The 114,236-nt window shown below is 34.0% G+C and overlaps 7 protein-coding genes and 1 long non-coding RNA gene across 20 annotated transcripts; 4 read left to right on the forward strand and 4 right to left on the reverse strand.

Annotated features, from left to right (window-relative positions):
- Positions 1-17,638: 17,638 nt before the first annotated feature.
- Positions 17,639-20,151, forward strand: LOC122280622 (U-box domain-containing protein 33-like). 2 transcript variants are annotated; one of them, XM_043091593.1, is made up of 4 exons: positions 17,639-18,288; positions 19,211-19,329; positions 19,447-19,568; positions 19,687-20,151. In XM_043091593.1, the coding sequence occupies exons 1-4, from the start codon at positions 18,018-18,020 to the stop codon at positions 19,931-19,933; spliced, it is 759 nt and encodes a 252-aa protein (XP_042947527.1). In that variant the 5' UTR covers positions 17,639-18,017; the 3' UTR covers positions 19,934-20,151. The 2 variants fall into 2 exon arrangements, with proteins under 2 accessions (XP_042947527.1, XP_042947528.1); XM_043091594.1 differs by having other exon boundaries at positions 19,690-20,151.
- A 2,418-nt stretch (positions 20,152-22,569) lies between these two features.
- On the reverse strand, positions 22,570-23,612 carry LOC122280571. Of its 2 annotated transcripts, XM_043091529.1 has the most exons (4): positions 23,576-23,612; positions 23,101-23,258; positions 22,878-22,998; positions 22,570-22,803 (listed from the first exon to the last, which is right to left on the reverse strand). In XM_043091529.1, exons 1-4 carry the CDS (start codon positions 23,579-23,581, stop codon positions 22,651-22,653), a joined length of 438 nt encoding a protein of 145 aa, XP_042947463.1. In that variant the 5' UTR covers positions 23,582-23,612; the 3' UTR covers positions 22,570-22,650. The 2 variants fall into 2 exon arrangements, with proteins under 2 accessions (XP_042947463.1, XP_042947462.1); XM_043091528.1 differs by lacking the exon at positions 23,576-23,612 and having other exon boundaries at positions 22,575-22,803; positions 23,101-23,431.
- Positions 23,613-27,256: 3,644 nt separating this feature from the next.
- Positions 27,257-29,014, reverse strand: LOC122282128. The gene is made up of 2 exons (XM_043094088.1): positions 28,453-29,014; positions 27,257-28,371 (listed from the first exon to the last, which is right to left on the reverse strand). Exons 1-2 carry the CDS (start codon positions 29,012-29,014, stop codon positions 27,257-27,259), a joined length of 1,677 nt encoding a protein of 558 aa, XP_042950022.1.
- A 10,474-nt stretch (positions 29,015-39,488) lies between these two features.
- LOC122282948 lies at positions 39,489-40,100 on the reverse strand. The gene is made up of 2 exons (XR_006230505.1): positions 39,967-40,100; positions 39,489-39,624 (listed from the first exon to the last, which is right to left on the reverse strand). It is a non-coding gene; the product is annotated as an uncharacterized LOC122282948 (long non-coding RNA).
- An 18,188-nt stretch (positions 40,101-58,288) lies between these two features.
- On the forward strand, positions 58,289-66,772 carry LOC122281955 (copper methylamine oxidase-like). 9 transcript variants are annotated; one of them, XM_043093840.1, is made up of 13 exons: positions 58,290-58,795; positions 59,730-59,839; positions 59,941-60,246; positions 61,312-61,424; positions 61,531-61,861; positions 61,956-62,171; positions 62,265-62,501; positions 62,721-62,906; positions 63,586-63,726; positions 64,606-64,874; positions 65,181-65,262; positions 65,753-65,898; positions 66,509-66,772. In XM_043093840.1, the coding sequence occupies exons 1-13, from the start codon at positions 58,531-58,533 to the stop codon at positions 66,609-66,611; spliced, it is 2,505 nt and encodes an 834-aa protein (XP_042949774.1). In that variant the 5' UTR covers positions 58,290-58,530; the 3' UTR covers positions 66,612-66,772. The 9 variants fall into 9 exon arrangements, 8 of the variants coding, with proteins under 8 accessions (XP_042949779.1, XP_042949774.1, XP_042949781.1 ...); XM_043093841.1 differs by having other exon boundaries at positions 58,291-58,717; XM_043093843.1 differs by having other exon boundaries at positions 58,292-58,795; positions 65,719-65,898.
- A 5,330-nt stretch (positions 66,773-72,102) lies between these two features.
- Positions 72,103-74,417, forward strand: LOC122281736. The gene has a single exon (XM_043093485.1). The coding sequence runs from the start codon at positions 72,253-72,255 to the stop codon at positions 74,113-74,115; it is 1,863 nt and encodes a 620-aa protein (XP_042949419.1). The 5' UTR covers positions 72,103-72,252; the 3' UTR covers positions 74,116-74,417.
- A 9,805-nt stretch (positions 74,418-84,222) lies between these two features.
- Positions 84,223-86,083, reverse strand: LOC122280746 (transcription factor MYB86-like). Its single transcript, XM_043091753.1, has 3 exons — positions 85,696-86,083; positions 85,455-85,584; positions 84,223-85,337 (listed from the first exon to the last, which is right to left on the reverse strand). The coding sequence occupies exons 1-3, from the start codon at positions 85,826-85,828 to the stop codon at positions 84,488-84,490; spliced, it is 1,113 nt and encodes a 370-aa protein (XP_042947687.1). The 5' UTR covers positions 85,829-86,083; the 3' UTR covers positions 84,223-84,487.
- Positions 86,084-106,723: 20,640 nt separating this feature from the next.
- On the forward strand, positions 106,724-112,815 carry LOC122282844 (probable polyamine aminopropyl transferase). 3 transcript variants are annotated; one of them, XR_006230477.1, is made up of 3 exons: positions 106,724-107,809; positions 111,098-111,154; positions 111,279-112,815. XR_006230477.1 is itself a non-coding variant. In XM_043094888.1 (2 exons), the coding sequence occupies exon 1, from the start codon at positions 106,774-106,776 to the stop codon at positions 107,803-107,805; it is 1,032 nt and encodes a 343-aa protein (XP_042950822.1). In that variant the 5' UTR covers positions 106,724-106,773; the 3' UTR covers positions 107,806-107,809; positions 111,098-112,815. The 3 variants fall into 3 exon arrangements, 2 of the variants coding, with proteins under 2 accessions (XP_042950822.1, XP_042950823.1); XM_043094888.1 differs by having other exon boundaries at positions 111,098-112,815; XM_043094889.1 differs by lacking the exons at positions 111,098-111,154; positions 111,279-112,815 and adding an exon at positions 108,759-109,186.
- The last annotated feature ends 1,421 nt before the right edge of the window (positions 112,816-114,236 follow it).

Consider the following 114,236-nt stretch of genomic DNA (forward strand, 5'->3'; position numbering starts at 1 on the left):
AGTTGAGAGGAGGAAGGTGGAGAAGGGTGTGTAGAAGAAGAAGAGGGAGAAATGTGAGATGAAGATGCCGTGTATTCTAGGGACGAAGTGAGCTGTCCAGAATTATTTTGGGAGGGTAAAGGAGAAATTTGAGGGGCTGTTTGGGGAAAGTCAAGGAGGTCTGGAAGCGGTTTAGTAAAAACAAGGTCATTTTGTGAGGATGGGGAAAAATTGGAAGGAAGAGAGTGAAAGGGAAATATTGTCTCATGGAAGACAACATCCCGAGATATGAAGGTTGAGTTGGTGTGAAGGTCAAGAAGTTTATATCCCTTGATGCCAAAGGGATAGCCAAGAAAGATACACATGCGACCTCGGGGTTCAAATTTTTTTCTCCCATGAGGAAGTGTGGTTGCAAAACAAAGTGAACCAAAAATTTTCATGTGTGCATACACTGGTTTGGAATTGAATAAAAGTTCATAAGGGGTTTTGTTTTGAAGAAGGGGAGTGGGGGTTCGATTGATTAAGTAAGCGGCTGTCAAAACACAATGACTCCAATATTCAAGTGGAAGACCCGCTTGTATTTTCAATGCTCGAGCGACATTAAGTAAGTGTTGGTGTTTTCGTTCCACAATACCATTTTGTTGTGGGGTGGCCACACAACTTCTTTGATGTATGATGCCTTTAGTGTTAAAAAAATCTGTCATTTGAAATTCACTTCCATTGTCACTTCGTAAAACTTTGATTTTGTGGTTAAATTGATTTTCAACTAAGTTAGAAAAGGAAGTAATGCAGTTTCTGGTTTCAGATTTATTGTGGAGAAGATACAACCAAGTACTTCTTGTGTAGTCATCAATTATGGTTAGAAAAAATTTGAAACCATCATATGCAATGGTTGAGCAAGGCCCCCATAGGTCACAGTGTATCATTTCAAAAGGTTTAGATGTCTTATGTTGGCTATGAGGAAACGACAATCGATGGAGTTTAGCCAATGGACAAATGCAACAAGGTTTTGTATTAATAGATGAAACATCTTTCTTTACAATAGGATCTGTAATCAGATTAATACATGGAAAAGAAGGATGGCCTAGGTGACAATGCCATAGGTCAGAAACATTTGTATTGGGTAAAATAGAAGTTGAACCAGTGAATGGAGCAGTGGAGAAGGTTGAAAGTTTATTGGTTAAAGTGGAGGGAGACACCTCAGTGCTCAAGAAGTGATAAAGGCCACTCCGTACTTCACCCTTCCCAATCGTTGTCCAAGATAAAAGGTCTTGAATAAGGCAACAATCAGACAAGAAAACTAGACAACAAGTGAGAGCAGTGGCCAGTTTTTTTGCAGAAATTAAATTAAATTGAAAAGATGGTATGCATAAAACGCCATGGAGACAAATTGATGGAGTGAGTTGGACAGAGCCAATGTGAGTGACAGAGGCCTCAGTGCCATTTGGCATTTTAACAGAATAATTAACATGAGCAGTGACAGTAGTGAGTAGGGAGGTACAGCAGACCATGTGGTCTGTTGCACCTGTGTCAATGATCCAGGGAATATTTGTGGTGTGAAATGGAACATGTGTGCATGTAGAGAGGCAAAGAGAAATACCAGAGAGGTTGGGTTGCGGGTTGGGCAATTGGCAGATGCAAGATTGGACTGAATTGGGTGTGAAGGAGGTTGAGCAGTAGCGGAAGAATCCCTTGGCTGAAGCAGAGCTAGTAGTTGCTGATACTGGGCTTGAGTTAAACCCACTCTTCCATCACTAGTCTTATCCAGGTCAGAAGCATGTGACAAGGTAGTTTGTGTAGCAAGAGCAGCGGAATTGGTGCTTTTGGTGAAGAACTTATGACCCGATGGGTAACCATGCAATTTGTAGCACCTCTCCATGGTGTGACCAGACAAATTACAGTGAGAACAAATAGGGGGCTCTGCATTTCCAGCTTTAAAGCAGGTTTCAAATGTGTGACCATAAATTTTGCAATGTGTACAATAGGCACGATCTTTCTTAGGGGTGTTTCTGGACTGATTGAAGGTTCTAGTATGTGGTGCAAACGATCGGTTGATAGCTAAGGCCATGGAGTCAGGGGATGGGTTATGGGAAATAAGTTGGTGTTGGCGCTCCTGTTGTTGAATGAGCGAAAAATTTTTGGTCACGGGTGGGAGGGGATCTAATAACATTATTTGGTCACGGACATTGGAATAGGTATCATGTAGACCCGTGAGAAATTGAAACACACAGTCTCGTTGGTATCTATCCAAGAGTGTTGGTGCAGTGCCACAAGTACACACAGAAATCGGATCATAAATTGAAAGCTCATCCCAAAGAGTTTTGAGCTTACCATAGTAGATACTTACAAAGTCTGTATCTTGAGTAAGACTGGCGAGAGTTTTCTTTAGCTGGAAAATCCGTGGACCATTCTGATGGGAGAATCAGGCTTGAAGGTCAAGCCATATGTCGCGAGCATCATCGACGAACACAACACTTGACTTGATAGAAGAACTGATGGAATTTTGGATCCACGACACCACCATGTCGTTGCAACGTTCCCAGAGCTGAAGAAGAGGATCCATGGAGTCAGTTGGTTTGGGAATATCACCAGAGATAAATCCCAATTTATTTTTGGCACGGAGTGCCCGTCGCATAGCACGTGACCAAGTGATGTAATTATCTGCGGTGAGTAAATCGGTGACCAGAATAACGGCAGGATTGTCACCGTTATCTAGTCGGAAAGGATTACTGGGATCGCTCAAGTTTAGGTATCTGGCCATATCGATGGCACGAGTGTTCGGGTGAGGGTTAGAATGGGCAGAGATGTGGGTAGAGGAGGAATCGGCAGAGCTTTCGAGTTGTTCTTCCATGGAGATGGCGCTTAGGTTCTTGATACCATGTAAGGTATCGAAAATAAACAGAGGAAGAAGACGGGTTGCAGGGCCAAGTCTGAAGGAAATCTCATGTATTTTCGGGTGATTCCAATTTACAGAATACATCCAACTAATATAGGCACTGTGCTCTAACAGAATCTGCTAATTACAAATATATTTACCAAGAATGAAATAATAGTATAAAATGTAAATAATCAAAATAAAACAATTAACTATCCTTTATCCAAACTGCATGTAGCTGCTGAAGAACGACATGTAGCATGCTCTTTATTATGTAATATGCTCAATTCTATTATAAAAGGTGTCTAAATAGGGTGAAAAGGGTTTAAACAATATGTAAAGTTTGTTGATATTGCAGAAGTTCAAGTCTCCTGCAAACTGTGAGCTGAAATTGAATTGTCAAGAGATTCAATTACTGAGATGGAATAGATCATCGACCTAAACCTTGGGATATTTAAATGTCGATGGAAGTAGCTTTGGAAATCCGAGTATGTGCATGAGGGGGGAGTTAACCGTTGGCCTGGTGGTTAATTAGAACTATACACGGGAACACACTCATCATCCATCGATTATTCATCCAAGAGATCGAGTTAGTATCCGCGATATGGGGTGCAAATAATTGGAAGTGCAATCCTCATCTTAGAAATATCTGTTGGCATGCATCTTAAATCAAAGAAACCACTACTGTTATGCTACTTAAGTTCTTTAGTTCTTTTATGATGTTTTTTTATTTGGTCGAGAGTCCACAATATTTTCCCTTAAGTGTTATTTTTATACCTTGATTTTGTGATCAACAAGGTTTAAGGTATTTGAATCTGTAATTACAGTATAATTGTTCTGTAATATTTAAGTGATCTCTCTATATTCTCTTTTTTTTTTTTTAATATATCTGAAAAAGTGAGATGAAAAGAAGAAATCCTCAAATAAGTAACAGTAGCAAAAGCATTTTTGTTCTTTTCTTTTTATTATTAGTTTTTATCTAATACAGGCCCTCTGAATCACTTGCTGAAGAAAGTATTAATGCCTAATTTCTTAAGATCTTAATTTCTTCACCTATCTTAGAAGATTATTTAATCCCAAATTCCAATTCCATCGTACATATATAATACTTTTACTTGCTAGCTTGAATATAGATTTTGCTTTGTGTATACCTTTGTATGTGAAAAGTTGCCAGCCATCTTAAATATTGGGAAATTATCATTTTTGGCAAAGGTTTGAGCAGAAAATGGTAGTAATCTTCGGTGTAAATTCAAAAGTTTGGCTAGAACTAAGTGGCTAAGATGATAGAGTTTATCTTATTAATATTGATTTTGTATTTGGATGAATGTAAATTATCTTGACTTTATCTATAACTATTTTGAGTTTAACTAGAAGTTATTAATAATTGTTTTAGATAAGTCAAGAGTGTGGAAATTGAGTTCAAAGGAGTCTATAATTATCAAGAGAACAGTTTGAATGAAAATTTGCTACTACAAAGAAGATTTAGTACTAGGTGTTAGCATCTCATCAGGAGAGTTGTTCGCAACTCACTCCGTTAGCAGAGTCCTACTACAACTCTATTTCCAGATTGTTTATTTAAGAGATTCGGTTGGATAACAGATTTATAGATTTTGGCCAAGAATTATTGAAGAGCATATTCAAAGTGCTTCTGTGTGAGAAAATTCATTTGAAACTTTTCTAGTTATTTTTCTTTCTTCAAGTGTGATCGTGCTTCATATTGGAGATTGATTGATCATGATTTAGACACTGGAGTTCCAGGAGAAAAGCTAATATTTTAAGATCGTCAAAAGTTCTTATTGCTATTTCTGTAAAGGCAAATGAGTCGTTTGTCAGGTCAAGTAATGAAGTCAATTGACAAAAAATTTGTAATTGAGACTTGCTTGTAATTGATTTTCACATAATAAAATTGACTTTTATAGGTTTGGCTGTCTCATAGGGTTTTACCTTTAAAAAATTCTTTAAAAGGTTTCCATTCGTTATCAAAATTGGTGTTATACAAATTATTTACTTTAAGTTATTGCTTAATTATTAAATAATTGCACGATAAAAGACTAACCAATTTGTTGAGTGAATTGTTAGATACTTCAATTTATATATAGGGGTACTTGGGTAATTTCAATTAGTGTTAGAGCGTGGTTTACTCATTTGAGTATGATCTGTGCCCCTGTAAATCATGTCGTCATAGTTGATAGCTCTGCCACACTTTGAGGAGGAAAACTATGCGTATTGTAAAGTTCGTATGAGAGCTCTCCTCAAGTCGTTGGATAAACGTGTCTGGTATGCAATTGAAAACAGATGGACTAAATTTGAGACAACTATTGATGCTTAGACAAGAGATGAGATTAACAATTGTAACTAAAATATCAAAGGACTTAACGCTATCATTATGGTTGTATCTCCTGAAAAATTTAAAAGAATCTCTAAGTATGAGGTTGCTAAAAAAAAGGTGAGATATCTTGGAGGTTACACATGTGGGGATAATAATTGTAAAAAAAATTCAAAATAACAGTTGCTAACTTCAAAATTCGAAGAGATTAAGATGTTGGAGGATGAGAATTTTAATGATTTCTATGCTAAGCTTAATGACATTTTAAATTTTAGGTTTAATCTTGATGAAAAAATAGAAGACTTAATAGTTGTGAGGAAGATTTTGAAGTCCCTGCCTAAAAGATTTTACCCAAAGATTACTACCATTGAGGAAAGTAAGGATTTGGATGCAATCAAGGTTGAAGAACTAGTCAATTTTTTACAAACATACGAGTCATCACTTCCTCAAATAAGACAATGTATTACTTTAAAAACTCTAAAAGAAGATTGAGAAGATTGTTCTAATGAAAAAAATCTGAACGATGAGGATATAGCTCTCATTGCAAGGAAATTCAGAAAATTCTTGTTTAACAAGAAAGCTAATGGAAAGCAAAACGAGGTAAGGAATTTCTTGCAAAGAAAAATAATTTTGAAAAATGGAATAAAGATAAATATGAGAAAAATGACAAAGTAAAGTGTCATAAATGTTCAGAATATGGTCATATAAAAGTTGAATGTCCAAATGTTAAGAAAAATAAGAAAAAAGTACTAAATGCCACACTTAGTGACAGTTCAGAATCTGAAACTTCTAGTTCATCGCTTAATGATAAGAATTCTTTTATGACTTTTTTTTTCACTATTTTTAGTGATTTTTCAAAAATTGTGCTAACAAAATATTAGAGTGAATGTGATGACAGTGACTCTGATATAGCTCTTGTTGATGCTGACCATGACCTGAGTATACATGAAGCTTATAATGATTTATGTGAAGAAATTGTCAAGTTGAAAAAAACTTAATAAGAAACTGTACAGTAAACTCACAACAGTGGAGAATGAAAATAACAATCTTTTCGAAGCACTAAAAATTTCTGAAGTTGAAATATCAAAATTGAATGCTCAAAATGATGCAATAGAAAAAGAACTGAAAAATTATTAGAAGTGCCAACAAAAAACTGCAACTCAGAAATTGGATGAAATGTTAAGCTTTTAAAAGTCTAACTGTGATCGTATTGGTTTGGGATACACAACTTCCCGAGGCAAAAGACCTTTAGTCTCATCATCCGCTACCACTACCTTTAAGGGTATTGTCTTTGTCAAAAGAAGCTAAGTTGTAGATATTCAAAATCAAACCGCATCAAAGCAAATCGCTCTAAAACTTCTCAGGAAAGATCAACCTCAAAGAAGCTAAACCGAGATAAGTTTGAAGGTAAGTTTACTCTCATTTGTCATCTTTCTGATATAACTGGCCATATAAGTCCATATTGCTTTAATTTGAGTAAAGTGCAAAAAAATTGAGGTAAAAAAGAAAAAATCAAAAAGGAAGGGAAAGACTTTAAAAAATCAAGTTGATAAGTTGAGTCATCAAATAACCTCAATAAGTCTCAAGCTTAGTGAATTAGCAAAATTGTCTTCACAACAAAAAAAAGATTGTACAAAGTGGTGTTGATGAAAAGAATAGGTCAAAACTCAAAGCAAAATGTGTGGTCAAAGGATGTCATATGTCTAGTTGCTCATACAGCCCTTAAATCAATGGACAATTGTCTTTGGTGCCTGAACAGCTTATGCTCAAAAACATATATATGGAGACAAGGCCTTCTTATTCAAGAATATTGAATTGACTAATGGAGGCACCATGATCTTTGAAGGGAAATTGAGTATTAAAATACTTAGACTACATATTCTTCATAATTTTTTATTTGTTAGAAGTCTTAAAGCAAATTTACTCAGCATTAGTCAATTTTGAAATGATAATCTTTCTGTGTAGTTTTCAAATGATGAGTGCAATGTCTACAACCAAGCTGGAGAATAGATTTTAAAGGGTATTAGAACGTTAGACAATTGCTATGAAGTCTCCTTAACATTAAATTTGAGTTGTCATAGTATTTTACTAGATGAAACCAAGTTGTGGCATCAACATCTTGATCACATTAACTTTAGAGAATTATCAAAAATTTCAAAGAGAGAAATTGTAGCTGGACTGCCCAAGTCTCTTAAAGCCAAGAAGATAGTTTGTGGATCATGCTATGAGGGAAAACAAACAAGAGCTCAACACAAGAAAGTTTATGATATTCTCACATCTTGGTCACTTGAACTGCTTCACATGGATTTGATAAGTCCAACACAAACCAAAAGCCTAGGTGGAAAGAAGTACACTATAGTTGTTGTGGATGATGTTTCCAAATTCACATGAACTATTCTTATAAGGAAAAAATCTGAAGCATTTGACCTTGTCAAGAAGCTATTCAAGAGACTATAAATAGAGAATGATCTTTCTATCTCTAAAATTCTTAGTGATCATGGTAAAAAATTTGAGAATATTAATTTTTCCTCTTTTTGTGATGAACATGACATTCATCAAGAATTCTCTACTCCTATCACTCTACAACAAAATGAAGTGGTGGAAATGAAAAATAGAGCTATTCAAGAAATGAAACAACCCATGTTGAGCAATAAAAATATGTCTTTATATTTTTGGGAAGAAGCTGTGAACACGGCAAGTCATATTCTGAATAGAATTGTTTTAAGGCCCGACACCAAACATAAGCCTTATGGTTTGTGGAAGAATAAAATGACAAGTATTTTAGAGTCTTCGGCAGCAAATGCTACATCCTACAAGAACGTGAAAACTCACATAAATTTGATAACAAGAGTGATGAAAGAGTGTTCCTAGGATATTCTTCAAATAGCAAGGCTTATAGAGTCTACAACCTATGGAAAAAAATATTCATGGAATATGTGAATGTGGTTGTAGATGATGTTTTAGCCGAGACTACCGAAAGAGAATTCGAAAATTTGAAAGAGTTAGTGCAAGTTGTTGAAAAAGATTCACAAATACAAAGTGATTAAGACCACATAGAACAAACACCACAAACTTTCCGAACTGGTTTCCTTCTTTATGAGAAATCCTCCATTGTAAGTTGGAAGCGCTTATGCAGCTACTCACAATTGTTCTTGCCAATCGTAAGTTAGGGCTTCTTTTCGGACTTCTGGAGTTGAAGAGAGTAGAGTGAATGAAGGGGTCGCTCTAGTTGATAGGCTAGCAGTAAGCTTGGCTACAGCAAAGTGCTTACCAAGCACGAAGGAAAGGGCCTTTGCCACTTGAGCCGATGCGGGGGAACTCGCACATGCAGTTTTTAGAGGAGGGAGAGCTAGTAGGAGCCATCTTATCCAAACAGTGTATATTTGGAGCTCAATATGAAATCCTATTTTCTTGCAAGACCCGTTTGGATAAGGGAAAACTTTAGAGATTACTTCAAAGTAAGATCCCTGCATTGAAGCTTTCCCAAACCAAAACCACGGGGGGTGAGAGGAAAATGGATCAAAATGTCACATCAATAAAGTGAGGGCTTTCTAGACCTTCCCCACCCCCCTTTCCATTCTTCATTCCCCTCTCACTCCCCCTTTTTCAATAAAGAAGCCCCGTTCCCTATGGGGCCCCTCTTAATTTTACGACAAATCCGGCCTGATGGTTGTTCTCCACTAACCACAAGGATATAGGGACTCTATGTTTCATCTTGAGGTAGCCGAATTAGGATATCACTATTAGCACAAACAGAGCAGGAAATTGCGAGCCTATCCTACCCTTCAACCTAATCTCATGAATATCCTTCGCCTATTATCTTCTCATCTTCCTATTTATAAGCCACATCTCACTTCAATGTTTTCAATTTCCCGTAGAATGACCTCTTCTAGTAAACAATCAGTTATGGACTCAGATATAATGCTTGTACTTATATTGATATTTCCTTGGGTAGAGACCTCTTCTTGGACATATACTCGATCAGGATACCCGGTTGGAAAATGAATCCATTTATGCATTTTCCAGGGCCTACCCTTTATAGAAGGAAGATGAGTTAGATTCACCTAATCTACGACCAAACATAGGAGGAAAAGAAAGCAGTCTCTCTAAACTTCTTACAGGACGTAACCTACCCTAATGAGGATATAAAAAGTCTAGTTTAAATGCGTAAGAGAGCCCTTCAGGAACTATCAAAGAGAAGGAAAAAGTTGATGGATATATGATTACGCCTAAAGAATAACACAATAGTTGTAGCATTGCTTTTGGGTTTTGATTCCACAAAGAGACAAATTAAAAAAAATTGTAGAATGAACAAAGAAATTAAAGAAAAATATTAAATCATTAATGGAAAACAAAGATTAATTTTAAATGCAAACTAAAACAAAGTGACTAACAGAAAAATACTCAAATTTGATGTACAGTAAAGCATCAAAATCCCTTGCACAAATTCGGTATTTTAATTATTCTTAATTCATTGAATAACTAATTAGAAACTCAATTTCTAAAATTCTCAATCAGAATGTATAGATTTATAAATCAAAGTGAAACCATATGTAACTCTTTGAAAAATTATTCACCACTTTTAAAATATATAAATTATTATCACTATTAAGAAAATCTAACGACGACAATATACTTAGAGAGCAATATTGCAGCAAAAAAGTAAATCAATATAGATAAATAATTGACCCAAACATAATCAAAGAAATAATCCATTCAATAGAAAAAGTATGACTGAATCCATAAACAGAATAAATTCTATGTTTATTCGGAAAAAAAAAATCAACAATGAATTAAGAATGATAAAACAAAAAAGTTTTTGTAATTGAAAATCAAATATATAAATTAAAAATACCATCTAACATGCACGTTCATCTTTAACCTTACCAAGGAATTAGTTCTCCATTCGAAAGAAAAATAATTCTTTTTTCTGGAAAATGAGTTTCTCCAAACCCTAGCATCCTCTCTCCTAAAAACCAAAAGAGCCTATTGTTTTCTGTCTCTTGTACCTCTCCTCTCATTCCATTTCATACTAATGATATACTTATATAGGGTAGGAAAGAAACCCTAATGTTTTCATGATTTTCGTATAAAAAAAATCGCTTAAATTTTAGGACTAATCTTGATAGCCATATATGTGTTTCAGGAGTTCGAATTTGAAAATCCTTACTAAGAAACATTTATAGCCCTTTAAGATAACTTTCCAACACAGTAAGAATTACATCAATCTAATATGTGAGTGTAAAGTTATGATTAAACTACTAAAATATGTCCAGGCTATCTCCTAGCAAATTTCAGACTTTGACTTCTTATAATTTCATTTTGTGATTTTTTTTTCTTGATCAAAACTGCTCTCAAACCCCATGAAATTCCTTATTTGAATTTGAATAGTCTTTGACTTGCTCTTTTATAAACTCTGAAACTAAACATAAAAAGCTGTTTAGGAGTATCACAAAGCAAATAGAATTCAATTCAAGAATACACATTAATTTATATTATTTCTGTTCACATTTTACCATTTTAATCTAATAATAAGGTATTTAGATTGTGCTTTCATATACTTTTCAAGATAGCTTGCTGCTGTTGATCCCTCCTAAGTAGAAGAATACATAAGGCTGGGCCTAGATCAGAAGGAAAGAGCTGCTAAATGTGTCTGTTATAAGAGGCCTTCCTTACTTAACTAGAATAGATAGGGTCAGAAAGTGAATGCCGAGTCCTAAAGGGAAGCAGTTATATTATCTCCTACATTCGATTAGCTACCATGACTAGATCTAATGAGTTCTGTTCTATCCTTACTCTCTGATTTCCTCTCAGCTAGTTGGTAGTTCCTAAGGATGCAACCGATAGATAGGAGCTCTTTTACACCAGATGCTACCATCCGTTGTTTTATCTACTTTTTCCTTCGTATCCGAGTAGTTAGATGTAAAAAGTCTTAATCTCTTCCCATTCGTAGTGACTGAGGAGGCCAAAGACCAAGAAGTGAGTTATTTATTAGTCAATCATTATTCTTATGACTAGATCCAATCTCCTGGCCTAAGAGCTAACTTAGAAGATATCACTCCCCTGGAAGCTCTAGCTCGTAACTATTAACTCTAGGAAAATTAGTTACTAGGCAAGTAACCGATGCAGAAACTCCTAAGCGCGATTTTCTTTACACATAGAGAGTAGCTAAACTGATCTTAGCCGAAACTCTCCTTAGCAGCCTCCTTATAAGAGGGGGACTTCCCATTTGGTCAACTTTAGTATAGTTTCTGATGTGATGTAACTGTTAAGCTTAAGGGTTACTCACAATCATCTAAGAAAGAATATACTTGGTGAGCTAGATGAAGGAATGAAACTTAGAAAAAGAGTTCTAAATCTAGCTTCTTTTGTGTGTTATTTGTCACAGGTTGGAGCCAAGAAATTTGAAGAAGTTTTAAATTATGAAAGTTGGGTCAATGCCATGCATGAAGAATTCCATCAACTCATAAGGAATGATTTATGGGAGTTGGTTCCTAAACATGAAATTTACAATATCATTGAAACCAAGTGGATCTTCAAGAACAAGTTTGATGAGTATAGCACCATTGTGAGAAATAAAGCAAGGCTAGTTGCACATGGCTACACACAAGTGGAGGGGATTGATTTTGATGAAACTTTTGCTCCGATTGCTCCTTTAGAATTTGTTCACATACTTCTTGCCATTACTTGTCATCTAAACTTTACGTTATATCAAATGGATGTTAAGAGTGCATTTTAATGGACTTCTATAAGAAGAAGTATATGTTGAACAACCCCATTACTTTATTAATCATCTCTATCATGATCATGTTTATAGGTTAAAGAAGACTCTCTATGGACTAAAACAAACACTCCATGCTTGGTATGAAAGATTGACAGCTTACTTACTTAAACATAGTTTCACTAGAGGACAAGCTGATAGAACTCTCTTCATCATGAAATCAGGTAAGCAACTACTCATTGTCTAAATTTATGTTGATGATATTGTGTTTGGAGTAACACTTGATTCTCTTTCATACGATTTTGCTATTAAAATGAAATCTGAGCTTGAAATGATCGTGATTGGTGAGTTAAATTTTTCTTGGGCATCCAAGTGAAACAAACGAAAGAATAAATATTTATCTCACAATTTAAGTATGCTAGAGAACATGTTGAGAGGTTTGGGATGGAAGGAAAGAGCAATGCTTGCACTCCTATGAGCACTTCAGTAAAAATCAACACAGATCCTATAAATGAAAATATTAACCCTACTCTTTATAGAAGCATGATATAAAGTCTACTTTACATTACAGCTAGTAGACCCACTACAACTTTTAGTGTTGGTGTGTGTTCTAGGTTTCAAGCTAATTCTAAATAATCTCATATCACAGTAGTAAAAAGAATAATTAAATATCTAAGTGCAACTATTGATTATGAGATTTAGTATTCTAAGGATACTAACTTGACACTAGTTGGCTATTCGGATACTAATTAGGTTGGGAATGCTGATGATAGGAAGAGTACATCTGGTTTATGTACATATATACTATGGATGAAAAAGATACTTGAAGACTACGGGTTCTCTCAAGATACTATGACTCTTTATTATAATAATTATAGTGCTATTAGTATCTCAAATAATCAAGTTCAGTATTTTAGGACTAAGCATATAGACCTTAGACATTATTTCATTAGAGACTCGGTCGAGTTTAAAATAGTTTCTTTGGATCATGTGTCTACTGAGTATCAACTCATTGTTTTGTTTACTAAACCTTTAGATGGACTAATTTTTGAATTTTTGAGGAAAGTCATGATGTGTGTGACACACTACACACTTGCATTAGTCTAGTGCATGCATTTTTCATATTTCTTAGTTTATTTTTTTTTCTGTTTTTCAAATTAAATCATATTACACTTTGTTTCTATTTTATCTCACAATATTTTTTTTTTCATTTAAGGAAAGTTCATACTTGGTGTGCCAAGTTTTGAGCACTTGGTTCTCACACTCTTTTATGAGGAAAGTTCATAGTTTCACATTCTTTATTATTATGTTCTCTAATTTTTTACGAGGTGCTCACCAAAGGGGGAGTTTAGGCTTTAAATTAATTAATACTAGTTGAACCTAGTACTAAAAGCAAGAGATCTCCCCTTGCCGGACTTCAATGTTTGATCCATATAAAAAAAGTCAGTGTTTATTCATTGTAGAAAAAAAAAAAACAAAGACCTACACGAATATGTTTCTTAAGTGCTTATAGGAAAAATCATTTATCTAATCATTGCAAAAAAATATGAGCAATAAAAATTGATATATCAAGGGTTGTACAAACTTGTGTTCAAAGGATATACTCTTTCAAGTATCTAGAGTCTAAACTCTAGTATAAAATTTGACTTTTAAGATTAGAGATAATATCTTGGGAGTATCTATAAAAAGAAATAAAAAAATATAACAAAAAAAAAGGGAAAGAATGAAAAGTACATATATATGATTCATAAGTAAATATTCTCACTCGCACACCTACATGAACTTTGATATTAATGAACTTATGAGGTATGACAAACCACTGTGATTGTTGCAAATAAGAGAATATATTTTATTTTTGGCTATGTGAGAGACTATATGCTTGGACTGGTGATGCACTTAGGCATGTACATTGACTCTCTTTTTTTTAAAAAAAAAATAAAAAAAAAAAAAGGAAAAAGGATTTTTGAAAATATTTTTTTAGGGTCAATCAATTTTCATATTTTATTTTTATGTATATATTTTTTTGTTTGGTTTGGTTGTTTGGTATATTTTATTTTTTTAGTACTTTGCATTCTAGTGCACAAGTATGGAAGGTGTGGTTTGGTTTAATTAGGAGTGTGTTTTGGCCTTAGTGTCTAAGTCCCAGTGAGACTCTAAGACGTAAGCTCATACGTGGCACGGCTGGTCAATAAGTAACTTAAGTCACTTGGATAGACACTCACCCCCCACCCCCGATACCACTATCACACCCACCCATGGCTCTCTTACTCTTCTTGAGCCCTAGTTGAATATCACTTATCATCCTTATCACATCCTACTTCCTCGTGGTTTAGAAACAGCACAGACCTTCTCCCTCTACGATTCCCTATCATATTAAGTGCTCCTCTCATTTGGCTCCTCTTCTTTTCTAATTCTAGGGTTCGACACACATAAAGTTTAGGATTATTGATATTTTTTTGGTGTTTTGAGATTTAGGACTTGAAGTTTTTGATGTTTGGATGTAAAGAAGTGTAGTTGCTACAGTGGGTCTAATTTGTCAATGTATTAAGGGTAGACTTTGGTGGGTTACGGTATTATGCATTTTGGTTCTCATGGTATATCCACCAAGTATTTGTTTTTATGTCTTAACCAAACCATTTCATTCATTTTGTCATGACTTTGCTTGAATTCAGGCTCATACAAGAATCTAATCCATGAAAAGTTGAAACACATGGGAGCTGTTCATCATTTTTATTTATTTATTATCATCTCAGCACATCTAGGTTTGATATTGATTATTCTACTTTTTATAGTGTTTACGTGCTTCCTCAAATGAGGTTTAAAGAGATAGCAAAGAGAAAGAAATGTGCTCAAGTACCCTCACCTAAAACTTCCTCAAGTAGGGAAGACCCTCTTAGGGAGGCAGTATAGGCTGGAGGTAATTCACCCCTTCCACCTAAGACTCCATGGCTTGGAGCATCCTTTGAGCGCTTCGCTTCATTTGAAGCTGAAATAGCTTATAAAACTGTTTTTTCTCTCAAACCAGTGCTTGGTGAGCGTGAAGTGAGTATAAATAATTTTCCTAAACTGAATTTGAGATAACCTGTCGTATCTTTGTTGAACGACATTGGGAAAAGCTAACACACCCCTCACCCACTCCATGTGTTAAGGTAGTGCATGAGTTTTACTCAAACATTGCCCATTTTAATCTTAATCTTGATGATTATAGTATCACCTCTATTGTTAGGAAAACCCTCGTGGAGATTTCCCCGGCCATTATTTGAGATTTATATGATTTTCCTGAAGTGGATGCACCTTTGTATCGATATAAGGGCATGAGGGCCCAACAAAGACAGCAATGTGCAACCTCTTTGTTGGACCTCAAGGCCTAAAATGGAATCCTAAAGTTAATAGTCTTTCACTTTATGTAATGCTCCCTCAATTTAGATTGTTAGCTAAAATAGTGTAATCAAACCTTTAGCCAATAAGCTGCCACACTGAACTCCCATTGGAACGTGTTTATTTTATGTATGCCTTGGCCACGGGTGTCTCTATTGATTTTCTACGATATGTTATTGATATTTTACATTGTTATCATGTGGAAAAAGAACTTAACATAACTTTTTGAAAGTTTAATCACAAAACTGGCTATTAAAGCCAAGGTCCCTCTTAGGGATAATGAGCTTACTATGAAGATGACTGGTTCCATTTTAGCCCTTACTATAGTTAAATCTGAGGCGGTTTTAACAAAGAAGAGACCCCAAACAACTGAATCTACATCCTCTCCTCCAGAGCCATTTGTTCCCATCTCTCAAGTATTGGAACAAATCAATCTGTCATTCCAGAAGATTGACAACTTTGCTGCAAATTGTGAGGTCAGCTAGTCAAAGCTAGAGCAACAGGTTGCTGCTATATGTTCTGATTGCGTACAAGCAAATGATAGACTGGTCCAACTCTCTTTGGATGTGCAGTAAGTGATGGAAAGCGTTATGGATTCCAATGTGGAGTAGACTAAACAATGACAAAAAGGGGGAGTATAGGTGAGGGGGAGCAACTATAGTTGTAAATAATCCACCAATCTTATCCTTATTTTGTTCATTTCTATTTCAGTTTGTTTTTTAATTAATAGTTTGAATAGGAATATGCTACTGCAGAGAAAATTTAGCACCAGGTATCAGCATCTCGTCAGGAGAGTTATTCATGACAGAGTCACTCTATCAGTAGAGTCCTACTGCAACTCAAACTGCTTTCAGGTTATTTATTTAAGAGATTCAGTTGGTATAACAGATTCATAGATTTTGGCTAGGAATTATTAAAAGTATATTCTGAATACTTGTGTATGAGAAAATTCACTTGAGAATCTTCTAGTTATTTTTCTCTCTTCAAGTGTGATTGTGCTCCATGTTAGAGATTGATCGATCGTAATTCAGCCACTGAAATTTCAGGAGAAAAGTCAATATTTAAAGATTGTCAAAGGTTTTGGTTACTACTGTGGTAGAAACAAACGCCTTTTGTTGGGTCAAGTAAGGGAATCAATTGACAAAGGTTTTGTAATTGAGACTTACTTGCAATTGATTTTCAAATAATAAAATTGATTTTTCTGGATTTAGCTACCTCAGGATTTTACCCTTAAAAAGTTTTTTAAATGGTTTCCCTTAGTTACCAAAATATGTGTTATGCAAATGATTTACTTTAGGTTATTGCTTAATTATTAAATAATTACACGATCAAAGACTAACTAATTTGTCGAGTGAATTAGTAGATATTTATGAATATATAGTGGGGTACTTGGGTAATTTCATTCAAAAGGAGATTAAGAAATCAACTCATATCTCTGTCGAATTCCGATCTGCACCAACCCAACACTTTGGCCTCCCTCATGTATTGAGCAGAAAAGGTTTGAGATATTAGACATGCATTTTATCAACTTGGAGTAAAGTGCTACACAACCAAACGAGAAGTAGTACAAAGTTATGATCATATATATCGAAGAGTACATGGCCTCACATGCAGTTATTTAATTTTTCAATGGTTATATCATATTGGAAAATGAACGGAATAGATTTACTCGTTTACTGGTAGTAAACTCAATTAATCATGTCCCTTCATTTTCATAATAGCACATATTTAATAATTGTTTTTAACTAAATGTAAGCCAAACTCGATATTGAGACTTGTCTCCCTAAGAAAAGTTTACGTTCTTTCTGTCTGTTGGTAGAATTAACCAAAAACCACACAATTTCAGAAGGTTGGTCCCGCTTAGTTATACAGATGAGATGAGATGAGATGTTTTAAATAATAATAAATAAAATATTATTATAATATAATTTTTGAATATTAATTTTATATTAGAATTTGAAAAAGTTAGATTGTTTATTATATTTTGTATTGGGATTTGAAAAAAGTGTAATAATGAATTGAGATGAAATGAGATGAGATTTTTAGTTTTGACTAACCCAACAATGCCAGAGTTAAATGCCACCCTATATAAAATGAGTAGAGAAGGCCTTAGAAATTGCCTTTTGAATAGTAAAAGGCCCCAAATCCTGACAAATGGGTTAGAAAAACTTGTACATCAATTAAAATGTGATAAAATCCTACCACATTGTAAGACCCATGTTGTGTTTTTTTTTTTTTTTTAAGGATCATGACATTCAAAGTGCACATGCCTAACCATAGGGTCAAGGGCCATCAAAGTCCTCCCCATCTATAAAATATGAGGACCAGACGAAAAGATGCTCCATTCACAAGCCTGAGGTCAAATATCCCAATGGACTAAAAAACTAGGATGATAAAGGATAGAAGAAAGCACAAGGCTCAAGAAGTTTTCCTTTTTCTTGTTCTTTTTTCCCTCTTAATTAAAGGGGCGTAAGAAAAAGGAAAAAAAAGGTAGAGCTCGAAGGAAGGGTGCTGTGTGACATATCCATTTGGCCTGCAAAACTTGACAAAAGAGAATCTCTCTTTTCCTTTTCTTTTGTGGCTTTGAGAGCAACGACTCTTTCCCTTGTAGAAACTGCCAATCCACTAGCTACCTAGCATCTTTTTCTTAGTTATTTTCGCTCTCTTAACCCCCATAGTTTTTGTTCTTTGTGTATATGTGAGAGGGACCGAGGCACTTAAGAGTGAGACAGGAATTCATGGAAGAAGCAAACCATGGAAATACTGCAGAAGATATGGAAATACAATATTGCAGTTCGAGAATAATGTCACCTGAGATCGTGGAAATGGTAGAAGATAGCAAGAGTATTGCCAGCAATAACCGAGACGGAGGAATTCATGATGTTTATGTTGCTGTGGGAAAAGATGATCTGGATGTGCTGAAATGGGTTCTTGATCATGCAGTTCCCCCCGGTGCTCGGGTTTTTCTTGTCCATGTTTTTCCTGCTATTACCTACATACCTACTCCTGGTAACACCATTAATGTTTTGGTATTATTATCTCTCTTTCTTTTTCCCTTTTTTTTTTTTTATTTTTTATAAATTTTTTCTGTGTTTGGAATTGAGCTCAGAGCAGTGTAACAAACTGCAAATAATCTACACATTCAAGCATCCGTCAAGATTTTCTTCCATATATATAGATATATTGACGTTGTTGTGCTTTTCTGTCTTGACATTATCAGTCATGAGCATAGTGTTTCTGGATGTACGCTGAAAATACTTTCCCTAAGATTATCCTGATAATGCTACCAAGAATTTTGATTTCAAAAGCTGAAAAGTGCCCGTTTTAGATATGCTGTCCACAAATAGCACTTTTCATTCATTCTTAATTTTATCTTCCCAATCACACTTACTGATACGGCACAATATTTTAGAAGAATTCATAGGTTAACCATCTAAATGAGAAGCCTCCTAAAATATTACACATCAGTCAGTATGATTATAGATGATAAAGCTGAGGATGAAAAACAACATTTCTCATCCACAAAATATGTAGTGACGATAAAAAGCAATAAAAGAAAAGATACAGACTGAACTGTATGTGTGGCATGCAAATCCAGGTAGGCCAATTAGAATTAAAGTTGTCTGGCAATGTTTTCATAATCGACTGCTCTCATATAAGAATCTTTTGGATGGATCTCAAAAGATGCAAGCCAATGAAAGTATACGTCATTCATCGTCTAGAGCAGGATTTTCTTAATTTAGTGCTCTGTGCACATCCCTCATTGTGACTGTTTCAAATTTTCCCATACACAAGTTCTATGCACATCAAAATCAGGCCTAAAGTGAAATGCAAACACATAAAAAGAAATTTGTTTAGCTGTAAATTCCCTGCTGGACTCAACTACTTGACTATAACAAATATTACTGTCTTCTGAACCTTTTATTGGTAGTTGGAAGATTATCAAGGAGCCAATTGAGCGCGGAACAGGTGAAGGTTTACATAAATGAAGAGCATAACAGGAGGAGGAATCTGTTGCAGAAATATATCCGCTTGTGTAATGAGGCAAAGGTGCAGAACTGTGCTACTTTATATGTAGCTAGCTAGACCAAATGTCATGAGTTAATCACATACCAAGCACACCAGAGAATGCATGGATGATCAAAACACTTTTTTCGCCTCTGACAGGTCACGGTAGAAACAATGCTTCTCGAGAGCAATGCCACAGCCAAAGCAATCCTTGAACTTATTCCTATCCTTAACATTACCAACCTTGTCATGGGAACCAAACGATCGCCACATTGCTCAAGGTATGATGCCTGTTCTCTTGCATATGACTCGAGACCTTTTAGATGAACTTAATTAGGAGGAACTGCATACCAATGACTTTGGCATTTGACTAGTTAATTAAATTATCATTCTTTTTAGGAGATTGGGGAAAAAAATGGCAAAAGGAGAATTTGTAAAGAAGAATGCACCAGAGTTTTGTGAGGTAAGCATTATTCATGAAGGGAAGAAGGTAGTAGAAAGTCAAGAGATAGAAGAACCAGCTTGTTCTACTGATCTAGCATCCAGTCCGGGGAGAGCAGAAAATAACACCCACCAATCTGACTGGAACTTCTTTGAGTGTGTGTGCTTTTCAGGCAAGCACCTCAATCGAAAATCAAAACCTTAGTTTGTATGTGAATGTAGTGGTATTTGCAGAAGGTTACAATTCAGAGCAGTACATTGATCAATAGAAGTTACCATACATTCCACAATATCTGCACAAGCTGGACATATACAAGTTGCATGCATGCACAGGACATGAAGCCATTTATTGTGTATATATTATACGTGATACTCTATATGATGAGGATAAGAGTAGGTGGTATATAAGATCCACGTTACTTAGAAAGAAGAAGTTTTTACTCTTTATAAAGTTCTAATGGGACTCCAATTTTATCATTAATTAAATTTTTTAGAGTATAGACTATATAATTTCAGCCTTCGTGTTGCATTATGTTTGTGTGTATGCGTGTGGGTACACGAATTCCAGGTACTAAAACTTGAGGTCCTGATCAGGAGGAGAACTAGGTAAAAAAAGGAACAAGGCATTAATACAAACGTTTTTTTAAAAGTGATTTTGTTTTTCGTTTTATTTCGGAGAGTTACACCAAAATTAATTGATCTCGAAGAATAAAGTTTCAAATATAATTATTTTATCACTCATTTTATTTTGTTTTTCTCTTTCAAATTGTGTATTCCCTGTTCATTTCCAGCAAGACAGTCACACTGATTAACGGGTGAAAGCTTTCAGATGCCGATTGCGATGCAAGTGACAATAAAAAGTTAAGGAAAAAGCTGTTCTGCCGCCCCACTTGTATCGTTATAGTGTAATATTGGATATTTTTTTTTATATTTAATGATTAAGAAAATAATTTTAAATGTATTAATGTATTTTTTTTACTTAATAGTTAAAAAGGGGATTAAAAAAATATAAAATAAAATAATATAAAATATTAAATTAAAAAAAAAAAAAAACAGACACAAAACTGGGCAGCACGCCGCTGTGTGCTGTATGCGGCATAGTGGCCGCACCCAGAAAGTAAAGGTCCAAAAGTTTTGATAAAGGTCCAAAAGTTCAGTAAAAGGAATGTCAATTATGAACATGCACCACGTGTTGAAAATTAAACTCATGGGCTTGATTTAGTTCACATATTAAAAGCCCACGGCCTAATTTAGTTCACACTGTTGAAATTTCCATCGTGTATATATATACACTAGGAAGGGCTTAAAAAAATAGTAAATGATAAATGAGAAAAAAAAAAAAAAAAACTCAAACAAATTTAAAATAAGCCATAAATTTACAAAAGTTAAACTAAACATGATAAAAAATGGGAAATAAACATGGACTTTATATATAAGTCAATATTTTGTTCAAACATATAATTATAACATTTAGACTTTCATAATAAGAGATTTGAAACGTTTATATTATTTCTTCAAGAGCAATGCTATATACAGTCACTTTTGCATACTCCCTGCGCACTCCACTGATATGATTGGCTGGATTAATTTTTTTTTAATATCCAACCAATCATATTATTGGAGTGCACAAAAGAGTGCACAAAAAGGACTGTACATAGAATTTTTGTTTCTTTCAATTACAAAACTGATAGAGAGGATGTTCAGCTTGTTTTAACGTAATTGTCCCAGTTGATTTATTTATGTACCTACATAGATGATCCATTATTTCTTAGAAATTTTACTTGAAATATTTTATAAATATGGTAGATGCTCCCGTAATAATTAAAACATATAAAAAAAAGTAATGTATCAAATTTTCTAAATAGATTTATGAACTTACATTTTACCTCACATGTATTTTTTAAGAAGAATAGCGGCTATACAATCCATCAATCACATAAATAAAATAGAAGCACTTTTTATTTATAAATATCACATGTAAGTCAAAAGCAATATAATGTCTAATACTAAAATGTAACAAATAAATTCAATATTTATAGAATATAAAAGTGAAGAAAATAACATGTCACCTAAGATTAATGTTTATTTTTTTAAGAGTTAGAATTTTTCATAAAAAGTATATAAAGACTATTTTTTATGATCATTTCTTTACATGGACCAATTTTTAAAATAGTATTTTTTTTTTTTTTTCCACATAGAAAGCCCAAATTTTAATATCAGAAGCCCAGGTACCTCTAAATTTTCTCGAAGGCCCTGTATAAGGGAATCCACATAAATATATATATTTGAGGAAATCACGTATAGACGTGATTTATGTGGATTTCCTTATACCCTGCGCCCTATTCGACACATTTTCTAGGAAACCTTGTTGAAGTTTAAGACATTTGAGAAACAAGTATAGGGAAAAAGAACGGAAATATGTGATAAAAGCAGGGGTAAAAAAGAAAAAGAAATCAATCGAGAAAGAAGTAGAAGAAAACAAAATGGAAAGATATCCTAAAGCGGGATTAAAATGGAAATATGTCATAAAAGCAGGGCTAAGAAAGGAAAAATTGGACGGTAAAAGATCAGAATAAAATGGAAAGAAGTATAATAAAACAAAATTGGACTATAAATCACTGTTCACCTCTTTGGCACTTATTTAATAGACTAGTAAAGCAGCACGTGCGATGCACGTGTGCCCAGTCGATATTTTTCTTAAATGTAACAATTTAAAAATTTTTCAATTTAGCTATAAATAGACAGAATTTTATCTATATTTTAACAATTTTCTTCCTCTTCATAATAAACATTATATATATTGTTTGCAAAATATTCATTGCTATAATACAGCACTCTAATAAACATAACTACAACTATACATGAGTACCCTGTACTTATATATTACAATAGTCAAAAGTTTCAAAAGAAAAGTCTAGAAACTCATTCTGCTATTCCTGGGACGTTATTAACAAATAATACAGTAAGTTTGTTTTGGCATAACCTCCCAGATTCATTCATCTGCACGCCCAAGACTATGATCCACTCATTATTTTCAATGTTGTTTGCAATGTTTTCAATATAAGGCAGATGTTCCTGTAACAATAAAAAAACATATAAAAAGATAATGTATCAAAATTTTTAAACGTATTTAAATGTATAGATTTTACCTCGTCTGTACGGTCTATAAGATCAACAGCTGTGCATCCCAAAATTTCCTCTGCCAAAGATCCAAAAATAACAACGGGTGTCGATGTGATATCATCATACACATCTAAATAAACTCGACACCTGACAGCAATAAATAAATTATCATTCATTGATATCAGCAAATAAAATGTTCTAACTATCATGTAAAAATTTTTAATTTCAAAATATGAGGAAAATGTTTACCTTGCCCGTGCAATTGCTGCATTCTTGCAACTATAACATATGAAGTTTTCACCGAGGTCATAGCCAGTTGCCTTGTTACAATTCTCGCATGATACGTAGTGGAATGACTGGTGAAAATCAACCATTCTAAATTTGCCTCTAACCAAATATGTGGACCTCTGCATTAAGACAAAATAACTATGTGCACTAATCAACATCTAAACAATACCGTATAGAAGGATTCGAAATTCACCCTTATTACATAAATTAAATCCAACAAACAATCAACATTTCAAATTGAAGCATATGCATAGTTCTGAATCCACAGCACACAATTCACAAATTGCCATCCTCCATTTCCATTTCATTCCAACCAACCTCCAATCTCCATGTCCCAAAAACTTAGAATAAAATTAAACAATTCCAAAGAGTGAAAAAATGAATTGTATTCTTTAAAATAAGAAATTTGGCTTTAAAAAAAAAGAGAAAAATATACCGCCATTGCTGGAGCAGATATCAATTTTTCTGCGATTTCAGATACTTTTATGATTGGATCGGTAGAACTAGTTGAAGCTGATCCAAAACTATTTCCAATGATTTCTTCCAGCAATTTATCATTTTGTGCTGCCCTGAAAATTTGAATTAGTAAATAAAGTTAAACATCAATAGAAACAAAGAAAGATTTACAATGAAAAAAATCACATTAAATTTATAGTATATTTAAATAAGTTATTTACCATGTACGTAATGCAACAGAAGATGAAATAAGGGGTTCAACAATAAAGACACTCGTCGGTCTTGATGACAGCGATAGGCCTATATTATAAACATGAATGAATAAATATACAAGTATAAGATGTACAATTAACAACAATGTTAATATTAACAGGAAGTACCATTATAAGAAGAAACTTTGATCCGTGTTCCTAAAATAATTGGCTTTGCCAGAATAAGGTCAGAAATTTCGCGGCATTCGTCATGAACAAAGCGATTCTACATTGTTAAACGCAGGAGTTTTAGACTATTAAAAATGATAAATGGTGTTAAATTCATCATAATAAAACAATTATAATATATTAATCTAAAAATTTTACCAATGTGAGACAATATACGTTCATACCCTGGATCAATCAAGTATATCTCTTGGATCAACGATTTTCCATGGTTCGTATTCACTTCATTTGGCGGGTTCATATGAATTGCAAGTGCCAAAATATCTAGTTTAGGAAAAAAGAAATTGTTACTTTGCAGTTAGAGGGAACTATATAAAAATATCGACATTTATATAGTAGTTACCTATTTCAGCATCTGTGTCTATGTGTACGCCAAGTTCATTCAAAGGAACAAGGTTATATTCTGGCGGTCTAAGTGCTGGCTCGTCTTCTTCGATCTCTTCAACAATGGTCTTGGAGTTTATTGTCCATTGAAACTGATATGGTCCTCTTTGATGCCTTGGATCCATTGTTCTTACCAAAGAATTTGCGATATAGTATGATTGGTAGATATACAGTGTATCATTACGTAGATCGATGTCTTTCCCAAAGATCACTGCCTGCACACGATTTCCCTGTAAGAAGACAATGAATAAATTTAATTGTTTAATTTTGAACCATACACAAAATAATGATAAGTAATGAAGAGTAATATTTTAATACCTCAGAATCTAAAAGTATCAAATTTTGGTATTTTGTTGCTGAATTTTGCGCCGTACGTTTTGGTGACTTTTTTGTAACGATCATTTTGATCTTCCAATATCTTGTGGCTGGAGTAATGTCCCTAACAGATGTATATAAGGTCCGCATGTTCACTGTAATTAAAAATTAGATGACAAACAAATGTGAATATATAACAAAAAAATTTATAGAATTATAAAATGAAAAAAAAAACAGTATATGAATAATAATAACATAAAAGAATTGGAACACTCACATGATATTACAAAAGACATCAAAATAATTAGAACACTTGCATGATATTATAATGAATTTGTTAATCTTAAAAAATTTCTATATACAATGTTTTTTGTATAATTTGTTTCATAAACAGCACTTGTCGTTGGTCTTATGAGCATTTTGACCGAATCAGCAGTCTTAGCTCTTGAAAGTGCAACATATAACTGTCCATGAGAAAAGACAGGTTCTGGTAAGTATATTCTGACAGAATTTAACGTTTGTCCCTGTGATTTATTTACTGTCATTGCAAAACTTAACCTAACAGGAAATTGTGTCCTCTTAAATGGGAAGCCGTTATTTTCAGTTGTTTCTGGTAAAAATGCAATTCTAGGTATAAAAACTCTTTTACCACTGTGGTGACCAGATGAAATTCGTGCATCGATCAGATTACGACTAAAATTGCAACAAGTTAATCGTGTTCCATTGCAAAGACCTTCTGAAAGATTAATATTTCTAACTAACATAATAGGACAATTTCTTTTAAGTAACAATTCATGTGGTGGCAATCCGTTCGGTGTCAATGTATTTAAAAAATCTTCCATAATACCTTGTTCAGATACATCAATTGTTTCATCAAATCTATAATATCGTACAACGTCGCCAGGGAATTTGTTAATGAGAATAGTATTTATTTCATCAACTGACCGATTTTTTGGAGTTAATACAGCTCGATTTGACATTTCTATTAAATTGTCTGGATAGTTAGAAATATTTCCAAAAACAACATCTAATAAAGAATTTAGAGAGTCAAGATCATTGGTATAGGGAATGGTCATTTCTTTGGGAATTTCGATATTTTCGTCAATAGTTATGGGTGCGTTACCATTGCCAACTTCAATTAAATAATGCGAGAAATCTGGATCTAATCTGGCTCTCATATTTTTTGTTAATTTTATTTTTTTAAAATAGACCATAAATAAGAAGAAGCTAAGCTTGAATCAATCTGTTGTTCTTTTGGGCTATTACGAATCACAGGTAGTACTTGTCGAAAGTCTCCACCAAAAACAATAACTTTCCCACCAAAAGGGAGATCTGTATCATTAATATCTTGCAACATTTTATCTAATGCTTCTATTGAATGTTTTGTAGACATGGGTGCTTCATCCCATATAATTAATTTTGCAAGTCGTAATAATTTAGCAAGATTTTCCTGTTTACTCACATTACATGTGCTGCTTTTATCTGCATTTAATGGAATCTTAAATCTTGAATGTGCTGTTCGTCCTCCAGGTAAGATGGAGGCAGCAACACCGGATGACGCAGTTGCAAGTGTTATCATATTTTTCGATCTAATTTCTGCTAGAAGTGCTCTGTATAGAAAAGTTTTACCAGTACCAGCAGGGCCATCAACGAAAAAAGCACCAGCTTTATTTGATACAAATGTATGCAATATCAAATCATACGCATTTTTTTGTTCAGAATTTAGGACTTGTGATGCAAGTAGATCTTCAGTTGGAATTGTGACTACTCGTTCGTCGTCAATTTCTCTATTTGTAAATTCATCTTGACCGTAAAATATATCGGCAGGAACAAAACGATACATATTTATATCTTTTCCCATAGATTCTAGTGTGGAAGCAATATCTTGTAGAACCATCTTCCTAACAATTGTTGACGACACGTTTCTTATAAGAAAATCTGTAGACATTTCTTTTTCAAATCGCTCCCAAAGTTCTTTTGAGTTCGTAGGATTGCAATACACCAAAATTGTTGAGAAAATGTGTCTTAAACTACTTGGTATCTGATATAGACAAGCTTCTTCTAAACAATCTTCTAAGCTACTATCTTTGTTTAACAAACCATGAGAAGTAGCTGCTTCACGATACATTGGTAGTACAACACCATTAACTGTTCTTAATTTCTCAAATGACGTTGCTCCTCTGATATGATTCAATAACATCCGTAGATAATATCATTCACCTTCAAATGGATTGGCTGTAACAATTCGGCCTACAACAATTTTTTTTCCTCGGAGTCCAAATTCTACATTGTGAATCCCAAACAAATTTTTCAGGAAATTCTCTATACAACAATTTTCGTGCATTCTCGTCAATTTGGTTTCTATAAAAGAATTTTGTCAACATCGATTTTTTGGATGTATACGAGTTTAACACATTGTTTAGATCTTCGTGTGCACTAAAAGACACCAAATGTTGATCTTCTAGGTGTAGGTGCAAACTATAAACTGATGGATACATTTCGTTAAGCGTGAAACCGTATATTCTTCACATTGCTTCAGGTGGAGTAATCCATCTTCCCGATTGAAATTGTTCGATTTCGTCAATTTGTTGGTTATTTTCTTTGCTAATGATATTGAAAGCAACACGATCATGTCCTTTATAAATATACTTGTATAGATATTTAACAGCTTTAACTGTACAACAAATCTCAACGTTAATATGACAATTATATTTGGAAACAAGATACGGATTGTATGGAACAACCCACCGATTGTCTAAATCTTTTCCTCTAATTCTAGCAATGACTCCATTGTTAGAACGTTTGTATGAAGGGAAACAATCAGTTTCAACAGTTGTATTAGCTGTAAATTCTTTGGGGTATCGATTCTTACAGATGCCGTCTTTGTCCATACATATATTGGCTGGATTTAATATTCCGCAAGGACCATGCATCATGTGTCTAAGGACGACTTTATATAAATGTAAATTTCTCGTTTTGTTAGGTATTTCTGCTGAAACAATTTCGTCAAAAGTTTCAGGTGCATAAATTCTCCAGTCTTTCTGAAGTATAATTAAGAAATGAACATGTGGTAGACCTCTTTTTTTATATTCGATGGTATAAACATATGCTGCAACCTTACCAAAAATTTCTCGCTTAAACAGATCAATCTTCAATTCTTCTAATTTTGCTCTAAAGATTCTTGCAATTAAATCAGGGCGGTTCTGAACTTCTTCATGTGGATTTAGTTGTTCTAAGATTTCTTCCCAATTTGGATTACATGTCATGGTTAGAAATATATCAGGTTTGCCAAAACGTTGAACTAATGTCATTGCTTCCATATATCTCTTCCGCATATCTCTTGGACCTCCAATAAAAGATGAAGGTAGAATAATCCGTTTTCCAATATTGGATGCGCAAATTTCTCCAACTGAAAGACTATCTACAATACCTTGATACACATCTGATCTAATCTCATGTTGTTTCGAGCAAAAATAATCTAGTCTTGACGTTTCAATTTTAATGTACATATCGACAACAAATTGTTGCAGCAAACGACCAGATAGTAACAAAATCGACATGTACATATTTCTTATTTGTAATTTGAAACAATAATATTCACGACATGAAACCGTTGGTACTTTCTTCTTATTCTTCAAAACTGAAAATATGATAAAATATAGTTTAGAAAATTTAGATGAAACTAAAATACATAATTAAATTTACATAAATTTTTTATTACCTTGGCCTTCTTTTCGAAGAAATTCTTCCGCGCTATTTGAATGTTCAATAAAGTGTGATTCTAATGCCTGGGCATTTAACGATATCGTTCCTCTTTCTACTTTTTTGATTCCCTGGTGCCAACCCGAGTCACCGAAAGGAAACAATAATGGGTATTGTAATGGATCATAACATCCAAAATAATACTGAACAATATGACTGCCTCCTGCTTCGTTAAAAACAATAATGTCTCGACCTTTTTGTTCTGTACAGTTGTCAGTTTCTGTCCATATAGCTGCTACTTGCGATACCGACGGAGCATTGTAAACACGTTGGTCTAAATCAATATCTAATCTTATACGAATTGTATGATTTTCAAGACTTGAAATGTTGCTGAGGGTTCTAAAGAAGCGACAATATGGATTAACCTCAAGTATATCCATTAATCGAGCAATGATAGAAGGATCTAATCTTTCTGCATCATGAATACGATTTTCTAACTCGTGCTCCGTATCGAAGAAATACAGTTGTAAATATGAAGGATGCCCATCTTCAAGAACTAAATCCTCAATATAATGATACATCTGTCCCTGAACTCTAAACGTGTAGATTCCTCTGTTTCGTCTGCATAATTCTTTATCAAATATAACTCCAAATGATGTGAAAGTGAATTTATTATTGTACGTGCATGCATATGTACAAAACTTTTTAGACTCGACTGAATTAGAAGTGAATAATTGATAAAGCTCATCTGAAAATTGATTACGGCTCAACGCTATTGTCCCATCAACGCAACAAAAGCCGTTTGGTTCATGGTAAAATTTTCTTGCTCCACAATATTGGCACGAAAGCACAAAGGGTAAGTGGTTTGCCTCCAAAATGTCAGTTTGTAATATTCGTCTGAAAGAAGTACCAACTGATGAAGTTTTCTGAACACTGCCAGAGTTGCAAGTTTCTATTCTAGATAGAGTAGATGTGGTCCTATGTATAATGTTAACAGAAGTGTTAATATTTGACGAAGATCCGATTTCTCTTGTACAAATAATTTCATCATCGTTTGAATTATAAGATACATTGCGTTGAAATCTTGTTTCTGTTTGTTTTTTCTTACTTCTGCATTGTTTCAGTTCAGCATACCTCTGCCGCTTTTTTTGACGTAGTTCTTCTTTCTTCTCCTCTGATTGAGTAGCGTACCAATTTTTTTTTTCCAACACCATTTCCAGATTCTTCAAAATTTATTTTTAAAGAATTTTAGATACAAATTAGTGAAGATACAATTTATGAAATTTTAATGTTCTATGTAATAAGATCGGCTTACCAGTTAGCATTCTTAGAACGAATCACAAATTTTGTAGGAATTTGACAGACTAAGAAGACATAAATAACAACTTGTTAAACACGCAGACATACAAAACAGAGAAACGAATATCCAAGGAAAGGAAAAAAAAAAAAAACAAGCTTGCAATTATGTATCTCTAAAGCATAAAGAAATATTATATATAAATAATAGCATATGATTAACATTCATATCAAACCAAATATTAAATAACAATCTTATTGATTTGTAAAATAACATAGACAAATGAATTCATAAAATAATACAAAATAAATAGAGGAACATTTATTTATATGGATAATAACAAAACATACCTGGAGATAGAGGACAAATGAAAGATCAGTGGAAAATGAGGAGATCACGACCCAGCAAATCGAGGAGCACAAAGACAACGACACATGCAACAACTTTGTTGTAAATGAATATATTATAAAACATCACACAACCACTCTGATAATATATTATTATTTATTAAATAAGACTATATTAACATATCAAAAATTAATCTGTTAATAACGTTAATATAATTTAATTTGTTAACACTTATTTATTAAAATTTTAATAAGATTTTTCATATTATGAATCTTTCAATTGGAGGGAATTGCTGCTAGATGCTTTTTTTTTAGCATATCTTTCTCTCTGTTTTCTACGGAGTTCTTCCTTTTTCTCTTCTGGTAAATCTTTATACGGGATATTCTCCGCTCGTTGTTTTCTTTGATCTTAAAAAAATAGTCTCCAAACTTAACTTTTACAAAATTAATATTACTATTTCAAAAAAAATGTTACATAACTTATTAACACAATCTTACCACTTCTCATTATGTTAACGAAGCAAATGATTCTTCTAAAAGTTGGATACTGATCAACACAACCAAAACTAAATGAATAAATAAGAATTGCTTAATGCGAAATCCATATCTCCATGATGCATTTTAAATGCTATAAACAATTTTGTTGATTCATATGTTGAAAAATACATACAACCAAATTATTTATAATTTAAATCAATAAGGAAATGAAGATAAGAAAATAACACATAGAATGAAAAAATATCATGAAAATGGAACTTATAAAAAACATAGATCGATATCACATATCAAAATTCTTGAATAAAATATTTTTCAAAATTAATTTTCCATTCAAAGCAAGGATCCACAAAAAAATTATAAGTAGAGACCAGCAAAAAGAGATATATAATATATATATATATATATATATAAAAAAGCACTTACAGGTCTTGAAATGAACAATAGAGAGTCTTTTATATATTTAGATCTCTTGATGAGGACAATTCCTGTTTAGACACAAAAGGCATTGTAAGTTTTAATTGTATTATATATATATATATACACAGGCAGATTATGTGTAGGCAGATTTTCCTTACCATGAAGAAAGAAATAAAACTAAGGAAATATGTACCTTTTGAAACAAAAACCGAATCAGCAATACGAGACGAAGTGAACACAAATGAGCCATAAAGACCGTTTTAAGGTGCCTATTGTCCTCAATCATCCAGATGTCCTATCACGCTGCAAAATTACTGCTGCAACCAAATCTTTTTGCAGATTCATGATGATTTATAATCTATTACTGTATACCTTTAGTCATATTTGTATGATGTCTACCCAATTATTTGACACCATTGTTTTCATTACAGAAGACAAAATTTAGTGAAAGATGGCTCGTGCATGGTCTATTATTAGCGCGCATGCATTTTTTCTTGTGTTTGGTATTTTTTTAAAAGTGCGATATGATTCTTGAAAGTAAATAAAATCATATAAAATGTGGAAAATTTCCAAGTGTTGAAAATTTGAAATTGTCCATACTACCACTTACCATCTCAGAAAAGAATCAAGTAGTCTTTTATATTTTTTTTAATGTTTTTTTATTAATGTGCATACATCATTTTAAATGACTATATATATTTAAGTGATTAATTTACAAATGAGTCACGTCAATAAATAAGACCAAGAATACTTTTATTTAAAAAGATGAAATGACATGCTCAAGTTGCTTGAAGATGGAAGAAGCACGTCTTTTTACCGAGCTTAAAGTCTCTTGTTTTTGTTTGGTTATTGAGTAGTCAGCAGTCTAACCATGTGAGTAGAAGAAAATGACAACACTCATCTCTCTCTCTTGAAGTCTTCCTTTTATCTTTATGTCGATCGTTCGATTTTCTTCTTGATAAGATTGCTAAATTTCTTAATCAATACATTAATAAGAAAGAAAAAAGCGCGTAAGGAACAGATAATAAGACTGTTATGAGTTAACTATCAACCTCCTCTTACCCTTTTTTTTTTAAAAGCGCCCCCTTTGAATGTCAAAATCAGCCTAATTACAGCATCGATCTATGGGTTTCTTTGAATGGGGATCGATATACATATCGCAAACACTTGCATCGATCGACATGACATGATCATGAATTTGATGGCATAACTTAAAAATAAATTGTTGTTAATAATACATATATGCAGATATAATAATTGTAATTATATATGTAACCTGATCATGATGGCCGTTATTGATCATCCCATTAATTAAGTTAGTTAGCTAGCTAGCTAGCGCAGGCCCTAAATGCAAATTGCAAGTGTATTTATGGATGACAAGGATTTGCGAGTATATATCGTCATGCTAGTAGCTTAGAAACTCACCAATTCATGCACAACCAGGATTAAGCAAAAACCCACTTCACCCATCACTACAAGAAAAATAGCTTTTTGCGACCAATTTATAGCCGCGATTAGCATGAGATTTGAGACTTTATCAAAAGTTTTTTATTTTTTATTTTTCAGTAGTGCAGTCAAATTCTGCTTGGAATTTCCAAAAGACAAAATTTAGTGAAAGATGGCTCATGCATGGTCTATTATTAGCGCGCATGCATTTTTTCTTGTGTTTGTTATTTTTTTTAAAGTGCGATATGATTCTTGAAAGCAAATAAAATTATATAAAATGTGGAAAATTTCCAAGTGTTGGAAATTTGAAATTGTCCATATCCTAAAAGACTACCACTTACCATCTCAGAAAAGAATCAAGTAGTGTTGCTCATATTAGACATTTGAAAGTTTAATTATAGGTTCTGCGTCTAAAAAGATTTTGAATTGAAAAAGTTGCGATATATTACCCAAAGGTTTATTTTTCTTCAATTGTTTTTGGCGTGTGTTACCCACCATGATGACAAAAGGGATCCTTTAAAAGCTTGCTATTGACATGTTACCTAACGTCTCTTAATTGATACATAGCTCTATTATTTTTTTTTTTAAATCCTACTTTAATAGGTTTAGAGACTATAATTTGAAAGAAAGAGATTAAGCTTAATCCATTGTTTAATTAACAACATGTCATATCCTCAATCCAATCTCTTTCTTTCGAGAAGACTTTTTCTCTCGGCCTCCGCGATTAGCATGAGATTTGAGACTTTATCAAAAGTTTTTTATTTTTTATTTTTCAGTAGTGCAGTCAAATTCTGCTTGTAATTTCCTGCTCAACTTCACATTCCATGACACATGTTTGACGACTATGAAGTATTTGCACATTGCTTTAACTTAAACAGTGATCTGTACCTTTTATGTCTGAGAAGAAATTATGCCGCTCAGTGTTTATTGCTGAGCATGCCGCCCTTAGTGTTTTTCTTTCTTTTTTTTATATAATTTTTTAATATATTTAAATATTTTTAAAAAATAAAAAAATCTACCAATATATTTAAAATTATTTTCTTAATTATTAAATAAAAAAATTAAAAAAAAAATTGTGACTAATGACCACTTTGAAAAGGCAAATAGAGAAGATATACAAACATTTTCTAATAATAACTTTAGTATAAAATAATAAGATAATGATATATTTACTCATTGTACAAATTGTGATTTTCATCCAGAGGTTTCTCGGTCGTCCAAGAGTCATGCGGGAAGAAGCGTCGAAATCCCCAAGTCCTCTTTCTTCCTCCTCCTTATTTTCCTTTTTTCTCAATTTTACACTTTTATCCTTCTTGTCACTTACCGCGTGATTGTTAAGGTTCTTTTTCTTTTTCTTTTTTTTTTCACAAAAGAACTTTATGAAAAATGAATTAAATTTTACATTTCACATTTATATAATCCAAGACCAATATTATAAAGCAGGCATTTGCTTTTGAAAAAACTTTAGAAACACAAAACCCGACACAAGCTAATGTACTTAAACAAGTGCAAAACTAATCACCCAGTATAATAAATAAAATTCTTGATTTGTAATATATTTGTTAAGTCTTTTTAAGGTTGAGATCAATTTGAGGAAAATATGCACAATCATCTCAAACTATAACAGTATCTGTTGCAATCATCTCCTAAACTATCAAAAACTTGTAATGGAGTCCCTTCTCCCTTTAAAATAGTCCAAATTAGCCCTAACAATTTAAAAAAATATATAATAATATAAAATAATAAAAAAAAGTAAGGAACCCACAAGAAGGAAGATATGTTTGCTTTGATTACGGAGGACAAGCCGGGACCAACATTGAATAAGGACTTGTCATCTACTTTCCAATGACAATTCGAATCCACACGTCTAATATCAGTTATCCAGTGCACTATCACTATTGATAAAAAAAATTTTAATATACGTAATCCCTGACATCACTTCGGTGGAAAAAATCATTTAGCTCGATTCTTTTTCATCCATGTAATTTGGCACCATTGAGCTTCCTTTTATTGTTGCATTGAGACTAAAATGAAGTTTATTGTTTCATCTGCTAAAATGAAGTTTTTGCTATTCTGGGAGCACTAAAACATATCAATAATTTGTAGAAGCAGATAATAGCACAAATTGATTAAGAAATGTGTTGATTACATATAACATAGCAAATTACTTCATTTTAGTACACTGCAGGTAGAATTCCATGCATATTATGCAGTAGTCATCAGTTCATCTTCAATTATGTTATTACTACAATAGATGGCAAAAGTTCAAAATGTCCTAAAATAAAGAACAAAAGAAATAAGTACATCTCATTCAGTATACTGAAGCAACTGAGGTTATTCATGTGAATCAACCTGTTTAGAAGGAGACCAGCAACACTGTCATGATTGTTGATATCTTGATCCACTGGAATTTTTCCAAATAACAAGCAAAGATTTTACAAGTGAATTGTAACTAAAAAATTTGTAAAATGACAAGCTTCAATTGGGATTTAGAGAACATTCATGGAGGAGATGAATGAAATTATTAGATCTAAAATATCATCTCTTAAATACAATTAGTATTTCAGATTCATATTACAGTTTTGTAAGAAATTGTGCATTATTAAAGGAGAAATAAAATGGAACACATAAAAGATCTAACAGAAGATAGAAACACAAATATGAATATTTGTGAAGTATTATTTTATTATCACAAAGCAAAATTACAGAAATTTGAGGCTCTTTGCCTCAATTTTTAAACGCTCTTGCTCTTCAAAAATCTGCATGCCTTTCCTATCTAAAGGAGTAGCCACTCGAAAAGAAGAGTTAAGCAAAGATTTTAAATCTCTGTTCTCTCGCTTTAGTGCTTCCATCTTCATGTTGGACTCCATAAGAAGCCTCTGAAGGATAAAAATATTCTCGTGAAGTTTGTCAACCCCATCAGTCCTAGATTGTAGTCGCTGAGAATATGCGACAAGGGTTGATGAGTATCGGGTACCAAAACTCACAAGGTCGTAGATAATTTCATTATCTGACTTATTAGTCAGATCATCATTAGATTGCATTATAGTACCTACGGAAGAAGCAGAAACAATTGGTGAACGAAGTGCAGAATACCTCATATATTGGTAATGAGAAGATTGTCAAGCCATTGCAAAGTGAGAAAGCAGAAAGAGATTACAGAGTAAGAATGCAGACTAAATTTAGAAAAGTGAAGAAGATGAGATGCGAAAGAAGATGAGCTAAATAATTCTTTTATAGAGAAAATTATGACAGAATATCACTCTATTGCTTCATAACATCTTTCATGAAACATCTCTCTACAAGAGACAAGAGATGTAGCATCATAGCTGCGGCGCCTGACAGATACAGAAGAGCGATGTAGTATCATAGCTGCGGCGCCTGACAGCTACAGAAGACCTGTAAGAATCTTACGGATCAGAGTTGTCTGGTCTAAAATAGAGGGTCACCGTTTTTGTTGAGAGAGAGAGAGAGAGGTTAACAGCTTAATTTTGATGAATTCTTTACTAAGTATGTTATTTAGAAGAACACTTCAAGTATATCATTTATGTTTTTCTAAAGCAATTGAGAGTTTACCACTGAAACCGAAGATGTTAGACATGGGTACAGCTGAAAAAATCATGGGAGGTCGAATCCGCACCGTTTTCTATCAGAAAACCCTCCAAACAGAGCAAAAAAGAGAAAACCAAAGAAGACAACGGCCAAAATCTCTTCGTACAGAGCTTTATCAACAAAAACGGAAACCCACATGCAAATTCTATGAGATAAGGCAAAACAAAGTAGAGAAAATAAGTGAGAAGAAAGAGAAGGTGAGGAGCGAAATGATAGGAGTCGGGGTGGGTCAATGGAGAACAGTTTTATTTCGTGAGAGGAATGTGGGAGGTTTGTGTACGTGACAATACACACAAGAGAAACCCACATGCAATGTGTCTGTGCTGAGAAATGGATTCTCTCCCACCAAATGAAAACCAGGCGTCCTTAAAGCGGTTTTCGATTTTACTTTTTGGTGAATTACGACTTGTTTGGATGCTCGACTAAGTATGTCTTCGATACAAAATTATATTATATTATTATAATTAAATATATCTGATGCGAGTTGGGGAATGATAATCCAATTATAACATATATTAATGTGCAATACTGTACGCATCTAATCTTCCCCAGCTGTCCAATTAGAATTTCTGATTCCATATGGCGTAGGCAAACTTAATGAAATTGAATTCATACCTCACAAGCAATCTAGAGAGAGAGAGTAGGTGAGTGGTTGCTTTCATTGGAGAAGCATTATTGTCAAACTTAGGACAAATTGCTTTTATAGTTTTTGCTTTGAAACAGGAAAGAAATGTAAGATAAGGAAAAGGATCCCACAACCCTTGCAACCGACCCTACTCACTTACTATATTAATACAAACTGATATTTTTCTTAAGTTTAACATTTTATATCATGTATAAAATACAAACTGATTGTCAAGTTTCAATAAAAATATCATATAAATATAAATAGTTTCAATAAATATGTAATTTATTATTTAATCTTAATTGTTGATATTTTTAGCTTATATAGGTACGAAGAAGATAGATTCCATTAAGTTATAAGGATATGATAAATATAGTATTTTATGCAAAAGCATAAATTTAATATTAAATACTCATTCATCTCTTATTTTTTTTATTCAATTAAAAAAAACTACATATTTTACTTTGAAATATTTTTTACAATTTTTATTAAATATAATAATAAATTCACATAAAAAATAAATAATTTTTTAATAATAATCATCACTTTTTTTTAAAGTAATTATACGATAATATAAATTATCTTATTCAATAAATAGCCTCTTCCACTATAAAACCGGCTGAGCCTTCAGCCATCATCTTGATGTGAGTGGCTATTAATATGCCAACAACTAACTTGACTAAATTGCAAGACCATGTGAGAAGTTAAGAAATGCAAAACAAGCCAGGAATGGATAAAAAATGTCAAAACGTACCTTGTTTTAAGATTCTCGGAATGAGCAAACACGATAATGACGTATATCATTATCTATTTTGATGATTGATGTTTGTCTGAATTGGTTTAATTTCAAAGTACTTTATCACGTTTCAAGATGTAGGTCCCTCATGTATAAAATACAAACTGATTGTCAAGTTTCAATAAAAATATCATATAAATATAAATAGTTTCAATAAATATGTAATTTATTATTTAATCTTAATTGTTGATATTTGTAGCTTATATAGGTACGAAGAAGATAGATTCCATTAAGTTATAAGGATATGATAAATATAGTATTTTATGCAAAAGCATAAATTTAATATTAAATACTCATTCATCTCTTATTTTTTTTATTCAATTAAAAAAAACTACATATTTTACTTTGAAATATTTTTTACAATTTTTATTAAATATAATAATAAATTCACATAAAAAATAAATAATTTTTTAATAATAATCATCACTTTTTTTTAAAGTAATTATACGATAATATAAATCATCTTGTTCAATAAATAGCCTCTCCCACTGTAAAACCGGCTGAGCCTTCAGCCATCATCTTGATGTGAGTGGCTATTAATATGCCAACAACTAACTTGACTAAATTGCAAGACCACGTGGGAAGTTAAGAAATGCAAAACAAGACAGGAATGGATAAAAAATGTCAAAACGTGCCTTGTTTTAAGATTCTCAGAATGAGCAGACACGATAATGACGTATATCATTATCTATTTTGATGATTGATATTTGTCTGAATTGGCTTAATTTCAAAGTACTTTATCACGTTTCAAGATGTAGGTCCCTCATGTATAAAATACAAACTGATTGTCAAGTTTCAATAAAAATATCATATAAATATAAATAGTTTCAATAAATATGTAATTTATTATTTAATCTTAATTGTTGATATTTTTAGCTTATATAGGTACGAAGAAGATAGATTCCATTAAGTTATAAGGATATGATAAATATAGTATTTTATGGAAAATCATAAATTTAATATTAAATACTCATTCATCTCTTATTTTTTTATTCAATTAAAAAAAACTACATATTTTACTTTGAAATATTTTTTACAATTTTTATTAAATATAATAATAAATTCACATAAAAAATAAATAATTTTTTAATAATAATCATCACTTTTTTTTAAAGTAATTATACGATAATATAAATCATCTTGTTCAATAAATAGCCTCTCCCACTGTAAAACCGGCTGAACCTTCAGCCATCATCTTGATGTGAGTGGCTATTAATATGCCAACAACTAACTTGACTAAATTGCAAGGCCACGTGGGAAGTTAAGAAATGCAAAACAAGACAGGAATGGATAAAAAATGTCAAAACGTGCCTTGTTTTAAGATTCTCGGAATGAGCAGACACGATAATGACGTATATCATTATCTATTTTGATGATTGATATTTGTCTGAATTGGCTTAATTTCAAAGTACTTTATCACGTTTCAAGATGTAGGTCCCTCAACTATTTTTGTATCTCTCCGATGATTGATATTTGTCTGAATCATCGTTGGCTTAATTTCAAAGTATTTTATCATGTTTCAAGATGTAGGTCCCCCAACTATTTTTGTATCCCTCCTCTGTCTCAACGTCTGCATCCACTCTTCATACCTTCAAGATTTGATTTCAACATTCTTTTATATCGGTGATCATACAATGAGTCTCGTATACCACATATTTTATATTTTTATTTTTTAAATGCTTTTTTAAATTTTTTTAGATTTATTTTTTAAAATTAATTTAATTTTTTTATTTATTATTCATATACTAAAAAATTAATAAAAAATAAAAAAATAAAAAAATAGATGATATGTAGTATATTGAATGATGGATTTATATTTAAAATTATATATATATGCGGGAGCACATGCAATTTTATTTTTTATTTTTTTAATTCTCTCATCTGATACTATAAGAAAAAAAATATTTTAATCTATATATGGTAACATCCGAAAATAATTAACATATATGTGATCTCTCATTTGCTAAAACATTTGTATTTTTCTTTGAAAGTCATCACCAACTCTTGCACTCATGTCTAAAATAAAAAACCCATTAGGCTTTCCTAAGCAAACAAATGAAACATTGGTTATGATAAACAAATACATAAAAAACAAGGCACGAAGTTGAAATTACTGTGATCTTTGAGCCAATCGGAGTAATATTCTCATTCCCCTGCAAACAAAAATCACAGAACATATCATCAAATCCATAAAGAAAATAATACATAAATTAAAAAAGTGCAGAGAGAGATCAACAGAATAAAAGCCACATATGCTTATATGCATATGATCCGATAGATCATTTTCTCACAGAAAATAACCCCAACAGAAGGAATCAAAATCATACGGATGTCCATCACACCAAAAAAAAAAAAAAAACCCCAAAAACATTGAACAAAATCTTCCGATTTTGATGGTTCAGTAAAGTAATCATTCAAACATTCGTTGTTTTAAAAAAAGATTTTGAAAAAAAACTTAGCTTTGGGAAGATCCATCGGTATTCTTCTTCACCGACCTCTATTTCTCATTCAGATGGAGGATGGTATTTCTCTGCCTTTGTCTCCATCTTCGTCTTCGTCGGGCTGAGACCGGAGGCATGCGGGGTTGAAGTTGGAAAGGAGGATAGATGATCAAACCACAGGTCAGAGATCCAACGCGAGAGACCGTGCTTCACTGACGGAGGCAGTGGTGTCTCTGTTTTGCTTTGCTAGAGGCGAGGGTGTGACGGTGAAGAGGAATGAGAGAGAGAGAGAGAGAGAGAGAGAGAGAGAGAGAGAGAGAGAGAGAGAGAGAGAGAGAGAGAGAGAGAGAGGTTTGTGAGAAATGGGTGTGAATGTCGAATAGGCAACAAGAACAAAGAAGAAGCGATAAGTTCATAGATGTGACGAAGACATTGGAACACGGAGGTGGAAATAAAAAGACCAAAACATTTGTCGGCAAAACAAAAATATAAGCAAACCGATCGAAATTTTGGAATAAAAGTAAGGGTAAAATTGGAAATGAAAATATTAGACGAAAAAACTGTAGCTCAAGCTATTGGCACTTATTAATAATAAGATATATATATATATATATATATATATTTTTATATGCTTGGTCTATTTCTAGCAGTTGGCATTTTATCTTGAAAGGATTGTCGTATATATTTAAACTTTACTCTCTGCCTATTTAAATGCACCAGATAAAAAAAAGGAACAAAATTCCAGACAACAAGGAGACTATGATCATGATGAAGAAGACGATGGAGGTCATAAAACTGGTAGGAACAAACGGACAAGAAGATTAATAGGCTAATTAATTCATCGAGTGAATATTGCTAGCTAGCTAGGGTCCATCATGGAAAAAGAAATTAATGGATGTTTTCCATTCTCTCTCTCTCTATATATATATATATAAAGTGTCTATATAACGGTCATTAACAGAAATTCTTATTTTTTCCTTAAAATTATTATTTTGCTTTAACACCGTTTGTAAAATTGGTGAGATCGATGTCGGGCGATACTTTTCTATCATTCTGTCCACATGTCCGTACACTACCTTTAATCTCATGGCGGCAGACAGCGACACCATGGGTATGGTGCTCACTTGGTTTCTCTGTCTTCTTGCAACGCACCCATAAGTAGAAACAAAGATTCTGGACGAGATGAAAGAGATTATTTTGATGAAAGATGACAAAAAGTGGGGGCGTTTTGGTATAAAAGATTTGGATAGACAGGTTTATCTCCATGTAGCCTTATGCGAGGCACTGCGACTGTATCCAGTGGTGGCTTTCGATCTGAGAATCGCAGTTGGACCAGATGTTCTTCCAAGTGGCCACCATGTTGGTCCGAGTACAAAGATTATAATCTGTCTATACGCAATGGAGAGAATGAAGGAAATATGGGGTGAAGATTACTTGCAATTGAGGCCGGAGAGATGGATCTTAGAGCAAGGAGGGCACAAGAGTAAGAAGAAGATAGAAGAAAGGGTAAAAAAAAAAAACCAGGCTTTGGTGGGTTCAATTTTTGTGCGACAACTCTAATTTGTAGAAGAAAAGAGACGAAATCCAGAAGAGGAAGAAGAAGGAGGGCAGTAGCGCATAGGAGAAGAAGAAAAGAAGCAGAAAACCTAAGGGATAATCAAAACGGTATCGTTTGATAAAAAGAGGACTGGGTTGAAAGCAAGCCCACGGGCTGGGCTTCACAAATCCAAATGGACTGGGCCCAAAACAAATAAAACCCACTAAAAACGACCTCTATCTAAAAAATACAAGTCCAATAAAATAAAAAGACACAAAAAATAGAAAAAAGACAAATAAAAATACTACAACTAAAAATTAATAAAATAAAACAATAAAGCCCAACAATGAAATAAATTAAAATAGAAAGCAATTTAAATACTAAGCAATAATTAATATCTAGAAAGTACTTCAAAATTATTTTTATAACTTAGTAATCACAAAATAATATAACGAAAATTACGTTAAATTTAAAACAAGAGAATCAATATTACTAATAAATAAAATAATGATTTAACTAAAATACATAAAAATACGAGATTTCACAAGCATGTTAGAAATTGTATTATTTAGAATACTAAAAACTGATATTGATATAGTGAAAAGGATGAAAACCACATGTGTATTCAAAAGTCAAAGAGTCTAAAAATCACGGTATGTATCTTACAATTTTAATTTAAAATTAATGTCTGATATAATTTAGAATTTAACACTATTCAAATTGAAATTAATATATTCAATGCATTTAAAGTGCTAGGGTATATGTTGAACTAAATGACAATACTAAAAAGCTAGCTTCTACTATGTTTAGTGAAGTAGGAGAACAGACACTTGGTTGTTCAGCAGTTGAGTTGATGGAACATGCTGGAGAGGTATCTTTTAAAATTTTATCCAAAATTTAAGTTTGGTTATAATGAGTTAATTAAAAATAGGTTTCTTTTATTAATTATGTAAAGCTATTCAAAATTTATTTTGTAGGAACATCGACCATATGTTAAAAGCGTTGTGGAGAAATTATTAAAAAAAAATTAGAAGATTCAAGTTTATGTAGATCCAAAGAAAGTGAAAGATAAAAAAATATAGGTATTTTAATATCCTCTCTATTAAAGCTATTGCCTAGATGACTAACACAAGAGGGGGGTGAATTGAGTTGTATTAAAAAAAATAATTATAAATCAAATATATAATATAAAATATAAACAAAATATGAAATAACAATAAATATAAAGAGTAAGGGTAAGAGAGAAGCAAACTCAGTATGTTAACGAGGTTCGGCCCCACTGCCTATGTACTCACCTTAAGCTACCCATTGAGGATTCCCAAATTCACTATTCAACCTCCTTCAGGTGGAGATAGAAACCTATTACACCTTTGAACAACACCGCTACAAAGGATCCGTGTAGAACACCCTCTACACTTGCAATCACCTTACACGTGGTGATTCAACTATTCCCCGTGTAGAATACTTTCTACACGCACAAGGGTTATACACACCTTTTTTCTGATACAAAAGCTGATAGTAGGTAGGTTATCAGAAAACACTCCTCAATGAGTGAAATAAGAACAATACAGCGCAAACTATATCTCTCAAAATGAACAAAGATTAAGGCTCAATGTTTAGAGAAGAGAGAATGAATGTTTTGAATGAATGTTGTATGCTCTTGGTGTTGTGAATGTGAAGCTCTCAAATGATCTATTTATAGGTATATAAGACTTCATATTCAAATTTAAAAAGATTCACATGTCAAAGACAACATCATTCACTTTTTCAAAAAATTCAAATAAAAGGTTCTTCTTTTTCAATTGTTAAAGACAATATCATTCATTTTTTTTCAAAAAAATCAAACCTAATATTTTACTTTTGGCATATGACAAAATGAGCACACTTTCCTTTTCAAAAAATTCAAACCTAATCTTTTACTTTTTGCATATGACAAAAGGAGCACACTTTCCTTTTCAAAAAATTCAAACCTAATCTTTTACTTTTTGTATATGACAAAATGAGCACACTTTACTTTTCAAATTTTTCAAACAAAATCATCTACCTTTTGTATAAGTCTAAAAAAACATCAATTACTTTTGAAAATATTCAAATAAAACATGCACATGTAAAAGATGACAATAAATCATCTTTAATATTTTCAAAGTTCAACCCTTTAATTAAGGCATGTACATGTAAAAGATGACAATCAATCATCTTTCAAAATTTTCAAATTTAATTTTCAAAAATATTCATGCACATGTGGAAAATGTATTTTAATGTTTTATGATAAAATATTAATTTTGAGCATTTATCATAAAAATAGGGACAATCTACTGTTAATCTCGCTGGCTTAGTAAGAAAACTTTTGACAATGTGTGTCCAGCATATCTTGTATTTCTTTTGACTAAATAAGATTTGAAGAGACAATAGTTTATCTTATTCTTTATGCTATATCTATAAAATCAGTCCTGAAGTTCATCCAATCCGCATCAAGTTTTCATCTCATCTCTATAACTCATCTGCATTCTTTCAGCATTCTCGTTTTAAGCCTTCTATTCTTTTCTCAATGACTCGTTCTTCTAACATTTCTCTAGATCCATCCATGAGACATTTTGCATCTCAACCTCCTGTCCTTTCTGCAGCTGCCATTGGTGTCATGTTGCAGCAAGAAAATAATTATCTGACTAATAAGTCAGATTCTGATACTATTTATGACTTGGTGAGTATTGGGACTCGCTACTCTTCCTCTATTGTTGCTTTTTCTCAGCGGCTACAAGCCAAAAATCACGAAGTTGAAAAGCTCAAAAAACAAATTGTTGTACTTCAATGAATTGTTCAAGAGTCTCACACAAGGGAATGAATCATTCGGCAGAAGAATAAACAGTTGAAATCTTTATTAGATTCTTCATTTCGCTTGCCGGTTCCCATGAATAAAAATGACATGAAATTGTATGAAGAGAATGAGCGTCTCAAACATGAGGTTAAGAATCTCAAGTTTATGTAAAAGTATTTAAAAAATTTATCTCTATTTTTATTGACTCTGGTCTATCTTTTAAGAGATATTCATAGCATGCATCATACCTATTTCTCTTCTGATCATACATAATCTATCTTCTGGTAAAGGTTTTGTGAAAACATCTGCTAACTGATTGTGTGTGTTTGTGAACTCTAATATTATATCGCCTTTCTGCACATGATCTCGAAGAAAATGATACCTTATTTCAATATGCTTAGTTCTAGAATGTTGTATTGGGTTTTTTGAAAGATTTATAGCACTTGTATTATCACATTTGATTGGAATGTGATTATACATGAGTTTAAAATTTTCAAGTTGTTGCTTCATGTAGAGAACTTGAGCACAACAACTACCCGCAGCAACATATTCTGCCTCAGCAGTAAATAGTGCAACAGAATTTTATTTTGTACTAAACCAGGAAACCAGTGCATGACCTAAGAAATGACATGCTCCACTAGTGCTTTTTCGATCTATTTTACAGCCAGCATAATCTGCATCTGTGTAGCTGATTAGATCGAAAGATGTGTGTTTAGGGTACCATAACTCTAGGTTAATTGTATCACTAAAATATCTAAGAATGTGCTTAACTGCAATTAAATGTGATTCTTTTGGAGATGATTGAAAGCGTGTACATAAGCACACACTAAACATAATATCTGGTCTACTGGCTGTTAAATATAATAAGCTACCAATCATACCTCGATATATCTTCGAGTCAACTGGCTTACCGGATTCATCTTTATCAAGTTTAGTTGATGGGCTCATTGGTGTTCCAATTTCCTTAGCATTTTCCATCCCAAACATTTTCAGTAATTCTTTAATATATTTTGATTGATTGATGAATGTCCCACTTTTTGCTTGCTTAATTTGCAATCCGAGAAAGAATGTAAGTTCTCCCATCATGCTCATCTCAAATTCTTTCTACATAGTCTTAGCAAAAACTTGACACATATTTTCATTAGTAGCACCGAATATTATATCATCAACATAAATTTGAATCAAAAGAATATCATCATTTTCATATTTAATGAAAAGAGTTGTGTTGATTTTTCCTCTTGAAAAACCTTTTTCAATCAAGAAACCACTAAGTCTTTCATACCAAGCTCTAGGAGCTTGTTTAAATCCATATAGTGTTTTTGTGAGTTTGAAAACATGATTTGGGGAAATATGATTTTCAAAACCTGGAAGTTGCTCAACATATACATCTTCATTTATAAAACTATTTAAGAAAGCACTTTTAACATCCATTTGAAAAAGTTTGAAATCTTTATAACAAGCATATGCAAGTAGCATTCGAATAGTTTCTAATCTTGCGACAGGTGCATATGTCTCATAATAATCGATTCCTTCTTATTGATTAAAACCTTAGGCTACAAGTCGAGCCTTATTTCTAGTAATGACTCCGGACTCATCTTTCTTGTTTCTAAAAACTCATTTTGTTTCAATAATAGTATGATTTTTGGGTCTAGGAACAAGTGTCCAAACATCATTTCTTTCAAATTGATTCAACTCTTCTTGCATAGCTAGAATCCAAGATTCATCAAGAAGTGCGTCATCAATATTTTTGGGTTCAATTTGAGATAGAAAAGCAGTATGATTGCAAATATTTCTAAGAGATGATAGAGTACTTACACCTTGCGAAGGTTTTCCCAAAATCTGTTCCACTGGATGATCTTTCACAAATTTCCACTGTTTGGTTGCATCTTGTATTAAATTTTGATGATCTTTCCTGATGGCTCCATTTTAAACTTCCTCTATTATTTTCTCTTTGTTGAGATTGAGACTTTCCGTATTATTTATACCTCCTGTTTCTTCATCAATAGATTTCTTGGAGAGTGAAGAATTAGATTCATCAAATACTACATGCATAGATTCTTGTACAGTCAAAGTCTTTTTATTGAATACTCTATAAACTTTACTATTAGTAGAATACCCGAGAAAGATACCTTAATCAGATTTTGTATCAAATTTGCCTAAATTATCTTTGTCATGCAAAATAAAATATTTGCATCCAAATACATGAAAGTAACCAATGTTGGGTTTTTTCTCATTCCAAAGCTCATAGGGGGTTTTATCTAACTTAGACCTTAGCATAACTCTATTTATAACATAACATGCAGTACTTACCGTTTCGGCCCAAAAATAACTAGGCAAGTTGTTCTCATTGAGCATTGTACTTACCATCTCTTGAAGAGATCTATTTTTGCTCTCTACTATCCCATTTTGTTGAGGAGTTCGAGGAGCATAAAAATTATGTACAAAACCGTTTTTATCACAAAATGTTTCAATATTTTTATTAAGAAACTCTTTTCCCCTATCACTTCGGATACTTGAAATAGTATAACTCTTTTCATTTTGAATTTTCTTGCATAACTTAGTAAAGGCATTATGTGCCTCATCTTTATAAGCAAGAAAGATGACCCAAGTATATCTAGAGAAATCATCAACAATAACAAATGCATAATATTTTCCTCCTAGACTTGCAACTCTATTTGGTCCAAAAAGATCCATGTGTATCAGTTGCAATGATCTAGTAGTAGAAATATGTTTCTTAGTTTTAAAAGAAGTTTTTGTTTGTTTACCAAATTGACATGCATCACAAATTTTGTCTTTAAGAAAATATGTTTTTGGTAAACCTCTCACAAGATCATTTTTTGAAAGTTTGGAAATAAGTTCCATGTTGACATGACCTAGTCTTCTATGTCATAACCAACTAGTTTCATTTTGAGCTGAAAAACAAATTGCATCTTGCGGGGTAATTTCTTCAAAATCGATTGTATAAACATTGTTACTTTTAAAAGTAATAAAACAAATATTACAATCATGATCATTCAAAATAATGCATTTATCCATTTTGAAAGTAACTATAAATCTTTTATCACATAATTGACTTATGCTCAAAAGATTATGTTTTAGACTTTCAACAAGTAGAACATTTTCAATTATGAGAGAAGATTCATTACCAATTTTACCTATTCCCACGATCTTCCCTTTCGAGTTGGCTCCAAATGTCACGTGTCCTTCTTCTTTAGATCTAAGATCAAAGAACTTAGTCTTGTCTCCCGTCATGTGTCTTGAACATCCACTATCTAAAAACCATTTGTTTTTGCTTGTCGAAAACTTCATGCATACCTATAAAAACAATTAAAATGATTTTTCTTGGTACCCAAGTTCTTTGGGTCCTTTATTTATTAGTATTAGAAGAAACAAGATTTTTAGGTACCCATATGGCCCTAATAGTCATTGTATAATTTCTTCTAATAGGACAAGTATGATAATTATGACCATTTATATTACAAAAATTACAAATAGTATGTGACATATATGAAAAACTTGAATGATTATAATAATATCCTTTTTTGACAAAATTATTTTTATGAAAAGAATTTTGAATATTAGTCTTTGATGTAGAATGATTATCAAAGAAATTTTTATAAGGTTTGTATTTTTGTTTTGGCATATATCCCAAACCTGCCTTGTCAAAAACACATCTTTGACTACCAAGAAGTTTTTCAAAATTTCTTTTTTCATTCGTAAAGTTTTCAACAATATTTTTTAAATCGATTTTCTTCTTATTCAATTCAAGATTTTCATCTTTCAAAATGATACTTTCTTTTCTTAAAATTTCAATTTCATTTGTTAAAGAAAAATTTTTCTTTTTAAAAGCAGTATATTTAATACCCAATTTTTTAAATTCCTTATAAACCTCTTCTAAAACATTTTGCAATTCTTCATATGAAAGATTTTCAATATTATCAAGATTTGTTACCTCAATGTCATCTTTAGCTATAAGATTAAGATTTGCTGATTCTTCATTACTTGCTTTACTATCTGAGCTACTTGAATTATCATCCCATATAGCTTTCATTGCTTTCTTGCTCTTGTTTCGATCTTTCTTTAGCAGAGGACAATCTGGCTTGATATGACCAGGTTTATTGCATTTATAACAAATTAAAGTGTCATTTTTACCTGAATCTTTCTTGGAAAACTTTTTGAAGGATTTCCTCGGAGGAGTTCTATTTTTCTTCAAGAACCTCTGAATTCTTCTTGTTATCATCGCAACTTCTTCATCTTTATCGTCATTTTCCTCATCTTCATCACTTTCACTTTCATGAGGAACAACTTTAAGTGCTAAACTCTTTTTTGACTTTCCTTCTTCTTCTCCTCTTTTCAATGTGTACTCATGAGTGATAAGTGACCCGATGAGTTCATTGACTTCGAGCTTCTTGAGGTCTCTAGTTTTAAGAATCACTGTAACTTTTGATTCCCAACGTTTTGGTAAAGAGTTGAGAAATTTTCTTACTATCTCCACCCTGGAATAAACTTTGCCAAGAGCTGTCAAGCTATTTATGATGTTAGTAAAACGAGTGTGCATACTAGAAATAGATTCATCATCATTCATCTTAAACATTTCATATTCATGAGTAAGAATATAAATTTTTGATTCCTTGACTTGCGAAGTTCCTTCATAGGTTACTTCCAAGTTATCCCAAATTTCTTTTACCGTAGCGCAATTCATTATTCTATTAAATTCATTTCCATTAAGAGCATTATATAATAAATTCATAGCAGTTAAATTTAAAGTATAAAGTCTATCGTTTTCACGATCAAACTCTTCTTTTTCCTTTTTGACCTTTACTCCATCAACCACTTTTGTTGGAATATAAGGTCAATTTACAATACATTTCCAGATTTCTCTATCTTGAGCTTGAAAAAATATTCTCATTCTAACTTTCCAGAATGAATAATTATCTCCACAAAAGAGTGAAGGCCGACTGCTAGATTGACTTTCACCAAATGAAGCTGCAATGTTAGCCATAAGATCTTAACTCAAAAGATAGTTAATCTTATAATAGAGCTCTTAGCTCTGATACCAATTGTTACTGATCATAGGCCGCACCTATGTCACCTAACAATTGTACCTACTAGACTAGCCGGCCACCGTCTCTACCGGTGCACCGTCACCCTTGGTCGGAGAGTCTTGCTTCGGTGACACAATCACAAGCAAGAGTTTCCATGAGTGATCTGCCTATATGAACAGTACAAGTCAACTAGCTCTGATACCAATTGTTGCCCAGATGACTAACACAAGAGGGGGGTGAATTGAGTTGTATTAAAAAAATAACAATTATAAATCAAATATATAATATAAAATATAAACAAAATATGAAATAACAATAAATATAAAAATTAAAGGTAAGAGAGAAGTAAACTCAGTATGTTAACGAGGTTCGGCCCCACTGCCTACGTCCTCGCCTCAAGTTACCCCTTGAGGATTTCCAAATTCACTATTCAACTTCTTTCAGGTGGAGATAGAAACCTATTACACTTTTGAACAACACTGCTACAAAGGATCCGTGTAGAACACCCTCTACACTTGCAATCACCTTACACGTGGTGATTCAACTATTCCCCGTGTAGAATACTTTCTACACGCACAAGGGTTATACACACCTTTTTTCTGATACAAAAGCTGATAGTGGGTAGGTTATCAGAAAACACTCCTCAATGAGTGAAATAAGAACAATACAGCGCAAACTATATCTTTCAAAATGAACAAAGATTAAGGCTCAATGTTTAGAGAAGAGAGAATGAATGTTTTGAATGAATGTTGTATGTTCTTGGTGTTGTGAATGTGAAACTCTCAAATGATCTATTTATAGGCATATGAGACTCCATATTCAAATTTAAAAAGATTCACATGTCAAAGACAACATCATTCACTTTTTCAAAAAATTCAAATAAAAGGTTCTTCTTTTTCAATTGTCAAAGACAACATCATTCATTTTTTTTTAAACAAAAATCAAACCTAATCTTTTACTTTTGGCATATGACAAAATGAGCACACTTTCCTTTTCAAAAAATTCAAACCTAATCTTTTACTTTTTGCATATGACAAAAGGAGCACACTTTCATTTTCAAAAAATTCAAACCTAATCTTTTACTTTTTGTATATGACAAAATGAGCACACTTTACTTTTCAAATTTTTCAAACAAAATCATCTACCTTTTACATAAGTCTAAAAAAGCATCAATTACTTTTGAAAATATTCAAATAAAACATGCACATGTGAAAGATGACAATCAATCATCTTTAATATTTTTAAAGTTCAACCCTTTAATCAAGGCATGCACATGTAAAATATGACAATCAATCATCTTTCAAAATTTTCAAATTTAATTTTCAAAAATATTCATGCACATGTGGAAAATGTATTTTAATGTTTTATGATAAAATATTAATTTTGAGCATTAATCCTAATTTCGAATTTTAAGAGATTTACAACATTACTCTATGATTTTAATGTGAACTTATTTCCTTCTTGCTCATGCTTGGTTCTTTGATGTGCTCGATTCCATTGTGTGAACAATTTGAGCTTGAAACTCTTTTATTCTTTGAATTTATTTGTTATCATCAAAATCCATGTGTAGATTTATAATCACATGAAACTTAAAACCTTGGGTTCAACAAAAGCAATGCAAGATGAGGAAAATGCTGGATTATCATCCTAAAATCAAAATTATCTCAAACAGCTTTCATAAAACTATGGGCGATATTTATTTATAAGATCATGCTATAAATTTTATTAATGCTCTTCTTTTATAATATATCACGACGTTATATCGTTAATTATTTAATTAACAAAAAACATTACATCTTTATTAATAAAAAATTAATTCTTAACAAAACAAATTAAATATAAACTAAGTAATCATATATTGCACGTTATTTTCATCTAATATATATATATATATATTATATTTTATGATAAAAATAACTTCATATTTGTCAATATATAACAATTTTATATACGTGTAAAGGGCACGCTGATTGAAGTTCTTAGCTCCCGGATTTGGTGTATATCGACTTCTCTGATTTGGTATAAATAAAAAAAAAAAAAAAAAAGGAAATTTGGAGTTTACTTAGAAAGTGAAACAAACATATCAACTTATCAAGTACTTCATTTGCATATAAATTAAACACACACTACCCTCTCGGTGGAATTAGGAATTAGCAAAACACTCACAATGCACTGATCCCTGCAGCTACAAAATGAATAGACCCACTTCTTTTTATCTTCATTTTTCTGTTTCCACTTATTTCTCCTCTCTCTCTCTCTCTCTCTCTCTCTCTCTCTCTCTCTCTCTCTCTCTTTTTGTTAATACGTTGATATTATATTAATATAAGAACAAACGTGACTACGTCAATGTAAATGAATCCCAACTACAAACAATAGTAATAATAAAATAATAATAAAATCTCTTTATTTCTTAACAAATATTCATATTATACTAATTAAGATTTATTTATTTTTTAATATGAATCAATTTCCATATCAATATCCATATATCCAATACTGAATATTTTGTTAATTACTTATATAATCAAGAGTTATGATACACACGTAATCATTTTTACAATTTTTTATATAATTATATTTTAAATCAAGAATATTTTTATAAAGGCGATATTATTTTTATAAAAATACTCCTCGCTTAATACAAGATTGTGTACAAAAAACAGTAAAAAGAATGGCATGCGTATCATTTTTAGTATATATAACCAAATCGATCGACAAAACAAAGATCTTGGCGATCGAATGGCACCGCCCATTACAAGACACATTCATATTCACAATATCAAAAAATAAAGTAGTCCTTGTTGACATGGAAACAACCTGTCGCCCACTTTCCAGCGAGGATGCTTAAATGTTATCACAGTGCAAATCTAGTAGCTTTATAATATTGTCAAATAGCAAATAGCCAGCTAATTCCAGTCTACAGATCTTTGATTTTTATTTTCTTGTTTGAATATGTCCAATTATATATGTTTTTATTTTCTCTGTCAGATGGATCGAATCATAAAATGTTAAAGATTTATTTTATACATTTAAATACATATTTAATTTATTTTATATATTTAAACATATCTCAATAGACTCACAAAATGTTATTATTTATAAATAAATTCAAATCATTTGAAATCATCTCAACAATTACACGTAACCTTAACAATGCCTGCAACCCGGTTAGTCCAACGCACATTTTGGGCTGATCCAGACTGACCCGTGCTTCACTAGTTGTCGAAACTGACCCGATCCGAATCAGTAATTTCGGGTCGGGTCTAACACTCGGTTTGTGGATATCCTAAACGTTGCAGAGCAAACCATTGAGGCAGGTACCAGCCAGCAAATTTGGGCGAAATATGTTACGACCTCGCGGAGACTTACATCCATTTCCATATATACTTTCTTCTACACTTTCCATTACAACCAGACCCATAAAAAAGATTACCCACCTCAATCTAACCCAGGAGAGAGATGGATATGGTGGTCACGGACGCCATTGTCGAGCACCTAAGCCAAGCCAGCGAGGTATGTAGTCCTCCTCATTGCCAAATCCAACCGTAAATCTGTGATTGACCCATTACTCTCTTGTCTATACAAGGCTACTCTCTCACACCTCACTATCTATCACTCTCTGTCTCTTTTTTATTATTATATACACAATCTGCAACAAGAGCGCGGGCAAGAGCTGAAGAGCATATTATACATGGCAAATATATTAAAATTTTAAGAACTCCCAGATTGTTCTCATCCAAACCAACCTGTGTTAATCTACCCTAGTAGCCCAACACCTAAGCATTCCCTCTACCTTTCCAATCTTGATGACCGTTCCTTAGGTTCTCCACTTTATAAGAAATTTGTGGGCTTGGATAGCTTGAAATATTCTCTTTCCAGAGTTTGGATTACTACCTATTGGCTAGGAGGCTGAGGGACAATGCAAAGGATGGTCAAAAGCTTAAGGTATATAGTAACGGAGAAGGTGTTGTTTTTGCCGAAGCTTTAATGGACATCAGTGGTGAAGGATTTCTCGAACTTTCCAAGAGGCCAAATAGCACTGGAGAAGACCGAGGGGCAGGGAAGTAGTTTTAAGATCGGGTTCAAAATGATGGCCCGACATTACTCGGGTTTAATGTTGTCAAAACCGATTGTAATATCAAACCGACTTTATCGGGTCATATTAATTTGGGTCTTACGGGTTGATCGGCTCTTCAGATTTCTTGCACAGCCCTACTTAACATTTCGAGTTATAGAGCATGGACCACAAGAGTTAAAAAACCACATAGAATATATATATATATATATATTAATATAAAATATAAAATATAAAATATTGTTTGAACAATAAGAATATATATGTAGGAATTAATATGAAATATAAACTATACAGTAACGTACAGTAATGAACTAATCTGCCATAAATAATAATGGTTAGTGGAGGTAGGTGATCGAGGGAGGTAATGATCGATCACTCAGCTTGGATTAAAGGAAAACATCATTATCAAAGTGGATGCCTATATATGACTATATTTTTTTCCACCAATGCTTGAACTTCCTAATGAATGAATAAAATATAGTTAACATTGTTCTGGCTTCATTTTCATGAGCAAAAGGCACGGATGGATATATCTTAGAATTAGAAGTGGTTTACACGTAAAGATTTTATAAAGAGATTTTAATTTGTGAGATTATTGATGAAATTTTTTACATACCTGTAGCATTGACAAGATAGGAATTCTCATAAAGTTACAAGTTTTAAAAGGAATGAGATTCTGTGGGCATGCAGCTTGTATTTAGCCTAGTGGCTTTAGATGATATAGACATATAAAGTTGATAATTAAACATGCCAACGTGTTGTTTATAATTATTAGCTCCTCTTTGGATTGGTCCGGCCGGCTGAAGTTGGGCGTTTAACAGCCTCCAATCACAACATGGCTGAAGTTGGGCATTCAACAGCCCCCAATCACAACATGCCGTGTATGAAGTTTTGCACTAGACACAATAAATCTGATTTTATCTTATTAAACCATACTATCAGTCTAAATTTGATGAAAAGGGCCTTCATCTTTATATTTGAAATCCAAACCACTACCACCTCGTGGAACTCAGAGCACCGTCGCATCAAACCAGGTCCGTCATCGCCACAGCCGGATACAACCTTCTCCACCATAGCAGCCATCGTCGTCACATATTACCCGTTGATCTTCAAGTTGTTATCCAATTGCAACCATTCATTGCATCATATAATGTAGTCCCTAACAAGAAAAGCTTCTTGCTTACTCCAAAATAAAATAAAATAAAAACACAAAAAGGAATTTCTTACCATCATTGTTGCCCCAAAATAAAATAAAAAAACGCAAAAGGGAACTTCTTACCATCATTGTTGCGCTATCCCTCCTCTATTCCTTCATATTTTTCTTGTAGGTCTCTTCTGCATGGCTCCTCTGCCATGCCCTTTGTTCTCAAATAAGACTAGATCGCCTCGAGAGTTGGGCATCGCAACTTCAAGATGTTGAACCGATTGACTCGACTTTATTTTTCTTTTTTTCTTTTTTTAGATCCCTCGTGTAACCACTTCACTTTTGATAGATGCGATTCAAAAATTTTTTTTTTTGAAGTTTTTTTCCCCGTTATATCATTGTAAGTTATCCTTGATGGAATGTTTCCCTCTCTACTTGTCTTATTTGACCTTGAAAATTGTAAAATTCAAGAGGAGATGGGGCTTCACAAATGCTGATGTTGGTTTTGCGAGAGGGTCTTTGTCGTCAACGAGAGATGTGGAGGGTGAGCTTCGGTGGAAGAGGAAGAGGAGAAGGAGGTTTTTTGCATTGAGGGAGTGGGACTTTCATCACAGCATTATCAACTGTATACAAAAATATAGAATGTGAAATAAAAGAGTAATGTGACACAAATTTATTGGCGAGTTGTTATTTGAATAATAACAGTATAGCAGGTGGAATTTTTTCCTATAATTATATATTCATGTTATCCAGATGATTAACATAAGAAGAATTAAGTTATATAAAGAGTAAAAGTAAGAGAAAAATAAACTCAGTATATTAATTAAATTCGGTTCCGCTGCCTATATCCTCGCCTCAAGCTACTCCTTGAAGATCTCCAAGTTTACTATTCAACCTCCTTCAAATGAAGATAAAAACTTATTACACATTTGAACAAAACCGCTACAAAGGATCCGTGTAGAACACCCTCTACACTTGTAATCACCTTATTCGTGGTGATTCAACTATTCTCTATGTAGAATACTTTCTACACATATAAGGGTTATACATACATTTTTACTGATACAAGAGCTAATAGTAGATAGGTTATTAGAGAACACTCCTCAATGAGTGAAATAAGAACAATACAACGCAAACTATATATCTCTCAAAATAATAAGGGTTAAGGCTCAATACTTAAAGAAGAGAGAATGAAAGTTTTTAATTAATATTGTATGCTTTTAGTGTTGTAAATTTGAAATTCTTAAATGATCTATTTATAAGCATATGGGATTTCATATTTAAATTTAAAAGAATTCATCTGTCAAAAACAATATCATTCACTTTTCAAAAAATTTAAATAAAAGTTTTTTCTTTTTCATTTGTCAAATACAACATCATTCACTTTTCAAAAATTTCAAATCTAATCTTTTTACTTTTCACATATGACAAAAGGAGTACATTTTATTTTTTAAAATTTTCAAACAAAATCATCTACTTTTTGCATAAGTCAAAAATAGTATTAATCACTTTTAAAAATATTTAAATAAAGTATGCACATGTGAAATATGACAATCAATTATCTTTCATATTTTCAAAATTTTCAAACAAAATCATCTACTTTTTACATAAATAAAAAAGAATATCAATCACTTTTGAAAAATATTCAAATAAAGCATGCACATGTGAAAGATGACAATCAATCATATTTAATATTTTCAAGATTCAAATATTTAATCATGTTATGCATATGTGAAAGATGACAATTAATCATCTTTCAAAAATTTCAAATTTAATTTTCAAAATATTCATACACATGTAGAAAATGTATTTTAATATTTTATGATAAAATATTAATTTTGAGCTTTAATCCTAATTTCGAATTTTTAAGAGATTTACAACATTACTCTATAAGCTTTAAGAACTTTTATGTAAATTTGTTTTCTACTTACTCATTCTTAGTTTCTTGATGTACTTGACTTTATTGTATAGATAACTTGAATTTGACACTCCTTTATTTTTTTAATTTATTTATTATCATAAAAATCTATACGAAGATATATAATTACGTAAAATTTAAAATCTTAGATTCAATAATTTACTACTATGAAAAAAAAGAAGGCGCCCCCATCTAGCTCCTAATCTTCAAGGAAGGGCGAGATCCTTTTAATAGAGGAGTTTTGTTACATACAAGTACAGTTATGCACTAATCTGTATATCAATATTATTTTATTTATACTTAACATTTAGATTAACATTATTTTCAATCAAATTTACTTTTTAACCAATCACATCATATTAATATATAGAATCAAATCTACTTTTTAATCAATCACATTATATTAATATATAAATTAGTACATAATTATATTTACAATTATATTTTTCTTTAATAGAGGACTCTCCCCATTAGGAATGACCTCTACTGGTCTACGATGCAGGCTCATTCGCTATCTCTCACATCATCATCAGAGAGGTCTAGCGACTCCCAATCTATCACATCGTACACTGAACATCTCCTTCGGTTGGATCAGATCCAATGAATGAATAATTCCACCAAAGTTCTGAGTTTGGATAAGTCAAAATATTAGTTTTGGTTTGAATCCATTTTGTATTTGATTCACTTCACAACTGCAAGTACCCACCAGGTAGGATGCTCGGAGGCCAAGCATTTCTCTCCTTAAAATTATCCCGAAGTCCAAACATGTAACTGTTGTGAAAAACGATGAAAGACAAAATAAAATAAATGCATTCAAGTCTATTACATAATATAAAATTAATCTGATTTACTTATGTCTAACGAGTCGTAGATGATTTTATTATATTAAAAACTCATAAAATACACTTTAAAATGAAATCTTACTTTTCAAAACAGTCACAATCGGCTAAACTGTTCATTAAATACATATAAAAATATTAATTTTTACTTTTTCGCATTATCTATTATAATAAAATGTCAAGTACGTCTCTAGTAAATCCTATATCTAATAGGATTTTATTATATACAAATACAGTCACGCACTAATCTATATATCAATACTGATTTATTTATATTTAAAATTTAAATTAACATTATTTTTAATAAAATTTACTTTTTAACCAATTATATTACATTAGTGTACAGATTAATACATAATTATGCTTGTAACTATATTTTTCCTATCTAATATTCACTCAAATGATCTGTTGAGCGAAACTCAAACAAATTCTCTACTAAAATTTTACTTGAACTATCTATTAAGTCTGTGCTCCCTGGTAAAAGTCTGTGCTCCGTAATACAAGCCAAAAAATCATAATGCATCTTTCTCATATCGAATCATCAAATCGAATTGATACACTAACAAAACCAACCTTAACAAATCCGACGGTAACAAAAGTAAAATCTGGGCGAAAGCATTGGGAAATCAGAAAAACAAAGTCCCGACAAGAAAATAACAAGAATCGTCCTTATTATGGTAAATATAAAAAGGGAGTCACTACAGTCATAGCTTTTTTCTTACTGTTAATTTATTTTAATGTATTTTTTTTCCTTTTATATATATTTTTTAAAAATTCACAATATCAATAAAAAACAAATACTTAATCACAAAATAAAAATAAAAAATAAAAAAACAAAAAAATTGCAACAGTAGCTGCCATATAAAAAACAGTAGCAGATCGCCCTAAGAGCCCCACGTCCATGTACTTATCGTATTGGGTCCCACCACCTGGCCACGAACTCCACGCTTAAGAAATTAAAATAAATCAATCAATAAACGGGAGCGATGCACGTTGTGGTCTCAGTGTTTTCCATATAAATCCATTCCTTCTTGGTTATGAAACTCATTATTGGACTCCAAACAAGTCCTTGTATGTTTCTCTGAGAGTAGGATTCACTGGTGTGGAGGACGGACTGAGTAAGACAGGGGAAGGGAGAAGGAGAGGCAGTGTGAGTTCGGAGACTACCTTTGAGTGCTGCATGTCACACGATTGCATTGAGACCTGTTGCCGTGGATTTGGAGAGCTTGTTAACCCCTTGCAATGGCCTCAACTCCGCAAAAAACGACGGCCTCTGCTTCTTCCTTTCTCGCCGACGGTCTTCCTTCTTCTTCTTCGTCTTCCTCCATTTTCCAGGACGCCACCGCTTCGGCTCTGGTCTCGGCCTCAGCAGCCAATGCCGAGCAAGATTGTAGCGTCGCCTCCACCGATTGCAGCAAAGATCAGCTCGGTAAGAACGTTGCCATGGCGTCAGTGATCCACGCCGTAAATTCACTTCCAGAACCTTCCGCCAATACCTCTTCCAAAAGTCCCCCTCTACTCTCTCTCTCTCTATATATATATATATACACACACACACAGACACTTTATTTTCTTTCTTACTTGTTCTTTGTTATTTTTATGAGAAATGGATCATCTTGGAGGTGTGTGTTGTTTATTAATGTTTCTGAGATTCTTCGAACGTATTTTTCAGGGTTAAATTGAGTGAGCTTTATTTCTGTTGGCCTTCGTATTTTCTTTTGCTTTTATGAGTTTTTCTATAAAAAATAGCGCAAGTAAAGAATAAGGAAGAGAGAGATTGGCGTGGTATTTCCGGAGTTAATTCTAATGTTTTAGTTAACTAACATATCCAATTTAGTTTACAATTAATTTTCTCTACAAATTTATTTCTGATACGAATCATATCATGTAAACGAATGAAACAAAACTAGTTAATACTCTGTACAATACCTTCTCTTTAGGGGGTAGTAGACTCTACAGGGTACATATAGATTTTACTCATGTATAGCATTTTGTTCCTCTTCTCTCTCTCTCTCTCTCTCTCTCTCTCTCTCTGTTATTATTCGTTTTTTGTTACCCTCTCAGCTCTAGTTCAGTTCCAATCTTGATGCTTCATTGTATTTGCGGCCGCCTTATACTCTTGATTGAAAGCAGTTGTCTCAGCTTCTGAATTTCTAAAAGCAATTTTACAAGTTTCTTGCCTGTTTGTTGCTTGCTTCTAGCATATTTTAAAAAAATATGCAGATATTTTCTATTCTGAACCTGAATGTTCCTGATTATATCCCAAATTATAACTAATGCAAATGCGAAGCTGATAATGATGCATCCCTATCTATTTCTTCTGGATGTTCTTGATGAATTTTGTACTGTGACTGTATCCCTTTGTTTTATTATCACGCAAACTGCTAATATGATCTTTCCCAATTTACTGATCACTCAAGTTTGTTGCATTTGATGTGTAGGGATTCCGACTATGCTGAGGGCTCAAACAAAACATCCTTTCGATCCTTTATCTGCCACTGAGATCTCAGTGGCAGTATCAACTGTCAGGGCAGCTGGAGCCACACCAGAGGTTGTGAATGCACTATTGATTGTTTTTTTTTTTTTTTCCCGTATAATAATCTGTGATGTTTACTTTGAACGTGGTGAACTCATCGATTTTGGTCCTTTCAGGTCAGAGATAGCATGCGCTTCATAGAAGTGGTTCTGTTTGAGCCAGATAAACACGTTGTTGCTCTGGCAGATGCATATTTCTTCCCTCCTTTTCAACCGTCTTTAGTTCCAAAAACCAAAGGCGGCCCAGTGATCCCTAGCAAGCTCCCACCCAGGCGAGCTAGACTTATTGTCTACAACAGAAAGTCAAATGAGACAAGTGTATGGGCTGTTGAGTTATCAGAAGTACATGCTGTAACCCGCAGTGGACATCATAGGGGAAAAGTTATTTCATCACGATTTGTTCCAAATGTTCAGCCTCCAATGGTAATTTTCTTTCACCACATTTGAGCCTGTAGTATATACCTGTATTCTTTGTTCACTTTGGGTAAGATCATTAACGTAGGACTGGAGTTTGAAATTCTGTATTACTTACTGTCAACTGAACTCTTATGCTTCTGAGGAACATGGAGCAAAAGCATTGCAATTGTTGGTTTTTCCCCTTCCTTTTCTGGTCATTACAACTTTTGATGCTGATTTACATGAGTTAAAAATGGAAGAGCTATGTTGATTTAACATAAATGCTGGTATTAGATTTATGTGAAATCTGCGGGATGTCTTCTTTGCAATTGTGGTGGTAAACTTTCAACATTCATTTTGCTTTCATATGGTTCAGCTAGAGGCAAGTAACTTTTGCGGATTCTTTTCTAGGGGGATTTTGGACATTTGGGTAAGGGGTGTCGGGGAGAGGGAGGGGTATGAGGTTTTGTTGGTCGATAGACTGAAGATTGGTTCTAAGGTGGGGTAACGATGGTTTGGCCTGGCTTAGGTTACTTCAAGCTTAGTATGTGCTACATATAAGCTCATTCTAACCACAACTTGTTTAACTAGTAGGCAGGTTGCGTTTGGATGCTGAGGTGATCTTAGATGATCTGAGTTGATTTGTGAATAGTACTGTTTTGTGGGTCTCATTAAGATGTATTTAAATGTAAATAGGTTGAGATATGTATTTGAATGTATGAAGTAGGTTAAGATGGGTTTAACTTTTTCATAGGAAGTTAAAAAGTAATGAGTCCCATCAATGATTGGTTTGAGATAAATTGAGTTGACTTTAATATTTAAGGTCAACCAATGTGCAGGAATTGGATTTTCATAATTTTACTCTCTCCTGATACAAATCTGACCGATAAATCCACAGAAAAGGATAAAAGAAAGCCAATTTTGGTTGGGTTTTGTTTTACCGGGTTTTGGTCTGAACTGCTGGCTCTAGATTCAAGTTTGCTCCACAAAATTCTTTTTCCCCGATATACCACTGTAATTTTCTAGAAGGCATGTAGCACTTTGTTTTTGGCATACTTATTCTTTGATGTTGTTTTTCTTGATATCATTCAGGATGCTGTAGAATATGCTGAATGTGAAGCTGCTGTCAAAGACTTCCCCCCATTTAGAGAGGCAATGAAGAGGCGGGGTATCGAGGACATGGATCTTGTGATGGTTGATACATGGTAATTTAAATTCAAAAGCCAGTGGTTTCTGCATGTTCTATTTCAATAAGCAATTGATTTTTGCAAACTCTGTTGTTAACTTTGCTTTTACACATTCTCTATGTAGGTGTGTTGGTTATCACAGTGAAGCTGATGCTCCTTGCCGAAGACTTGCCAAACCACTTATTTTCTGTAGATCTGAGAGTGATTGCCCTATGGAAAATGGATATGCACGCCCAGTTGAGGGTGTCTGTGTACTTGTTGATATGCAAAACATGGTGGTGATTGAGTTTGAAGACTGTAAATTCGTGCCCCTACCTCCAGCTGATGCACTGAGGAATTATACTGCTGGTGAAAGCAGAGGTGGTGCTGATCGAAGTGATGTAAAGCCTTTACAAATTACCCAGCCTGAAGGTCCGAGCTTCCGCATTGATGGCTACTTTGTAGAATGGCAGAAGGTAGATGTTATTTTGCCAGACTAGGTTGAGTAATTTTTGTTGTTCTAAGTTCAGAAACTTACTCAGAACATCTATATTTTGTTATGGTTGCCAGTGGAATTTTCGTATTGGTTTCTCTCCTAGAGAGGGTTTGGTTATATATTCTGTTGCATACATTGATGGTAGTCGAGGACGAAGATCTGTGGCCCACAGGTTGAGTTTCGTGGAGATAGTTGTGCCTTATGGAGATCCAAATAATCCACATTACAGGAAAAATGCCTTTGATGCAGGGGAAGATGGCCTTGGAAAGAATGCACACTCTCTTAAGAAGGTTTATAATTGTTACTCATTATATTTGTTTGTGACAACATACAATTTCTATTGGTGGAACTTGATTGGTTTGAAACAAAACTACTATGTACAGGGATGTGATTGTTCGGGATATATCAAATACTTAGATGCCCACTTCACAAACTTCACCGGAGGTGTTGAAACAATTGAAAATTGTGTATGTTTGCATGAAGAGGATCATGGAATTCTATGGAAGCATCAAGATTGGAGAACAGGCTTAGCAGAAGTACGAAGATCTAGACGGCTTTCAGTGTCTTTTATATGCACGGTGGCTAATTATGAGTATGGATTTTTCTGGACCTTTTATCAGGCAAGTTAAATATCCAGATTTTTTTAATGCAAAATCTAGTATGCTTGCATTTCTATAAATGTCGATTAGACCTGTATGTCATCTTTGAACTGAAGGAAATTCTGTAAAATTGTAATACAAGTGGTGCAAAAGTAAACTGAGAGCGCATAACATGTTCTCTGGCATGATGGTAAAAACATTGGCAGTTCCCTTTGATGTGCAAGTTATACGCTGTTACAGGATGGAAAAATCGAAGCTGAAGTTAAACTTACAGGAATTCTCAGCTTAGGAGCATTGCAACCTGGAGAGGTCCGAAAGTATGGTACAATGATAGCACCGGGTTTATATGCACCTGTTCATCAGCACTTCTTTGTTGCTCGTATGGACATGGCTGTAGATTGCAAACCTGGTGAAGCTTTCAATCAGGTGCACTGCTTTGAACTTCAGGGATTCTTATTAGTGGTTTTCTCGTGCCTGATTATCATGTTGTGTCAAAATATAAGAGCCAGCTGGGAGTTGCACGATACTGACAATTAAAGTTCCTGCTGGGAGTAATTGGCATGAGCTATGGCATTAGTTGTAATTATTAAGATTACGGTATTGCCCTATATGTACTCAAATTCTTCTGTATAGGTATGCTTCAGATCCTTAATATGCTTAACAATTCAGCAGGCTATCATCTTTCCTTTTTTCTTTTTTCTTGAAAAACAAATCCCTGAGGCCGTCTTTGTGCTTGGAGGCATTAGGAAGGCAGCTTTTAAATTACTGTTTTTCTATGTGCCTGATGATATCTAAATGTAATGTGGAACCTTTCCAGCAATCTTTTTTAAGTAGTCTGCAGAGTGTTGATTTGGTCCTTAAAGATTCAGAACCTTAATGGGGAATGCTTGTGGGTTATTTTCCATTGGCCCGCTGAGAAACAAATCTTGGCAATCTATAAAAGACTCTAATAGTAAAAATGGTTGTAAGAAACCAGGCTTGCTTCCCTGAAATCGAAGCATCGCTAGTAGATTTTATGCTCTCGTAAGTTGCTGTTATCGAGAACAATGCTTCTACATTGTTGTTTACTTAACGATATCACATCTTTCATCCCCCCATTTTGTAGGTTGTAGAGGTAAATGTTAGAGTTGAGGAACCTGGAGAGAACAACGTTCACAATAACGCCTTCTATGCTGAAGAGAGACTGCTCAAATCTGAAATGGAAGCAATGAGTGATTGTGACCCTTTCACCGCTCGGCATTGGATTGTAAGGCATTCTATCCTTCTTTAAGAGAAAAACATTTTTTTATTACTATATTGTAGTGTGCATGTGTTCTTTTTCTTGAGTTCCTTTAGTTGTATGAAGCACTTTTGGACTCTATATGGAATTATTTATGTTGTTTAACACAACTTAAAATAAGGTCAAATCTTCGTTTCTCGGTTTCAAATGAAGTTATTTTCAACTGTGTAGTAGTATTTTATAATCAGTCGGAATTTTGAAATGACTTCATCTCATTCCTGGTTTATGTAATTTTCTTAAACGCATTTTGTGAGCTATGTTGAGCAGACAGAAGACTTCCCATATTCCCTGAAAACTGATTGGGCTTAACCACATCTAGTTTGGTGGCAAGACCAGGTGAAGGCCCAGTCAACCAACCTAAAGCAATCGATTTCCGCTTTAGGTAATAGCTTATAGTATCTTATATATTGTCATAACTAATTTTTGTAAAGATTGTTAGTCTGGCTAATTGATTTTGGCCTTTAATTTCTAGGTAGTAGCCTATAACAGCATGTCATCTGGTGCAAATATTGTTATAACTATTGCTTGTAAAATTGACCCTGCTGACTGATAGATCTCAGCAATTAGATTCTAAGAAGCAGCATATGCCAGTGGGGTCTCAGTTGCAAATATTGTCATAGCAAGAGTTTGTGACGAAACTTATCCTGCTAGTTGATACAGTCAATACACATAATTTGAAGTTGGAGCTTTTGGCTCTAACCAGAGCTTATGTGGGCTTTTGAAGCTTTTACACAACAGTTATAAGTCTGGGCTGATCTTAATTGGGCTGAAATTTTCTCTTGCATCACATTCTTTTAGAGTTACTTGTTTCCTATGAGTGAGCATTTGCACAATTTTGCACTCCAGGTGAGGAATACAAGAACCGTCAATCGCACTGGACAGTTAACAGGCTACAAACTCGTACCTGGTTCAAACTGTTTGCCATTAGCTGGTTTGGAGGCTAAGTTTATGAAAAGAGCTGCTTTCTTGAAGCATAATCTTTGGGTTACACAATATGCTCATGATGAAATGTTTCCTGGAGGAGAGTTCCCTAATCAAAATCCACGTGTTGGTGAAGGATTGGCTACATGGGTTCAGAAGGATCGATCTCTGGAAGAAACAGATATAGTTCTTTGGTTGGTCACTTCTCCTTTATTTGTTTCCAGATTTGTTTCCAGCAACTTATATACCAAAGCAGCTCTCTCCATATAAACAAGCCGGACATTCTATTTTTAAGTGCACTTTTTCTCATCATATACAAATTCTCCCTTGTGACTTTTCACTTGATCCAGATTTCCTTTTGACTATTTCTTTAAATTATGATTGCGTGGTGTCATCTTATTTTGATCACGATTATTCTTATTGCTGCTGGCTCCATTTCTCTATCACATCTTGATTGCAATTATTTTGATGAATTAATAAGGTAATCTTGTGAAATGCAGGTACGTATTTGGAATCACACACGTCCCTCGGTTGGAAGATTGGCCTGTTAAGCCAGTGGAGCACATTGGCTTTATGCTTATGGTAGTCACTAATTAATCTTACCCTGCATATTTACTTGTCAATAAAAATTCATATGTTGTTTGCGCATCTTGAGTCTTGATTACGGCGTTAGTAACTAAAAGACATCGACCTGTGTTTGGGAGAATTGGCCCGAGGTGTAAATTCAAGATCTTGTATCTGATCTTGTATCTGATGTTTGTGTGCCACTTTCTTGATAGAGAGAATATTGCAAAAATGGCCGGTCTGTAAATTAGGCAAGAACTACAACCCTTATCATCACCAAAGACCTTTCTTCAACTAAGTTTGTTTGAATGGTCACTTAGCAGTTTGTACATGTAGTGACCATAGAGTTGCCTTTATCTGTTCGTATAAGTGGATATTTTGTGTAAATTGACTTGCCAATCATGCCTTCTGAATCGTCGTCGTATATTATGTGTCTCATACGTGATACTGATTCTGATGATGTGTGTGTATCAGCCTCATGGGTTCTTCAACTGCTCTCCTGCTGTAGATGTTCCTCCCAACTCCTATGAATTGGGTGCCAAAGGAAATGATGTCAAGGACAATGGGATGGCCAAGACAATTCAGCCTGCATTGCTGGCGAAGATGTGAAGAGATGTTGCTTTCATGTGAATGTCTTTTATGTGTAAAAGAAAGGTGACATTCTGCTGCTTTCAAGCAAGCAATATGTGGGGGAGTTCTTCAATCTATATAAGTGGAACTTTATTCTGGTTTTGTCATATTTAAAAAAATTATATTTTAATAATATTTTTATTCAATTTCTTCTTTTTCATTTTAAAATTTAATAAAACATCATAATTTAAATTATTTTAATATTATATAAAAATCATTTTACTATTATTTACGTATTTTTATCTCATCTAATGTTTGAAGCATTCGTAGAGAATCTCGTTTTTACTTCTAGGCAAGTTTGATTATTTAATAATATTATATTCTTAGAAATGGAGAGGTGAAAGCTCTACGAAAGACCCATGAAGTGGAGTGAGTTGATACGTGTCATATGAAGACAATATTCCTTCCTACCTATATTGAATTTTAACGTTGCATTTCAATCTGTATTCCACGTTCTGTTGCTTTTCCCTTCTGTATTGTAAAGATAATGTTTGGTCAATGGAGTACAAAGACTTGTGGAATTATTAAATTTTCTTTTTAAAAATTGCTAGAGGAAATTCTATTAGTCCAATACTGCGAATATACGTGGCATTTTTTAGTTGGTCTGACTTCATCAATCCTTTTTCTTTTATAGGATGTTTTGGTCAATGGATTCCCTGGTAGGCCCCTGCTACTCCTTTGCCACGTCATTTATTTATTTAATTGAGAGTTGTTATAAATTAATTTGTATTGTATGATCATATTTAACCGTTGTTATTGACCAGATCTTAACCTTCAATTAAGATCTTTGTATCCCTATATATATGGGCATATTTTCTTAGTTCAGTTATCAATAACAATGAAAACTTCTCTGAACTCTCTCTTTCTTTTTTATTGATTTTACAACACGTTATCAGTACGATTGCTCTTCAATCTCTTCTTCCTCTAAAGATCTTCGTTTTTCTGTTATCTGTGTTGGTTATTTTGGATTCTTTGAAGTCTTGCATAGAGAGGGGTTTCTATTGTATTTTACTCAGAAGATTCGAGCACTTCCCATACGCTGCAGATGCACCCACCGAGCAGCACCGGCGAGTGATGCTCCTGTCGCTGGTCCGACCCGAAACCGACCCCATCCATGACCCAACCCACACCTGAACTCAATTGGAGTCGCTGAACATGTTGGTGCTGCCGGCATCACAGATGATAGACTTGCAAACGCTATACAACGTGCAGGGGTGGGACCTTCACGGCCAGTTGCATGATCTTCTCTTTCGCATGGATCGCCGACGATGTCAATAGACGAGGAGATACCAACTAGGCATTTCTTAAAAGCTTCGGAGGACAAAGATTTTTGCCGGAGGCCCACTTCCATTCTCGTTGTTTCCGGTGAGTCCCAACCGGAGCTGGGTTACCTTTTTGAAGACATACAGGAACCGGAGAAGAAAGCCCTACAGGAACCGGAGACCCCATCACCACCATGTTTCTCTTCCAATTTCGTTTCTTGTTACCTCGGCTATAATCTCACATGATTTTATTTTTCTTAAGAGCTACCTATCTATCCATCTTTTTATCTATCTATTAATCTTCTTAAGCTTACCAGGGAAAAACCCAGCACAATCTATTGTCAAATGCAGCACAGAACGAGCGTCTTCCTCTCCGAGCAGGTGTGCAAGTTCCGTTCTTTGAGTAGCTTCAGCTTTGATAGGCCATCGCAAGAACGCTCTTGTTGAAAACGAGGGAGAGGTGACCCATCGATCTCAGTTTTTGCTTTCCCGTAGTTTTGGCTTTTTCCAGGTGATCAATCACGGCGTGTTGCCGGAAGCAGTGAAGAAAATGTTAGACGTGGCTATTGAGTTCTTTAGCCTGTCGGTGGAAGAGATGTTGAAGCTTTATTCGGATGACCCTTTAAAAATAGGGGTGCTAGGATTCTACTGCTACCTCTTGGTGATCTTTATTTGCGTGAGGAATTGCGATTCCACGAAATCTGACATGAGACCCACGTGCTAACCAACGGTGGGAGGTTAAGAATGCCCGCATAGTCAAATGACATGCCGCAAATGTTGATATTTGTTTTTATTTCAATAAATGAAGACCGACAGCTAGAATTAGGATGGATGAACAATAAATTAGAAAATACTTTTGTCAGCAAGTCAAAAATGGGTTGCTGGAAGACGACGAATCAAAATTGATGGCTAAATCTAGAAGGTTATGATGATTATGAAGCTAGCGATCTTCTATTTCAAGTAAGTTTTTTAATATATTATTTATAATCCTCAAGGTGAGTATTAAAAATTATATTCATTATTATTACTTGATAAAATTCTATATTTATTCACATAGTTTACATCTCAGTTATATCTATGGTGAATTAAAATTTTCATAATTTACATTTCAATTATATCTGTGGTCAATTTTTATTCACATAGTTTATATAAAAGTTTTATTTATTTATTTATACTTGTTATGAATTATTGATGATATGTTTAAAATGAATGTCTCGAATGTGCTCCTGAAGTAGAAATATCGAGTGTGCTCCTGAAATAGCAATATCAAGTGTGCTCCTAAAATAACAATATCGAGTGCTACCAGTTTTCGGGCTAGAAGTTTATATTGGAAAAGTTACCAGCTTTCTCTTTGAGATGATATTATACAATTATTGAATCAAATATTATGATGCATCAAAAGTGATATGATTCAAAATATTTATATCTTTTTCATGATTATCGTGATCATCAAAAATCAATTATGATAAGTCGAATAAATTTTTATATGGATGTCCATAAAAGAACCAGAAGATGCTTTTATTATAAATCTTTACCACCAGGAGTGGAAAGAAAAATTTGCTAGAAGCAAATAAAATGAAATAATTCGATATTATCTTGATTATCATATGTGAACTGGAAGTTCAGATGATAATTAAATTATGAATGTAATAAGATAAAAATGTCTCATATTCTAACTACTAAAATCCTAGCGAGGATTAAAGTCCTTGTAGAACAATCAAGAAATTTAGCAGTATAATGAATATAAGACATGTCTAAAAGCATGTGAGACCTATTGATACAAAAGACAAAACATCTCGAAAGAGAAAAGCATAAATAATTTGGTGCTCCTGAAGAGGCTGTACCCACAAAACAAGCAATAAAGTTTATCTAAATTTTCTGTATAAAATTCTCTCATATAAACTCTTAAAGAGTATAAATCTCCTTAAGAGTGACTCCTGAAGAGGTTTTTTATGAAATGTCTTCCCTTGAAGAGGGATAAGTACCTGAAAATAACGAGATCCCAATACATTTCATGAATATTGGAGAAATTTTGGATAGAAATAAAATCGTTGTCGACAACATTTTTTCATATAAGATGGCAATTTACATTACCAGAAGTAATGAAGAAAGTGTACAAAGAACCGTCGAAGAATATCGACGTAAAAATATTGGCCAAATTTGAAAAAAACAATTCCTGCAGAATTGATATTACTGGTAAAATATGATGCATAGGGACCTGTAGTCCAAACACCTAAAGAGGTGATACTTGTTGAATATCAATGGGTATTTATGAAAATATGATATATAAATCATGAGTCAGTTTCTCGCAGACAATTCCTGCAGAATTGATATCACCAGTAAAATGTGATACATATGGACTCGAAATTCAAACACCTAAAGAGGTGATGCTTGTTGAATATCAGTGGATATTTATATAAATGATATAAAATGCCTAAAACTTCTAATCTAAAAATGTGATATATAAATCACGACTCAGTTTCTCGCAGAAATAATATTGATATGCTTTTAAAGTGGTTGAAATTATATTGAGATTTTTATTAGGTTGAAAGTTACTGAGAGTTTAGATATGCATGATTAATTGCATATTTATATGGATCATTGGATCATGACATATATATAAAAATCCATAAATGATAGAAAATGCCTGAAACTTCTAATCTGAATACATCTAGAAATATGTATTCTATCAAATTTCAAAAATCCTTATATGATCTAAAATAATCCAAACGCATGTGGAATAAGCTATTATTGCAATTTATATATATGATTTAAATGTCATTGAGGCTCCAAAAGAATTCATGAAAAATGCACATATTTAAGATATAAATATGAAACCCTTGCGGCTTCAAGAGGGAGATGAATGATATTATTAGTTTTGAAATATCATCTCTTAAAAGTAATTAATATATCAGACTCATATTACGATTTTATAAGAAGTGTGTTATTAAAAGGAGAAACAAAATGGAGTACACAGAACATCTAACAGAATATAGAAAACACAAATATGAATATTTGTGAAAAATTATTTGATTATATCAAAGAAAAATTATAAAAATTTGAAGCACCTAACCTCATTCTTTAAACGATCTTGTTCTTCAAGAATTCACATGGCATTCTTATTTAAAGGAGTAAGCAATCGAAAAAAAGATTTAAGTAAGGATTTTAAATTCCTATTCTCTTATTTTATTGTTCATATATTCATGTTGGACTCCATAAGAAGTCGCTAAAAGATAGAAATATTCTCGTGGAGTTTGTCAACCCCACAAGTTTTGGATTATAGTCGCTGAGAAAATGCGACAATGGATGATGAGTATCGAATATCAAGACTCATAAGCTCGTAGATAGTTTCATTATCTGACTTATTAATCAGATCATTATTGTATTGCATTATAGAACATGTGGTAGAAGTAGAAACAGCTGATGAACGAGGTGCAGAATACCTCATATATTGGCCATGAGAAGATTGCTGAGTCATTGCAGAGTAAGAATGCAGTATAATTACAGAAAAGTAAAAAAAGATGAGATACGAATAAAGATGAGCTGAATATATTTTTTATAGAGAAAATTATGACAAAGCATCTCTATTATTTCACAACATCTCTCGTGAAGCATCTCTCTACAAGAGACAAATGATGTAGAATCATAACTCTGCGGCGCCTAACAGCTACAGAAGAGCTGAAAATCCTACGGTGCTTGTCTGGTCTAAAAAATTGGCCACCGTTTTTGTTGAAAAATGAGGTTAGCGGTTTAATTTTTGATGAATTCTTCACTAACTATGTTATTTACAAGAACTCCAGAAGAGCACAACTCCAGAAGAGTAGTGAATTTAATGTTAAAATGATCTTGAATCAATATGGTGAATTTCATTATAAAATATTGAAGTACTTTTATATGGACAAAGCTCATCCTTGAGTACTCCAATAGTTGCTCGATCATTTGATGAGCAGAAAGATCCATTTTATCCTTGTGAAGACGACGAAGAAATTTTTAGTCTTGAAGTACCTTATCTCTAGTTCAATTGAAGCCTTGAATATGTGATTATTTGGATCAAGTCCACAATTAGTTGGATATACGGATGCATGTTATCTTTCAGATCCACACAAGAAGATTATTGTAATTCATAAGGAGAAATGTGAAATTGATGTCAAGCAGATACGATCAAGTGATAATTTGACAAATTTATTCACTAAAGCATTACCAACTGCAACATTTAAGAAGATTGTGCAGAACATTGGAATGCGGAGACTTGAAGACCTATTATCATGTACTTTTTAGGGGAAGTAATGTCTTGAAAACTTGTGCTGATTGTACTCTTTTTCCTTCGCTAAGATTTTATCCCACTGGGTTTTCCTTTGCAAGGTTTTAATGAGGCAATCCTAAAGTACTTGGCGGTACACATGAATACTGTATTCTTTTTCCTTCGCTATTAGTTTTTTCCCACAGGATTTTTCCTTGGCAATGTTTTAACGAGGCATATTCTTTAAATATGATCATCCAAAATGGAAGTGTTATAAACTAATTTATATTGTATGACCACATTTAACCGTCATTATTGACCAGGTCTTAAACCGTCAATTAAGACCTTTGTATCTCTATATATATGAGTATAATTTCTTAGTTCAGTTATCAATAACAATAAAAACCTCTTTGAACTCTCTCTCTTTCTCTCTCTTTTTCATTAATTTCATAACAAATGTTTATTCCACGTACAAAAATTATCGAAATTATATCAATTTTTTTTAACTTAATAATTTTTAAATAATATTATAATTTTTTTAAAATATTTAAAAATATAAAAATATATAAAAAATAATAATAATTTACCTATTCATAGCCACCTTCTATATTTTTTATCTTATAAGGTACTTTCATTTGACCTGGGACACTAAAGTCGTCTTTCCTATAGGAAAAGGGAAAAAGAGAACCCAAAATCAATAATATATTACAGCTTTATCCAAAAACAATTTAAAATAGTAAAAAAAATTAAAAATGCTTTAGATTTTTCGTTTATGCTGTAGCTTTGTTCCTGGCCGGCGTAAAATTAAGCAACACAGGCACTGGAACATCGTTGCAGAAAATCTAGTACTCCAGATTTTGGTCTCTCCGCTACTTCATGGCTGTCCCTGCTGACGACAAGACGCTCAATCTCCAAGATGAGCTCTCTTTTCCAATTCTGCTTGCGGACCGAGTCATCAAGTCCGCCCAAGAAGCAGAATCCTCCAAGCAGGAATGCTCCGACCTCGCCATGCAAGTCGAACGCCTCTCACATATGCTCCGCTCCACCGTCCGACTAGCCGCCTTGTCTGCCCATCCACTTTACGAGCGACCCGTCCGTCGGATCGTCGCCGACATGGCCAAGAATCTTGAGCGAGCCCTCACTCTCATCCGCAAGTGCAAGCATAGCGGGGTTCTCCGCCAGGTGTTCTCCATCACCACCACCGCCGACTTCCGGAAGGTCTCTAATCTTTTGGAGTCTTCCATCGGAGACATGAAGTGGCTCTTATCGATATTTGACTCCGAGGGGACCAACCTCTCGCTCCCTCCCATCGCAAGCAACGACCCTATTCTCGCCTGGGTCTGGTCCTACATCGCCACCATCCAGATGGGCCAGCTCAAGGACCGCACCGACGCCGCCAACGAGCTCGCTTCGCTGGCCCGCGACAACGACCGCAACAAGAAGATGATCGTGGAAGAGGGAGGGATTGCCCCCTTGCTCAAACTCCTCAAGGAGGGCGCGTCCGCCGAGGCCCAAATCGCTGCCGCCACCGCTCTCTCCAACATCGCCACGGACAAGGAGAGAGTAATTTCCATTGTCCAGAACCTTGGGGTTCCGATCATTGTGCAAGTCCTCGGTGACTCGTCGACGAGGGTTCGGATTCCGGTGGCGAATCTGGTGGCGCGGATGGCCGAACTTTACCCGGAGGCGCAGGAGGAGTTTGCGCGGGAAAACGCGACGAGGCCGCTTGTGTCGACGCTGTCGATGGGTGCGGTTCTGGATGATCCGAAGCTTCATTTGGGTAAGACCACCATCCACTCCCTTGTTCAAATTAACAAAGAGTTAACTAAAAATGGCAAAGCAACATCAATAAACGATCATAATAATTCGTCGTCATTGTTGGGTCGCTCTCACTCGAGTTCTACTCACTACGATGGGACTAGCAGAGGCGGGCATTATAATAAGAAGGAGAGGGAGTGGGAGACGGAATCACCCGAGGTGAAACTTAAGGTCAAGGTCAATTGCGCTGAGGCCTTGTGGAAATTGTCCAAAGGGAGTTTGGAAAATAGCAAGAAAATTGCGGAGACAAAAGGGTTGCTTTGCTTGGCGAAGATTATTGAGGTTGAGAGAGGAGATTTGCAACTCAATTGCTTGATGACCGTGATGGAGATAGCGGCAGTGGCGGCATCCAATTCTGACCTCAGGCGAGCGGCTTTCAAGACTAATTCGCCACCTGCAAAAGCTGTATTCGATCAGCTTTTGAGGGTAACTCAAGAAGGGAGTAGTCCCAGATTGCAAATTCCTGCCATCAGAGCAATTGGGTTTTTGGCTCGGACTTTCCCTGCAAGGGAGAGACGGATAATTGGGCCTTTGGTTGTGCAGCTTGGTAACAATAATGTGGAAGTGGCAACGGAGGCTGCTGTTGCATTGGGGAAATTCGTGTCCCCAGAGAACTTCAATTGTGTAGAGCATTCGAAGGCAGTTATAGAGTTTGATGGGATTCCACCCCTAATGAAGTTGTTGGAAATTCAAGAACAGGGGCCTCAAATGCACGGAGTCGTGTTGTTGTGTTACCTTGCTTTGCACTTTAGCAACAGCAAAGCTCTTGAACAAGCAGAGGCGTTGAAGGCTCTTGAGGGTGCTGCCCGTTCTGTTGTTGCTCAAAATCCTGATTTGAGGGATCTGTTTGCCAGGGCCATACACCAACTCACTGTTTATCAGGATGCAGCTTATCCGCACAGGCAGCCTTCAGCAACTTAAATGCCGGAGTCTTACTAGCCAGAACTATTCCTCCATGTGAGTGTCTTAGATTGTAACATACCAAGAACGGATTGATATAAGGTAAACAATATTTGACCATAGAGGATCTGATTGTTCACGTGATTGCATTGTCTTCCCAAGTAATTGTGTTGATTGGTTGAGTTTAGCTTTTAAGTGTGAATGTTTTAATATGTACCTGTGATTGTTTGCACATAACTTTGACAGAATTTTATTGTTGTATTTCTGAGGAATTACCAATTCTTGTTTCACCTATGTTATCTAACAATTGATATGTTTGAATCTTTCTCTCGGTTTTATTGTTCCCTAATGAATAATTTTTATTTTTAGCAGTACTAACATTTCTTTGATATGTTTTCGATTTTTAATACGCCTCTATGGCACCAGATCCTACAATATTTACTTAAAAAAACAACTTTCTAATATGCCACTATGGAAAGGATCTACTGAAGTAACATCGATTTTATTTAGTGGGTGGAAACTTTTTCTGAAGCGAGAGTGATCGAGTTTGTTTTATGGTTGTGGTTCTATTTTGTTCTATTTGCAGACTGATTTGGATGGTCTTGTCTCAGATAGCAACTTCCCTTGCATCTTTTGGGCAATGTTCATTGCAAGCTTTGGGATTGTTTGAATGGAAGCATATATTACTTTAACTTCATGTTACTAAGGCTGCAAGTTATGACTCCTTTTGAGTGTATGATACTACTGCAGGCTTGATATTTTAGTTAGCCATATTTCTAGTAATTGTTCTTGTGAATATAATGTGCAATAATTACTTTGATTGTTTAATCTCTTTCACCTCTAGTGGTTATATTCTGTAAGCATGTCTGTCGTGACAATGTCGTCTTTCCCAAACCACAATATCATTTGGGTTTGGGCAAAAACTGAACCAACGGCTTTTTGTGGCATTCCAAGTATCTCTCATTCATAACAAGAATACTATCTTAAATTCCCACTTAACGGGAAGGAAAAAAGAAAAAAGAATACTATCAATTATCAAACTTAGTATTTTCTCTGTTAGTAATTTCATTGTTGCCACTGGCCATTTTCTGTGTCACCATTTGCGGTCCACTATCCCACTTGTTTGCACTGGTGTTTACACTATCCAACTCTAATTCTTTGATCAGAAGAATACTTACACTGATGGAGCCTATCCTTATTGGCCAAGGTTCTTCTTTTTCCTTCTGGACTTGTAAATACTTTGTCATATCTTACCTAACTATCTCAAAAAAAAAAAGGTCATTATCTTGTAATTTCACTGACCAGCTCAAAGAAAGCTGGTTTGATCAACTCTAGTCTAGTCACGCCTTATGTGGATTCAACTGAGAGCTCAAAGTTTTCTTTCTCATGCTTTTAGTGATGCGCATATGTGGTGTGGGGGGGAGGAATACATGCATTTAACGGGTATCTAGTTTCATGCATGGCTATAGAAAAAAAGGTTCTATGAATCTGCGTTGGAGTTCCTGATTCATGGATTTTGCCCAAGGACCAGGGCAAGTCATGCTACTCTTTTGAGGCCAAGTAGAAGACCCATCTAATTTACAGACTAAAGTAAAAAAGATTGAAAAAAAAATCGGTAATCTGAAGATAGATCAAGTCAGATTGACTATGAACTTCAATGCAATGATCTTGTAACTATCACACCCTAACTTGAAATTTGAAGTTGAGCAATTTGAACTAATCTGAACATTTCCAACCTCGTCTCCTCTGGATCCTATTGTTTGCTAGGCCTAGGAAGCTTAGGATTGAGTTAGCCATAGAGCAGCTAAATTCAAAAGTGTATAAAATGTTGGGGTGGAGACTGATTTTGGAGATGAAAATTTGAGAAACAGTGAGTTCGCTCGACTGTCACTCGAGCAAGAATGGACTCAAGCGAAACACAAACCCTAGTGTTCGCTCGAGCCACACTCGACACTCTGCTCAAGCCAATGATCATTGGTTGTTTGCACAAGGCACGCTCAACACGCTACTCAAGCGAATGATGTATTTTTGCCAGGTTAGGGTTTCAAGCGTCCTGTTGGGGTGGGTCCGAAGGGCCCTCTGCCTTGGAGAGGTTCTCTGAAATTACAAAATAAAAAATAAAAAGGGTCGTTTGTTATAAATATGTTATATTCTAACATGTTGTACGCGACCTTCAGCCTATTTTGAGTGAGAACAATTGTTAAGTGAGTGCATATTGTGTGAGAGAGAAAAAACTCATAGAGAGCGTGAGATGAGATTGAGCGATTGTAATCTCCTCTGGTTAATAAGATTTTTGCAGCTCTAGAGACATAGACAATTTGCCGAATCACGTATGTCAAGTATTTTTTTTTATCCTTGTTGCTTTCATTTGTTTGCCATCGTTGTTGTGTATTCTGCACAACAACTTGAATCAAGATCCAAGGTCAGATCTGAAGGAGAACGATGGTTGGAGACAAAGTGAAAGTACCCAGGATTGAGAAGTTCGACAACACTGATTTTGGGTACTGGAAGATACATATCGATAACTATCTCTATGAGAAGAAGCTCCATCTTCCACTGTTGGGATCAAAGCCAGAGAGTATGGATGATGCTGAGTGGACCCTGTTAGATCTAAGGGTTCTTGGGATTTTTCGGATGAGCTTGTTCAGAACAGTGGCACACAATGTCAATCAGGAAAGAACCACGACGGATCTCATGGCAGCTTTGTCAGTTATGTATGAAAAGCTGACGGCAAATAGCAAAGTGCACTTGATGAATAAATTGTTCAATTTGAAGATGTTGGAAGGTATGTCTGTGGCCCAACACTTGAATGAATTCAATACGATCATAAATCAATTGTCTTCTATAGAGATTGAGTTTGATGATGAGATCAGAGCATTGATTATGTTGGCATCGCTGCAAAATACTTGGGAGGCCATGAGGATGGTTGTGAGTAGTTTAGCTGATAAGATGAAACCGAACTACAATAATGTATGTGACATGATCATTGCTGAAGAGGTACATAGAAGAGACTTTAGTGAGTTATTGGGTTTGAGATCAACCCTAAATGTTGACAATCGAGACAGAGGACATGACAAGTCAATCTCCAAGAGCAAAGGCAAGAGCAAGACAAGATTTGGGCATAAGATCATGTGCTAGAGTTGTGGCGAGCCGAGCTACATCAAGAGAAATTGCAGGAATCAAGAAAGTGCTAAGAATGACGTTGTGAATGCAGTGGATGAAAAAATACAAGATGCCTTAATTCTTGTAGTACATGGTCCAATTGATGATTAGGTATTGGATTTAGGTGCTTCGTTACATAGCACCTCACATCAAGAGATCATGCGGAATTATGTTGTTGATAATTTTATGAAGATGTATGCGGCTAATGGAGTGGCACTGGATGTAGTGGGAGTGGGTGATGTGTGTATCACACCTCCAAACAGGGGCGTGTGGACTTTACAACAAGTCATACTCGTTCCAAATCTGAGGAAAAACCTTATCTCTATGGGACAGTTTGATGATTGCGGTTATGCTCTAGCATTCTCTGGAGGAGCTTGGAAGATCACTAAGGGTGTGCTGGTCTTGGCACATGGTAAGAGATCTTACTTTTTGTATTTAACATTAGGGTTTAGAGATATGCAGAGAAATACAGGAGTGCAAAATGGCAGACTTGATTGTGCAAAACATATGAGGAAGCCAAATGGACTTAGCTTTGTCGTTCCTCATGTAAGCCTGGGGAAGTTGGTTAAGGTTGCCAAGATCGGTTCGAGACTAGATACTCCTAATACAATGGGAGTTGTGAATCACCTAGTGAATGTCCTGACTAAGGGCGATTTACGTGGGAGATTGAATTCAGGCTCAACTTCAATGCATCTTTAGGCTTGAAGGCGGGAGCTAGTGAGCTGCAGAGATGATAGGGCTTGGCTGGTAACAATGAATGGCATGTGGAGAACTAGTCTCCACGTGGGAGATTGTTAGGGGTGGAGACTGGTTTTGGAGCTGAAAAATAAGAAACAGTGAGTTCGTTTGACTGACACTCGACCTAGCGCTCAAGCAAAGCTCAACCCGTGAGTTCGCTTGAGTCTCGCGCAACAGTGGGCTCGAGTGAGACACAAACCCTAGTGTTCGCTCGAGTCACGCTCGACACCTCGTTTGAGCCAATGATCATTGGTTTTCACTCGAGGCATGCTCGACACGTTGCTCTAGCGAAGAATGTATTTTTGCTAGATTAGGATTTTCAGTGTCGTTTGCTATAAATATATTATATTTTGACTTGATGTACACAACTTTCAGCATATTTTGAGTGAGAACAATTGTCAAGTGAGTACATATTGTGTGAGAGAGCAAAAAGCCCTAGATAGTGTAAGTTGAGATTGAGTGATTGTAATCTCATTTACTTAATATGATTTCTGCAGCTCTGTGGACATAGTCAATTTGTTGAACCACGTATATTGTGTCGTGTGTTTTTTTTATTGTTGTTGCATTTATTTGTTTGTCATCGTTGATGTGTGTTTTGCACAACATACAAGAAATGCAGACAAGGCTCATCCTTTATATTAGGGGTGTAAATCGATGCGTCGGCATCAGTTTCGGCGCCAAACAAAAACCCCACCGACATGGAAAAACGCTGCTTACAACCGGCCGAAATCGATCGACTAGGGGAGAGAAAACCGATTCCATCGGTCTCGACTAGCGTTGGCGCGGTCTTCGGTTTGCCGTCGGCGTCGTCTGGGACGGAGGAGTAGCGTCTGTGAGTCTGCCATGGGAGTGCGACGAAGCTCTGGTAGACGAAACCCTAGAGCCTGACGAAGAAGACGACGAAGAAGGAAGGGGGGCGAATTGGTTTAATGCCATTTTGGAATGGCTTAAGCCAAATGGTGCCGTTCCATTAAATTTTTTTTCCATCCAAGGATCTTAAACGACGCCGTTTCACTTTAATGAGTGAAATGGCGTCATTTCTTTATAGGTAGAAAACAAAAAAAAAAATGTTACCGCTGACGTCGGCCGGTTCAGCGATTTTCCCTGGGGTCGAACCGCGAACCGAACTGGTCGACATCGGTTCCTATATATTTAACTCGACCGCCGACCGGTTCTTTGCCGGTTTCGGCCTCCGGCGGTCGGTCTCCGTTGGTGTAGGCCGGTTTATCGGTTTAGTGTACAGCCCTACTTTATAGTAAGGTCAATGCAGGCCTTACGATGACTAAACATAGGTTAATTTGCTTCAATATGTTATGCTTTAGTACTAACATTTCGGTAGCAGGTTCTAAGCCCAGAACAGTTCAGGTTGATTGGGTTGATAGTCAGCATAATCCTAGTCATGCTTCTATCCTTGAAGCCCATCCCACTCATGAGTTAATATTGACGAGTCTTTGTTCAGCAAGTAGGAGTGTGGTAAGTTCAAATTATAGAGTGGTATCATCCTGTTTGATAAAAAGAGGAAAAAATTGTACAAAATCTTAAATCTTGTAGTAAAATCACAGAACCTATAAAGGGTTGTTGTAACACCCACTTCCCAGTGAGGCTAGGAATGTTGCTTCACAGTTCACACTCACCATATATATTACAAAACCAGTACTGTCACTTTAGTAAACGTTAAAATAGTAAATTAATGCAAGAAAATCCAATATTTCCAGACCTAATGAAATTAAAACATAATGTCATACATAAGTCTAATTAAAATCCCAAAAATATAATGTCCTCGCGAAGTCAGTATCTTTTCTTCTGACTTTGGCCTATAGAATCGTCATCCTCATCATAACCTAGGACAGTTTAGAACATAAAAACACAATGAGTTGAATACATAATAGGCGGAACATATATATGGTATACCAGGATTTCTTTGACATACAACACATTTAACATCATGTCATGTGCATGTTGTGGAAAAACATTTAGTGGTAAACTTATAGTTAAACACATGCTTAGGTTGTGCAGCACTAGTGCTACTGCCTTTGGTCACCAACAAGCTTCACATATATATTCTGATTGTCCTCCTTCCATATGGCTTGTACGTCCGCCACCTATATGCTCAGTTACAAAAAAACTCATACATTCCTTCATCATGAGTATGCCTTTTGTCATTCTTTCTCATAACTTTCCTAACATGGGTTTTTTATTTATCTTTTTTGATATTTTATATAGCACATGCATCACATTAAAGCAATCAGAAATCTTCACAGTTCGACCATATCACACAACAAGCACATAAAAAAGGCGCTTTCATGAAAGGCTGGTACGTATCATGCTTATATATCATGAAATTTATTTGAGAAAAACGTAGCATTTTAACTTGAACATCATGGGCATACCTCAATTGCGTTCCTTGAATAAGCTTAAATTCTCAAACCCTCATAGTATCACTCATTAGACATGACATAGTGTTTACTTAACCATGTATATATAAACCATCCTTGTATAATCTTTCATTCCGGTATGTAATCAATCCTTGAGTGTTACAGTTGGGGTTGAAGAGGCGTCTCCATTCTCTAAGAATTTGATTTGGAGGAGACCTTCAGCCCAGAGCACGACCCCCCGCTTCTGTTTGTAGCCAACTTTTTCTATCAGTTTTATTAATGATCTAGAAAAAGAAACGAAGGCATTATGGAAAACATCATATCGATACACCTAACCAAAGAAAGAGAAGTCAGATAAAGAAAAACGATCAAGAGAATCTTGAAAACTAAAGCTGCAGAGAGATATATATGTTGGATGCCATTCAATGAGCATTTAGTTTCTACTTGTTAGGAAGCAACAAGGGCTGGCATCATGGCTGTGCATGCTGCAGAATGGAGTTACTGTTGGGTAATACTAATGTGAGTTCTATAGAAAATACTCGCAAGCTAAAACTAGTACAATTTCTGTTGACAAACTTACGAAAAACTCAATTTGTTTTTCTCTTGGTATGATGCGTTTCATATTCTTGTGGAATTCTGTGGCTGGGGTTCGTTTAAATAGCAATCATAGCTGCGGGGAAGCTATGGAGATTGTAGAGTTTAAACGCAATTTGTTTATCTCCCAGTGTTATCCATTACTGGAAACATATATTCATATTATAGAATTTAATGAGATGCATAGAGGTTAGATGCTGTTAGCTTTCTGCCACTCTGGATATATATATATGAAAACTTAGAATCTACGTTGAAATGAATTTTCCTTTTGCTAATTTGGAGGCGTTTTCAGTGTTCTGCGCATGCCTCAACCACAAGCAAAGGGCCTAGGAACAGAGCAATTGAAAATTGGAAGCATATTCCCATGCCACCTAACTTCGTTAAACCAAGTAGTATTAAACTAGACGTGCAATGGAGCAGAAAACGATTCCCAACTGTTAACAATGCAGAGCAGACAAACACTGAACAAGTAATCAATAGTTTTTTCTGCTGAGATGACGAAAGAGGAAATCAATCGATTAGGACATGAAAGCACTTTTCCTGAGTTGTCACACTAAGTAGCTTATCTTTAATGAGACGCTATAATAAAACTTTCAACCTAAGAAATGCCCTATCTTTTAAGTACTTGAGGTTTCTCCGCACTTTCACGTTTAAGGTCATCATTACTCCAAACCCAATTTGTCAATCTGCAAATATGGTAGAGGCTGCTTTTGTAGGGACCCTAAAACCATAGGTCATGTAGTCCTTCCTATCTTAGAAATTTGGACGGTATGCAGTACTAAAGTATTCCTAATCACAAGCTACTTTTGAAAACTAGACTCATCAATTTGGTATGTCGGTATAACTTTGATTTGAGTTTCCTTTCCGAGTTTGACCGAATATACCAAAGGTACATCATACTTGCTATTCAGGGCTCTAAAGTCTAAACCATAACTGGCGTGCTTGAACCTTGCAGTATTGGTTCAATTATATTCACATCCATCCAAGCAATTATTTTCTTATTTTTTGGGTCCATTATTCTCAGATTTAGGTCCGCATGAAATCTAATGAGTAGCAAAGGCCTTTTCGCTCTGACCTTTAAGTAATTACTTCCTAACATCATCTCGTGGGATGTTTGCTCTACCAATATATATCTCGCTGTTTAAACATCAACTTCCATGAAAATTACATCTTTGGAGATCATTATGTTAGAATATATTTCAGTACTCAGGTGGGGATATCTTCTGATGTTTTCACAAGCTTTGGCACCAGATGAGCTAATTGAAACTTTGCTGAGAGTCAAAGGCGAAGCTCTTTGTAGGGCTTGGATGTAAGCAACACATGATTTGTTTCATATGTAAGTGGGCCAGTTAAGAGGCATGAATGCCAGGCACATACCTTCATCATCGCTGTTTTCCCTCATTTTTACTTGATAATTATATTCACTGAGCCTATTCCTTGTCAATATCTTGAATCTAGGACCAGCCGCCCTGTCGGTGAAGAGATATGTATGTGTGTGCGTGTATATATATATATATAGTCTGACTTTCTTAGAGGGAGACCTATCATTAGGAAAATCCATGGCAAATGCAGTCACTTGTGGGACACCGTTAGTTTGACCAAAGAAGGGCAGCAGATTGCTTGCTCCTCTTTGTATCTTTTCCTTAAATTTTCTTTTGTAACCAAACCATAATTATGCTAGACCTTGCTTTATAGCAAGTCGGCATGCATCTAAGTTATCGCAATTCAAAATCAAAACTTTGAAAACTTTTCAAAGTTTTCGTATTATTAGAAGTATTATAAAAATAAATACATATTTTGATCTATTAATTTTTATTTTAAAAGATCTCAAATTTTTATCTAAAAAAAAAATTACACTATTAGTAAATAAATAAACAAAGGAAGTAGCAAAAAAATAGAGAGACCAAACTGGATAAAAAAAAAAAAAGGAAGCAGCAAAAAAAAAAAATTGACCAAATAATTTCTCTCAGGTAAAAAAAAAGAAGCAGCGAAAAAAAAACACTATTGATAAATAAATAAACAAATAAAGTAGCACCAAAAAAAAAAGAAATGAAGCAAAAAAGAAAATACAACATTGGTAAATAAATAAAGTTATAAAATATTATAAAAAGTACTACAAGTACTTGTGAGCTATAAGTACTTGTGAGTCCCATCATATTACTAATTATAACAAAGTCAAACTAATATCATTTCATTTCTAAAAAAAACACATATTTCATCTAATCTCATATCATCTCAATATATCTCAAAAGATTTTATCTTATCTCATCTCTAAAAATAAATATATATTTTATCTAATCTCATTTTATCTCATCTCATCTTATTTCATCTCAATATATCTTAAAAGATTTTATTTTACCTCATCTTATCTCAAAATGAGTTGCTAATGATAACTTGGTATGAAGAAAATTGTTAGGGAAGCTGTTAATGGTCTTAAGCACATGGTAATCAGGAGCATTGGAAGACTACAACCTGTACAATTTAGTTGGTTTTTCCAAGTTTTTGGACGTCTTGGGTGCGAAATTTTAGCTGTCTTTTGTCACTCGCACCGACTCAAAACTACGTAATTGGGTGATCTATAGCTACTAAGTGCCAGTTAACAGTGATGAAGGTTGACGTTTATGGTCCTAAATATGCATTAGTCCTCTCTGTCTTGGATATCTTCGCACCCACAAAAAAGAAAAAGGAAACCAAGTTTTGAAAACCTATACCTAAAGCATTGTTGCCAGGACATGGCCTGGCGGAGGATGACCCCTGGAATCTCTCTCTCTCTCTCTCTCTCTCTCTCTCTCTCTCTCTGTGGCCAATAATGCAGAGGACAACCAAAAATTGGCCTTTTGGAGGGACTCAGAAATGCATGGATGAGGCTGGAGCCCGCAGCTGGATCTTATGTTAGGAAATCAGCATCTCTTATATACTGTAGGTCCCGGTAATCTTCTTATTAAAGCACTGCCAGCGCTTCAGTAGATCACAATCTGAACCTATCCCATTTATCTTAACATGTTTAATTTCTAAATAAGACATACTGTAGTTTGTTTAAAATAACAGTGATCAAATTCAGTTGGGAAGGTTTAAGGTTAAATTCACAGGAAAACAATAATGCTAGTGGAGGACTTTGCTTTTTTCAAATATTTTTTGCCGGCTCTTAAATGTGGTTTAGGTTAAGCAGGAAAAACAGGTAAAGGCATGAAAAAAACACTACAACTGCATCTAATAATGATAATTAATTAGACAGCTTGGAAAGATTAGGACCACCAAGTTAATTTCAGAAGAAATATACATTATTTCAACTTTCTGGAAACAAATACAAAAGAAAGAAAATAAAACAAAGAAGGGGAAAATACAAATCAAAGCTCAAACAAAGATCAGCTAAATTGTTATTACCGGCTAGGAAATCAAAAAGAAAAAAAGGAATTCATCTCAAACGTTCAGTTGAAATTCCCTGTACTATCAACATCTCTGTATTCGTTTATGAAGAGAGAAAATAATTCAAAAAAAAAAAATAATAAAGAGGAATTTACAGTTCATATCTGCTGGAAGACATCAAAATTTGCCCCCGTTAGATCTTCTGATAGCGACGTCAACGGATAGCTACTGAAATCTACCGAACTGCGAGCATGAAGCTGTCCTTGTTCATGTTGCCAGGAACTTGGCTTTGGTTCCTCGGATTTTATCCCGTTTACCTGAAACTGAAAAAAAGATTCTAACTTGTTGTTGGCATCCCATGAAAAGTCTGCATTTTCTACCATGTTGTTCATCTGGAAACCGGCGTAGCTACTCATGTTTGAGCTGTTGCTTGAACTTTCCTTCACCTCATTCAAGAAAAAGGAGCTCATTCTCGAAGCTGAATTATCAGAGAACTCTGTCCCGGACAAGTTTCCATGATCAGAACTGGTCAGACTTGGCATTGAAGCGAATCCATAGTTGCAATAATTCGTCTGGAAATGGCTTTGATCATTTGGGGTTTTGATAGTTGTCTGATTCTGAAGTAGGAAACTTGAATTATAGCCGTTTGATTCGACACTACCCGCTTGGAACTCAAAGCAGGCCATTGGATCAAGGGCAGGCTTGTACATGAGAAGCTCTCTTGAAGCATCTGTTACTTCACCATCATAGTAATTCATGTCTTCAACTAAAAATGTTGGACCCTGAGAAGCCAAGGCTGATATTGTTGGAAATCCTTGAGACTCTGGAATGTTCAAAGATGCCATTTCTGTACATTTTTTTTCATCTTTTGGTTCAATTTCGCTTAGTAGCTTGTGGGTAGTTGGGTCAATTCCTTGCTTCATCAGCTTCTTCTTCAAACATGAATTCCAGAAGTTTTTAATCTCATTATCTGTTCTACCCGGTAACTGTGCAGCAATTTGAGCCCACCTAAGATTCAGAAAAAGAAAGGAAAAAGATCAGAACTCAAGCCCAATGAATATTCATTTCCATTTTCAAATCAAAGATCAAAATTCCGATATATTGCCTTAATGAAATTATCATTACCTGTTGCCAAGAACTTCATGAAGGCTGATAATGAGATCCTCCTCCTTTTGTGAGAACATTCCTCTCTTCAAATCGGGTCTCAAGTAGTTTATCCATCTCAATCTGCAGCTCTTCCCACACCTTTGCAATCCTGCAAGAATCAAAAACATTTAAAAATTTGTGGATACCATGAAGCTTGAAATATACTAGTACTCTAAAAAAGAAATTACAAACAGTGATGGAGAACTATATATATATATACCAGCTAGTTTAGGAACCGAACTCCAGCAGCCAACACCAAACCTCGTTATATAATTGTACAGTTTCTCATCTTCTTCAGGAGACCATAAACCTTTCCTTAATTTCTGCTTTAAACAGCACGAATGACGTCCCATTCTGCAAAGGCTATTGTGAGGGACAATGGTATATTATGCAGCTGCAAGCGTATCACTTGGACATGGAATGTTTGAGAGGTGGACGAGAATATGTGTCTGTGTTGTAAGAGTGGGAAAACCAGGACTAATTTCTGATGATTTAAAGGGAACAGGAATAAATCATACTTAGAGTTCAAGTTATGGAGAGAGAGAGAGAGAGAGAGAGAGAGAGAGAGAGAGGCTGAGGAAGGTGAAGCAATCAAGTGGGTTTTAAGCAAATCCGGTGCTGCTTTTGCATTGGATTGGATTGGTTTTTAAGATATCTCTATCTCTAGAAAATTAAAAAGGTGATAATAAAACAAGAACAACTCCATAAACGTGTACTTATGAGTAAGAAAACAGTTATATGTTTATTTTTAACATTAATTGATAATATAAACTATTAAATTAAACAGTACTACAAGTCTCTTGTATTTGGAACTTAACAAATAAAAAATGGCACCTTTTGTTTTCCTGATCTCCTTGTCTTGGCACCATTTTCAAAAAAAAAAAAAAGAAGCTCTGTGATTCATGCATGGAACCCATCTTTCTTTTTAAAAATTAATTTACTCCAAAGTGAACAGACAGAGAAAAAAAAAAAAATCAAAAGTTTTATTTTCCACAAGTTGCCTGCGGCGGCATATGATACAGGTATAGTGTGCTTCATGCCTTTCAAGCCTTCGCTTGGCAGCCACTGTACAAAATGCGACGCATTTTCCTGATCAAAAGCAATTACAGGGTCGACCGACACAGTGCGTCAATGAGCGTGTGGGCTCCATGCATGCATATATGTTTTGACTCTTTAATTCATATAGAGAAATAATAGTTGCGTTTAACGCGTAATTTTCGCGTAATTATTTTTAAAAAATTAAATAAATATAGAATTTATTTTTTAAAAAAATTTAATAATATATTTTATTTAATTTTAAATAACTATACAGTATTTATACATTAATCATTAAGATCAGAAAAGGAGAAGTATTGCCTGTGCCTTGAGGTTCCATTGAAAAATACAAAAAAATATTTAATGGGAAGAGAGAGGAAACTAGAGAGGATTTGAAAGCTTTTGTTTCCTGTCTTTGGTACTTTCCTTTTGGGATCGAGTACCATAAAATAATTAGTTGGTTCTATTTCTCAATGCCTCATTCCCACTTTAAAAGATTAGTTTCCCTAGAACATGTGGCTAAACGTGTTTATAAAATGATTAAAGATAATCATATATATATATATATATATGTTAACGTTAAACCTAGTACGAAGTGGCATTCTAAAAGAGATCATGATCTTATCATAGAGTTGAAAAATATATATACTTTTAAGAACACGAGACTTTATTAAATAACTAATTATAACTTATGTTAAATAATTTTAATGATTATTATGTATTGCACGAGTCTATGATTTAATGTTATTCATCATTTTTTTATTTATTAATTTATAATGTGATATTAAATAATTAAAAAAACTATTTATTCTGTTGACTTATCTACCAATAATTTAATGTCATATTAAGAGAGATTGAGACGATGATAATTAAAATGATTATAAATAATATTTTTCTTAAACACGATAAGAAATGAATAGATTATACCAAATATAAAGTTAATGCATGATCATGTATTGGGTTGATTTAGCTTTTCTCAAAGGAAGGGTTCGCTCTCCATATTAATGCAAATATAAATAATTAGTAAATCTAACTCTTCCTATCAATTGAAAATTTTAAAATAATTGATGATTTCACGTGTTATTAAAGTAAAAGTCCTCATGAATTCGAATTCTGATTTTACATTTCACATATATATTTAATTAAATGACTCCATAACAACTTTTGTAACATGATTTTGCGACAACATTTTAAATTGACGTGGAACATATATATAAGTTGGAATCGAGCAGATCATGAATGCTTGAAAACAGGGTGATAAGTTTGAAATGCTCTTAAATGTTGCTTAGACCTTAATAATTCCTATAATTTCCACCAAGTCATCATCAACATAAACAATAAGAAATTGTCCACACCTATCTCATCTACAACGCAAATCGAGCTGCATGCTAGCTAGCTACTCTCAAGTACCATGTGAGCTCCAAACTTAATGTTTCATTGAATATAATGAAGGTTAGGTCGTTGCAACGTCAAAATATTATTAAGTACTCACTTTTATATTATATATGTAGTTCATGAATGTTCTTTGAAAACCTCAACATTCGATTTGTAGATTTGGGACCTTTTATTAAAAAAAAAAAAAAAAAAAAAAAAAAAAAAGAGCTGTCCATGGACATCCAAGCGTGTTAGACAAGACCAAAAAAATAAAAATAAAAAGTTACATATCAGTTTTATTCAACATACATAGAGTTCTTATTTACAAGAGAAGTAATTTTATGTAAAAATTTTTAGACAGAAAATTATTTATTCTAATAAAAAAATAGTGCTCACAAATATTATATTATTTAGAAAAGTGATATAGACACAAATGAATTATACAAAAATAAATTTACAAATTACGTGATTTTATGTGATCTGTTATATCTATTTTATAATAAAAATAATTTTATAATTTAATATATCATATAAAATATGTGACTTTGAGAATTTAATTTTATATATTTGTAAAGTAATTCTCTCTTATTTAATATCTAATTAGATTAAATTCAATAGCTGGTAGATCACTTTTTATCATGAAAAAATTTAATTATAAACAATTTTGTACATCAATACGTGTATCCATATAATATAATTAGTCAAAAAATAAATATTATTAAAAATAATATTAATTTAAATTTTAAATATAAAAATATTAATATTAATACTCATATTAATATACAAATTCATTTATAGATAACAAAACTTCTTTTTAATAACATTATACCAATGTGATACATATCGATTAAGGCCCATATTGAGATATTTAAATATTTATTTATTTATTTTTATCTGACATGGATCATGGGGACCTATGATCAATCCTTAAAATAAACTTATTTATTTTAATATATATATATATATATTTTAATAACGAATAATGCAACGTAAGTGCTTGGTAGCCACGTGGGCTAACACATTCCCCCAATTGTAATCTGGGAGTAGTAAGTATGAATGTCTGGTTGAACCTCAGAGATGAATGAAGTGTCAATGATTGGAGGGTTTTGATGGACGTAACCAGAGAACTGAAGAACCGACAGTTACACGTAGGCTGTTATTAAATGCAAAATAGTCTTGGAAAATACGCGTCCAGCTTGACATGCCAAATCACACCCCCCCCAACCTCCACATACGTCCAATTCGTACAGTTCCTGGCCTACCATTTTTTGTCTGACTTTTTAATTTTATAATCTCAATATCATTATTCTAACATATATATATATATATATATATATTCTGCCACACCGCCAACCGATTTTCTATAATTTTTTAATTTTTATTAAGATATGAGAATTTGGAGTTGGAGAGTTAATCATTTGAAAAAAACTTTTTCCAATATTATTAAATTCAAAATATGTAAAAAGAGTTATATAGACTTGATAAATCCCAGTTTGATTACAAGAAAATTGAAGTCTTGACATGGAGCTTGTAAGTAGGTTTTTTAGGCATGAGTCCAATATCATGGGAGGTTTAGGTCAACCAAACAATCCATTAATCTAATCAAAGGGTTCCTAGACCTAAAACGGAGGTCGTTATATAACCTTGAACGCATGAAAAACCTATCATAATGCAAAAGAGGGAGGAGCATGCTATCATGATGGAAATTAATTCCTTATAATCTTGAACATATAGGTGAATGCAGATCACGGATAGCCCTTGATCCTCTAACGAATAGGAAAGGGAAAGCATGATGGCGTGCATCCACTGACTGGAAGGGGCAGAAGCTATGCCGTGTTAAATGGGCCACTCTAGAAAGACACGCAGCATTAAAGGTGACACCCCAAAGGCCACACCACATTAAAGAAGCCCGACTGAAGGAACTGCTGAGGAAATATATCCCCTGACATAGAGCATGAGCATCTAACCCTAGAGATCAGGTATAAAAGGCAATCTTCAGGAAATAGAAATTCTCTACATACTCACATTAAACTCTAAGACAATACTGAATTTGACATTGAAGACTCCCTATCCACCACCACGGCTTCCGTCTCGTGGTATTTGTTTATGTCTGCAAGTCCAAGATTAAAAATCCGAATTGCTAAGAGTCTTACTTAAAGGAGTGCAAAACATGATGTTAACATAGCTCATGCAAATAAATTCATCCTTAAGGTTATCCATAGATGGTTATAATTAATATATATATATATTTATAACTTATTATTAGATTATTAGTTTTCCTTTAAAGTTAGGTAGCCTTTTAATTTGTTTCCTAAATTGTAACTTTTCCTTTGTTGTTTTCTCATCGAAGTTTGAAGCCAATGGATCTACATAAAAAGTTATTCAACTTTGAAGAAAATAATAATTAAGAGTCTATAATGGTAGTACATGATCTTGTTAGTAATTTCCTATTTCCACAGCAAAATTTATGATGAGAGATTTGTCATCACTAACATTAAAAAAAAAACAAAAACAAAAAAAGAAAGATTAATGCAGGGAGACAGCTAGAAAATCAATTAATATATTCAAATATCAAATATTTCTGAATAATATTTTTTTATGTAGTAAATGAATTTATTTATTCATAGCCTGCGTGAACAACCCTTCTCGTGCATGCATCATTGGCTTTGATTTCACCCGGTTTGACGTCTGGCTTATGGTTGTTCGATGCCAAATCATCGATCAATACTTGAGTTGCACGGCTGAGATTGCTTATTTGAAGATATTCCAAATTATATATGGATCGATCAGCTTACTAAAGTTGTGTTATTAATTTTATTATTTGTAAAAATATTACCATACGACAAACACTGTTGGGCCATGAAGATCTTGTATTGCACGTGAAAACTTACTTTGTCGGGGTGCGAAAGAAAACATCATATCGACCGTCGGCAATTAATATTGGCTTAATTGATTCAAATAGAAATTAATATTAATTCATGAGTAGTACTTGGCATTAATTTCTACATTACATTAATGTTATCTAATTCATTGTTTGATTTGAAAGAAAGCTGAAATAAATCATATATATATAATATGATTTAAAAAAAAAATTATATATAGTTGGAGAGTAGAGATGTTCACGAGGAATTAGAGGATCAAGTAGGTACATACATCTAGAGGTGATTTGGTAAATATATACCATCTCAGATGACATTGCAAATTTCTTAAAGTTTCATCCTGATTGGAGTTTCAACAAGATTGATCGATCTCAAAATCGATTTGTGCATTCCATCACGCAATTTGCAGCTACAAACTCTTTGTTTGGTAGCATTCTATTAGATTTTATTTATCCTAGTATTTTGCTTTTAGACAGTGGAAAAGACCCTCCAGATGGTTTGTTATATTTTAATTTATTAATATACGCAAGCTTGATTAGAAAAAAAAAAAAAAGAAAAAAAAAAGAGATCGAGTAGGTTAGGTTTGGATAGTGAGTTGAGATGAAAGTTGAAAGTTAAATAAAATCTTATTATAATATTATTTTTTAATATATATTTTTTTAGATTTGAATAAATTGAATTGTTTATTGTATTTTACGTGAAAATTATCATAATGAGATGAGATAAAATGAGTTGGGATGGTCTTGGTATCCACACTGAGCCTTAACATAATTACAAAATAATAATAATAGATAATTAATCCGCTTTTAACAATGATCTCTTGTACGTTTGAAGGGTGTTAGTAAGTCTAATCAAAACCATTAATTGCTTATAATACAATAATATTAGTCTTGGATCTTTTCTTAAATGAATTCATCCGGATTACTCATTTTGATCTGCTTTTGCAAGTTTTTCAATGCTGCATGCACCAAACTCTAAGGCCATTGGCCTTGGTTAAAAGATTTTGAAATGGTCGACGAATTTACTCTATATGTAATTTCCTTCAAAAAAACAATTAAGTAGCTAGCTAGGAAACGTAAGATCAGTTTTCTTTTATTAGCATTTGACTATTTTAGTAAATGACAATTTTCCTAAATGCATGTTTACGAAACTCAATGTTAATTTGCATCATCTACATCAATAATATTATATACAGTCGTAAAATATATAAATATAGAACATATGATATATGATCTCTCTTATAAGTTCGTAGGAAGGATTAATTGTCTTTAGGTCTATTCATCATGGGTCGCATCGCTTTTTGCCAGATGATCAGGTGTGTATAATGATATAGGAATGGAAATGGAGACCGGAGGTAACGAGGTGATGCCTCCAAGCTAGCTAACTAGCCTGATATGAATGGTTGGGCTTTTTCTTTTCTTTTTCTCCATGTAATTTTTTTTGCTTTATTAAGACGATAGAGTATGATTTTGTTCACAATATAAGATCAGTCAAATAAAAGGCAGAAAACGACCATCCATGCATACCCATTATTATTCAATTTCATGATCATCTCATACTAATTCCAAACCTGTTTCTTTCAAATTTTGTTTGCCAATTAACTTTGAAATCATTACTTTAATTTTACGCTAATTAATTGCCTCTCATGAATGATTCATGAGAATATATATATAATGTCGTCTATAGTATTTATTAATTCCAGACATACATTATTTATAATATTATAAACAGAATTTATTATATAATAAAAATAACTTTAGGCGACAACTATATGTATGCACGTACAAGTCCTCGTATTCCAATGTCATGTTCTGATGCCCGACATGTTCTATCAATCCCGGGAAGGCCATACCGCAGTTACTGTACCATGTTTGGCCACTTAAGTCAGTCCTCGATCGTGTGGCGACGTCACCATGATGTCCCAGACATGCTCCATGTCCCTCATGGCCCACACCCACCCAACCCCATCTCTCTCTCTCTCTCTCTCTCTCTCTCTCTCTCTCCACAAAGAAAAATACAAGATTTGGTGGAAGGCAAATTAACAGGGCCTGGTCGTCCGAACACTGCATCGATGGAAGATGATGATGAACAGGTTACAGGACCCGGGTGTAGTAATGTCATTGGAAAAGCATTCGAAACTGATTTTTTCTACCCAAGAAAAGGCAATCCAAGCCACCCAAATAGACATGAGAATACAACTTACTAGAGATTCATGGATATTGTGTGTGTTTTATAAGAGTATAAAATAAGCAAAAATAAGATTATGTACAACTTTTTGATCTATAAATAGCTATTTAGGGTCTTAATTATATCATGGAGCAGTTGCATGCCCGCCCCATCTGTTTTTTTATCAACTTTCTCCTTTGAATCAGTGCCAAAACAAACGTGTTCTAAACTTAAATTTCGAAACAAAAGAATGAAAATTTGATCTATCTATCTTTCCGTCCAACTTCACACGAGAAATAATATAGAATATCAGATACCTGCAGACAGGATGAATTCAGATACCTGCATGCATTATAATTTACTTGATGTCACTTTCTCTCTTTTTTTTTTCTTCTTTTGATCAGGTGCTTTCTGACATCATCTAGAATATAAAATATTCTGCAGATCATCGATCGATCTAATCTGGTGTGGCTTTCCTTCGGTTATTGTCTGCCTGATGATACTCATGATCAAATGCATATTCAGTGCAGTGGCATCTACGTATGCATATACTCAAAATTCAAATGCCTTTACTCAAAAAGATCAGCCATGCGAATTATTTGGAATAATCTCGTGATTAATTTGTATTTTATGATGTACGTGGATTCTATCCAAATGGCATATGAAAAGGAAAATAAATAAATTATTTAATTATTTATCGTAGCCGGAAAACATGTACACGAGTAAGGTAGGGAAACTATTGGTATTTTCCTCTAAAGGCATTGTCCTTTTCGAGCAGTCTCAATCAACCAACAATAAAGCTTCCTTTTCAAGAGATGATGATCACAAAATGATAGTGAAAGTAAAGCTTTGGAAACCCCCATTTCTTTTCCTTCATCCTTCCCCCAAATGATTAGGTCCTTTGCCTGGCTCTGAAACTTTCGTTTGTCTACATAGAAAACAAGAAAGAACATCTCTTGTCGCCATGATAATTACTTCCTTAACGGCCAAGGGCATGGAACTCTCCTACTACCTCTGTCATACAATGACACATGGAGCCAAGAAGTCGGAAGATGCATATGGCCTGTTGGAAATACATGCATATGCTACTTATCATGTGAAGGAAAAGTTGGAAGAGTAAATCTCAGGCATGCATGCAGCATGCAAAGTTACATGAGACTATTTTACCACTTTGGGAATCCTTGAAAACCAAAAAAAGCAGAACATGATGTGAGAGACATGATAAAAATAAAAAAAAAAAAAAAAAAAAAAAAAAAAAAATTGCATTAAGCAGGAGGTCATTTTATATATTTTGCGTCCTTAATTATCTCCTTTGCCATGCCGGGTTGCTTTGGTGGAATATGTTTATCAAACATAATAGCCCCAAGTTAACTTCAAACTGGGGTCATTAACTTGTCTCAACCCCTCCTCTAGGTACAAATTAAGGTGTGTACAGTACTACAGAAAGTGTCAAGATTCCTTGGTCCCTCTCGAGTCCATATCCATGCACCCAATCCACTAGTAATCAAGTCAAAAGTTGCAATTAAAATGCCTTGAGAACAGAACACCTTCCATGTCTAATCATAAAGCTAAAGAGATAACCCTGATTAAAGTTTCATGTCTGCAATTGATAACAAAGTTTGATTTGACACCAATGTAAAACTCCATAATTAATTATGTACCATTTCTTATACAACTTTGGTCCTCATTCTCCTTACTCTGCAATCGATTTCACAAAATTAATACTACTGATACGAGTACTAGCTAGCCGACATCAAAAGTCATATAAAGTTGGAGAAAGTTTGAAATTTCATGGTTTAACTTTGGAAGGGACCCTTGAAAGACACAAAAAATGGGTGAACGTGTTCATTCTGGAAGCTTTATAAGCTTAATTAGGAGGGCAGGGAAAAAAAAACTGCTATAATTAATGACAATACACACCGACATCGCTTTCCCACAAGAAAACTACTCCTTTAGTGGGTCGATCATTGCAGCCTTGGATAATGATATCAGAATATTTTGTTGTCTGGAAAAGTTTGATTCTGCATGACCTCCATGTCTTGCGCGCTCAACAACATGTGAATGAAAATTGAAAACCAAGATTGTTTTTTGGAATTCCATCTAGTTGTGTACCATTTTGTACGTAGAATTCAAACTATTTTCGAAATTGGTGGTTGATTTTTTTTCAGCTCTATATTCAAAGTCAAAGATTGCCTACTACAAGTCTGCAACAACCACCATTAATATATTTGCTTAACAAGCTTTCTTTTTATTGGGGGGAGGGGGGGTTGGTATATACGCTTAAAATTTGGGAGATCTCTAGCTTTCTTCTAGTATTGGATCGTGATTTTAAGAGTCATAAATCTACTCATTGTTACATATATATTCCTTGTTGAAACAAAGAAAATAAGCCAAAACAATAAAGAATATACATACATAGCAAATATGATTATGAAGAATGGATTCATGATCATATAGCACAAAGTCAATAGGCTTCGGGCGTTTTTGACTGGGCTTTGGAGTTATGACTACTATTCTTACTAACCCATGAGAGTTTTTATTCATGGGCTTATGTCCAAATTAATACAAATTGTATTGGGTTTGTCGTTTATAGACAGCTTTACAAAATATTAACAATAAATTAACATAAGAAAATACATGGAAAAGGCCAGGTTAATATACATGGTAAGATCAGGTCTTGCTTACCTAGATTTCTTTGTTGATTATAAATTGGATAGAGAATGTTTCTTATTTTACTCTCTTCGCATTCTAATGCAGAAGGATTTAAGTTAGATGATATTGAGTTGTCAGATGACATGTTAATGGCGCTGAAATACCTTGAGTTAGTAGATCAGCACAAAGATGACAGGTAATCGTAATCTTTTCCAAATTGGAGTAGTTTTGGGTGCATTTTGGTATTTTAGCCATAACTTTGGCTATAGGTATATGAACCGCACGTATGACTCCAATTTGAAAAACTATTTTCGGTGCGCTAGTCGTGACCACCCAGCTTTGCTCAGTGCACATCTTTTTCAAAGTCCAAATTCACTGTTTTCCCATATGAATCCTCATTTTTAGTTATTTTCTTTCCTTTTATGGTAATATTTCAATTATCGTTTTGGAAGTGACTCTGAACCAAATTTTTGGCAGATTAATTTTTTTATTACGTATTTAATTTTGGCATGATTATTGAGATTTTGTTATTTTTTGTAAAATTCTGATAATGACGATTTTTAACTATATAGCCCGGCTAATGGGCTGATTTTTGACATTATTTTATTTGATAATTTTGATTTGAACATCATAGGTATTTCTCTGTATTTTTTAGACAATTCTCGTGTTCTTTCATATAAATTATCTATTGAAATTAGCCCGTAGAATAATCACTACTATGTTTGACGTCGATTGAGAATATTGAGTTACAAGAAGATAAATTCTATGATTATTTTCCTTTAGGAACAAAGCATTTGTATTTTCAGAAGGAAATAAATAGCTAGCAGATAGAATAGTCAATTATGGGCAGGAAACAATGATTCAATCACATCTCTCAGTTGCCTACTGATCTAGTTGATATTTTGGTGTTGGATTAAAGCTGGAATGCTTGCTTCCTACAATAACAAAGTTATCGTCTTTCAAACTTTTGGCTTTTTTAGCTTACACTTCATAATTCTCTTATATTTTATCTGAATTAGCTAGAAAAAAAAAATAACATGGAAAGGGCCCAAACTGTACCCAACTATGCTATAGTGGGACTCGAGTCTCGGACTAGTGCTCTCTTTTGCCATGTTCACCAGGTTTGTGACATCTTGGGCCTACAAAATTGGTAGGATAAGAATATAAGCTAGGCTGTTTTGTTCTCTTATTACGATAAAAGTCAATCCACTTTAAAGTTACTGTGGAGAGTACATTATCTATACTATTTATATATATATATATGATGATAAGATTTTATTTACAAAGTTTAAAATTTTATAATTTTTCTTATAAATTAAATTATAACATGTAAGTAATATGAGATGTATGCCTTCTATACCGACTTCCAAGCAGGATTTTTTTAACACCATTAAATCAAGATTTCCACTAATGTTGTTTTCCTTTGCGAATTAGGAGTTCATCTTTTTCATAGAAGGGCAAAGATCCATTTGATAAGCAACATTTAACCAAGAAAATAACATTACTTTCCTCTAATGATTTTTCAATTGTATTTTCTTGGTCCCCTTGAATGGTTTAATTTGGGATTTAGAAGTAGTCGTTTCTAATATAATCATTTGTGCTATCTTCTCTATGGTAGGGGTGGTAATTTGCGTTTGAAGGTCGAGTTCATGACATGGACATTCTATCATATGAATCAACATGAAAATAACCCGTTAAGTTAAACTCGTTAGTCCTTTAAATCATAAACACAATCCATTTAAATAATGGGTGACACGATGTAAATCGTTATTAATTAATTAGAAATAGATCAACATAACATGATCCATTTCAATCCGTTTTAATTCTTTTAATGTAAATAGGTTGAACTAACCCACATAATCCATTTGACGTGATTAATATAATTTTATATAAAAGTTTAAATCACAATATCTCAAAAAAAAAAAAAAAGACTACTTACTAACAATAAGTATCAATATTTTTCAGATTTTAACATATAATAAAATTAATATTACAAATCTATCAATAAAAAATACAAGCATACGTCCAAAATTACAATCTCAACAATAACGAATATGCTTATATTTTGATTGTTGTGATTTTAATGTTTGTAGACGGGGAGCATGCAAGCGAATGCCAGCGAACAGCTAGGTGCCAGGGGTGGGGCTCGAGCTGGGCCCAAGCCTGCCCGAGATTTACCCCGTCTGTCTAGCCCAACCCATATATATGAATATATATAATTTTGTTTAATAAAACAATGTCGTTTCAGAATTAGGTTTAACTTAAAACCTCACCCTCTCTCTCTCTCTCTCTCTCTCTCTCTCTCTCTCTCTCTCTCTCTCTCTCTCTCTCTCTCTCTCTCTCTCTCTCTCTCTATAGTCAATGCGGTGGTGCCCCTATTCTCTCCTCATCTCCTCTCCTCCTCCTCCATCACTTTTTCTTTTCCTTTTTCTTGAAGTGAGGTTGTGGGTTTCGAAGAGATCCACGACTATTTGTGGTCATGGTTCTTTGCTCATATTTGTCATTGTTTTGGTTGTTTTTCGATTTTTTTGTGGATGGATTTATAATTTTGTGAATTTATTAATGTTTTATGTTGTTTTCAATATTTTGGATGTTTTTTTCGTTGAGTGGCAGCGGTAGGTATGGTGGCCGGACGATTATGGGGTTGATCCACCTCCTGATATCTAGACTAGGACAACCACCTATGAGGGCCCAAACTATCCCTCTGCCCATGCAGGGGCAAGGGGTTTGGGACAAGGGCACCTCGTCTAGGGGTGTAACCCGCATCCGATTGCACCCCTAAATTTCATGAAAGCTAAAACTAAAATCAATTTATTTATTTTAATAAAATAAAATATAATAAGAATATAGGATTTAACTTTCTTTTAATACAATTAATTAATGAATTAAGCTTGTTTAAAAAAATTAATGAATTAAGCTCAATAGTCTAAAAGAATTCAATTTGCCATCCCTCTACCATCCATTCGCAGTCGGTCCACAGAGAGACAGGTTTGGGGCTATGGGGGATAGCATAGAGGGCTTACTGAACCAAATTCTGAGATGAGGTAAGCTTGATTTCGCATCATACTGTGTGAGATTTCGTAACGGAGTTTTGGTTAACCACAATTAGGTTACAACTCAAACCTAAATGTGGAGGTTTGGTTTTGGTTTTGTTAGGTTTATTTTTGGAGTTTGGCCTTGTGGCTGAGCCTATAACAGACACCTCCACATGCACAGAGATCAGGGAGAGAGGAAAGGTGCGGGGGAGGTGGATATTCAACCTTCTCTCTTATTCCATAACAAAAAAGAAAAAAATAGTAAGAGAATTTATTGTGAGTTGGCTTGTCTGACTGTTCCCTTATGCTAATGCTATGTGAATGTGTCTGCAGAGATGTAGTTGATGAAATGGATGAAGATAAAAGGGAAGAGCATCCACCATCTTGACATTGATGAACTTCATAGCTTATATATTTCTGTTGCCTTTGGGTGATTTAGTTGAGATCTTTTCATTTGGGCATGAAACATTGGAAATGACACTGTACAAATGGTGAAGTCCCTGCCACACCCTCCCTTTTTTTCTTGCTCCTCTAACATTTTTGTTTTTGGAATTTCAATGTATCAGAGTCAGTTTACTTATTAAAAAAAAAAAATTGTATCAGAGTCAAGAGTTATTAGGTTGAATACTTACATTGTGCATAATCATATGACATTCATCTTGAGGATAACTCCATTTATTTTTTGGTTACCCATGCTTCTTTGTCTAGTACTCTTGTTATGTGCATAATTATATTATCTAGACTAGTTGTGCTCCAGCGGAAATAGGATACGTATCACAATCGTAGGGGTTAGATTTTAACAAAGGTTGCAAATTATCTACCCCACCTCTTCTTACTATCATTGAATTTGATATTCCTAAATAACTTGTGAAGTACTGTATTTCCATCCCTTCCCGCATATACAATACAGTTGAGACAATTTTATCTGCTTTATTTCATCCAGAATGTGAGAATCTCATTAATAATACTAATAATAGAGTTATGTTATATACAGTCATTTTTGTGTATCTTAACGCATTCCACTAATATGATTGGCTATGTCACTTTTTTTTAATATCCCTAAGTCAATGTTTTTGGCCATTTGGATTCCATGATATAGCCACCATCAGATAATCTGAATTTTTTTTAATTATTATTATTATTATTATTAATGCACAAAGCTCCATTAATTCCTTAAAAACAAGAAGAAGAAAGTGTTTCTCCCCTTCATATGTCTTTCTCAGATCGTTTATGAAAATAATGATTTATTCTGTTCCAAATCCCTCATGCAAGGGTAAGAAAGAACTCTAAATTCTCACCATTTTCATACCCCAATTTTTGTCTTTCCTCTTGTAAATATCATGTAAATCTGTTCCCAACAATCTTCTTCCCCTATAGATTAACTTTAATTGGAAGAATCTTTTTGCACACCCTTCACACGAGTATGTTAATTAGAGATTTGTTATTAATCATCTCTACACATCACATTTATTTTTATTTTTAATTTTTTTTTGTTTTATTCTTCTTAAGTTAATTAAATTCTTTTACTCGTCATCCATATACCATATATTTGGTAAGAGAAAAAAAAAATATTGTATGTGGTGTGTGGGATGTTATACTTTTGGTTTTCCTAGAAAACCTTTGTCTTCCCTAAAGTGGTTCACTTTATCTAAGATGATACACTTCATCTATCAAGCATAGGTAATTGCCCTTTATAAATAAAGTGGTGACTCTTGCTATTTTTTGATGGATGAAATAATGAGGGTAGCCTAAAAGTTGTAGGAGTAATAAATAAGGGTTCCTAGTCTTGCCTATATAAAGGGGCTTGTGTTTTCCATTAGAACCATCTCAAAAAATTCTAAGGCAAAATGCTAGAAGTCTATTTCCTACAAAATCTCTATTCTCTTTTGTAGATTTGAAACTTTCCAGTTATCAAACACAAATTGCTGGAGGTAAAAGATCCTATAGATTTTTTTGCCTATATAAAGGGGCTTGTGTTTTCCATTAGAACCATCCCAAAAAGTTCTAAGGCAAAAGGTTAGAAGTCCCTTTCCTACAAAATCTCTATTCTCTTTTGTAGATTTGAAGTTTTCCAGTTATCAAATACAAATGGCTGGAGGTAAAAGATCCTATAAATTTTTTATTAAAGTTATTTTCTTACATTTGGTATTAGAGTGGTTGCCTTTCAACTTTGTGTTTGAATTATTAGTATTTCATTTTGTTCATATAATGGGCTTTTGAAATGCAGTTTTGTTCTTTGTTTTATTCTCTTGGCATGATCAATGAATTTTGTCATAATCTATATTGTGAGAGAAAAGCCAGGTCATGTTTTCAAACATTTGTGGGCTCAATTTTAAGTTTTTTTTCATATTGTTGGGCCTTTGGGATAATTTACATTTTTTTTTAAGGAGATGTCCAGTTGTATTTTTTTTAATAATGAAGGTAATGCCACAACATCCTTATTATTTAAAAGAATACATATAAAAAAAAATTGGAATCTCATTATAATTAAATCATAGGTTTTAAGGATTTATTCCTACAGAGAAATCTTTAATTTTTGTGATTTAATTAGTATAAGAAAATGTTTTTCAGTATTGACAGTTAAATTTATCTTCTGCCTACATGTGTGGATAGTTTTATTTGTTAATATTTGAAATAATTTGTCTTATAAATAAAGATAAGTAAATTTATTCTGTTACGCAACCTTTTCCCATATGAATGTTAAAATGTACTTAAATTCATAGCATTAAAGTTTTTCTTGGTTTTGCAGCTGTTGTACCACAATCCTTAGCTGATTGTGTTTATTTTATTCCAATGCTTGATGACACTAATTTTTCTGATTGGAAAGATTCGGTTCAATTTATCTTGGAGTATATGGACCTTGATTATGTACTCTGTGTGGAACAATCACCTGCTGCCATGGATATGGATGCACAGGAAGTTATTGAAAATCACCAATGGTGGGAGCGATCTAATCGCCTAAGTCTAATGCTCATAAAGTCTCGCATGAGTAAGAGCATTAGAGGTTCTATTGGTGATTGCGCTACAATTAAGGAATTAACACAGGCAATTGAGGAACAGTTTGTTCGTTCTGACAAGGCTTTAGCTAGCACTCTTATCAGGCAATTCACTACTAAAGCCTTCGACAGTTCTAAGGGTATGCGTACATACATTACAGAAATGAGAGACATTGTTTCTCAACTTAAGGGCTTAAAGATAGAGATATCTGAGCCATTCTTGGTCCATTTCATCCTTGACTCACTGACATCTGAGTATGGACCTTTCAAGATCTCTTATAACACACATAAAGAAAACTGGTCAGTTACGGATCTTCTGACCATGTGTGTGCAGGAAAAGGAAATGATGAAGCATGATAGACCTAAAAGTGCAAATATGGTTGTGAATGATAAAGTTAAGACCGAGAAGGGCCAAAGTGGACCTCAAAAGAAAAGGAAGCATAATGTGCCATCAAAATCCAATGGATCTAATGGCAAAAATGTGACCTGCTTCTTTTGCAAGAAAGAGGGACATGTAAAGAAGAGCTGCATCAAGTATAAAGAGTGGCTTGAAAAGAAAGGTAACTCTATATCTCTTGTGTGTCATGAATCTTTTTTTCATTGATGCTCCTAAAAATTCATGGTGGATTGACTCCGATTCTTCAATTCATATTGTGAATACATTGTAGGGTTTTCTCACCAGAAGGAAACCAACAACAAGTGAACTTTGGCTCTTCACCGGAAATAAAGGGTGTTCACAAGTTGTTGTAGTTGGAGTTTTTAGAGTGATTATCAAATCGGGACATGTTTTTTATTTAAATAATGTTTTTTATATTCTAGAATCTTGTAGAAATTTAATTTCTGTTTCCAAATTTGTTATCAAAGGATATAGTTTCCTTTTTTAGAATGTTATGACTGTTGTTAAGAATAAAATTCATGTTGGTTCTGGAACTTTAGTTGATAACTTGTTTAAATTAGATATTCATCCCGATTTTGAAGAGAATTATCTCTCCCTGCATTCAGTTGGTATTAAGAGAAACATTTTGAATGAAAATCTTCTCTACTATGACATAAGAGATTGGGACACATCTCTATAGAGAGGATGAGACGGTTAGTAAAAGAAGAGGTCCCACTGGATCTTGATTTTACTAACTTCAAGAATTGTGTGGATTGCATAAAAGGTAAGCAGACCATCAATAATTCTAAAGGTTCAAGAAGGAGCTCAAGCATTATTTTACACAAACAGATATCTGTGGACCATTTTCTACCCCTTGCCTGAATGGTCAGAGATATTTTATCTTATTTATTGACGACTATTCTAGGTATATGTATCTTTATCTTCTGAATGAGAAGGCTTAAGCACTAGATGTTTTCAAAGCCTATAAAGCAGAAGTAGAGAATCAAAATGAAAAGAAAATCAAAATCGTAAGATCTGATAGGGGAGGGGAATATTATGGTAGGTACACAGAACATGGACAAATTAAGGGTCCATTTGTAAATTTCTTTCAGGAAGAAGGCATTGTTGCCCAATATTCAATGCCTGGCACACCATCATAAAATGGTATTGCAGAAAGAAATAATCGTACGCTAATGGATATGGTAAGGAGCATGATTAGTAAATCTAATATCCAACTTTCCTTGTAGAGTGAAGCTCTTAAAACTGTAGTGTATATATTGAATAGGGTTCCATCCAAATCTGTCTCTAAGACACCTTTCAAGTTGTAGAAATGGTGGAAACTTAGTTTAAATCATATATATATATGGAGTTGTCCTGCTGAAGTTAGGATTTATAATCATAACATAAAGAAGTTAGATCTAAGGACAATTAGCAGTTTCTTTTTGGGTATTCAAATAACTCCAAAGGATATAGATTTTTTTTTTATCCCAATAATAGCCCTCGAATTGTCGAATCTAAAAATGTAAAATTTCTTGAGAATGTTGAACCTAGTGGGAGTGTGAATCTTCAAGAGGTTACTTTTGAGGAAACACCTGAACATGCTACTTTGCCTTCTTTTGGAGAAAGAATGGTTGTCTTAAAGCAAAATAGATCGCAAGATCAAGTAATAACACCAATTCAAGTACAGTATATTCCCGTAAATGAGGTTCAATTTGAAGTTATTTCGCATTTACAGTCTGAACCAATTGAGTCATCTCCAAATGATGAAATAATGGCTCTAAGAAGATCCTCAAGAATACACAAGCCTGCTATTCCAGATGATTACATTGTATACCTAACTGAGTCTGATTTTGACATTGGACTTCCGGAAGACCCAATTACGTTTTCACAAGCCATGAGTAGAAATAAATCTACATTTTGATTGGATGCCATGAAAAATGAGTTAGAATCCATTTATAAGAACCAAGTCTAGGATCTCGTCGAATTACCAGAAGGGGTGGCAACAGTTGGCTGCAAATGGGTTTATAAAACCAAACGAGATTCTTTTGGTAATGTCGAATGATATAAGATTAGACTTGTCGCTAAATGATTCACTCAGAAGGAAGACATTGATTATCATGAAACCTTCTCTCCGGTCTCTAAGAAGGATTCATTGAGAATAATTATGGCTTTAGTAGTTCATTTTGATTTAGATATATCAAATGGATGTGAAAATGGCTTTTCTTAATGGAGATCTTGATGAAGTGGTATACATGAAACAATCTAAGGGTTTCAGTGACTACAGTCAGAAAATATGTAAATTGAAGAAGTCTCTTTATGGACTAAAACAAGCTTCCTGTCAATGGTATTTAAAGTTTCACAAGATTATTATCTCATACGGCTTTATCGAGAATCTTATTGATCAATATATATACCTTAAAATTAGTGGGAGCAAATATATTTTTTTAGTCCTATATGTAGACGATATTCTTCTTGCAAGTAGTGATTTGGGTTTGTTACATGAGACTAAACAATTTCTCTCCCAAAATTTTGAAATGAAGGATATGGGTGAAGCCTCTTATGTCATTAGCATAGAGATTCACAGAGACAGAAAACAAAGAGTTTTAGGACTGTCTCAAAAAGCTTACATTGAAAATTTTTTATAGAGATTTGGTATGAAAGATTGTAAAGCTTCTGTAGCTTCCATAATCAAAGGTGATAAATTTCATAAAAGACAATCGCCTAAAAATGCATTGGAACAAGAGCAAATGAAAAGTGTGCCTTATGCATCTGCAGTGGGTAGCTTGATGTATGCTCAAGTTTGTATCCGTCCAGACCTATGTCTAGCAGTTGGATTATTGGGTCGCTATCAAAGTAATCCAGGACTTCAACATTAGATAGCTGCAAAAAAGGTGATGCGGTATTTGCAAGGAACCAAGAATTACATGCTAACTTACAGGCATACAAATTTACAAGTGGTTGGCCATTCAGATTCTGATTTTGCCAGTTGTGTAGACACCAAAAAGTTTACTTCTGGATATATCTTTCTTCTTGCTGAATGAGCTATATCTTGGAAAAGTACGAAACAATCTATAGTTGCTACGTCTACTATGGAGGCAGAATTTATTGCGTGCTATGAAGCAACGACACAAGCCATATGGTTGAAGAATTTTATTTCTGGTCTTAAAATTGTCGATTTCATTCAAAGACCAATAAAGATTTTTTGTGATAATACCGTTGCAGTGTTCTTCTCAAAGAACAATAAGAGCGGAAGCAGAAGCAAGTATATTGACATAAAGTATTTAAGTGTGAGAGAGATCATCAAATATAATGTGGTGTATATTGAGCACACCAGTACAGATTTGATATTAGCTGATCCAATGACCAAAGGTTTACTGGTAAAACAGTTTCAGGGTCATGTGAATCGTATGAGCCTAATTAAAGTGTAATCTCTCATGTTACTTTATATTTCACAAAGAATAAAGTTGAATTCAGTTTCAGTTTTGCGCATAAAGTAACAATTCATCATATCCATTGGGTGATTAAGTTGGACCCGAATGACTTTTAATAATTGTTCATAAAGTATTTTTAAGGGATACTATGCATTGTGACACATGGAAGGGAAATGTTCACTATAAAGAGCAATACCACCATGGTTCGTATGTAAGATATATACCTTAACAGAATTAAGGACATTATTTTGGTCATTTCAGTTTTATCTATTAAGTGAACAAAGTGGGAGAATGTTAGACTTTTGGTTTTTCTAGAAAACCTTTGTCTTCCCTAAAGTGGTTCACTTCATTTTAGATGATACACTTCATCTATCAAGTATAGGTAATTGCCCTTCATAAAAAAAGTGGTGACCCTTGCTATTTTTTGATGGATAAAATAATGAGGGTAGCCTAAAAATTGTAGGAGTAATTATTGAGAGTCACTAATCTTGCCTATATCAAGGAGCTTGTATTTTCCATTAGAACCATATCAAAAAGTTTTAAGGCAGAAGGCTAGAAGTCTATTTCCTACAAAATCTCTATACTTTTTTGTAAATTTGAAACTTTCCAGTTATCAAGCACAAATACTTGGAGGTAAAAGATCTTATAGATTTTTTATTAAAGTTATTTTCTTACATGGGAATGAGGAATATAATTTTTCTTTTGAATTTGTTAGAGATTTTTAGCATCCAAATATGCTTCCATAATTTCTTTTGTTCTCGTCTTAGAACATTCTCTCTTGCTTAGGTTATTCTTGGCTCCTTTGTCGAACTAAGCACTTGTAACTGTGAATCCTCCTGACTTCGTTTTAAATGGTTGCACGACTTTTTCTTAAGGCATTTTTAGTTTAATTTTGAGGGATTTTAACCAAGGCACGTAAACCCACTTAAAAAAAAAATTAAAATTAAAATTAAAATATGATGTGTAATTAAAAAAAATAAAGTAGTTCTATTTAAAGGTCTTTACATTACACATCATCGTATAATTTAATTTAAAAAATAAATTTTAAAATTTAAATATTATATATCAAATTATATAATATGGATGATGTGTGATGTACAAATATTTACTGTTCAAAAAATTATATTAAAAAAGTTAAAAATATGAAATCTAGAAAAATTATAAAAAGAAAAAAAATTTAAACTCATATTGACCTTTTACAAAAAAACTTTTACCCTATGGTATAAAATCAAGAATAAATTATAAAATACAACTGAGTAACTTATTTATTTATAATTTTGACCAGACATTTATATCTCCATGCCTGTACGTGTATAAAGTGTGTCTACAAGGGAACGAACTAGCGAATGCCCGAATGGCTTCGATGCCAACTCTGCTCCATACACAGCAAATTTCATTATTCGGCCTAATTTCCCACCAATTCCCTTCCTTAATCTGCTACAGCCCCCCATTTCAAACATCCAACCCTCCTCATCTTCTCCGAGTCACTTCTCCAAACCTCATTCTCTCCCACAAGCCATTAGCAACACTCAAATCCCAACAAAACAACCACTCCTCCTCCTCCATAACCAAGACCCAAGACGACGGCATTCCCATTGAAGACGTCAAAATTCTCGTCAAGTTCAAGTCCAGGCACAATTACATTCGCGTTCTCCAAGTTTCCAGAAAAGCTGACCACCCTTTTGCCGGCTCTAGGCTCCTGCTCCTCGATGGCCCTGGAAACATCCACAGCATCTCGTTCCTATTCAACAAATCGCTCACCAACACGTACTTTGATGTCTTCGCCACCTTGCCACCGATCTTGCCGCCCGGGCCTTTGGGAATTCTCGGGTTCGGAGCGGGTTCTGCTGCTCGTTTGTGTCTTGAGTTGTACCCGGAATTGGTTATCCACGGATGGGAGCTTGATCCGTCTGTGATTGCTGTGGCGAGAGAGTATTTTGGCCTTGCAAAGCTTGAGAGAAAATACAAAGAAAGGCTTTTTGTCTATGTTGGTAATGCATTGAAAGCTACAGTTCGAAATGGGTTTTCGGGAATCTTTGTTGATTTGTTTAGTAAAGGTAGTTTGATTCCGGAACTTCAGGATCCGAATACTTGGCAGCTGCTGACCAAGTGTTTGAGGAAAGGCGGGAGAGTTATGGTTAATGTTGGAGGTAGTTGTGTGGAGGCCGAGGATTCGCGGAGAGATGGGAAGGTAGTCATGGAAGAGTCTTTGAAGGCGATGCGACTGGTTTTTGGCGACAAGCTTTACATTATGAATCTGGGGAATCGGACTGACGATAGCTCCATAGCTCTCACCGGTGAGTTTCCGGATCTTGACTCCTGGAAGATGGCGCTGCCTCGTTCTTTGAGGTGCTATGTCGATATGTGGACAAAATTTCGCAGTTAATATGGTACGTGCTGGCGCTGTTTGTGTTTGGCTTATGGCATTTGTGTACGTAGACAAACCTTACAAAGTTGTGGAATTGAAGGGTTTATTTATGGCATATTGTTTAGCTGTTTTTAGGAAATGAGAACTCATAGCAGGAAAGATTATTAATGAAGTTGAACTATGGAATTTCATTTTTGACATACTGTGAAATATCAGGATTAGTTGTAGAGTTTTGCTATGTACAAACAAAGTCACTTACTAGTCTGCGTACTAATACTGATTCCTTCATATTTAAAATTTAAATTAGCACTATTTTCAATAAAATTTATTTTTTGACTAATTACATTAGATTTGTGTACATATTAGTGCGCAATTATGCTTGTAATTAGATTTTTTCTTAGTTGTATACCGATCATGTGATCCAAATATATGCGTTGGAATGCAATATGATCAATGTGGTTTTAAAAAATATTGACCTGTTGCTGGGGCTTTGGGATTTATTCAAATTGAGCCTTTTTACTTGACCTTGAAGGAGGCATAGCAACTGAGCACCACAGAATCTTATTGAATCATTGGGAAGGTTTAAATATCTATTAAAATCACTATCTTTTCAGTGGTCTTGGAAAAGTCGATTTCAAACTTTCTACGTTCCTATAATCCAAATAAATGCAATTTGATATGGTAACCAAGGTTATATGTTAATGAATTAGTAGTCCCTAGGCATAATTTTAAGCCAGATATTGTGTAGTGGATATAAACTAATCATCACCAATTGCCAAATTTCACTCTAGCTAGAAGATTTATGTGGGATGGCTAATTTGTGCATTCCATTACCTAGAATATTTTGTACACTCGAAAGATCTATATTGTTCCTTGCTGCACATTTTTCCCAAAAATCACTTTTACCTAACTTTTGTGGCATGCCAATCAGCCACTTGAATGATTTCTCTATACATGCGTGATTGAGACAGGCACCTGTGCTGATAGTATATTAATCTGCTTTCAAATGTCTTTCATTGCCCAATGCGTCTTCAATCTAAAAACGGGCACAACGGTGTAGACACACGCACGACATCTACGGTGCACTGAGAGAGAATTGCCCACCCCCTCCACTGAGAGAGTAAAAGCTATATCACTCTACTCTTCAATTTTCTTCTCCTTCCTTTTGATGCATGTTCTCGTTTCTTCTTCCTCTCATTCCTCTTTCATTTTAGGTGCTACTAATTTGACCATTTGTGGTAACTTAAAATCAGATCAAGTGTGAAGTAGCAGTCCTATGCATCCCAATATAAATAATGTTTGGTTTGATAGTGAGTTGAGATAGTTTATAAATAGTAATGAGATATTTAAGTCGAGATTAGATGCATTAAAAATTATTTGAGTTAAAATGTTTTATGGGATTTTAGAAAATGAGAGAGAAAAAAAAAAGTTGAATAAAAATATTATAAAATTAAAATATTGTTAGGATATAATTTCTTAATATTATTTTTATTTTGAAACTTGAAAGAGTTGAATTATTTTTTATGTTTTGTTTGAAAAAGTTGTAATAATTAGGTAATTATTAGATGAAAAATTTGAATATTTGAAATTGAAAAGTATTTATATTTATGATATTTGGATATTGAGATGAGATAGAAGTATCTTTCTATCCAAATCAGGTCTAAATCCATTGATACTAGATGGGAGCACAAGCATATCTCTTGGTAGGAATATAATTCAAAATTCCAATAAATTATGTTGTTCTTCCAGCTCTGTCATTCTATATATCACTTTCACCCCAGAGCATTAGCAAGGGCCTCGCCATTGCCCAATGCAAGTCCAAAATGGAGCACAAATCTGCAGAAATTCATCTGTAATGGCCTAGCTAAAACTCATTTGTTTGACATAACTGCTACAGTTATTGTATCTCTTCCTCCAAACTTGGCCAGCAACTGCAGCCCAGCCAAATGGTTATTTTATTATTTCCGCTCCCCCCCAATGTCTCTTTCTTCTCCATCGATCTGCTCCACCTTTCCATTTCTTTCATTCCTCTCTTTCTTTCATTTCTTTCTTCTTCTTCTCTACGCCGAAGCTCTATATCTCCTTTCTCTCCATAACTGCCTTTGCCTTTACCATGCCACACTTCCTTACAAACTCTCTCTTGCTCTTCTTTTTTGCTCTGTAAGTTTCCACACCGCATCAACATGCACCCAGCCAATGCTCAGCCACCGTAGCCCAACTCCCTCAACCACGATCAGGTAGACGTCTCTAACCACAGCATCATGGTTGGTAGCCTTTCTTGTCATGGCCCAAGTCACCACAGCCGCGATGCGAACCACTGTTTCTGCACCACACAACTATCACAACCTCTGTTTTTAGGAAAGAAAAATAGAGCATGTGTGAGCTCTTAGCCCGTTGCACAATCAGAGCCTAGCTACGCCACTGCACCTCCACATCGCCTCAGAAGATGCTGTCGAGTACTACACGTCAGCCCCCCTAACGGCCGCGTCTCACAGTGAGGTTCTTCCCCTAGACGTCGTGCCCACTCTTTTCGTTCTCTCTCTTGTCACTCTATCTCTCTCTAAGTTACTTGGCCATGCAGATTGATGGCAATTTCATCTAGCTCAGCTGACCTCCGTCTAGCCACTTGCGGGCCGCCCAGCTCCCTCACATGCCTCTCCCATAGGTCTCTGTTTTCGTTTTCATTTTTAGATAAGCTCTGCTGCTCAAAGATAGTGTTCCTTCGTGTGTGTTTGTGTATTTAAAATTATTAATTAAATATGTAATATTATATTATTATTTTTACTTCTAAATGACTAGTTCAATGTGAATTAACTTAGCTAAAGGTTTTGGCTCTAGCTAAAACTTGAAATTCTAGTCAAAATTTAGACTTGGCAATGACTAGACTATTGCCAATGCTTTGAAAGCAATACAAAAATCACGCTTCAAGAGTTTCAGAGATTAAACATCACAAAAATAAAAGTAGCACAACTCCATTTAAAAACTAAGCAGTAAGAAACATACTGAATTGAGCAAAATGTAATAGATATGCGAGCATTGACTTCCCAAGCATAGATTCTATAACTTTAGACACAACTAGAGATGCAGTCCCATGCTTTTCATTTCCTTTGTAGCATATGGTATGCTCAACGATCTATTGTGTCAGATTTTCATTTCAAAAAAACATTATATCAAATTTTTAAGTCATGACTATTATCTCAGGTTAATTATAAGAAAATTGTTGTATTTTATCTTAAATTTCTTCTATTTTTATATATAAATATATATTACTTCTTATAAGACTAAATTTTGTGATAAATGGAAAACATAGATTGTTGCTACGAATGGGACTGGATTAGTGTCTGTGGGCCAATATCAACGCTACAAAGTAAGTCCATTTTTGTTTCTTCACCATTCTCTTTACCTTCTTGTCGGTGGAGATGAAAACTATACATACAGTGCAAAGGAAATGAAAAGCAAGCTAATGCCTTTCCCTTCCTTCCCCTCACAAGTCCCACAGTCTGTGATGTTGAAAAAGAAAAGAAAAAGATTGTAACTTGCAAAAGTACTCTTACTTGGTTCGACGTCGAGGAGTGGGTAGTGGCCAAGCTCAGTCACTCCGTCCAAACACCAATCTGAGAGAGAGGAAGAGAACTGATCGAGAAGATATTTCCCAAATCTGAGAGAGGAAGAGATATGAGAGAAAGGTTGCATGAAATCTGGGGGCGCAGAATGAACGAAGGAAACGAAGCTCTGTGTTTGAACGAAGGTCTGTATGAATGAAGGATTCTGCTGTCTGCATTTTCTTCTTCCTCAATTTCTTTCTTTTTAAAAAAGACATGATATAAGCCCTGACGTGGCAAAACGCCACGTCACCGACGTGCACATACAGGGACAACTTGTGCCTGTATGTAGTAAATCTGCTCTTTGATTATGCAATGAATTGATCATTATTTGAGAATCTATGTCCACTTCCACAAAGCTAATTTGCAGCTACTAACACATTTCTAGTCCATTAAGCAATATTACAACAACTTCATGGTATATTATTTCCAGGTTTTCACATTTAGTATGAAAATTGTCATCTCATGAGGTCTTTCTATGACTACTGCAATATTATAACAACTACTGCAATACTTTTTTCATGGTATATTATTTCCAAAATTTCACAATTACTAAGAACAGTGTCATCTCCTAAGGTCTTTCTATAACTCTATAGTAGCATTGCGTCTAAAGTTGTAGATAACATGTTGAGTTCATGAGGTTTTTCAATTCTTCTAACAATATATATTTAAGTACTTGAATCTTGGATCATCTATCACATGTCTCGATCTTTCTATGGTACCAAAAGTTGCAGGGGGAGTAAATGGCTTGTAGACATGAGAGAAAAATAAGAATTGTTCCAATAAAAGAGGGATGCTCTAAAGGGCTAAACATTGATAGTAAGAGGATAACGTCGTTCTTGGGGGCATATGAGCAGAAGTTCTATTGCCTTCACTCTCCCATGTTAGATATAATCATATATAACCAAGGTTTGGATACCAAGTATTCAAGATCCGAATACTTGACAACAGTTGAGGAAGTGTTTGAGGAATGGCTAGACAGTTATGTTTAATGTTGTGATTAGATGTGCGGAGGCCAAGAATTTGTGAAGAGATAGAAAGGTAATCATGAAAGTGTCATTGAAGGCAATGTGACTGGTTTTTGGCAACAAACTTTACGTTATGAATCTCAGGAATCGGAAGGACGATAGCTTCATTGCTTTCATCGGTGTGTTGCCAGATCTTAACGCCTGGACGACGGTGCTTCCTTGTTCTATGAGGTGTTATGTCGATATGTGGAGAGCATTTTGCAGTTAATGTGGTATGTGCTGGTGATGTTTGTGTTTGGCTTATGGCATTTGTGTATGTAGACAAACTTCACAAAGATGTGGAATTGAAGGGGCAAATTGTTTAGCTGTTTGTAGGAAATGAGAACTCATAGTAGGAAAGATTATTTATAAAGTTGAACTATGGAATGCCATTTTTTTCGAGAACTATGAAATATCAAGATTAGTTGTATACCCAAAATGTGATCCAGATAGATGCGTTGTAGTGCAATATTATCAATATGAATTTAACAAATATTGAGCTTTTGCTGGGGCTTTGGGAATTATTCAAATTCAACTTTTTTAGTTGACCTTGAAGTAGGCATAACAACTGAGCACAAGAGAAGATTTATATTGTTACTTGCTCCACCTTTTTCCCAAAAACCAATTTTACCTTACCTTTGTGGCATGCCGATCAGCTACTTGAATGATTTCTCTATATATGCGTGATTGAAATAGGCAATCACGCAAGCTAATAGTATTTGAATCTATTCCCATATGTCCTTCATTACCCAATTTGTCTTTATTTGACTATGCCACTAATTGATTATTAATTGAGAATCTGTTTCCACTTTCACCAAGCTAATTTATAGCTGCTGACGCATGTTTAGTCCATTAAGCAATATTACAATATCTTCTGCAATACTTTATTCATGGAATATCATTTCTAGGTTTTCACATTTAGTATGAAAGTACCATCTCCTAATGTCTCTCTATGACTTTATATTAGCATTTTGTCTAAAGTTGTAGATAACATGTTGAATTCATGAAGTTTTTCAGTTTTTCTAACTATATATATCTATTTATATCAAGATCCTTTAGTCTTGGATCATCTCTCAGTTGTCCCGATCTTTCTTTGGTACGTATCAAAAGTGGCAGGAGGAGTCAAAGGCTTGTAGACATGGGAGATGTCTCGATGATCAGTAATGTTCTAGAAGATTAGATCATTCTTATAAGGGGCATATTGGCATAAGTTTTGTTGCCATTACCCTCCCATATTAGATATAATCATATATAACCAAGGTTTGGATACCAAAGTATGTCCATACTAAAAAGCTATGAAAATGAATCTTGGAAACTTGTGTTTGATATGGCTACTAAAAATACTCCATGAAGTGAATCTAAACACTTAGATACATGTTTGAACCATACCATGGCAAGTAAGTTGCACAATAGACTCGATATTTTAAAGACCATATTAAGATAGACAATCTAGCCCTGAATATGGGCTGGAGGGGTTTTTCCAACCCTAAGCTGACTCAATTAGTCTGTATAAAGTAAATGCTTAGTCTCATAATTTAAAATGTTGAATATTGTACTCTCCTTTCCTTTTTCTGCCAAATATGCGGAGTAACACAGAAAGCATTATTTGTGATTGGGGAGGTAACTCGACACACGACTTTTAGTGGTATTGCACTGAATAATAGCTAAAATTCCAACTACTTCAATCCCGTGGTCGCCTCGAGGTAGCTTGAAATGTAAAATACCTACAACCAGGTTCACTTTGAAGTCATTTTCTTGATTTTGTTCCTCAAAATCTTTGTGAAAGACTTGTTTTCGCATGAACCACATTTGCTGACTACATTGGTACTGATGCTATCTT

This window comes from Carya illinoinensis, chromosome 11, assembly GCF_018687715.1.
Source record: "Carya illinoinensis cultivar Pawnee chromosome 11, C.illinoinensisPawnee_v1, whole genome shotgun sequence".
Classification (NCBI taxonomy): domain Eukaryota; kingdom Viridiplantae; phylum Streptophyta; class Magnoliopsida; order Fagales; family Juglandaceae; genus Carya; species Carya illinoinensis.

What these genes read in the sequence shown, in the direction of transcription:
- LOC122280571 (XM_043091528.1), bottom strand. Translation starts at nt 23,297, where the DNA reads ATGTTGATTAGTGCACATAGTTATTTTGTCTTAATGCAGAGGTCCACA. An exon ending in GCAGCAATTGCACGGGCAAG is followed by an intron (nt 22,999 to 23,100) that starts GTAAACATTTTC and finishes TATTGCTGTCAG; the next exon opens with GTGTCGAGTTTATTTAGATG. An exon ending in TTATAGACCGTACAGACGAG is followed by an intron (nt 22,804 to 22,877) that starts GTAAAATCTATA and finishes TTATTGTTACAG; the next exon opens with GAACATCTGCCTTATATTGA.
- LOC122281955 (XM_043093840.1), top strand. Translation starts at nt 58,531, where the DNA reads ATGGCCTCAACTCCGCAAAAAACGACGGCCTCTGCTTCTTCCTTTCTC. An exon ending in CTTGTGATGGTTGATACATG is followed by an intron (nt 61,425 to 61,530) that starts GTAATTTAAATT and finishes TTCTCTATGTAG; the next exon opens with GTGTGTTGGTTATCACAGTG. An exon ending in TTTTCTGGACCTTTTATCAG is followed by an intron (nt 62,502 to 62,720) that starts GCAAGTTAAATA and finishes ACGCTGTTACAG; the next exon opens with GATGGAAAAATCGAAGCTGA.
- LOC122281736 (XM_043093485.1), top strand. Translation starts at nt 72,253, where the DNA reads ATGGCTGTCCCTGCTGACGACAAGACGCTCAATCTCCAAGATGAGCTC.
- LOC122280746 (XM_043091753.1), bottom strand. Translation starts at nt 85,828, where the DNA reads ATGGGACGTCATTCGTGCTGTTTAAAGCAGAAATTAAGGAAAGGTTTA. An exon ending in TTCGGTTCCTAAACTAGCTG is followed by an intron (nt 85,585 to 85,695) that starts GTATATATATAT and finishes TGATTCTTGCAG; the next exon opens with GATTGCAAAGGTGTGGGAAG. An exon ending in CATGAAGTTCTTGGCAACAG is followed by an intron (nt 85,338 to 85,454) that starts GTAATGATAATT and finishes TCTGAATCTTAG; the next exon opens with GTGGGCTCAAATTGCTGCAC.
- LOC122282128 (XM_043094088.1), bottom strand. Translation starts at nt 29,014, where the DNA reads ATGTATCATTATATTGAGGATTTAGTTCTTGAAGATGGGCATCCTTCA. An exon ending in TCTTCGAAAAGAAGGCCAAG is followed by an intron (nt 28,372 to 28,452) that starts GTAATAAAAAAT and finishes TCATATTTTCAG; the next exon opens with TTTTGAAGAATAAGAAGAAA.
- LOC122280622 (XM_043091593.1), top strand. Translation starts at nt 18,018, where the DNA reads ATGGAAGAAGCAAACCATGGAAATACTGCAGAAGATATGGAAATACAA. An exon ending in GCTTGTGTAATGAGGCAAAG is followed by an intron (nt 19,330 to 19,446) that starts GTGCAGAACTGT and finishes CGCCTCTGACAG; the next exon opens with GTCACGGTAGAAACAATGCT. An exon ending in CGATCGCCACATTGCTCAAG is followed by an intron (nt 19,569 to 19,686) that starts GTATGATGCCTG and finishes CATTCTTTTTAG; the next exon opens with GAGATTGGGGAAAAAAATGG.
- LOC122282844 (XM_043094888.1), top strand. Translation starts at nt 106,774, where the DNA reads ATGGCTTCGATGCCAACTCTGCTCCATACACAGCAAATTTCATTATTC.